Source organism: Lutra lutra, chromosome 17 (assembly GCF_902655055.1).
Source record: "Lutra lutra chromosome 17, mLutLut1.2, whole genome shotgun sequence".
Classification (NCBI taxonomy): domain Eukaryota; kingdom Metazoa; phylum Chordata; class Mammalia; order Carnivora; family Mustelidae; genus Lutra; species Lutra lutra.
The window spans coordinates 32,605,129-32,747,894 of NC_062294.1; the positions used below are offsets into that span (position 1 = coordinate 32,605,129).

At 52.4% G+C, this 142,766-nt stretch overlaps 1 protein-coding gene across 3 annotated transcripts; it reads right to left on the reverse strand.

Moving 5' to 3' along the window:
* Positions 1-587: 587 nt before the first annotated feature.
* NKD1 (NKD inhibitor of WNT signaling pathway 1) lies at positions 588-84,866 on the reverse strand. 3 transcript variants are annotated; one of them, XM_047711911.1, is made up of 10 exons: positions 84,653-84,866; positions 84,495-84,527; positions 83,633-83,766; positions 29,201-29,267; positions 15,746-15,852; positions 12,591-12,686; positions 7,029-7,176; positions 6,482-6,566; positions 4,980-5,107; positions 588-4,235 (listed from the first exon to the last, which is right to left on the reverse strand). In XM_047711911.1, exons 1-10 carry the CDS (start codon positions 84,675-84,677, stop codon positions 3,646-3,648), a joined length of 1,413 nt encoding a protein of 470 aa, XP_047567867.1. In that variant the 5' UTR covers positions 84,678-84,866; the 3' UTR covers positions 588-3,645. The 3 variants fall into 3 exon arrangements, with proteins under 3 accessions (XP_047567867.1, XP_047567868.1, XP_047567869.1); XM_047711912.1 differs by lacking the exons at positions 83,633-83,766; positions 84,495-84,527; positions 84,653-84,866 and adding an exon at positions 79,399-79,445; XM_047711913.1 differs by lacking the exons at positions 83,633-83,766; positions 84,495-84,527; positions 84,653-84,866 and adding an exon at positions 37,183-37,209.
* Positions 84,867-142,766: the final 57,900 nt, after the last annotated feature.

Genomic DNA, 142,766 nt, shown 5'->3' on the forward strand with positions numbered 1-142,766 from the left:
AAGGACCCTACATGTCACTGTGATGAGAGACCCACAGGACTGGTAGGAGGGGATGGGGCAAGTCCATGACAGCACCTCCGAGCAAGAGAAGGCTGAACAGCTGTTGGAGAGAAGGGGGCCGAGCTCTCTAGCCACAGGGTAAGTTCTCCAAACACATGAGGTCACAGAGGAAAGGCCTGAGTATGACTACTATGTTACTCCTCCGGTAAAAATAAAAAAGTGGGGGTGGGAAAGGGATTAAGCAGCATGGCAGTGTTTTCTTTCTTAAAAATAGATCTGAAATAAATATTGTAAACTGTCAGCATGTGTCAAATCTGGGCGGTGAGTTCAGTTACTGTTACCATTTTCTGTTTCAAACCTTGTTTGAAATATTTACTAAAATAACAAAACTGGGGGGGGGCAGTGGAGAGAGGGATGGGTGGGACACAGAGGATTTTTAGGGCAGTGAAAATACTCTGTATGATATTATAACGACAGATACATCATGGCCTATTTGTGCAAACCCACAGAATGCCCAACACCAAGAGTGAACCCCAAGGCAAACTATGGACTCTGGGTCATTACTGAGGGTCTACATAGGTTCATCCTTGGTTTAAAAAAAAAAAAAAAAAGTACCATTCTGGTGAAACATGTTGATGACGCGGGAGGCTGTGCCTGCGTAGGGTAGAGTATGTGGGAAATCTGTATCTTTCCCTCGATTTTCTCCGAAACCCAAAGCTCCTCTGAAACAAATAAAGGTTTTTCAAAGAATTAACAAAATTTAAACATAGAGGTGTCTTACAGAAATGCATTTATTCTTGTAAGTAACGGCAGCTAACATTTTCGTGGTGCTCCTCCCGGACAGGCCTGTGTTAACTCAGTGAATTTTCGCGACAACCCCGTGGGGTAGGTCTCTTACGATACCCCTCGACAGAGGGGAAAGAGAGGCTTGAGGAGTACCGTGTACCGCTTGAAGCACAGAGCACTGAGGACGTCAGAATTTGAAGCCAGGCAGCCCGGCCCCAGCGTCTGGGCTCACAACCCCCAAGCCTCACTGAATGGCCCAGGGGGGGCCCGGGAAGGTTGGAGTCAGGGATTCTGGAAGGAAGTGTACTTTCTACCGCACATCCATTCTGTACTACTTGAATCTTTAACGTAGGCACAGGTCACGATTTTTCAAAACCGGTATTTTAAATAATCCCTAAGGAAGTAATTTAGGTTCCTAAGGAAAAACTGAATCCTGGAGGGCGAGAGGCTGCGAGAGATGGCGTCGAACCCCCTTTCAGAGGCTGAGGGAACGCTCTAAAGCCACCGCTGGAAGACTCCTCATAGGTACCCAATCCCAGGTTCCTTTCCACCTTGTACCAATTCTAGCCCCGCACTCTTCCTTCCCTTCCCGCAGACTCCGCCCCCTTGCCCTGGGTGGGACACGTGACTTCAGGTGGGCCCCAGTGATTGGCCCAGGAGTGGGTACCAGAATCCTGCCCTGGACTACCCCTCGCAGAAGATCCTTTTCCATCTGGTTGTGGGGCTCAGAGGGCCCGCAGCACCCCCAGCGTGAAAAAGCACTTCGAGGTAGACGTATAAACCCAGAGAGGGAGGGGCAGGGCCCAGCCCTCTCCGCTTCATCCCACCCCGGCTCCTGGCCTCTGGAGGCGGCTCGCTCCCTCCCTCCCATCAGTTTGGGCCGGATGCTACGGTTAGAAGCCCACATAGAAGCCCACAAATCAAAACACGGGAAGCCCTGACCCAGTGGTTAAGCCCTCCAGTGGTTAAGGGGTGCTAGAGAAGACTAGAAACCCAGCTTTGCCACCTGCTGTGTGATCACTAGCGAATGAGTTAACCTCTTCGAGCCCGATGAGCATCCTGAGCTCACTACCAAAAATAACTCCTTTCCAGCCAGGTCAAACCCAAATCGGAGGCTCTGGGAGAGATGCCAGCTGGCAGCCAACCAGCAAGGAGACCAGCAGCTGGTCATTCCTTGTGTCCCTTCACTCGCTCCCTGCCTGGAAAAAGCATCCATGTGGCCCTCAACCGGCACCCTAGCCCTGTGGCTCCCTCTGGCTCCCAGGGGCTTTGACAGGAAGGAGTGGCACCAAGAGATGGATTTCCCTGTAAGGTCCCCGCAGGCTGCTGGCTGCATCCCTGAGGAACGATGGTCCCTCATGGCTCCTTAGGGTGGCTCCGCCCCACCCCATGGCTCTGCCTGAAGATGACTGCCACCCTGGCTGCTCCCCTGCAGGGGCAGAAGTGGCCCCACACATCACTGGCCCCGGATTCTGCACTCTTTCTGGAGGCTTTGCCTATGCTTTGTAAATATCCCCTCAGATTTCCCAGTTGGAGCGTGTGTCGTTTTCCATGGGACCCCAACTAGTTGATAGTGGTCCTTTTCCTAGTCTCCCCAGGCTCTCATCAGACCAAGTCATGCTCTGTGGAGGACACTGCTCTGGGGCTCCAACTCTTGCCACTGTCTCCACTGCCTTCTCAGCTTCTGGACTCCAGCAGGCCTCTCCAAATCTGTCAGACCCTGAGCCCAGAAAAAGGACCTGCCAAGGAGAGGCAAGCAACCATTTGCATCTGAAGGACAGTGGCCCCACCAAGAGGCACACAGGGTGACATCTGGGCTCAGGACATGTCTAGAGAAGCAAGCCACTGATTTCTGCACACCGGAAAATTTACCTGAGAGTGTATATTTATAGAAAGATACATGGAAACGGACAGATAGTGCCCAGCTATAGATACAGGAGGCTCGGTTAGAGAAGCATGTAGGTAGGTATGTATATATTTGCCAATGGTAGAGAACACGAGGTTTCCACATCTTCCGCCATGACCGACAACACACAAACACCCAATCTGGGAAAACCACGCTTGTTTTTGTGGTTGGGTTCCCTCTCCAGAGGTTTCCAAAATGAGAAGGCTAGTTGCAGGGGCAGTCTTTAAATATGTGTGTGTGTATCTTTCTAAAAAAGAGAGAACAAGGGAAGGGAGGAGGAGAAGCATGTTTCCCCGTGGTACGCGGCAGAAAAGATGGGACTAGTTTTGGACGAGGACGTGATCCCACTGGAGAGGCATGAAAGGGAACTCCAGAAAGGACAGCTAGGGTTTCTAGGTTGGGACATAAAAACACAACAGCCAGGAAGGTCACGCGTCTGCGGTCCGCTGAAATCCCTTGTAGCACATTACAATCAGTTAAGGGCCAAAGAAAATCAGAATAATACTAAGAGGTAGCAGCTGTTTATCTTCTCGGAGATTTTGAGGGTCTCTGGAAGCGCGCCAGGTAAGGGTGTTCTCCTGGAAGAGACTGGGGTAGGGCACAGTTCTGGCCAAGGGCTCCCCCAGAGCCGGGAAGAGTACGGGCCAGCCCTGCATGGAAGCGCCGCTCGGGAGCCCCAGAGAGCCTCCACCCCCTACAGGCCACTTGCAAACCCAGAGTCATTTTCTTGGATAAGTTATGCAGTCCTCACAACATATAAATAAAAGTTTAGTTCTGTGTTTCCATATATCTTCTACATGGAGGCTAGCTGAATATTAGTGGAGTAACAATAATTATTAATAACAATAATCATCATAATAACAATAATTAATAGAATAATAATGCCTTGGGGAGAGTCTGGGGAGGGGGGGGGTCCTTCATATGGCCGGGGTGGGGGCTTCCGGGGAGGGGGTCTATGTCTGGTAAAAGTGGTGGTAATGGTGGTGGTGTTCATGGTGGTGGTGATGTTCGTGTCTCTGGACCGCCTGGCCGGCCGGGCTCTCATACACCACCACGGCGGGCAGGTCCCTCGCACGGTCCCGCCCCAAGACACTGCCGCCCACAGCCAGGGGCGCCTGCAGACCCCGGCAGGCCGGCTGGCTCTCCTTGGCTCGGTGCTTATGCTTCTTGTGCCCAAGGGGTGCCAGCGTGGGGAGGAGGGACGGGCTGGCGGCCAGGTGGGCGGCTGGGGACACCGCAGGGATGGTGGGGCCCAGAGGGGGTTTGCTTCGCGCCCCTCTGGCCACATGGCCCACACCCACGCTCTTGCCCTGGGCCTTGGGGGACCTCACAAAGTGCTTGCTCCCGTCCTGGGCGCCCCGAAGCCGCTGCTGGACCTCCGAGGCCTTGGCGAATGGGGTGTCAAGGAAGTGGAAGGAGCCCGGGTCCGTGCCTTGGGGCTTTCGGTGTGGGACGTGGATGGCTTCTGGCTCATGGGAGCGAGACCGAGTGGGGTTGGAGGTGCGGGGGGGCAGCTCTGACTTCTGGGCCACTGATGGGGAGCCTAGGAACCAATTTAACAGATATTTCATGAGCACCTACTGTGTGCTGGGGCTGCTCTGTGCCCCAGAAACCCCCTGTGCCCCCCATGCTCCAGGACTGGTAACTCTTCTGAGAGCTCTCCTCCCTACCCTGACCACTCCTCGCTCTCTCTGGAATGGAACTTGGTCGTCTGCGAATGGGGGAATCTCTGTTTCTTTGTTAGGTCCTTAAAAATAAGTAACTCCCCTTCCGAGAGAGAAGAGAAAGAGACGCTAGTTACTGTCTGAGGTCATGGGAACAGAAATCTACAGGCATATTCCTTAACTTACGATGGTAACTAACACAGGAATTACATGTAGAAGGAGGAAGGGGAGAAGGGAGTTGAGGGGTGTGAAATTAAGTGAGCTACCTCTTCATTTATCTCAGCAGGGGGCAAACAGATATCAACAGCTAAGTTAGACAGAGTGGCATTTTGCTGATGGAACAGGGAAGCGGGGTCGGGGGCGGGGGGGAGTGACTGGGGTGGGGCACAGAGCAATGGTTTTCATTGCATGAGAGGCCCTGAGATACCATTTGATTTTGTTCAACTTAGGGCATGTGCTCATTTTTAAAACGGTTTTAATGTCATCTCCTCCAAGAAGACTCTTTAACCCATCCAGTAAAACCTGCACTTTCCCCCACCCCAGGGGGGTATAATGAACACCACCCTGCATGGACAGCCCAGCCCTCCCCTTGCCCTGCCTCTCGGGTGCATAAGCTCCCTTACCGGGCCCAAACTGGGACGTGTAGTTCTCTATCCCGGCAAGATCTAAGTAGTGGTTTCTCCTCTCGATGTTCTCATCCACGCAGTGGTGGTAGCAGCCAGACTGCTCCAGACGGCTGTCACCCTGGAACCTAGGGTAAGAAGGCCAGTGAGGGGGTGGGCACCGGCCCTAGCTGGGGGATAGCCCCCCAGTCTCCTGGGAAGCCACCAGGACAATGCCTTCTGGACCCTTCGTTCATCTCCTTCTGGTTCTTGGGAAGGGGCAGGAAGGGGAGGGAGTGGTCATCTTAGCCATCAGTGCCTCTAGTTCCTTCCCTGATAGCAGAGATGCAGACCTCTGCTGGCTGCCCTGGGCCTTCTGGGAGGACGGGAGAGGTCCTTGAACAGGTCCAAAGTAACCGTCAGAGGTACCTGGTCAAAACTTACAGAAGCCCCAAAAGTCAGGCTTCAAACCATGTGCGCCCGTAGCAAATGGGAGACCTCACCCCTGGGCTCGTTCCCAGCAAATGTGGGCAGCAGAAGTTGCCCACTGGAGCTGAGGGTGGCAGGCTCTCTAAGCCAAGAATGGAGTGTGCGTCAGGAGGGGGTGGGGAGAGTGGTGCCCCCAGAGGCCACCTTTCTCCCTCTGTGGGAGTCTGGGCTTCCTTCCTCTCCCCTGCAAGGCTCTCTGAGCTGCCAGCCCCACCCCTCTCATCCTCCCCATTCCCCAACACAGCTAGCCTATGCACCCTTCCCCACACCAAGCTGTGGCCCCTGCAGAGACTGCCTTCTGTCCTTTCCCTATGGGCGGGTGCCTGCCACAATCCAGTCCCTTCCGGTCACTTCCTTTCCGTTCCCCTGGCAGGTTCTGCCATCCCGCCCCTGACTTCCGGCCTAGGATGCTTCCTACATCCTCACGCCTCCTACTTTATATTCCTGTTTACTCAAAGCCTTTCTTTAAACACACTCTCTTCTTCGCTTCCCTCCCTCCAGTTAAAGAAATAACAGGTGGGAGAGAATCACAGCCTACGATCCCTTAGCCACCATTCTGAAACCCAAAAAGCCTGAAGGCAAAGATTTTTCATAACCGTTTTGGCAGCCAGGCCTGCCCGAAACTGGTGTGACGGTAGTGTAGCCTTGATACCACCTCAAGTGGACATTCACACGTGTCCGTCAGACATTTCAGTGTGCAAAATCGCGGGGTATTGCCCGGATGCCAAACAGAATAGAGGAGAGATGCACTGGGAATCTCTCTTCTAAAATGCAGCGAATGCTGAATTCCAAAACATGTCTGGCCCAAAGCGTTCTGGACAAGGGAATGTGGAACTACATTTAGTCCTTTTTTACAAATGGAGTTTGCTTTGTGAGCTTGTCTTCGGAAATCACCGCCCCCTGAAGCAAACACAGACTGGAGCCTCCTGCTCAAAATCCCTTGGTGGCTGGGGGGTACATAGTCGGTGCTCAATATGTGCTCAAGGGCCCCGGGCTGTCATCCACCCCTGCCCCCGCACACATACCCACTGTACCTGAGTGGGGCTCGCTGCTTCTTCTCCCAGCTGCGCAGCTCCTCGGCGGGCTTGGTCTCTGCTCTGGGCCTCGTGCTCTGCAGGTCTGAGTCCCACCCGAGAAACAGCCAGGTGAGCGGCGGACGCCCATGCCCACCAGATTCCTGGCTCTGTGGAGGTTTTCTAAGCTCCCCCACCGCCATGCAGCCTTTGACAACTGGCCCACAGCCGCTCACCATGGCTCTGTGGGAAGGGTTCTCCAAGCCAAGACCACACAGAGGGGTCTCACAGCTGGTACCTGGCCACTTACCTTCTCCTCCCAGACTCCTCATGCGCCATGTCCAAGCCCGGACTCTGCCTACATAGGGCCTCCCACCTGTAATTCCTTTCTTATCCAAATCCTGCTCTTTCAGGGAGCTGTTCAAATTCCACCTGTCCACAAAGTCGCTCTCAGGGAAAGCCCCCCCGGGACTCCCTTCCACTCCTCCCAGGTCAGTGGGGTGTGATCCTTTCTGGGAGCTGGGAGTGGACTGGCCCCTGTGGTCTGGACAGCCCCCTAGCCCCTCACCGGGGTGATTGAGAAGGATGCCCTTCTTGGCCTGGCTTCCGTCGGGGGCCACCGTGAGCTTCACCCGCAGCGTCTTGCTTGATGTCGGCGAATGGTTGACGGAGGAGTCAACCACCTCGTAGATCGTGTGCAGTAGGCTGGTGATGTCCTGCAGGGAGGGAAGCAGAAAGCCCCCCCAGGCTTCAGCCATGTACGCCCACAGCCCTGGAACTCAGAGGGCCCAGTGACACCTGAGGAAGGGAAAGCCACTGGCTCCCCCAAAGTCAAGCCTAAGGCAGAATCGTGCACATGAGGGGTTCACTTGGGAAGGGATCCTAGGACGCAGGGAGCAGGAGATGACGTGGATGAGCAGGTCTGGCCACAGGCAACTGGGCTCAGTCACCCTTGGGTCCTTAGAGGGACAGTGAGGAACCCACCTCAGAAAAGTCTCATCCCTCCTTGGTGGAGTTACCCTGGGGGGCTGACGCTCCATAGCCGGGACTTCTGGTATGTCCTGCAAAGGCTGAGCCCGCTCCCACCGGGAAGGGCTCTTGTGGTGGGCACCGCCCACCCCAGCAGTCAGTGTGAACTGAGGTAGGTCAGGGAGGCTGCTGGGGAGAGGAACACCAAGAGCGCCTGCTTAGGGTCTGATGAGCTCCTTCCGAATGAAAAAGGGAAAGGAGATGTGTTGCTGAAGATCAACTATTCTGTGAGAACTTGACCCAATCTCGTCCTCTCCCTGGGCCTTAGTTAGCCCCTCAGCCGGACAGAGACATCCAAACGCACGCTCCGTGAAGCGTTTCAGAGACTTCTGACTGAGGAACGCAGGAATCATATAGCATCTCCCTTTGTTCTGGGCATCTGCTAATGTCGTTTTTCAGAAGGGGAGGCATCCAGCTTTAAAGGATGTAGAAGCCTCTGGAAAGGTATTTGCTCTCTATAAGTTGGGCCCACAGATGGCTAATTATCTGGCCTATGGCTCTTCATAAACAGACAGACTCAGCCGTCCCTCACCAGATTTCCCCACCTGGAAGCTGTCCAGTCAGAGGTGGCAGAGGGAACTCCAAGCACGGCCGTGGCCAGGCAGGTAGAAGGATGAGGGACCTGGAGTGGGGAACCCACAGAGGTGGCTCCCACTAGGCACTGTGGCAATGCAGGCTAAGGGAGGGTCATCCCAGAAATCCAGAATCTTCCGCTAAGTCTTCAGAATCTCCGATACGGGACACCCATTTAATTTTTGACAACTCCCCATTTCCCCATCTCCCCAGCCCCGGTGACCACCATGCCACTTTCTGACTCTAGGAATCCAACTATTCCCGGTACCTCATAGACGTGGAATCACACGGGATTGGCTTTTCCGTGGCTGGCTTGTTGCCCTTAGTGTGAGGTCCGGGAGGGTCTTCCCTATTGTGGCCCCTGGTAGGATTTCCTTTCTTTTTAAGGCTAAATTATAACTGCATTATATGTATATATTAATCCTCTCCTCTGTGGAGGGACCCTTGGGTGACTTCTGCCTTATTGCTCTTGTGAAAAATGCTGCTGTGGGCGTGAGGGGTTCAAACATCTCCCTGAGACCCTGCTTTGGGCTGTAGAGACTCAGAAGTGGGACTGCTGTGTCATGTGGCAATTCTGGGCTTAGCTTTCTAAGGACCCTCCGTGCTGTCTCCCATGGGAGCCGCAGCTTCGGACATTCCCGCCCACAGTGCACAGGGCTTCCGAGGTCGCCGCTGCCTCCAGGACACTCGTCTTTGTCAGTCTGTGTGGGTTTTTTTAACAGCCATCTTAACGCATATAAGGTGGGATCCCCTGCGGTTTTGATTTGCATCTCCTGATGATGAGTGCCGTTGAGCCCATTTTCGTGGGCTTCTTGGCCATTAACTGGTGTATCTTCTTTGGCAAAATGATCCGGTTCTTTGCCCATTTTTTTTACTTGGGTTGTTGGTTTTCCCATTGCAGACATGCAATTCTTTTTATATTCTGTATATTCATCTTTTTTTTTAAGATTTTATTTATTTATTTGACAGAGATCACAAGTAGGCAGAGAGGCAGGCAGAGAGAGGGGGGGAAGAAGGCTCCCCGCTGAGCAGAGAGCCCGATGTGGGGGTCGATCCCAGGACCCTGGGATCATGACCTGAGCCGAAGGCAAAGGCTTAACCCACTGAGCCACCCAGGTGCCCCCATATATTCATCTTTGACCATCTATGTGATCTGCAAATATTTTCTCCCATTCCGCAGGTTGCCTTCCTCTCTGCTGTTGTCCTTGGATGCACGTTGGTTTTGAATTTTGATGAAGTCACTTCATCTATTTTTACTTCAGTTGCCTGTGATAACTTAATTTTTTTTTAAAGATTTTATTTATTTGTCAGAGAGAGAGAAGCGAGAGTGAGCACAGGCAGACAGAGTGGCAGGCAGAGGCAGAGGGAGAAGCAGGCTCCCTGCCAAGCAAGGAGCCCGATGTGGGACTCGATCCCAGGACGCTGGGATCATGACCTGAGCCGAAGGCAGCTGCTTAACCAACTGAGCCACCCAGGCGTCCCTGATAACTTAATTTTTAACAAAACATTCTGGGGTGGGGAGGGCTGGGCTGGAACATCTCAGGGTTTACGTTGGGGTCATGAAGGATGCCCGTGTGAGACCCAGTTTGCAACCCAGATCGGTCACTCAGCGATCTCAGCTCCTCTGGCCAGGCCGGCAGAGGACAGCTCTTCTCCCCACTTCTTCCCTTGAGCTGCTCTGCACACCCACATTTGCTCCCTCCTCTTCCCATCTTGGGAAGCTCATGCACGAGGCGCCAGTATCTCCATTTTACAGATGAGAAAAGTGAGGTTCATCAGCATCATCCCCCCCAGCATCCTATCCCAAACCAGGGCTGGGGGGCAGTAACTCAGGGTCTAGGAACAGGCACGCTCTGGCAATCCCAGCTGAGAAATCAGCTCTTGCCTGCACAGGGCGCAGCACACAGAAATAGGTACCTGCGAATATTTATTGCACAAATGAACAGGTACTTTCTTTTGAGTTGGGAAGTGAGCCCAGGCGCCCACTCTGAGCTGTAGCTGTGGCGAGGTGGGAGCCTGTCTGTCCCAGCCCACGGAAACATGCCAGCAGACAGCCAGGGAGCATGCAAGGGACTGGTATTTATAGCCAGCTTGGAGGCGTGGCCTCGGGGCTAAAAATAAACCAAGGGGAAGCGCAGGCTGGGTTCTCCCTGGACTGGAAGCCAGCCCCCTCACTCCTAGGGGGGCAGGAAGACACGATCCAGGGATGGCCTTCTTGAGGGGCCGGGCTGGGCCACCTGCCTCAGGAACTCTCACTTCCCTGCTCTTCCTCTCATTACCAAGGGTAAAGAAAGGCCCAATGCAGAACCAGACAGCAGGGTGTGCCCTCGGGTTTCTGCAAGGCTTCTGAGGTGAGGGGCCAGCCCTCTTACAGTCAGCATTTTCAAAGCAGCAAGGAACGAAGACAGTGGCTCACAGGAGTGGTGGGGTCTTGGCCACCATGCAAGTCAGAAGAGAGGGCAATGCCACCCTCTGCACCCCCGCCCGGCTGCCCGTGTGGCCTTGACCAACGGCCGGGGCCACCGCCATTCAGCTCAGCTAACCAAGCTCCCAGACTGCAGAGTGTTTCCCTGGGAAGATAATTACACCATAGCTGCCATTCCCAAACAGGGTGGGGAGGAGGGGCAGCACTCACTCCAGAAAAACCATAACCTCTCACACAAAGCATCACAGCTGGAGGGGGATAGGGGTTCCTCAAAACCACCCCCTGCCCCGGCTTCCCCAAGGTCTCCAACCAAGAGGCATTTCCACTGCTTCCCAAATACCCAGGCCCCTCTTGACGCTTTGCCTGCCCAGAACCTATTCCCCAGCCCCCTAAAAACAGTACCTTGACTTTATTTTGTGAGCTGATTACACGCCCCTCTCATTTTCAGTCTTTGTGTCTCATGTATCTGGTAACATCTCCCCGCTCCTATGACCCAGAATAGGGCCATCCCAAGCATTGCAAACCCATGGCAAAAATGACAGGTGAGGCGGTCAGAGCTGGTGAGATTCCATTCTGGAACTTCTGAATTGGGAGAGTTGCTGAGAGTCCCGGACAGTGGGAAAATGTCAGCTGTCACCTCACTACTGGCCAGGGGAAAGGCTGCCGGACAATGGAGGAACACAGAGGGAATAGACCCTTGAAGATAGCTAGGCTTGAGGGCACCAAGCCTCTGGATCCAGCCATGCCTGAAGTCAGCGCCCTGGATCACAATACATTCCTATTATTATTATTATTATTATTATTATTATTATTATTATTATTTTTGTAAACCGAGAGCAGTTTTCTGGGATTCTGTCACTTCCATCCTCAAGAGTCTTGAATGATTAAAAGTCACTCACAGCTTCCCCTACCCTGTTCAAACATTCCTTAAGTCCCAGCCTGAGGAAGAGTTGCCCTTTCCTCACCCAGGAGTCCCTTCCAGCAGTTTCTCCTGCACCAAGCCCCAGAAAAAAAATCCGTAGCTCTGAACCAGGCAGGGAGAGAAGACAGCAAAGCTTCTCTAGGGACACCCCTGACGCCCTCATGAGTGGAACATGAGGCGGTCGTGCAGGCAGCCATGCCACTCTCAGACCCCTAGGCCCATCTGAAAACCAGGGCCTCCTGCGGAGGGAGAGGATGTCCCAGAGGGATGGTGGGAAAAGCAGCAAGAAGGCAGAAGGGGTGCCTGGCCCAGGGAAAATGGGAGGCAGAGCTCAGTAGCTCAGACCAGGTCCTACCCCTGCTTCCACCAACCCACCGGTGGCTTCCCTGAGCCCCAGGAACTCAAGCCAGGGTCTGCCCTGCCAGCTCTGGCCCTAGCCAGGTCTCCTGGGGAGCAGCCACCACACCAGTCTCCTCCAGCGCCTTAAACACCCCGAGCGCTCCTGCCCTGTGCTTGCTGGGCCTCTCCCCCTCTCAGCTCTGCAGGCCATGTTCTCTCGGCTCAGCTCCACGGAGGACAGAGGTATGGCAGGAGGGCTGAGGGGAGAGATGCCAGCATTCCGAGGGAGAAGGGTGGTGACAAACAGGCCTGTGACTGGGCGCAGTGCTCTCAGGAGGCTGGGGGTGCTCCTTCCTGCCTCAGCAGAGGGTGGCCTAGCCTCTGGATGCCCATCTGGCCCCAGCTCCTGGGCACACTGTCTGAGGTGGGAAACGGCCTGGGGTGGTCACAGCCCCTGCCCCAGCCAGAGCTCTCCGACTCCAAAGAGGAGGCAGCAGGGCAGGACTTTGTTGGAATTTGGGTCCTCCTCTAGGGGGCGGCGGGGGGAGGCCCCCCTCAGGGCTAATCCCCTGACTCCCACCCTTCCCCTTCCCCAGGGGAGCAGTGCCTCAGCTGAATGCAAGGGATCCTGGTCACCCCTTCCTCTGTCCCTGCTGCCCACTCACTGGGCAGCTATGGGACACCCCTCCAGGTTTCCCTAAAGCTCTAGCGGCCTGGCTCCCCTCCCTACCTCACCCCTCCTGGCTTCCACCTGGTAGGCTGCCCTGGAGAAGGGGGAGGGGGAAGGGCAGGAGAGCCCAAGGGTGTGGCCAGAGGCAGCGGGCTCTGGAAGGTGCACTCACCTCACGGGTGACCTTGCCATTGTTGTCAAAGTCGTAGAGGGTGAAGGTCCACTCTTGCCGGCTGTCCTCTTCCACGGACACGTCACATTGTAGCTCCTGGACACAGACAACCCACAGGTGTGGCTGGAGTACCCAGAGGCCAGGTCACTGGGAAGCTGCCTCCTCACTGCCCTCCCCAGGCCTTGTGTGAAGGACAATCATAGTGAACAAGACCTGAGGAGCCAGGCAGGGAGGCCAGGCCCGGCGGGGCAGGGCAGGGTAGGTCAGGCCCACGGAGAGATGCCTGTGGGTGAGCCAGACAGCCTCTGGGTCTTTGAAGGCAAAGGAAACACCAGGAGGCTGTGAGCTGGGGGTCTGAGAGGAAGCTTCATGGCCTCAGGGAGATGGAAACTGGACCAAGAGACAAAAGTTACTGGAAGACATGGGGACCAGTAATGGGAAGCTATGGCTGGATGCTCAATATGGCCACCTGATATGGAAGGCAGGAGAGGGTGAGCAGGCATTAAAGGGTAAAACTCCAGCTCAGGCGCAGGAGACGCTGGTAGTGGCCCTCCACGGCTGTGTGACCCTGGTTGTGGCTTCTCTGTAAGTTTCCCCTCATGTAAATTATAGGAAAGGCCACTACTGATCTCACGAGCCTGTTGGGAGCGTGGACGGCCCCACGCCACGAATTCTCAGGCCAGTTTCCGACCTCCCACCTCCAGCAGCCAGCTTCTGTGCCCGAGGAAGCCCTGAAAACCGGGGACTGAATGCCCGGGGCAGCATGAGGCATTCTGCATGGCTCTCGGGGAGCGGAGGGGGGGGTCCCAGCAAGACTGAGCCCCAGCTGCCTTGGAGCTGGTCCGCCCCTTCACCCACTGGTATTGGCTGCCCTCCTTTGCAGCTCCCCGGATCACCTGCCAAGTTGTTGCCATGGGCTCTGCAATGGGGGACCTGGAAAAAGCGTGGAACTGTTTGGCACCTAGAGAAGTGCAATTAACGGGAATAGCTGCCATCGCCTTCACTGTGATGGTAACAGGACGCACGTAATGTTCACGACGACTTCATGATCATCACTCACGGGACCCGACGTGTCTAACCACAGGCACCCGAGCTGGGAAATGATGAGCTCGGTCCCTGGCAGTGTCTAACCACAGGCACCTGAGCTGGGAAGTGATGAGGTCAGTCCCTGGCAGTGTGTACGCAGGAGCCCTTAAACACCAGATAGAAAGTTCGAGAAATGCTAGCTGTTTGGGGAAAGAGGTTTACAAGATTCTATAAAAACCAGCCAAGATGCTCCCAGGCCATTCTGTTCCACATCTTGCCCCAGTTGCCCCCTCCTTTTGCAGGAAGGCAAGCTCAGCGCCCCAGAGGGGAGTGACACCCGGCCTCTGCACGCTGGCAGGGATGAGCCCGAGTGCAGCATCCCAGCCCCCAGCCTCTGCAGCTCGAAGCCAGTTCCCTCCAGCAGTCCTCGGGCGGCCCACGCGGAGTTCAAAGTCAGTCTTCCCTCAGTTGTGACATGCCCGTCTGATACCTGCCAAGTGCCCGCACTGCTCTGTGAGGCACCGTTTCATGTAGCACAGCGCTCGCCCAGCACACTTGCCCACACACACACACACACACACACAGATGCACATACACATGCACACACAGCGTTTCTCTGATTCCTTCTCCCCGGCCCTTCTGCGCAGCTCCAAAGACAGCTCAGGGTTCAATAACTATGCCCTCCCCCGCCCCAAATTCTGTCATCTGCGTCTTTAATCCCCACCCTCCACCACCACCTAGGTGTCTCAGGTGAGTCGTCCTCAGGTGCTGTGGATGAGTCCCAGACAGTCAGCCTGGCCCTTCCAGAAATCGGCCCCCTTGGGCCTCCAGGGAAGTGAGAGCTCTGAGTCTGAGCCTTCCCTCTGCTGCAGCACTCAGCCCTCAGCTCTGCCAACCATCCCTAGAAGACACTCCGGCGGCCTCGGGGAAGCAGCTAGCAACGCCAGCTCTCCAGTGGGATGTTGCCCGCCCTCTCACCTCCTGCATTCAGGGCCCATTGGGACCCTGTCACACCCTGTCCCGAGTCATCTCCCTACCACCACCTGCCATCACTATGCACTATGATGCTGCTTGTTCCCACACAGCTCGCAACACTGGCTGACCTCAGGGCCTTTGCTCCTGCTATTCACTCAGTTGGAAGTGCTCTCCTTATCCCAGAGGCTCCCTGTCCTCACCTCTCCCAACTCCTACTCTGGCACTCAGAGGCTCAATGCAGACTGGCATCCGCCCCATTCTCTGCTTTCAGCCACCACAGTACAGTATCAAGAACTACCTCCATCACCCGGCTGGCCTCCAGCCTGGCTGTGGCACTCACCTTACTGCGTGCTCCCAGACCCTGCATCACATCCTCAACTGTGCAGTCACTGGGATTGGGTCTCTCTCCCGCCTCCCCCACCACACTGTGCGCCGGGAGGGCAGGGCCATGCGAACCCCAGCCTGCTAGAACTCTGCCCCAGTGGTCTCAGGGAGGGAGGCAGAGAACGAAGAAGGGAGGAGAAGGGAGGGCAGAGAGAAGCCAGTAAGCTCCGTGCCGAGAGGCCCAGGTGCCGCTCCCCTGCACCCGGCCCTGCCTGATACACAGAAGGAGCTTAACGTACTGTTTGGGTGGGGCAGGATGGACGGACTGCAACCTCGAGGAGAACATGTTCCTTTAGTTGTTGACCACACAAGGAATCTGAGTCCCAGATAGGGCCGGGGACCTGCCTAAGGCCTCCTGCCTTGGCATCCAGTCCACCCAAGAGCCCTGCCATGTTCCCCAGAACAGCCCCAGGAGTCAGAATCAAAAGCTTCTTCCAGTAACAAGGAAACCGAGGCCCAGAGGAGAAGGCAATCACCTCAGACGGTAATGGCAGCACCAGGGCCAGCCAATCCCCAGGTCCCCGCTCAGGTCCTCCCCAGACTGCCAGGCCACAGCCCAGTGGGATGGCGGTACTGAGTCCCCAGGGCCCGTGTAGAGCTGGAGCAGCCCCAGACAGGGAGGGACCAAACCTCCCACAGAAGGAAGTGGGTCACACAGGAGGTAAAAGGCCTTTGCATCTGCATGGGCCTCAGCTTCCCTCCTTGAAAAGCCCCGCCGAGGGGACAGAAGCACTTTTCTCCAGAGCCCAATGCCACGAAAGGGTACTTACTTCAAACTTCAGCTGCTTCTTGGAGCCCGGGCAAGATTCGCTCACCTTCTCCCTCCTCTTCTCGTCTCCGCTGGCCAGCCCGTCTGTCTTCTCAGGAGGCAGGGCCACTGCGGAGAGGGCAAGTGAGACAGCGTGAGGATGGTCCCCAGCTGGGCCTTGGGGCCGCCGCCCCCACTGGGGCTTTGTTCTGGGGGCCGGACCCCTTCCTGGCCTGCCCATGCGCTAAGGTCAAAGTCACTTTGCTCTCTGGCCTCGGGGAAAGTCCGGGGCTGCGGAGCCCGCCCAGGTGCACCCATGCCAGCCACTCAGATGACCCCAGGGTGCCTCCAGGCCACCATTTCCTGCCCCAACTACGCAGCCCAGACAAGCAGCCTGCAGTCGGCCAGGGCACTCAGACCAGAGGCAGGTGGACGGGAAACTCGCAGACCGTGGACACCTTCCACAGTCTCAATGCCTTCCCTGCTGACATGTTGGCCTCCTCAAAGGGGCCATGTGCCAGGGCCCCAGCAAACGGCATGCTGGGAGTTGGTCAGGAGGCCTGAGGGGAAGCTAGGGCCTCCCTCAGGCAGCCTGAGAAGCACCCATTGTCTCTGCTTGGGTCCTCCTAACACTCTGTGTGACCCAGGGCAAGTCGTGTAACTTCTCCAGACCTCTTGACTAGTTTGCCCAGCTGTACAACCCGGACCAGAGCAGTCCTCTCCCCAGAGGATCTTTGTGTGGATTCAGTGAGCTAGGGCCAAGAGCCCAGGGTCAGCACACAGGGTCCCAGCGGCTGCGAGTGGGCGCAATCAGGGCAATGGGGTCCCCTCCCCACTCAGTCTCACGGGAATCAGCACAGTTGGTAGCCAAGTTTTCTCAAAACGGAGGCTTTAGGAATGCAAAAGGACACAAATGCATCATATCAAACACAGGCAGCCTGGGCTGGGGAACAGGATAGGGAGGGAAACGCTGAAGATACGGATGCTTGGTCAGTCACCAGGCCAGATGGGCGGGGACAGGAAGGCCATGGCGGTAACAGACTGACCTGACTCCAGCCTCAGTTCCCCTCCCAGCGGGACCTGAGTGCACCCTTCTTTCTCTTCCTCCAGGTACACCCAGAGGGATGCAGGGTGCATCCCCGTCCTATGATCCCCCCACAGCAAGGCGACAACTCCCTCGAGCAGTCAGATATCCAGCTGGAGACCCTGTCTCAGCCACGGACCCCAGCTCTGTCCTGGAGCTTTCACAGAATGAGGCTAATAAGGATAAACCTAAAAGGAGATTCAACTCCTCGGAGGCCCCCAGAGTGGGGAAAGGTGACTGATGCTGACCACTTCTGATTGAGGGGATAAAACCAGGTCCTCTCCTCCCTGCTCCTCCAAAGCAAACACTGCCAGAGCCAGGAGGCACGCCAGTCCAGTGCAACACTGAGTCCTGGGGCAGTCAGGTAGGCAATGAGCCAGTGACCCAAGGATAGCCGAGCATGCAGCCTGGGCCACCCTGATTCCCCCACCCCAAATCTTCCAGAGTCCCACTGAGCCAGAGCAGCCGCCATCGTGGAACCTGACGGGGTACCAGGCCCCAAAGCAGTAGGCACTACTGCCACTCCCATTTAGAAGGCAAAAAGGTCTAGAAGCTCATCAGAGCAAGTCAGGGAACTGGGTCTCTCCCCATGCCTGGTCCTCAGCTCTAGGGGCCCCAAACATCTACGGTGGGTGCAGCTGAGCTCGGCGTGAGCAATCTGGTTGAGAGGACTGATACTCTGGACCCATATCGTGACCCTGCTCCTGCTGATGGTCTGGGCAATGTTGGGCAAGGCACTGGGCTTCTCTGGATCTCAGTCTCCTCGTGGGGAAAGTGGGAATGAGATGGTTTCTTCCTCACAGGGTTATGGGGGTGGGGGAAAGGCAATGAGGAGAGTGCCTCCTTAGCACAGTCGCCTGCATGCAACAGGTGCTCAGTAAAAGCTGGGTTTGCCAAAGATGGAGAGGAGCCATGGTCCCAGCTGATAGCCCAGACCCAGATGGTCGCCCTCACCCCAACACCTCTCCATTGGAGAAACCGTGGTGCTCTCCTGGCCGGCACAGCCCCCCTGCAGGGGTGGTGGGGGGAAGAAGAAAGGAAAACAAAGCCCAGTTCCATCTTCAAAGCTGCAGCCTCCCTCCACAGAGGTCCTGGCTGGAGATGTAAGCCAGCCAGGCTTATCGAAACCAAACTTCAAGTTCAAAGAGAAGTTATCAGAAAACCACCTTCAGGTTCAACACTGCCTTTCAAGTTCCACTTGATAAAACCCAAAGAAAAGAAAGCTCTGTCCCTGCTCCCTCCTTCTCTGGAGCACCCCTCCCTATGCACAGGCCCTCCCGCCTCCCCTCCTTCCTCCTCACCCAACGGGGTAGAAAATGCACCCCCTCCCCACCGACCAGTCACCATCTTTCTGTGTCTTCTCTGAAGACCACCATAGTCTGGATTGCCTTCTCTTCACCAAGGAGGTCCCTCATCCCATCCCAGCTCAGAACGCCCACCCCCCGGACACCCATGGGGTCAGCCACAGATGGGTGGTAGGACCGGGAGCCATCCTTCCCCAGAGCCCCGGGGGCCAGGAACAAGGACAGTCAGTGCCCTCCACCCCCACCGAAAAAGGCCCTTCACCCTGTTGCTGTTCCCCGCCCAATGGCCAGAGGAGGTATCAGAGATGTTGGGAAAGCCTAGCAGAGCCCAGGGCCACAGGCAGGGGCTGGGACTCAGCCCTGTTTCCAAACCCACATGTGAAGCCTCTCAAACAAACATCAACCAGTACCTAGTCCTGCCATCCCTGCACAGCACAAACCCCCTCATCCATCCATCCATCCTTGGGCTCACGGGCAGGCACAGGAAGGGTAAACAGTACCCACTTCGCGCTGCCAAGGTCCCACCAACCAGCAAAGAGAACGGCATTTCTGTCGAGATGGGCTTTGGCACCACATTCTGAGCCCATTCGCACCCTCCTACTCCGGCTCAGCCCAGAGATGATCTTCTGGGGGGGGGCAAAATTTCAGAGGGACTCAGCATTCTTTAATCATTCACAGTACAATAGGAGATGCTGCTAATTTGAAAGAGAAAGGAAAGCTGGAGGAACAGCAGAAAAAGGAAGGGAAGGAATGGAGTGAGGAGGCAAGAAAAGCCTTCAAGTTCAAAGACTCATATTCTGATTTTATATCCTACGTTCACACCACTGCCTGGAACGTACCCTTAGATGACTTAGAACAGAGGCTGGCAAGCTATGCCCTGTGAGCCAAACCCAGCCCACCGCACGGCCTGTTTCTGTAAATAAAGTTTAATTGGGACACAGTCACTGTGTATAGCTGCTTCACTCTACGATAGCAAAGTTTGGTAATCACAACAGAGACTATATGGCCCACAAAGCCTAAAAGTTGTACTCTCCTGGCCCTTTATAGAAAAGTTTATGAACTGCGCTTAGGTACCCTTCCCACCAGGGTACCCTGATAAGCAGGGTGCAGGCTGGATTTCACCAGCTGCTCACCCGCATAACTGGAAACTCTTGTGCAGTACACAACGTGCCCAACCATACGCAGTAGGCATGGAAGAAAGAAAACGTCAACTCTGATTTCTTCAAACCAGTTTTCTCAGCTCAGATGAGTCTGGGGGCGGTGTGTGGAGTTCCTTCTCTTTGGAAACTGCTCCCTGTCCCTTCTCATACCACGGCTGCAAGGAGCCTGCTGGCTGTGTTTACCAGATGATGGCTCTCTCCCACATTAGCTCCCAACCTGGCATCTCTCCACCCCCAGCAACTGCCAGATTAAATGCATTACTTGACCATCTTCACCCGGCTCCCTTTGATGTTCCCTTCTCAAGCTTCAAAATACCTTTTGGAGGGAGATCAGACAGCATTAAACAGAATTACTAATTAATTAAGCAAAGTTAAATTTTAAACACTGTTTGTTGTGTTAGCCAAAAGCCTGAACAGAACAGACTTTTTTCCTCCACTGAGATCAAAGACAGTCTCTTCCCTGTCCCTCCCCCAGTTTAAAAAGAAGAGGGGGCTGGGGAGGAAGAGAGGGAAAGAAGAGTGTATAGAGGAGCCCCGATGAGCCAGGAAAGACCTGAGTGAGGATGGTGGGGTTGGTCGTTGGGGGTGATCACGAGGTCTGGACTCCCAGCCCTCACCCCGCACCCACAGTCCCAATGGGAGGCATCAATAGCTCATTTGGGACCACATGCTGGGAGAGCCCCAGTCACTTCCTCCAGCCTGTTTAGCCTGGCAAATAGCAGTGACCCAGGGAGCAGGATGGCACAGCCCACCCAGCCCGAGCTGCCAACAGCTGAGAAGATGGCTATAAAGTAAAACAGATCTGCCTTCCCGCAGCCCCACCCTCCCTGGCACCCAGGCAGGACCAGCCCCTCAGGGCTCTTCCCAGGGGGGTGAGGGGGTAGGTTTAGGGTCATCTGAGAGGCAGGGTGTGCAATGTACAACCCTAGGGGGGCACCATTCACAGGCTGGACCTCATATGCTTATATATTGCCAGAGACATTTTTGGGGACAGATGGCAGAAAGGTGTCTTGAGGTAGGGGTTGGGGGACGGGGGAGGGGCTCCTTTCTCTACTTTGCATGAATCCATTTGTTGCAAGCCAAGTGCCGTCTCTTCCCATCGGGCCCAGCATTTCATTCTGCACAATCTCATCTGGGATCTTCTGTTCTTTCCCAGGAGCCTGCCACATCCTTGGCAGCTAGACTGCAAGTCTCCTGGGATCTGGGGTCCTGCCGGCTAGCGCCCCTGGGATGCCCACAGCACAAGCACAGGGCAGCCAATCCACGCCAGCTGCATAACAAACACACCATAAATTCTGCCTTGATTGACATTGGGAGCCAACGCGAGAAAGGGGGTGACTGGAAGCGGCAGGTCTGTTCCTGAATCCCATACTTAGGCTAAAATTCAAACTCTGGATGAGAGGAGCAAACACTGGCATATTTTAACATGATCCAGAAAGGCCTGGTTGATCACAAACTGAGGAAGTAGCGACAAATCTGAAATCCCGTTATGACTATTATCAGTCCCCCTCCCACCCCTTGAGACCAGAAATGACTAACACACAGACGGGCAGTTCTCCCCGCCCGGTTACCTGCCACATTATTCTCAGTCGATACGATGTAAGATCTAACACAAGCCAGAGCTTCCTTGCTGGAGTCTGGACACCCGCCCTAATGTCTTCACAGGCCCTTCTCAATTGTCCGCGTGCAGATTATCTGCTGCAAATATTTTAGTCTCAGGGTGGCTTGCCAGGATGTTTCTGACTCCCCAGCCCTCCATCAGCAGCTGTTAGAGGGAATGCAGATGAATTTTACTATTAGCCTCTGCCAAATATAATTAGGCGGGTAAATGGGCCGCTAGCAAAAAGGGAAAGATATCATATGTGCATTCCAGGCCAAATGGTTTCTCGTATCATTTGTGCAAGGCTCTCCTGCGGAAGCGAGGGTCCAAGAGACACGCAAATCTGTTCACTCATGGGCACAGCAGTGGGTTGGTGAGGTTAGTGGGTACGAGCTTTATTCCATTAGGGCCTGTTACGGAGACCAGGCCAGGTAAGTTCCTGTTTGTATCTTCCCAAAGAGGAAACTCACCTTAAGAAACAAAACGGATCGAGCCATGTATTTGCCGCTAAAACTGATCTGCCTGCTGCCGTCTCCCGGCCCCATCTCTCCACTGATCCAGTTTTTTGGTTCTGACCTAGCCGTGCTCTCGTGCTGTTATCCCTGCCAAGAACACTCGTCCCGGCTCGCTGGCTCCTGCTTACTCTTCGGGTCCTCAGCTTAGGCCCTCCAACTTCCGAGAAGCTGCCTACAAGCCACCAGGGGCTAGGTGAGTCCGTCTTACTCCACATTATCGTTTTTCTGTTAATTTGATCTTCCTCAAGTAGCCCCCAAGAGATGGCATAGTGCCTGTCACACCATATCTAGGCGCATCCACACTGCCCACATCCTCCTCCTCACCATCATCATCAAAATGAGACAACAGTCAGTAGCACAGTGGGATTTGAACCTGGAAAGTGTAGAAACAGAAGAATGAAAATCCCCGTTTCCTGACTCCCCAGCCCCTGGTCTCTTCACTCCATCACCCAATAGTAGACACCTGCTTCTGCGTGTCCTGCCACCCTTGTCCCCCTTCTGAGAAGAGCATTTTGGGTTTCCTCTGGCATGCCACCCCTCTCCCATCTCAATCTACATGATTTACAGAGGGATGACCCCACCCCGGCTTTGGGGATGCACCCAGCACCTAGCCCCGACATCATGAATTTCATCCTGATGGCCACTCGGGGGGCTCCTAGGTCAGTACCAGAGGGTGCATCCTGAAGCCAGCAATGCAGAGCCCATGGGGCCTTCACTTGCATGGGCCCTGGCCCCCTGTTCCCATAGTCATTGGGTTCTCAGATACTTTCAAAATTAGGTATTTGTACCTCAACTGGTTACAACCACCATCTTTTTCCATTCTGACTCCCAAATGTCCTAATGCATCACGCAGTGTCGGGGCGAACAGGCGTTTCTGCAATTGAGCTAAGGGAAGGTCAAGTTGGAGATATGTTTATTTAAGTTTACCGAATGGAGCTATCCTCTGGTTCAGAGTTATCAAAGAACTGTGTAAACCAGTCAATAAATAAAAGACCCCTGTATTCTTTTCTTAAAGACAGCCCCCAAACGGGATGAAGGTCAGGGGCCACACAACCTAGATCCACCTGGCAAGAAGCAAACTTTTGCAACAAGTACTGAGACTTGGGGGCTGTCCTCCACCTGACGCAGCTGAGCTCAGATGATGGGAGTGCCCAGAGTTGGGTAGCTGCCCTTGGCCACCTTAGTGGGAGAGACAAACACATGGGCAGAGGGAGAGGTAAGAGAGGGAAGGGGAGAGGAAGGGAGGGAGTGGATATGGGTGTGGATGACATGGTTTGAGCTCCAGGATCCAGCTGGCCCTTTTTAGGCAAGATCTATGCTAGGATTTTTCAAGATCGCCAGCCAAAGCTTCGGCACATTTGAGTTGAGTGTCCAAAGAACCCCAAGAATACCGACTTAACTCTGAGCCCCTGCTTATCAAGACAAAAACCACCACCACCCAAAGAAGAGTTGACCTAATGAGGCAGGATTCCCCAAGGTAGTTTCTGGCACTTTCTACCAGTGGGTGTCTACCCCTTCCTGATTCCAGACATGCCAGCCTGGGTTTTCCTCCTCCACGGTCTTCCCTCCCAGGCTCCATTTTACTGTAGGGAGATCTTATTTAAGGACCAGCTATGACTGAGGGGAAAAAAGAAAGGAAAAAAGAGAAAGAAAGAAAAAAACCCTTCCCAACAAATAGCATTCTGGCCTTTTCCCTCATCAGAGCCTAAGGTTGATGGCCACTCTGCTTTGAGGTTTGAATCGGGTTGAAACAGAACATCTGTTCAGGGAGGGAGGGGGGAACGCCGGCAGAGAGGGAGCAGGAAAGAGAAAAAAAGCTTTTTTGGGCTAAAAATACCATGTCCCTTCTACTCCCCGCCCAAGTTAAAACATGTGATGAAATTCAACTTTTAAAATCTAACCCTGAGCTACTTGAAACTACTAAAGCCTCCTCGGTATCTGACACGAGTCAGAATTTCCACTGTTCCAGCTGAGCTTTTATGAAAAACAGACTCAAGAGAAGCTGCTGTCACCCGGGCCGCTGGGGGGACTGCCGTCGCCGCCCAGTGGAGTCCGGCTCGCTGAAACTCACAGGAGGACAGGCTCTGAACTGAGATTGCACAGCCAGCAGGGCGTGGGCCACCTGCCCTCCATGGAGGGGGGGGTCGCTGCTGCTCCTTGGTCACCTCCTCCTCCTCTCTGACTTCCAGGGAACCACCGGCCAGCCCAGTGATTGACAGGACTTTGCGGGGGAGATGTCCTTAGAAGTCCTCCCTCTCCCATGCTCTCGCTGTCTCCCCCCTCCCAGCTGCTCCCTGACCTCCAGACTCAGTGTCCAACCGTCTGTCTACTTGGCATCTCTCCTGGGATGTCTCACAGCCCTCGACGATCAGGCTTCATGGTCGCTGGCCCAAAACGCCACCTCCAAAGGGGTCCCTGCATTGCCGTTGGTCCTTAAGCCAGGAGTCCATGGTGGTGGTGGTGGGGGGGGGATGCCCAGGATCCCTTTCTTTCCTTCATCTAGCCCCTCCCCCTCCTCCCGTCTCCCACACCAACCCCCAGGCCCACCCACTTCTCTCCAGCCCTATGTCCCCCACGCTAGGCCGATGCCATCACCATGGCCCACACGGCTGGAATCCGGTCATTGCCATGGCCTCCTTCCTCCTCCCACCGCAGGGCCCATCGTTCCAAGAAGCCACAAGTTCTCTGTTAAGCATGGCTCACAAGTATCCAATGCTTTCTCTTCAAAAGCAGCCTACAAGCAGGCGCGTGGTCCCACCCTTGCTGACTTGCCCACCCTCGTCCCCGGTGTCCCCTTCTGCTGCACAGGCCTCCCTTTTGTGCTTCCCTAAACCCCAGGTTCTTTCTCCCTTGGGGTTCTGCTTGCTTGCTCCTCCTGGCTGCTCTCCCTTCCCACCCTCCGTGGCTGGCATCCTCCCGGCGCCTGCATCTTGGCTGACACATCACCTCCTCAGAGGGGACATGCCACCCTCTACCCTTCACTGGGTTTTACCTCTTGGCTGGGCGCCACTACCAGAAACTTGCACGGCCCCTCCCGCATCCCTCGTGTGACACCCTGCCAGAGGCCTGAGTTCTGTTCTCAGTCTGCTGTGTGACCTTGGGCAGGTCACATCCCCTCTCTGGGCCTCGGTTTTCCAACTACAAATAAGGAGGACCAATGGCCTCCTGAGGGCTCCTCGGGTCTATGAGTGGTGGATACATCACATCTGGGGGCCGGGACAAAGGGACAGGGGCCGAGGGAGAGTACATGGGACCTGCCCGGGGGGCCTGAAGGAGGGTACTGCCTGACTTCAGGGACTTGGTGCTGTTGACTTCATTCTTCCAGGGAGTATGTACTGAGCACATAAAGCACGCCAGACTCTGTGTCACGCACTGGGAGGGGAAGGAGAGGTTCTAATAGGATTAGAGAAGCTTTGAAAATAGGTCTTCTTTGATCTGGACTAGTAAATAATTATAAACACCAGTTGGCTCCTCTTCAAGAAGGGACCCGTGGAACAAGACTCCTGCCAGCTCCCGTACGCTGGGCACTTACTCCATACCGGGCTCCTCTCCGTTCTTGCGTAAACCACCTCACCGTCCTCACGGGCACCCCGCACGAGGGCTCCGATGACCCCCCAACAAGGAAAATGAAAACCAGAGACGTGAAGCGATTCACCCAAAGTCACCCAGGCAGTGGCGGTTAAAGCCGGGCCTCATCCAGGTTCGGACTTGCAAATCCCCCAAAAACCCGAATAAAGGTAGCACGGTGCCTCTCGCAGATTCAGAGGCGGTGGTGGAGAGACAAATTTTTGGGTCCCATGGGAAGTCAGATGGGTCCTGAGCTCAGAGTGGGGGCTACGCAGACCCCCAGGAACTTAGGCTCCCCAGCACCACCACCCTGCTTGGCAGGACCCTCTATTCTAATGATTCCATCCAGGGGCCGGGGAAGTGAGGACCCCCAGAGGCCCAGTCAGGCCAAACCCAGGCTGAGGAAAGGGCCTGGGCTCCCAGAGGGAAGTGTCACCTGACTTCAAGCCCTCTGGAGTCAGCTTTCTAGAGATGCCGGACAGACAGCAATGCACCTGCTTCCAGCCCCAAGGGGGGAGGTTGGAGGATAGGAAACAGACACGGTGTTGGGAGTCTGTGGCCAGAAACCAGAATCAAGCCACTGGGAGGGGTAGGAACATCCCTGAGTGGAAGGGAGAGAGGGGACCCAGAGAGGAGGGACTTGTGACCATGTATAGATCTTTCCCTTCTCAAGGGCACAAAGCAAAAGCTGCCCTGAGTGTGGGGAGGACACCCCCAGACACAGCGCTTCTGGGGTGGGGGGGCATTCGGGGTAAGGATGTCCTGCTCAACAATTTGTACCTCAGGCCACAAGCCATGGGCTGCCACCACCTGTCCCAACTGACCAGGAGATAGGGAAGCCAGGTGGGGACCCAGTGAAGTGTGGGGTGGCCCTCCCCTGTGCTCAGACCCCTGCTGGGTCAGCAGAGGGAGGGTCCCCTCTCCCCTCCTCCCCTGCAAAGCCTACGGCGTGTCCCGCCCCTGCCACGCCCAGCCAGCTCTCGGAGCTTGGGACTTTTGATGTTTACTTTGTTCTCTCCACAGTTCAAAAGGAGCTCCGCAGCCCTCGCACCAAGCCCAGACTTAATCTGCCATCCCGCGAGCTCCCAGCTGGCCAGTTAAGGCGGTTAAGATGCTGGATTAGGGCCGGCTTTACATAACAACGCAGGAGCTAAAGCCGTCCTCTCCGGGGATGGCTAAAAGACTTCTTTTTATCTTCACGCCTCAGATGGCCTTTTTTCTCCCTTAAACAGCCCTCCAGCCCGCCAAGAGGCAATGAACTTGGCCAACAGGAAGACAAAGAAGAGATTCAGGATTCGGAGTGCTCTAGCTAGGCCCGGACCACAGAGGGGCGTGCCCCAGGGCCAGGTGGATGCTTCTCCGTGGCCGTGGCCATGGCCATGGGTGACCACGGAACCACAGACAGTCATGGGCCCAGCATCCCTCCCAGGAGTATCGGAGCCGGGCAGGCCGGCCCAGGTGCAAACCTGAGCAGCCTCTCTCTTCCCACCTCATCTACTCATCGTTTTCACTTTTTTAAATCTGCTGTGAGTCTTTCAATTCATTCTTCTTGGGAAAGTTAAAACATTCATCCCCGTTAACACTACAGTCCTCTTGGAGAGCTCTTTCCGGTTTTAGTATCCTCCTCCCAGGTCCGAGAGGAGCTCCTATTTTTGCCTGTTGAGCCCTCCAGCCACACAGTAACATGCACGCAGTCTCCACTCACACACGTAGGAAACACAGAGCATCATCTTGTGCCCCTTTTTACGTAAAACATACCGGCCAGGGCACACTGCATGTCTTGAAGCCTGATGTTCTATGTTCTCTGCTTCTGTGTAAACTGTTGTTTGAAGAAAGAAGCCAAAAACCTAGACCACCAACAACTTAGTCCGACCCCCTAGTGGGGAAAGTGAGGCAGGAAAGTGGCTCCCAATCCCCTCTTTCCTGAGTGGTGGCACCTGGACATCACCAGGGACTAGCAAGGTGCTCGGGCCGCCCTCTAAGCCTGGCATGCAGCTGGTGGGCCATGGGGTCAGACCCAGTGCAGTCAAGCTGACACTGTTTCTCCAGCAGGAGCTGGGACACCTTGGGCACCCCACCTTCATCCCCGATCCATTGGCCAATGTTTGTAAGCGCTGCCCTCCCCCCACCGCAGGGCTTCCCTCTCCCTGAGAGGAGCCCACATCCTCTGCGCACCCACAAAGCCCAGCTCCACCTCCCCACTCATCATGTGACAGAGGACGAGGAGACCCAGAGCTGGGGGGACCTGGCCGCGATCCACAGCAGGCTGTGACCAGAGCTGAGGGGAGCCCCGTCTAGACGCTCCTCAGGCCAGTGTTCCTTCTACCTCATTACAACAGGACCCACGCTCTGAATGCAGACAGCGAACAGAGTAACCCTCCTCTCCAGAGGGAAGTAGATTCCATGGGTAGGCCATTCCGCATCTGTTTGCAGGGAAAGACCTCTCATTTGAAGTCAATGACACAGTTGTAAACGGAGCCGCGATGGACAGAGAAGTGCCTCGTTTGGGGCAGTAATGAGGGGCTCAGTACAAGAGGGACAGACAGACGACGATTGGACGATGGGTCAGCGGATGAATGGATGAAGTGATGAATGACAGGGGATGAACACTCGGGCAGAGGAGGGAGTGTGGATGACTCAGAATGGCCGGGCTGGGGGACGGGGGACAGGAGAGTAGGGAGACCTATGGATGGATGGATGGGTGGGGCATGGCCAGTGGGTGGGTGGGTGGTGGGTCGGTGAGGGGTGAGGGATAGGTGAATGAAGAGACAGATGGACGGGTGGCTGGTTGGATGGGTAGCGAGTGGGGGATGGACGGAGCAGGTGGAGGGATGGATGAACAAGAGAATGAACTTGGTAATGAGTCACTATGCAAATGAGCAGGAAATGAATATATAACTGGAATGAGAAACGAAGCCCATGGAATCAATGTCTGGGGTCACTTGAACCGCCAGGGCTTATATCCTGTCCAACTTTACCTGACCCCCCAGATCTCAAAGCACCAACTCCTGGCATCTCTCTGTGGAGCCAAAGATGAGAGGGAAGGCTTGGCAGAGCCAAGGGGAATGACAGAAGGAAAGCAGATGCTCTGAGTGCCATCACCAGCACTGCAGGTGAGCGGCCGGCAGCCCACACAAAGTCTTCCGTCCACGGGACTCTCCCCAACCCTTGATTCAGGACCGGCTCGTATCTGAGCGAAGTGCAACAGATCCCTGAGTCCCAGCCTGCCTCCAACTCCTGGGCAACCGAGTGAATCTCTCAAAACAGTCTTCTTCTTCTGCTTCTCAAAGTCTAACGTGCACACGAGCTGGGGGACCTCTTTGAGGGCAGATGGCTGGGGGCTGACAGCTCACAGGCGGCACGCAGCCACAGTCCTCAGGCCTGGCCCAGGTTCCCCTGCAGAAACTCTTGGCACTGACTGCTTTCCTCTCAAGGCCCTAGAGGGCCCCAAGGCCTAGATCCCCCTCCCCGCCAAGACCCTTGCTGCCCCCCCCCACCGCCCGCCAAGCTGCCCATCCTCACCTCCACCTCAAGGCTCCTACCAACCTAAGGCTTCCCCAGTTCAGTGATGCTCTTCCCTGAGTATAAAATGGAAATGCCATCCCACTTAGCAAATGCGGCCATCTGTCCTTCGTACCAGCGCAGGGAGTCAAGCAGGGAGAAGGCTCTCATTCTCCACTCTCTAAACGTGGAAACCAAGGTTCTTCTAGGAAGGTGGCGCGCCCTGCCCGAAGTCAAGTGAGGGCGCCTGTGGCCAGCCGGCCCTCTGCTCCAGGATCCTCATCCTTCTACAACAGGGTCCTCCCCTCAAACAAAGGCAAGAGCAAGAGCTACAGACGTGAGAGGGGAGGGGGCGGTGGGGGGCTGTTGGTAGGCAAGCTTGTGCTCCAAGTGAGTGATGCGAACTGAGAATCGGGGAAATAGGACGGCTACTTTACGTAGTGCTTACCTTATAGTCACTCCCCCCAGTGGGAAAGCTGAGCTAAAACAATGTACCCAAGGTTCTCTAGCCAATACGGAGCGGGGCCAGGAGGCGAGCCTCAGGAGCCTGGCTCCACTCTGGGCTCGGACCCATGAAGAGTCACACTCCCTTCTTGCTTGTCGTCCTACCATCCACACTGACAGTTGGGGTCCCGTCCTCCACCTGGTCTGCAGATTTTCTGGAGGGTGCCCAGGGTATGCGGTAGACCAGATGACCCCTTCCCCATCTCACTGTGCCCTGGGAAGAGAGTGATGGATTTAGGTACCTTCTAGCCGAAAGTCTTCCTCCTCCTCCTCACTGAGCGTTTCTCTGAAAACATCACCCACGAGCTCCTAGAGGAAGACAAAGCAGGGACGTTAAGTAAGTATCCAACAGAGTCAAGGAGGAACCCAGTATTGGGATGGTGTCCCAAACATATGCCTGGCTGGTCACAAGGAAGCAGGGGTCCTGCCCTCATTCTTCTGATGGGAATTTAGGTCAACTCTGGTGGATCCTCTTGCTTGAAAAGTGGATTGTCACCATGCTTTTTAAGAAGTAGCTTTTCTCAGCCTAGAGCTCACTATGATACTGCACGCTTCTCTCTCAGAAAGGAAGTTCCACCAAAAAGACAGAGACAAGATGAGAAAACGTCCTTCCTCTATCCCTCAGAGTCAATTTTGGTGGACTCAGGACCAACAAGCCTCCCCTGTGGGCCCCAGGAAGGGATCTCAGTGTGACTCTTTCCCCCAGCACAGGGTCCCGGGCAGGCTGTCTCCATGGGTTTGCCAAGAGGGCCTGGTGTGGGGGCGCCTGGGTGGCTCAGTCAGTTGGGTCTGCCTTCGGCTCAGGTCACAACCTTGGGATCCTGGGTTCGGGTCCCGCCTTGGGCTCTGATCAGTGGGCAGTCTGCTTCTCCTTCTCCCTCTGCTCCCAACTTGTGCTCACTTACACACACACTCTCTCTCAAATAAGTAAATAAAATCTTAAAAAAAAAAAAAAAGAGGGCCTGGTGTGCACGTGAGTGGGTCTCTACTGCCCCTAACATGACTCCCCTGACTCTCCAGCATCACATTCAGCAAACTGCATGCTCAGCCTCCTGAGTGATCTTTGGACATGCCTGCCACCTCTCCCCAGTACACACACCTTCTAGAACCTACCCTGATCTTTCATTGCCTTGCCCTGTGCTCCATGTGAGTTCAGGATGCCCAGTGGCTGAGTCGCTCCCAACCAGCCTGGTCAGGCTGCCACTCAGGCATTGTCAGGTTGACACGGGGAGTCTGGTTAGCCTACGGGCTGTGAAGTTTCTGGAATGTCCACAAAGGGGCTACCTATCTTGCCCTACCCCTGCAGGAGGACCCTAGACATAGAAGAAGCAAGATCAGCACTTGTCAGACCGTCTTTTGCATTATTGGGATTCTGCCATTAAGAGTTCTGTGATTTAAAAAAAAAAAAAAAAAAGATTGTTTTCATGTCAGACACGATCCCTTACTGAAGCGTTTACTATGGTAACGGACACTGAATATCCACGCGGTTAACTTCTACTGCATTCCTCAAACCTACTGAGACCATGGAGTTTTGTGTCTCAAAAAGCTTCACATGGGATTCGTATTCTGAGGAACCCACTTTGGGAAAGGCTTCTCTTCCGGCAGAGAGACAAAGTTTGGGAGGATTACTCTGCCTTATCTCTTTTGATGCCACAACAACGCTCTTGGCAGAGCTTCTCGGAAAAACAAAATGACAAGCAATAAAAAAAAAAAAACCAAACTCAGCAGCTGTCACCAACTTCTCTTTTTGGAAAAAAAAAAACAAAAACAAAAAGTGCAAAGAGAAAGAAAAAGAGAATGCACCCTCTCTTTGAAAAATTCAAGTACCTCAGATACTTAACAGAAACACCAGTGCTTATCTTGATGAAAGAAACCAGAATCATGCTTGGTAGAGCTGATCTTATCAGCTGGATACAGCTGGAGAGAAGTCTCTTGTTTTGTTTTGTTTTGTTTTTTGTTTTGTTTTAAAAGGATCAACAGCAAACATTTTATGGATTAGGGCTGGTGTTCTCCATTCTACCTCTTCTTCCAAATCACCTCCCCTCTCTGGCAGGTTGTGAAAATGTGGTCATTCAGACCCTTGACGTCCCACTGACTTCAAAACCAGGCTCCTTGATTCCTGGAGCCCAGGCGGCTTTTCCCTCCTCCTCTGCCAATTATCATAATCACCGAACACTTCCTGGGCTTGTAAACTGGCTGTTTTTGTTAACAGCACCGGAGTTGACAGGGAAGCTGGGAGCGGGTGACAGGGAAGGCACGCGCTGGGGAGGCATCATTAGATGGCTGGGACACTCCGGCAGCCAATTAGAGCCCATCTTTCATGCCAGAGGAAAACAGATGCCGCCTCCCCCAGACAGGATGGCAGGCAGCACTCCCTCCCAGGCGACTGGCTTCAAGGGGACCACGCTGAGGTCTTCTGGAAAGCGGGGGTCGGCGCTGACCTCGGCCCGCCACCCTGATCGCTCCCAGTGAGGCAGGCAGGACCTGTCAGGCACCCCTCCGTGAGTGCACGCATCTTCCTACTGGCACGCTTGGAGGTGTTTAGAGACTCCAACGCCATCCCCAACAAAGCAACCGTCTGGAACCCCGATAACGATGCCTTGCGGTGTGTATCATACATTCTGAGGACAGTCTGCGGGGAGGACCGACCTCCCTGACACAGTAAAGGCCTGTCTCTGCATAGGAAAGCAGAGCTCTGGCAATTTCGGGGGTCGGTCTCTTCGGGCTAAACCCTATCCTGCTCTGTAGAACCGTAAAAGCTCCCCAGCACCAGGGTCCACTGACAAAAATCCATCTCCTCCGGGATGCCTGGGTGGGGCAGTCGGTTGAACGTCCAACTCTTGGTTTCGGCTCAGGTCGTGATCTCCTGGGTGGCGAGATCGAGTCCTGACACGGGGCTCTTGTGCTCAGCGGGGAGTCTGCTTGAGATGCTCCCCCTACCCCTCCCACCACTTGCTTGAGCATGCGCATGTGCTCTCTCTCTCTCTCTAAAATAAATCTTACGGGGGCCTAGGTGGCTCAGTCGTTAAGCATCTGTCTTTGGCTCAGGTCATGATCCCAGAGTCCTGGGATCAAGTCCCACATTGGGCTCATCAGGCTCCCTGCTCAGCAGCCAACCTGCTTCTCCCACTCCCCCTGCCTGTGTTCCCCCTGCTGTGTCTCTCTCTGCCAAATAAATAAATAAAATCTTTTAAAATAAATAAATAATATAAATCTTTAAAAAAAATTTTCATTTCATCTGCTAAACCAGATGGTCCCGGGAGTGCCATGTCTGCGGTCCTCAAGCTTTGAATCACTAAGCCGGAGGCAACGCAGTGTTGAGCCAGACACAGGAGCACATCCTGGTTCCATGGCCTCCCTCACCCTTGGACATGGGGCCAGCCACTGCTTTCTAGGAACCTCAGTCTATCTCTCCATAAAATGGGCACAATGATAAACCACAGCAATGACAGGACAGCAGACCTTATCGGGCATCTCCTCAGTGCCAGGCACCATGTGGAGCACCTTGTAAGTAAATTTATTATCTCCCTCAGTCTTCACCTTGCCCTGCACTTTCCATCTCTCCAGGAATAAACGCTCATAAAAATGATCTGCGGTTTGTAAAGTGAGAGTTATAATTGTTACCCTTTATTTTTTTCTACAAAGAGTCATCAGTCCTAAAGGGACAGAGGACACAGGAGATAAAGGGACTGAGAGCCAATAGCCTCATTTACCAAGCACTCTCGGTGCATGAGGCACTGACCGAGGGAATCCTTCCAAGAACCTCCAGGGAACGAGCTTCCCAAGAGCCCTGTATTTAAGCGAGGAGGCGGCTCCGCGAGGCCAGGTGACCCGCTCTGGAACCTCAGCAGAGCCAAGATTTGAGCCAGTTTTCTCAGATGCCCAGCCCGAGCTTGGACAGTGGAATCAGGGCTTCTGTGGGCCTGGGGACAGAGGCAGCCAAGAGTCCTGGCACTTGTCAGGGACCAGGGACCACACTTAGAGACATTCAAGGAGAACAGCCCGTGCTGCACCTCCGTGGGCGGGGGCCCAGCCTCCTGCTGCTGCTACAGGACTCAAAGGCCCACAGCTCCTCGCCACGAGGTTGGGGACTCAGCAGAGCCCTGGCCGGGACAGGAGGGCCCACAAACAAGGTGTGGGGCCAGGCCCTCAGGACCATCCTACAGGAAGGCACTCAGACCCCTTGACCGCCACGAGCCCCATGTGGAGCCCCACTGCAGAAGGAGGCAGACCCCAGCTCAAGTCCCAGCTAGGCTTCATGCAAGCTAAAGCATGCGGGTGAAGGAATGTTCTCAGCCTCCCATTTGTACACAGGGACCACAGTGCTCGTGACATCTTGGGGCGGGTGTGAGGGTTAAGTAAGTCATTGCACAGAAAAGCGCTTAAAGTGACACCTGATACCACGACTGGGGCTTCGTAGACCGGTAGTTATTGTTTATTACTTCTTCTACCCCAATTGTCAAATAGCTACCAGAACATTGCTCAGAGAATCTCAAAGACTCACTAGCCCCAAGACGCCCTCAAAGACACTGAGAAACACTCTCCCACCCGGCACACTCTTTTTAATGCTTCGTGTTTAATTCTGACGGCAATTCTTTGAGGTCGTACCATTATTATCCCCACTTTGCCGATGAGCAAACTGAGGCACAGAGAGGTTAAATGACTCGCCTAAGGTCACACAGCTAGTAAGTGTCAGAGCAGGGCCGGGAGGCAGATGCCTGGATCCCCCACTGCCTTGTAGGAAACTCAAGTATGGGGTGTGGGGTGAGTGACTTCCTTTCACTGTTCCTTTACTCAGCCATCACTCCAGCCCCTGGTCCCTGGCCCCCCTCCTCTAGCCTTGAGGACAGTTGGCCTCAGACTAGGCTCTAAGTTGTTATCAAAGGCCTTCCTAGATCTCCAGACTTCCTGCTGCACCCAGCCTGATGCCAAGCTGCCCCTGCCCAGTGGCCAGGCTCCATGGCCTCTCAGGCCACAGGGCCCAGGCCTCCCTTCCTCGCCCCCTCCCTCCCATGTCCCGGCACTGCAGCTCCCCTGCCCCACGCTGGGCCCCAGGAAGAGAGGCCAGCTCCTCCGGGCGCTGAGTGTGCAGCCAGCACCAACCCAGAGCCCCGAAATGCAGGCATAAGGCCTTATAAGGCCTCCGGGGACAGGAAACCACATCAAAGCAGGGCTTGGGAGCCGGCTGGAGTTCGGTTGGGGTTTTTCCTCTTTGTCTTTGAGACTCCTACTCCTGAGCTTAATATCTTCCCCCCACCGCCTGCCCAGCAGCTCTTTGTCAATGTTTCTGTTCTCTAAGAGCTAACAGATGTCGGTGCGACGGGGTTTCAAAGCGAACTCCTGGTGCCCATAGAACACGGCACAACTTCTAGATCCCAAGAAGGTGCAGGACTGGGCCGTACTGGGGGAGAGCAGGTGGGGGCACAACCCAGCCACCCTGTAACCCTTCCACCCAAGCAGTCCGGCCTGGAGCTGGCCCCAGGAAATTCCTGACGAGCTCCGTCCTCCCAGCGCGCGGTGCAGAGGCAGGCCAGCCGGGCGTGCCTGGGGGTCCGGCGCCGCTGTGGGCAGGCCTCGCCAGGAGCAGGCTCTGGCCGTCCAGGGCAGGGATGCTCCATTCCCAAAACCCGGCCAGACCAGGGAGTCAGGGCGCCCAGCTGGCCTCAGCAGCGAGTGACAGCAGACGCCTTGGTGAACCACTCTGGGCCCCCATTCTGCTCTTCTGGAAAAAGGCGATTTAGATGTCAAGGGTCAATGAGAAAATGCAGACAAAACACACGTAGTGGGAAACACTAAGTGTGGGCTTCTCTGCACCTTTCAGAGTGTCCTACTTCTGCCACACGCTCGGAATGTTCTCTCATTTTACTCCCACAAAAACCTTAGCGTCCCCCCGCCCCCCCACCCCCGTTCTCACAGGAGCAGCAGGGAGGCCTGCTCAAGTTCACCAAGAATCTAAGACATGCTGGAAACCATGCCAGAACTACACCACGAATGCCACACAGTGGTTCGGAAGACACGGGCAGGTCCGTAAATCCCGGCATTCAGAGAGCCACACCACATGGGGGACACACGAAGTAGAATGTGACTCATACGTCTAAGACACACACATACCACGAGGGCACCCAAATTGCAGGCATCCCTGTGGTTACCACCAGGGAGAGAAGGCACGAGAGAGGGGGATGCGCGTGAGAAACGTCAACGTTCTCAGGAGCATTCTAGAACATTCCTGGGTCACTTGGGCCACTGACTCTAGTTTCATAAAACGCCACACAATAACCCCCTTGACAGGAGGGACCTGAGGCTCAGCCAGAGTAAGAGACTGGCCCCAGGTCACTTAAGGAGAGAAAGTGGCAGAGAGGAGTTAGAACCACCCAGGCCCTGGGCTCCTTGTCTTTAGCGTGGGGACAGTGGGCCAGGATGATGCTTGTGGTCCCCTTGAGAAGACGCTTTCAGGGGCTCCAGCCTCCTGACCCAGCAGGAATTAAAGACTGAGAAAAAAGCTGGGGTCGTCCACTTTCTGGGCCCCAGTGTCCCCATCTCCACTGTGCACCTTAATCCGTGGACCTCTGTGAGGTCCCAGTGAGCCCCTCTGCCCACAGGCATGGCAGGTCATAAAGGCAGGGAATTAACCCTTCATTCCCCACCCGTGCAACGTGCAAAGCCAGGGCTGAAAGAAAACCACTGACAAAGGGCTGGGGGAGGGGAGGCTCCTGGGGGCCCTGAGCTCCAGTGAGAGGCCAGGAAGGGCTGGGGGTTCCCTCCTCCCTGGGGACTCCAAGATGTCAACAGAACCTAGACCTCGAGGTTGCTGCCAGGAAGAAATGGCACCTCTTGGGGCGCCTGGGTGGCTCAGTGGGTTAAAGCCTCTGCTTTCAGCTCAGGTCATGATCCCAGGGTCCTGGGATAGAGCCCCGCATCAGGCTCTCTGCTCTGCAGGTAGCCTGCTTCCTCCTCTCTCTGTCTGCCTCTCTGCCTACTTGTGATCTTTGTCTGTTGAATAAATAAAATCTCTTTTAAAAAAAAAGAAAGAAAGAAATGGCACCTCTTCTCAAGCAAGTGACACCCCTCTGAGGACTTCGCAGCCCCCCAGGGCCATGTAGCCCCCAGTGAGGGCCACAGGTTCTCCCTGTCCAGCATCTGTCCCCCAGCTCAGCAAATTGGAGTCCTCCCCCCAGATCCTTTTCACGGGAACTGGCGGGAAAGAAGTCTTCTCTGGTGCCAAGGCTGTGTCAATGTCACCTCCAGCTGCTTGAGACGGTACACCCCAGGTGAGAGTTCACAAAGGGACAGACACAGGCCGGTGCCCGGGACAGTGCCATCATACAAGACCTTAGATCAGCTCATTTCTAGAAGCCAGCTCCCCAGGTAAGGGAACTGGGTCCGTGCTGCTCTAGAATGGGCCTGATATATAGTCAACTCTCAACAGATAGATCTCTGTTGGATGAGCCCTGGGGCCAGATCCCCTCTCACCTGCCTTAATCACAATGCAGGTCTGGCCCACAGCGCAATGCGGGTTGGCCTTCCCCACTTGCAACCAAAAGCTGTGACCTGCTCCCCCCACCCTGGCCCATAGAACCTGCAAAACCAAGTCACAGTCCCCTGAAACTGCAGCCCAAGAGTCCAGGCAAGCTTGGAAGCCAGAGGGAGGAGGCTGCCGCCACCAGCTGAGCTGTGGGCCCCTGCACACGTGGAGAAGGGGGGTGGGCTGAGCAGAAGAGGGGAAGGCAGCTCTGAGGGTTTCAAGGTGCAGAGCTGGCCTGCATATCTGGCCTACAAGGACCGGGCCTTCGAACTCCAAAGATGTGCGGCAGTAATTAAAATTCCTTGGATTTCTCCCTGTTTTTATCTGCTCAAGATGTAATCCCTCTACTCCCATGGGCACATCCCAGCGTCTGCCCCCCAACATCTCGGGGCTCTAGGCTGAGCTGGCTTCTCAGGAAGGTGGAGAGCGGGCATGGAGTGGGATGGCATTGCCTGGCAGGAAGGACTTCCAACCCTGGGGTCTGACTTTGGAGCCACCACACTCCCTTCCTCTGACCCTCAAGCCCTCTACCGGATAGAGTGCAAATGACCCCCAAAGATGGCTCTGCCCAGTCCTGGAGACACAGCCAGCCAGAGGCAGCAATGGGCCAGCAGAGTCCACTTCCTGGTCTGTTGTCCCCCCAACAAGCCGCGGGCATCCACATGCCATTGTCCCAGCTACCCCCCCGGAACTAGGTCTCACCTGGGCTCCCATGAGTAATTCCCATTTCTCTTTAGATTGGCTCTCTTTCTCTTTTTCTTTCTTTTTGAAACCTAGTCTCGCCGATAAGATCAGTGAAATCGTGGGTGTGATGTCCTAGTTACCACTGGGGTTCTCGAAAATATATTTCATATTAAACAAATGCAGAACCATTAAAGTACAAGCTGTCCACCGCTTACCTCGAGCCCCATCCCCTCAGCAGAATGCAGATCATGCTATGGGAATGACAAGGTTTAAAGGGCGGGGAACTAAAGTCCTCTGCCACCTCCCTGACCCTGAACAATGGGACAGATAGGAAGGGGTGGGGGGAGGAAGGAGGGAGACCCCAGGCAGGGTGGCCAGCCCCAGCGGACACTCCCCCCATCCCTCCCCCATCTGGTCACAGGCCCTCCTGGGGCTTGTTCTTTGGGAACAGGAATCCTGGGCATGGAGGAAAAAACAGCTATTGCCAAGAGGAAACAGCAAAGTTTGGCATCACCCAGAACCTGCCTTAATCTCCAGGCTTCAGGACTTGAGTGCTCTCAGGAGATGGACCAATGCAAGGCAGGCTGTCCAGGGCTGGGAGGGACGTGGGGCCTTAGGGCTTCTCTGCTGGCGTGATGGGAATTTTCCTACTAGATGGCAGTTCAAAGGAGTTTCTACAGTGGAAACCAGGATCCGATGGGCTTGTCCGGGAGTGGGAGGAACTGAGGTCACGAACATAAAGGACTCAGTGATAATAATTACCAGCATTTCTTTTGCAAGTGGCTGGCACGGGCCAAGTACTCTACTCAGCACGTTGTTGGTGCCTAGCTCAGCGCTCCAAGCAGCCTGTGAGCCAGGGTGCCGTTGTCCCCCCCCGTAGCCGGGGGGAACCGAGGCTTAGGGGAGTGAGGTGACTCCCTTGAGGGTTCAAACCCGAGCCCTGGATCCTCTGCTTGATACTGTGTGACCTAGTACCTATGACTTCCCTGTCTGTGCCTCAGTTTCTTCACCTGAGTGCAGGAGTGACAAGGGCCGCCTGGAAAGACCACTTTGAAGGAGAAGGGTGATTGTGTGGGGAAAGTGCTCAGCACACCCACCCAGCAGTCAGCGGGCCATAAGACAGCCGTTCCCTCTCTGTTCTCAGGGGAGATGGAGAGGGGGTCCCTGTCCTTCCCTCTCCGCCCTCCTCTCTTCTCACCTACCCCCACTGCCTTCAGGGATGCCTCACAGCTGATCAAAGATGGACCCAGGAGCACCCCAGCCGGCTGCCAGCCCTCAGCGCTTCCCCATCCCGCCCTCTCGCCTGCCCCCTACCCCACCCCCGGCCAGCCACACCACCAATCCCACTACACCACGGACACGCCTGACCTGCCACGCCGCCGGCCTGCGGGGCCACACAGCCAAGTGCTGAGAACAGGAGCGGCCAAAGGGGACAGGGTGTGCCTCTGATCCCCGTGCAGCTGGGGCAGCCTCTGCCAGCAGCTCCTGGCCCGGGGACAGGCCATGGGTCTGCTGCCAGGGTCCCGCGGGTGTGCCCTGCCGAGCGGGGTGGCCGGGAGCCAGGCTGCATGCCTCACACCACTGTCATCTGTCTACCAGAGAATGGTGCAGAGAGCCGGGGCCACCTTGTCGCAGGGAGAGCCTGAGCACCCTGCCCCGGGTACAGGCTGGCACAGTTGGGGGCCGGGCGTGGCCTGGGGACCCAGGGAAGCATGATGTCTCCCCTCAGCCTTGGGAGTAAGGGACTTGGGCTTCCAGCGTGTCCTCACTTAAATAAATGGAGGGAACGAGGTCGTCTCATTTTGTACATCTAAGGACACTTCATTTTCATCAGAGAACAAGAGAACAGTGGTTTGGGCCACACTCTGGGACCCTCCTACTAGACACACACACACACACACACACACACACACACACACACACACAGTGTGCATACTCAGTCCACCCCATCTGGCCCTAAAGCACTTGCAAAAGTCATCTTCCTGGCTCTCTGATGCCCGTCCGTGCCAGACCTCCCTCTGTCCTGGCCTCCTTCCCCTGCCCCACAGCCCAACTCCTGCGACCTCTCCCCAGCCCTCACCACCCCCACTGCTGACTGCCTGCTGGTGAAGTCTGGCCCCCGCTCCCCAGCAATGTGACCGCCGACTCCCAACATCCCCACCTCACTGCATTTGGGCAGCATCAAGAGTAGGACATCCGAACTCCCAGAGGACTCCGTGCCTTCAGAATCTTAGCTGTTTCTATGCCACCAGATCCATGGCTGTAAGGCTCAGTGTCCACACCCATGAAATGCGCCTGTGACATGGGCATGCCTGGAGGGTCCCAGAAGAAGGCGGACATGGAAGAACAGAAGGGTTAGCAGCACTGCTCGGGAACGGAGGCTCCCGGGCTCCCAGGTGCTAGCAGTGGGGAGAGCAGGTGAGGACAGCCTAGAGCCCAATCCCAATGGGCTCATAAGCAAAAGAACGTTTCTGGAAGGACATGCTACCAGTCGATAATAGACGCTCCCTTGGGGGAGCAGGAATGGGCAGTTGGGAGCTGCCCCCTGCAGCCGCCAGCTTTCTAGACAATCTGGATTTGTGCTATCTCTCCTCCCCTCCCTTCTCTTTCTCTCAGTCTTTTATAACCAAGAACATGCGATGCTTTTGTACTCAAAAGACACTAGGCTTTCTAAAGCACTGTTCCATTAAAGAGATGGCTGTGGCTCCCCGCCCACTGGCCACGTGCACGGAGCTGCTCAACAGGCCTCTGTGACTTCACGTGCCCAACATGACTCCCGACTGCCCTAAACCCTTCCTCCCAGATTGTCTCTCTGCACCCGACCAGGACCACTCCCCTCATCCTGCTACTCAGGCCAGCAACCCAGGAGTTGGTCTGCTGCTGCCCTTCCAACCCTTCCAACCAATCCCCATTATATCCTGTTGGCTCTACCTCCAAAATGTACCTGGAACCCAGCACGTCCTCACCTCCCCCACACCCAGGGTGTACTCCAGGCCATGCAGAGCGGTCATCCTCTTTCACTGGGTGACGGCCACCAATGTACCCCCCTCAGCCATTCTCCAAAGTCCTACAAGTACCCTACCAAGCCCCACCTGGCCTGTCTGCCCCTTCATCTACCTGCCTGCTGTTACTCTCCTGAAAGCACTCTGCCTTGGCCTCCCTCACCTCCCACTCCCCTCCCAGCTGCAAACACATTCCTACCTCAGGGCCTTTGTACATGCCATTCCCGCTGCCTAAAACTCTTTCTCCACATAGTTCTGCTCCCTGACCATGCTTCCGGCTTTGGCTCACCTCGTCCCCTGGGTGAGGTCTTCCAAACCCCTCTATTTAAACTGCAGTGCTCTCCCCTTCACCCTTTCTCTGCCTCAGTTGCCTCTGGGGCATTCACCACCATCTGACATACCACATACTGCCTGACAGAGGAGGCACTCAACGAATGTGTGTTCCAAAACTAAATGTGGCTCTGACTAAATTTACCGACTCAGAAAAACATTCCCCGCATTTTCCTCCAAGAGAAAAGCAGTCACCAAAGTGCAGAGAGGAGCGATGGCATCTGCTAAAATTATCGACACGCGTTTCCATGTGCCTTGGTCAGAGAGGCCAATCTGGACTCCCAGAGGTGGTGCCTGGGTACTGTAGTTGAGGATGTCAGATGGCTTGCCGGGAACCTGCACAATTGCTTTGACCACCAGAAATCACAGTGAAGCATTTGGAAAAAAAACACGTTAAAACACATGGCAACAGGCCACATTGTTTGAGAAGGACTTGCCCAGAGAAGTCAGCTAGAAGGGGCCTGGGCCTAGCAGGGGGTGTGGCCTGCCACTTACAAGTGAAATGGGGTGGTTTGGGATCCCACCTAGGAGGGACAGGGGGGCAAGGGGCCTCTCTGTACTCGACCCCACTTCTCCCTCCCCACACAGCCCACGAAGAGAACCCACCAGAAACCCACCTGCTCCCCATTGCGCTTGGCTGTGGGTGCAGAGGAAGCTGGGCAGGGTCAGGCTGCTGGGGGACGGCGCTGGCAAGACCTTCTTTGTGGTCATGTAATGCAGACAGGCTTTGATTCCAGAAATGGCATGAGGCCAGCTGAGCATGTGAACCTGGGCTCTCAATGGGAGCAGGGGAGGGTGGCAGCTTTCTCTCCAGACCTCCCAAATTCTACTCTTTTCATTCTCAGGCAAGCCAAAACCTTTGGGGGGTTTTGTTTGTTTGTTTAGAGAGGGGGTGTAGGAATATGAAAGGCAGCTGCTCACCCCCACAGGTCGCCACAGTGGTCCACTGTTGCCACAGTGGTCCCCCAGGAAGCCTACGGTGGCCGTGGAGATGCTATGTGGCCAGCATCCAAGTCAGAGGATGCCCTTGGGTCCCGGGGCAACAAGGCACTCACAGCAGGGCCTGCACCCATGACACCTTGTCCCACGGCAGCCCCTGGGTTGTCGGACTCACCCACAACCCTAAGAGGTCAAGGAGTCCTCACCCCCTCTTACATAAGGAGACAGAGGTTCTGGATGGGGAAGCAGAAGCACACAGTGCAGGTGGGAGGGACCGATAGCCCTCGAGAAGAAAGCCAGAGGCTCCTGAGCCACGAACCCTGGTGTGTTTCTGGATGTCGAGGAAGAAACACACAGACGCGCATGTGCAGTCCCTCAGACCACAGGCGTCAGAGCCAGACCAGCAGAGCTTCTGACCTGAGGAAAGGTCCAGACTCCCCTGAGAAGGTCTCCCTGGAATAACGCCACACAAATAAAATCACACATTGAACCTTTCTGCGAACTCCAGGGTGAGACCCTCTCAGAGAACAGATGGGGAAACTGAGGCCCCAAAAGGAGACTGCCCTTTGCCCAAAGTCACAAAGCCAAAGAGTGGGACAGCCACAGTCAGAATCCAGAATGGTCAAAGCCGGCAGCTAGAGTTGGCCAAAATCAGTCCCCACAGAGGCTAGCAATAAAGATGAGAGCCCCTCAACTCCACCAGGATCCAGGGGGCAGGGACGCCAAGTCAGCAAGCTCTGGCTCTCAGACCCATGTCCCTATGAGCAGGGTGCTGTGGGCTGTTAGGTTTGGAGGTAATCCTGGGTTCTTCACTGTGGAGTTTCTCAGATCTTATAGACGATCTGCCCCAAGGGCCACTCACACTCACAAGTATGCAGGTTTCCCCGACTTCTCTAGGCCCTTTGCTGATGGCCCCCACTTGGATCCCCTGCCATTTCTACATGGCCCCACCCCCACCTTCAGTAAGCTCTCCCCACCAGCAGCCCGTACCTGTGAAGCGTCCTGGCCCTCCGCCAGCTGGCCCTGAGCCCAGCTTCCTCACCTCCAGTGGGGACCAATTCTGAAGCAAAAGTCATGCTCCAGAGCTTCCTGCAGCAGCTCCCTCCCTTCCTTCCCGGTCTGCCCTGGAGCTCGTTCTTCATGATAACTTGTGCATGACCCTTGTCTCAGGCTCTGCTTCTATGGTACACCTGATGGCTTGCCACCTGATTCATCGTTGGAGGAATCCGACACATTTGGTAAATTCACATGGAGCAGATAGGTGACCAGCAAGCTGGTTAGTCTCAGACAAAGGTATGGGTCACCCCAAGGCCAGTCCCCAAAGGTGATGGGCTGGGAACCCTGTACCAGAGCTCAGGCCAATTGGCAGAGAGAAATGGGCATTTTCTCCCACCCACCACTCACCCCCACCTCCATTTCAATATATGCCCCTCCCCATTGCTGGGGCCTAGTTCAAGTACAGAGAACCCTTCCTGAGCCACCTCCTCTTCCAGGGACTTCCTTCCCTCAATATCCATAGCTCTCAGGGCTGACTTCAGGAGGAATCCAAGGCTGAAAGAAAGCTTTTTATCCCTCTCTTTGCCTCTGTAGTGGGCACCTCCTGTGATTTGGACAAACGACTCCCCACCTCCCAGCCTCCATTCCTCCTTCTTCTTGTAACACTTTGATTTTCCCTGGAGAGCCACCCCTCACAGGCTGGCCAGACTTCACAAATAAAAACACAGGCCACTCAATTAAATGTGAATCTCAGATTCAGTCATTGTTTAATATAAGTATGTCTCATGAGGTATTTGGGATATACTTATATAAAAATGTTATTTACATAAATAAAACTGGATGTCCTGTATATTTACATAAATAAAACTGGAAACCCTAGCCCTCCACCACTTTCATCCATAAGGCATAGACAGGGCTGATCTCTCCCCCTCATCACAAGGGTGGGTACATGATCCAGGCCTGACCAATGAGAACTTTGTACATCCCTGGCCATAGGAATTGGTCAAGGTTGGGCACATGACCCAAGCTTGGGTCAAAGAGATGTAATCCCAGGGTATCTGCTCTTTTTCTGCTGAATTAATGAAATGTGACACTGAAGAAAAACATTGTACCTCTTTACAGGGAGATTCTTTCAAAGAAAAAAGGCAACATGAAGGAAAACAGATGCAGGAGTTGAAACAATAGAAAATTGGTCCCAATAACACTGAGTGCCTGGATCAAACTATGCCTGAAGCTAGCACTTCCCCTAGACTTTTCAACAACATGAACCAATAAATTGCCCCTTTTTACTTAGACCAATCTGAGCTTGTTTTCTGTCACGGGCCACTGAACCAGTGCTTCTCAATCCAGCCTCCCCTGACCCTATGCAACCCTGGTACAATGCTGTGCAGAGTCATGCTCAGGGAATATTCAAGTTACATATGTCTCTGACTTTACACTTTACTAGGGAAGGTGGCGCGGGGTTATGGGAAAGCCTGAGCTTTCAAGTCAAACAGGCCTGGTTCCCATCCCAGGTCCATTCCCATCCTCTTTCCAGGGCCTAGCCCAACTGACTCGAATCTCTGTGACCCTCAGTTTTCTCATCAGTAAAATGAGGACACTAGTATCTAGATTCTGGGGTGCCTGTATAATTTTACTGCCCAAACCAGGTCACTTTTGAGAATGGAAGGGGCAGCCATTAGGAGCTGGGCCAGGCCAACAGGAGTTAAGTGGCACGGTCATGGGTCAATGGGCCACTGGTAGCCCCACCTGCAACCAGACTCGCCCACCACATCCCGCCCCCACAGTAGGTGCCTTCTACACTGTCCACCCCCTTCTCTCTCCAACTCTGCCCTCTTCCGAGGCCATTCTCACCCTTCTCTCCTCGCTGCCACCTGATTCCTTTGCCCAGCGCAGCTGTCATGTTCCCTCCTGGAGAAGCCAGCCCAGGACCCCACAGACTCAGCATGGCCGCTACTCTGTGCTCCCCCCAGCTCCGATGGCCTCCCTGTGGTCCTTTGTGCCCTGTAGGACTACTCCTTGTGGATGGCAGTCTCCCCACTAGGCTCCATAAACTCATCGAGGACAGGGACCATACATTTCTTGCTCATTACCGAAGGCCCTGCAGACCTGGCACAAAGCCTAGAGTGCATAAAACAGCAGCCAAAAAAGTAAACAGCTAACCCTCCTCTGCCTCCTCTCCACAGGTCTTGTTTGCTCCGTGTGTTGACAGATCCATCCTGGGGGAGATGTCAGGCAGGAACGAATGGGGCAATGAATCACGGAGCACTGGGGCGGGGGTGGAACCCACCCCTGGTGGGCGGGGACGCACTGATGGATGTTCTCTGAGCCAGGGACCCTGGGGACCCCCGCCTGGGGAGGCCCCGCCCATCTCAGCGGCCCTGCAGGCGGCCGGCAGTGCGCTGGCCCTATGACAGTTTTCATTGATCAGGGGCCAACGGGGACTGGGCCTGGGCCCGTTGTCTGTTCCAGAATCCAGCCCTGGCTCCTGCTCAAAACACAGGCCTGGCGTCTCCCTGCGGCCTCGGCCAGCTCTCTCCTCGGTGGCAGCCAAGTCTCTGCCCAGAATGCAAACTGGGCAGGTGCAAAGGGCCTCTCCACCCCAAAACCAAGGCCATGACATCCCACACACAGCCCGGGCTATTCCACCCGTGAGCAGACAGACTCCCCTTGGGTTGCCTGGCACCCCTCCCACACGGCTCCTCTGGCCCACCCTGGGGCAGCCTCACCCGCCTGATTTCTTAGTTCATCCAGGCTCCTAGACTGAGGTCAGCTACCTGGAAAATGCTTTGCGGACCAGATCCTTGGCTCACACCCCAATCCAGATGACACACTACTCCTTTATTTCCACAGGCTCCCTCCCCTGCTCTGCAGCCCTCAATGGCTCCCTATTTCCAAGCAACTCAGATCCCTCTGGAGGCTTGTCCTACCTTCCCAGTCCTGCTCACCAGGAGACAAATGATTATGGCAGGGGTGGGGGGGAAACACTGGCCTGGGAACCTCACATTCTGCCTCAGTTTCCTCATTTGCATAAAGGGAGGAGGCAAGAGGCCTTGCTGCTCCGACAGGCCATGATTCCATGGGCTCGCGAGAGGGTTGATTCAGCCAGGCCCTGACTTCCACCTTTCCTCTGCTGTCTTCAGGCCACCTCACGGGGCCATCACCCCGTCACAAAGCCACCCATGTTAAATACCCCAGGAAGGAGCCTAGCAGCCTCAGCCTGACAACATACACCTCCGAAGATAACAATTATCAGGTTAACTTTACCATAGGTTGAGTCCTAACAGCTGTGAGCTCATGAGGGCACCACCAGGAATTTGCAGCGTCGCCAAGTGGGGTGGGACCCAGATTCTGCCCCAGACCACCTGGCGTTTGGGTCTCAGCTCTGTCACCTTCCAGCTTCGAGATATTAACTTCCCCGTGCCTCAGTTTCCCCCTTCATATCAGAGGGTAATGATAGTATCTACCTCACGGAGTTGTCGTGGTGATTAAAGTGATATTTGCAAAGCACATAACGCCAAGCTTATCAGAAGCTCTACCTAAATGTTTGTTTCGTAAATAAAAATGAAGGTTCCTATGAAGTGCATAAAGACATACTTAGAAAGGCAGGAGGAGAGGTCATCCTATAAAAAGGGTACTGTTCATGAAAGTCTTCTCGGGACCATCTGCTGGATCTGACACTTGGGAGGGGATGGAGGCATGTGGGTGTTTCTGCTTCTAAGTCTTCGATAGGAATTGATGTGTTCCCGGATTCTCTGTGCAAGTACGGGAGGATCGATAAGGGCAGACAGAGTTGAGCCCAGCAGTGCTGGAAAGGATAGTGCCTCTTTCGAGGCTAGACTGGCAGGAGAGGTCAGTATAATGCCAAGGTCAAAAGAGCGCCTGATAGAGGGTTCCCACGTGATCTGTTTGCCTACACCATCATAGGGGAGTAGGAACCACTCAGTCGTGAGCCATGTCCTCTTCCAAGAAGGAACCACACTCCAGGGGCATCCCTCTAATCATAGGACAGTGAAGCGAGGCACAGCCCTGTCTTAAAGCGCCCCCAACCGGGCTGATTTTTCACGAGAGGCCAAGGGAGCGAGCTGGGAGCACGGGCCACACGGGGCTTCCACACGGAGCACGCTGGACCACAGAAACCCAAACCGAAACGAAACCTCCAAGTTTCTGGTACACAGCACATCAATGGGTTGTGGTGGTTGTTGTTGTTTTAAATCCATTTAGTCACTCTGTCTTTTGATGGGGGAGTTTCTTTACATTGAAAGGAATTATCGACAGGGAAGGATTCACTATGACCATCTTTTTCACTCTTCCGTTAGTCTTTGAAGAGTTCTTTGGTCCACCTTTCCCTCTCTTGCTGTCTTCCTCTGTGTTCTGTTGATTCTTTGTAGGACTGATGCACTTTGATTCTTGTCTCTTTCTCTTTTGCACAATTTTACAGTTTTCTCTGTGGTTGCCATGGGGCTTACATAAAACATCTCTCAGTTCTGGGGCACCCGGGTGGCTCAGTCGGTCAAGCCTCCAATGCTTGATTTCAGCTCAGCTCGTGATCTCAGGGTTTTGAGATGGAGCCCCCTGTTGGACTCCACACTGGGCATGGAGCCTGCTTGAGATTGTCTCTCTCCCTCTGCCCCTGCCCCTCCCCTGCTCTGTCAATGGATAGATAGATAGATAGATAGATAGATAGATAAAAATACCTTAGTCTAACATCATCCAGCATTTGAGCTGCTTCCAGAAACTCAACTTCTCCCTCTCCAGGCACACATTATGTGATTGCTGTTGCAATTTGCATTTGTATTGTGTATCTAGTAACACATTTTTCTAGTTGTTTTTTGTATTTTTGTCTTGTAACTTTTATAGCAGAATTCAAAGGGATTTGCCCACTGCCATTGCAGTATTCTGTATTTGTTTATTTGGAGCTTTATGCTTTCTTATGCTATTGTGTTGCTACTGAATGCAACTTGAAGAAGTCCCCTCAGTGTTCTTGTAAGGTGGGTCTGATGCTCCCCACCTTAGCTGTTGTTTGTCTGGGAAAGACTGCATCTCTCCTTCGTTTCTGAAGGATAGCCTTGCTCGGTATAATAATCTCGGTTGGCAGTTTTCTTCTTCAAGCACTTTGAATGTATCAGGATCTTGGAGATATATTCCATGTTCTTCCATGTTCACTGCAACACTGTGCCAATAGCCAAGTATGGAAACAACCTAAATTCCCATCAATAAATGAATGGATGGGGCACCAGAGTGGCTCAGTTGGTTGGGCATCTGCCTTCAGCCCAGGTCATGATCTCAGGGTCCTGGGATCAAGCCCCACATCGGGCTCTCTGCTCAGTGGGGAGCCTGCTTCCTCCTCTCTCTCTCTGCCTGCTTCTCTGCCTACTTGTGATCTCTGCCTGTCAAATAAATAAATAAAATCTTTAAAAAAAAAAAAAAAGACAAGCTCCATGGTCCCAGGGGTAGGAGGGGTGTCCTGTTCTGGACCGCCATGCTGAGCGGCCACTCCCTTTTGGCGCAGAGCAGGTGACAGCCCAGCAGAATCAGATAAGGAAAAGAAACACTGGTTAAGGCTACAGCATCATGGCAGCTTTGGAATGGGTTGCATCTGAAATGCATTGATAAGTCCATAATGATTGTGCTCTTGTCAGCGGGTTTGCTCTGTCATTCTTAAGTTGTGTCCTCTGTCCCACTGTTTTCTAGGAATGCAACTGGAACTGGCATTTAGATCTTTAAGAAAAATCGGTTTTTCTATTATGTCAGTTGAACAAACCAAGCCCTGGATGGCAAACAGGTGTCAGTGGTCTTCTCCACGCGCAGCAGTCCCCGGGACACGAGGGGGTCCCACTAGCAGCAGGGCACCGACCCACCGCCCACAGCAGGCTGCTTCACTTACTAGCTACCCATGGTGGCCACACCTGTCATGAGGAACTCCGCTCCACAGGACCCGGAGGGACTCCCCTCACTGACTTAGCTTTGGCGAGTCACAGGAAACACCCCGGGCTCAGGAGCAGAGGGAATCCCAGAGGCAAGGCATGTCCCTTGGAGATCCGCACGTTCTTTCGGACCCATGAAGGCTATACGCAACCTACAGGACAATTTCTCCATCAATCCCTGGTTCAGACTCATAAGCCAGAGGACAGAAGCTACCCTGACACCCAAGATAATACTTCTCCCCCCTTCAAGTAATGCAATTTTAGCTTGTGTTATTACAAGTATTGTATCTTCTATCAGGGGACGTGATGATTCTACCATCACTAGAACAGAAGAGCCCATCCCTGGCAAATGAAGTTTCCTTTGTAAGGAAAGACACGGCTACACTAGCCTCACTATTCAAAATGTGGGCTGAGCACCCCCAGTCTCCACACAGCCTGGGAAGTCATTAGACCTGCAGAGTCTTAGGCCTCACCCAATCTACTAAACCAGAGTCGGCATATTTACGTGAAATCCATGTAATTCATACACACATTCAAATCTGAAAAGCCAAGGTGCCTGGGTGGCTCAGTGGGTTAAAGCCTTTGCCTAAAGCCTTTGCTCAGGTCATGATCTCAGGGTCCTGGAATCGAGCCCTGCATCAGGTTCTCTGCTCAGCAGGGAGCCTGCTTCCTCCTCTCTCTGCCTGACTCTCTGCCTACTTGTGATCTCTGTCTGTCAAGTAAATAAATAAAAACTTTAAAAAAAAAATCTGAAAAGCCTTGGTCTAGGGATGATCAGAAAGATGACAACAGAGTTAGAGCTGATACATATTTACTTAGCAATCCCCATTTGAAGGACTTTATTGGCATTAATTCTTCTAACCCTCCCTTGCAAGAAGTCTGAGCTAAGGACTATGGCTATCTCCATTTTATAGTGTAATGAGACTCAAACTAAGACATAGACTCGGATTCAGAGAGGCTAAGTAACTTACTCCCAGGCACACAGCCCAGTGTACAGCCTGATGTGGTAGAACTGACAGACTGGTATAACTGATAACACAATGGGAAAGGATGGGAACTTGGAGGGTGGCAGAGGCTGGCTTCCTGCCTTCACATGCTTCAGGAGACAAAGAAGGCCAATTCGGGGTGTCTCTTGAAGGTACAGCAGGACTCATGGCAGGAAGGGCCAATATTCTCTATCCTTCTGGGAGCTGAAGCCATCCAACAAAGGAAGAGGCCACTCAGGAGAGTGAGCTCCCTGTCACAGGAGGTATTCAAGCAGGGGCTGGGTGGCCTTCCGTAGGGGATGTACTGGAGAGGATTCCTACTTGAAGGAGTCAGCCTTGATAGGTGGGACCCCTTCTTTAGTCTCAGGGTTCTGGGGAGACCAGGGAGTGAGAATGCCCCCTTTTCCCACCAAGGGCTGGCTGAGGATGACAATGGTCCACGGGATCCTAGGAAGTCTCTCTGGCTTTAAGAGTCTAAACAGAGAATGGGGCCTCTTTTTAACCCTCCAGCCAAAACATCTTCATTCTGGATTGCCGGTGGTCCACAGCCAGTCAGCAGAGCTAACGGACTGGGGATGGGTGAGGAGGTGGCCAGACACCCGTTCTCACTCCTTCTGAAGCAAGGAGACACCTCTGCGCCTCTGTGACCCAAGCTTTTGCAAACAGGAGAAACCCCTTGAAGAAGATCCTCGTTCATTCACCCAACAGCCCACACCTTGACCAACCCTACATGCCGTCATCTTTAAGTAACCAAAATCTCCACCCAGCTCACAGAACAGGGTGCAAATGGAAAACTCTGATGGGGACTTGCCTTCTAAAATGTCAGACCATGGGGGCGCCTGGGTGGCTCGGTCTGTTACGCATCTGACTTTTGATTTCAGCTCAGGTCATGATCTCGGGGTCCTGGGATCAAGCCCCACATCAGGCTGTACACTGGGCAGTGGAGAATCTCACTGCTTGAGATTCTCCCTCTCCCTCTGCCCCTCCCTATGAGCCCCCTGCCCCCCCTTCCCACTCACATGCTCTCTCTCTAAAATAAACAAACAAATATTTAAAAGAGAAAAGTCAGGCCACAGCCATCTTTCAGAGCGACCCAGCACATCTGAGGGTCAGAGCCTGCCCTTGACAGTTGAAATCAGAGGTCCGCAAGGAACGGCACCCGATGTACCTAGAACAGTGAACCCAGGCACACGGTGAGCACATCTGAGGAACACACACACAGTCCAAAGAAGGGCGAGCCTTACTGGTGAGATTCACTAAGTGGCACAAAGATGCCTCGAAATAATGAGTGTGGCACGCTCGGCCTGTCTGTGGCTCACGGACTCTCAGTAAATGGTCATGGAAATCCCTGCCGATCCTGCCATCATCGTTCTGGTTTCTATGATCAGGTTCAAACTGGAGAGGAGAGGAAAATCAGCCCCCGCCACACCGTGCAGCCCGGGGCGGGGGGCTGCTGAGGCGCAGAGGAAGGCTGGGGAAGGCTGAGAGGGCAGCGTGGGGAGGAGGGGAAGGCCCTGCCTGGGTAAACGCTTGGCGGCTGGATCTTGGAGGCAGCGAGGCCTCTGGGGAGCCAACTCCACAAGCCTCAGAAGTCAGGCCAGCTTTCAGTTCCCGGCATTCCGGCCCCAAGTCCCCCGTTGGGCCTGCTGCCCAGGGCACTCAGATTCTTCCAGGGCCTGGGATGTGCTTCCAAAGCGGCCTCATCTCCGACTCAGCCCCAGAATTCCTTGGCCAGCAGGGACCTTGTCTCCGTGAGGCTGACAGAGCCCAGCTGCAGGGGCGCTTTCTCCTCCACTCCCACCAAGGCCCCGTCCAGCTCCCGAGGGGACAAAATGGGAACTGCCAGTGTCCCCAGGCCCTGCGCCAGCCACAGCTTTGCTACACATGTCGGCAAGGGGCTGCGGCCACCCCTCTTGGACCCTTGGTGTCTGAGTGGTTGGCAGGTACCGCGTGGTCAAACCACGAATCTAATGACAAGTTTCCCCTGGAACGAAATGCCACCACAGGCCAAGTTTTAAGGAGAAAGAAACAAAAAAGGACCCTCTCCTCTCTCCCGGGCAGCACATCCTGAATCTACCAGTGTCCCTGATGTTCCAGGGAGCCAGCAGGGGTGGTATTGCCACTGCCTGGGCCCCCTTGTTCCTGGAATCCAGGACTTGCCACCATCTACAGGCAACAGACTGGAGCCTTGGGGCCACAGGTGATATAGGATAGGTGCTGGGGTGTCACCAGGCCCTGCCGCCCCCAGTCAGGGGGAGATGGGCTCAGCAGGGGCCATCCTAGATGGAAGAGACCCCTTATTTATCCACGGAGGCCAAAGAAGAGAAACCAACCAGCCCCGGAAGCTCCCAGTCGCCACGTGCCTGTGACGTAGGGTCACTCATACATTGGCTGGTAATTCTAGTTGCTGATATTCACCAAGTGCTTACTCTGTGCCAGACACAGTACCGCCCGCTTTACACTTCTCTTCCTTCAAAACCTTTGCACCAGTCCTTCTATTCGTATGCCCACCGTATAGATGGGAAAACCAAGGCACAGGCTGAATAAGGACTAAATCACTCATGTGGAAAGTCGCAACCCTGGGACCAAAGGGCAGGACACGGACCCCTCAGCCCAGTTATAACAAGCCGATTGTATCGGTGGCCCTGATTTGTCCCCACTTCCCTGTGCCCACGACGCTTTGCTGGTATCCTCCTACACGGATCGGGGGGCTTAGCCATGAGACTTGTTTCAGCTAACGGGACTGTAGCCAATGCGAGGCAAGTGGAGAATTGATTCGGCACCTGGGATTTCCACTTCCTCTCTTGAACATCCACCTCTATGATGAGAGGCGCCCAGGCTCACTCGCCAGAGGGAAGTAAAATGCATGTGGAGGAGACTCACCTTGTCCCGGCCAATTCTTCTCCAGACCAGGAAGTTGCCACCAGTCGAACCGCCCACGGTCCTTGGAAGCACAGGTGGGGGAGCCCAACCCAGATCAGCCCAGCCTGGCTCGGGTCAGTAAAACTGCTCCCACCAAACCGTACGTGTGTGACAAATAACTAATGGTTAAGTCACTGAGTCCTAGGGTGGTTTGTTACACAGCACAAGCTAGCTATAGACACGTGGTTATACGTACATACACAGTTACAGTTTTACACAGTAGATAGGTAGTTATGGGTCCACATATAGTTTTATATTAAAAACGTATGTATATATAGATACACTTTTGACATAGGAAATAAACCTGCTGAAATTAACAGGGTGAAGAGTGATACTATTTTGAATGAGAAACCCATTAAATCAAGGGCTTTGCTTTAAATGAGGGATTCTCGAAGCGTTTCTGTATTTAGAGGAGGCTTTGAATCCCAGAATTCTTCATGACTCCAGGAAGGGATAGAGCTGTACCTGCGGTCCTGACCTTGGTCCCTCCACCATACCTGTGCCCTGTGTCCCGCCAGGGAGACAGACCGTTGTTTGCACTGCCCTTCTCTCTTTGATCCTTCGGAGGCAATGCTCCACCACGTGCGGGGGGACACGTCTTCTTTCTTCTATGCAAGCTGACATCAAGCCACCCCTCTGTTTTGATTTTCTGCTGTTGTGTAGCGAACCACCTCCGAACTTAGCGGCTTCAAACTACCACCTTCTAAGCTCTCGTGATGCTGCGGATTGACTGGGCTCAGCCGGACAGCTCCGCTGTCTGTCCCCAGGTCGCTCATGCAGCTGCTGGATGCCGGGGCTGCAGTCACGGAGAGCGGGTCTGGGCCGGAACGCCCAAAACGGTTCAGCCCAGACATGATTATGAGACAAACACCAAGGTCAAAGCAGCAGCCTGGGAACCCCAGGATTCCTGCTGGTTCACCCAAAGACCCTGAGGCCCCTTCCAGAGTGAATGCATGAAATGACTAGTGAGTGGCTCTGTTGCTATTCCTGCACCAGCACGGGGATGTCTGGAAGGTGGGAGGCCACCACACTCCTTGCAAAGAGCCCAGTGTGGAGATGAGCACCTGTGAGATCCAGCCTCCCTTAGGTCCTGGGAGGGAGGTTCTCTCCTGGGACAAAAAAGGATCTCATTTTGGCAAGAGCTCGAAGCAGACGCCTGTGGGACTGCTAAAGGGAGGGCAGCCCTGGGAGAGCCCTTAATCATTTAACTAAAATCACATTCGAGGCATAATTAGCAGACAGCTCCAAATTCATGATCTGAGGCCCGTCGGCTCTAATGGACTAATTAGTTGAGACATCCTTGGGCAGGCAGCACACTCTCTGGCCTTCTCAGAAGCATCCCAGGGAGCTCAGCAGATCAAGGCTGGCATCTGCCCCAGGAGCTGCCTTACTATGCCCAGGCAAAGAGACAAAGGTGTTACTGGGCAAGAAGTTACACCTTAAGGCACACGTAGTTCAGGGAGATCGAACAGGTACTCTCCCACCACATGATTCCACCCTCCTCAGATCCCACTCATCAGCCCTTGCAGACTCACAGCGACTAGGAGCTGTTGCCAAAGAGCCCAGCATCATCCTGGATCAGAAAACAAATCACCAGCTCTGGGGAAGCCCACAAAGTACCCAGAGCCACAAGCTGACCACAGAGAGCGGCACTGGCTATTCAGCCAGCTGTCTTAATCCAAGTCACTTCTAAGCAAGTGGCAGGGGCCCCCACACAGCAAGGAACACTCGAAATGTCCTTGGGGATTCGGCAGAACACAGCTTCGCAGAAGCAAAGTTTTGCATCTTTGGGAGGCCCTCGGGCATCTAGCGTAAGAGCAGGTACACGCAGGGGATGCCGTATGCAGGCCGGTGAGTGGGAGAGACAGCACTTAACAGTGTGAGAGCACTCAGACCTGCTTCCCAAAGGGCTCCCTAAGGCAGAGAACATTGGCAAAAACTGGCCACCAAATTGAAAGAACACTGAGTTATACTAAAACCCCATTTTGAGATTCATAGTGTACCTTGGCACAATAAAGGCACTGAGAATTCCTGCAGTAAGGAAACTTATTAATCTGATCATTAAATCTACTGTTTCCCAAACCTATTTTAGCATAGAATCTTGACGCCCCCCCCAACTCCTAGTGGGATCCTATATTTGGGAAATACTGTCCTATGGGAAGGAATACATCAGTGTAGGGCAGAGGTGACATGTTCCAAACCTATTGGAGCAAGGTTATTTAAATGAAGTTAGTGGGTCATGTTTAATATTCACATAAGAAACATACAGAACCTTTCAACACCATGAAGAAATACGCTCTCATTTTTCTTAAAACGAAGAACCATTTTGGTTCATCTCCCCCTGCCCATCTTTGATAGCAATTTTTTTTCCTTCGCAAGAACTAGAAAAACTTACCAAAAAAAACATATCTCAGAGTGCCTGCATGGCTCAGTCATCTGGGCCTCTGACTCTTGGTTTCAACTCAGGTCATGATCTCATGGGTGGAGGGATGGAGCCCCACTTCGGTCTGCAAGGATTCTGCTTAAAGATTCTGTCATTCGGCCCCTCCCCCCATGCTCTCACCCTCAGAAATAAATAAATAGATCTTTAAAAAAGAGAGAGAGAGAGAGAGAGTAAGGAGACACACATCTCTATAGGAAAACATGTGCAAGAATAATGATGAAGCGAGAGAGAAACAGAGAAACCGGACTGGCGGGCGCCACGGGCCTCTGGGAGGCGTAAACCATGTCCAAAGGCCCAGCTGCACTCAGCAACCCCCAAATGTTACTGGCCTACGAAACTGATGCCAGAATTACCAGCTTTTCCAATTTTCAAAAAGGAGTCAGAAATCTGGACTTCTAAGTGAAATCCTCCATTTTTAAGCATTGATCCTTTTTTTTTTTTTTTGGCAATTAAATCCGTCCAATAAAACATGCAAACGGCTAGATTCCGTCCACCCATCTGCAATCTCTGCCAAAAGGAAGGGAGTAAAACACACTAACTAAACTGATGCTGTCAACTTTTCCGAATCTTCTCTGGCCAGGGACCCCTCGGGAAGCCGAGCTGCAGGGGGGTGAGCCCTCTGGCTATGTTGGGTGCTGTTGCCTCCACCCACCCAAGCCCGCACACCGCCTTCCCTGCACGTACCAGTGCCCAGGCCCGATGCAGTGAGGGCCTCCCAAAGACGCAGGCTTTGCCTTGGCAAAGGCACCCCCTCAAGCTCTAGGCTCCATCCTCCCCTTGGACTCGCCCTGGCACACGCGGGAAGGGGTGAGCTACGAGCCCACACACCAAGAGAGGTCAAGGCCATCAAGAGAACCCGTCATGGACTGTAACACTCTTTAAAAAAAAAAAAAAAAAATGAGATCTGTTCTCAAACTGGAAATAAAAGCAGAAAACCAACCTGGAGCATCCTACAGAGGCAGGTGCAGCCCATGGGACAGACGAATGTGTGTGTGTCAGGTTAGACTGCACAGTGAGGGACGCCGGGGACCCTCAGGATGGCCATGGCTTTACTGGAGCACGTGTTTGACTTTTACAGATGGGGCCAATGGACAGAAAGTCACTTCTCCAGGGTGACACAGTGACACTGGCATTCCCAGAGACAAAAGCCACCTCTAATAGGATGAGGCATCATGAAAGCAACGAGCCAGCCCCAGCCCAGCCCTGCAGCCCAACCAGCTCCCAGGCTACCCAGGGGGACCACAGGCCTGCTAGAGGCCTACTGGAGGGCTCCTGGGCATTTTCAGAACCCTGATGGATGGCTGTCGGAATCTGACAGCCAGCCACAGCAGTGGGAGAAGTCCATGCAGTATGGGCATCTAATCAGAACCTGGGTGTGAATCTCCCCGCAAAGCACCAGCAGCCCCCCAAGGGCTATGCCACTCCATATGGGAACAAAAGCATAAGCTTCTGGAATGTGGAGCTAGACATGGCCAGCTGAGAAAACCAGCAGGAAAGGAGGTCTGGGCTACCAACAGACCCTACAAAGGACACAAGGATGCAAGCAGGGGCTGTGACAGAGATAGACACCTGCCCCCAAACAGTCATGCTTCCCCTCCCCTGGTATGGGGTTGCCACTGGGAGGCGTCTACCCAGACAGAACTACATTTCCCAGCACCCCTTGCATTGAGGTGGGGTCATGTGATCTCACAGTCAGAGATCTTAAGGAGTGAGTAGTTTTTTCGTTCTTTCATTCCCCTTTTGCCAGCTGAAGGTTTGGAGAACCTGAGCTACAAGATGGAAGGCGCCTGGGCCACTGAATCACTGCCTGGGCAAGTCATCTTCCAAACAGGATACCTGTTTTATACTGGCACATGAGCGATAAATAAAATTCTAGCATCATGAGCCGCTCTAACATCAAGGTTTATGTGTTCCAACAACTAAGGTCACCCCATCTAAAACAGGAGAAGAAAGAAAGCAAAATGCCGTGGGTCAGGAAAACAGGTCCTCACCAGAGTAAGCAGCTCAAGGCAAAACCAAAACAGGAAAAACTCACCTTGCTAAGTCAGAGTACCTGCCACCTCCTACATGCAGCCCACCTAAATGGCCCCAGATAGAGGTGAACTTTAAGACCCCCTAGACACTCAGTTATGCCTACTACCGTGACTAAGAATGACTTAGGAAAACTTATTTTGCAAAAAAAAAAAAAAGTTTTCTGCTCACTCAACAACCTGCTAGAAAGTTAGTCCCGCTATGTCCATTGACAAGTGAGAACACGGGATCAAGAAATTTAGTGACTTGTTCAAGGTCATGCAGGTGGGAGAGGCAGACTAGGTTTTGATTTAAGCTCCTGTCCGGCTCTGGAATATTTTACATCTTTTCCCCACGAATCACTTTCCATACCTCCCGCTACACTGGGTTCTTCCTGAAGGGGGTACCGAGCCAGCCCTTCTGCAGCACACAGAACCCAGCTGCAGACCCTTAACTCGAACTGTAGGGAGTTGTCAATATTTAGCCAAGAATCTCTACCACTGAGGGGTCTGCCTCTTCTTTGCTGCCTGCCTGGGGAAAGGATGGATAGGGGAGGGGAAGGGAGGGGAGGGGAGGACAGGGGAGGGAGAAGAGGCGGGGCCAAATGCCTTCCTATAATATGGTGGGAGGGGAAGCTACTCCTATAAGGTCTGTTCTGGGGCACATCTAGTGGTCAGTGCACACAGTCCCAGCTTTGAACAAAAGGCGGGAATAAGCCCAGCAGCTAGCAGCCAATCTTGGGAACTCAGAACCTTCTAGAAGCCAGGAGTGAACTTGGTGGGCTTGGCAGATGCTCCACCATAGCAGGGTCTGTCCACCTTGGTGCTGCTGGGGCCAGATCATTCTTTGTGGTGAGGCTGTCTGGTCCATGCAGGGTATCCAGCAGCATCCTGGTCTCTACCCACCAGATGCCCCTGGCACAGGCCCCCTGGCCAAAAGACTCTGCTTCTGTGAGAAGCCCTTGCTCTAAAGGGGACAACCAGTGGTGACCACACCAACATTTAGGCCTGCTGTTTTGAGGGCACAACCCCCTTCCCATCGCTGCAGCCCCCTGAGCTCCCTAAGAGCCAAACTCAGGCCTCACAGCCCTGGGCAGGTGCCCCTCAGATGAGAGATTTGGACCACTGAGGCAGAGCAGATCAGGAACCCGCCTTATTCCTTAGGGAATATTGTCACGACACTGCTGTCTTTCCAAATGCCCCCTCCCAGACATACAGGTTGGCAAACCCATCCCCAGGAGTCCAGACCGGACTCCCTCTGCAGGAACGCTGATCAACCCCAGCAACATCCCACCCCGTACACTTCGCCCGCTTCTCCCTGAAACACAATTACCCTCCTGCGATGCTCCTAGGGCCCAAGCCGAGTGGTTCGAGTCTGTGAAGCGCCAGCGTGTGAACCCAGCCAGCCTCTGGGCACGGGAGGAATATTTCAGTGACCGAGTCCCCCCCCAGAGGGACTGGTCTCTGCATCTTCCAGCCCCTAGTTAAAGAACTTGTTCTGAGCAAGTTTCCTTCACTTCTAGCAAAAATCTGGGTTACTAGGGGGAGGGCAGTGGAGAATCTAATAAATCTTAGAATATACTTCTTGGCTAGAGGCAAAAAAAAAAAAAAAAAGCCATGACTGGTGTCATGAAACACCTTTCCTGCTCTCTGAAGAGAGCCCCGTTCAGAAGTTACTATTGTATTCAAGCTGTATTAAATCAAGCTGTGAGCGGCACCAAGGTTATGCTTTTAAAGAATGCCCTGAGCCAATTCTGATGTTTAAAGGGAAAAGGAAAAGTTTCCAAGGCTTCCATAAATTCCAGCGAGAGGAAGTTTCAAACTTGGGTGTTCACAGTCCGTGCCCCCACGTGGAAACAGCTTGGTTTCATGTATTTGGTTTTACTGTTCAAACTTGAGGGTCTTTTAACTTTTTATTTTTACAGGGCTCAGAAGAAAAGGGAGAGGGAGCCATTTGCTCAATGTGCCAAAGAAAACCCCAGAGCCTCCCTCCAGAGGGCCTCTGCCTGGGGCAGCAGTGAGCAGGGGCGTGGGGCGGGGACCCCCTGGCTCCTGGCACCCTCCACCCCCCAGCACCGCTCCTCCTGCCCGCTGGAGGCCAGGCCTGCAGGACCAGCTGCTAATTAACTCCAACAAGATCAATTCAGGCCAGAGCGTGAGTGGAGAGCGAGCGGGCAGGACAGTCGTTTGGCTGGGGCCGGGCTCCGGCCGCCCGCAGGCAGCAGGAGGAACAAAATGGAGACTTTCCAAAAACAAGAGGAGGCCCAGCCAAGAGCCGAGGAATCCTAAATTTAGTCCCTGGGGGGGAGACGGCTGTGTCTGCTCAGCCAGGGCACCAGTGAGGCCCAGCATCTCTCGGAAATGTCAACCAAACCAAACAGGCCCTCCCAGGCCACCTCAGCCCCAAGCCCTGACTCCAAGGAGCTCACCCCTCAGTCGGGTGGGGTGACTCTCTCTCTCTCTCTCTCTCTCTCTCTCTCGCACACACACACACGGGCTCCCAATCCTCAGTCCCGCTCTCCAAGTGCTAGCTACCCAGGAGTTAGCCAAGGCAAGTGGAGTGCACCCATTTGACAGGCAGGAACACTGAGTCCTAAGAGAAGCTGTGGTGAGGCAGGATGAGCACAACAGTCTTGAGTTTGGATCCTATATCGAGCTCCATTGCTCGATACTGACCTGGAAGAAGGGACCCTGTCACTTGGAACCTCAGTTTTACCATCTGGAAAATGGGAATGAGAATGCCTACTTCAAACAAAAATCTAGAAGATGCATGTATTATACCCACACACATACGTGTGTGTGTTTTAAAAAAAAGACTCCTGGGCTGCCCCCCAGACATACAGTCAACAGCTGTCACTCATGCAGCCAAGCACCCCTCCCCCATCTGTGGTGACAGCACCGATACTCCTTGGGTCACCGACCCTCCCGTCTCTCAGCCCCTGTGGCTGCTATAGGCCTGTTTCCACAAGGGTTCTCGTACCTACTGAGTCAGACTCGCTGGGGGTTGAACCCAAAGTTACTTACTCACTTCATTTCCCCAGGGCTCAGAGATCATGCTCAGAGAGGGTGTTAATCCCCCCAGGAATCGGCACATCTACAAGGGGTCTCAGATTCCAAGGGGCTATGAGGACGGGACCGTCTCCCAGACTGGAGCCAAGATGAGCTTCCAAGATGGGCGGTCCCATGGGGCAGAGAGCAGGCAGCATGCCGATCTGACCCCAGAGAATACTGGCTGTTCCCGCTGACCGCCTTTGTGCTACAAGGCAGGTCAAGGGGAGGATGGAGGCCCAGAGTCTCCAAACCTCACCGCCCCTTGTCCCCTTGACCATCACCCTCAGGCTCTGGTCAGGGTTCACAGGGCTGTCCATCCAGGCACGGGGCAATTTCAGCATAAGGGGGTCTCCATAGCAGCCCTCCAGCTGGAGTCATTAATGAGTCACCTGGTGACCAGACAGGGTACAGGGGGACAATGGAGGGACGGGGACAGGGTGAGGGTTTTCTGGCAAGGAAGGAAATAACAAAGACATTTCCATGGGGTAAAGAAAGTTCCAGAAAGACTTTTCCTTCTTCTGTTTCCTTCTCCCTGATAAGAAGCGATTTTTAAAGGGAATATGTATTAGTCATAAGAAAAGCAGGTTTACTGAGCACCTGGCCTACACCAGGCGACAGAGGTTCAAGTGCAAGACCTTATGAACTCATACACCAACTCCAAGGGGGAGGTTCAGCCAGTAGTTCCATTTTACAGATGAGGAGACTGAGGCCTCAGAAAAATCAGGAACGACGCATGAGGCCACCTAACTGGTAGGAAACAGGCTCAGGATTCCAATGCCTCAGATCCCAGAGCCCATTCTCCTACCCTCTTCCGAACAGCCCGTCAGCACCCCTTCTAACCTCCTCACGCTCTGGGCTGGGCAGAGACTGGCTTTGGGTGCAGTTCTGCCTTGACTCAGAGGTTTGCTCAAGCTCAAGGCCACGCTGCCTCCAGGCTGATTAAGAAGAACCCCAGTGGTGGTGGGGAGCACCCATTATTACCAACGAGCTAGTTGGCACACAGAAGAGTACCCTTTTTCCCAGGGTCCCACTGTAGACCCCGTGAGCGCTGGCCTGGCTAGAGCACAAAGGAAGGAGGCAGGACACATGACCACACCCAGCCTTCTAGCCAGCCCCAACTACCGTACGGGGTGGAAGAAAGACCACTGGTTAATTCCAAAAACTATCCAAGATGGAAGTGACTTAGAAGCGGCTGAGTCCGGCTACCCCCACCCATTATTTGGCTACCCCCACCCATTATTTACCGATGGGGCAGCTGAAGCCCAGAGGGGAAGGAATGTGTCCAAAGCACAGAGCAAAGCAATTCCATTCTGCAAGGTTGTTTTTTGTTGTTGTTTTTTTTTATTTGTTTTGTTTTTTAAGGTGGACTCCACGTCGACCACGGGGATTGAACTAAGGACCCTGAGCTCAAGACCTGAGCTGAGATCAAGAGTCAGATAACTCCTGAGCCACCCAGGAGCCCCCCCATTCTTCACTGGGGCAGGCCTGGAGGTGCAGGGGTCAATAACAGCATCTATCCCAGACACCATGCAGCTGGAGTTCCCTGGGAGGAGAGCAGTAACTCAGTCACCACGTGAATAAATTGCTAATCCCCAATGGTGACAAGCACCCCCAAGAAGTTGAAGGAGCTGGGTGTTAGGAGAAGGAACAGCAGCAAGAAAGGAAACTCATGGTGAGTGGGGCCTCGGGGAAGGCTGCTTTGAGGCACTGATGTGGAAGTTGAGTCCTGAAGGGTGAGTAAAGAAGAACCAGGCAAAGAGTATCAGGAAGAAAATCACAAGCAGAGGGGAGAGCATGTGCAAAGGCCCTGAGGTTGGAGCCAGATGCGTATGTTCAAAAAGGACAAGAGTGTCTGGGAATGAGGGAGTGAGGGGAAGGCTGTGGGAGACAAGAGGTGGGAAAGGGGCCAATCGTACTCAGTCTTGCAGACTACAGGAAGGATTCGACATTCTTCTAAAGGCGGCAGAAAGGCACAGTAGGGATTTAAAGAGGGGCATGATTCTGTAAAATCCCAGTGTGTCCTGTAAGGTCAGCCTTGCTGAACTACAGAAGGTAACATCAGAGGCTTTGGAATCCTCCAGGAGGGATGTGATGGTGGCCTTGACCAGACAGGGACAGCGAGGAGCAGCAGACAAATCCGAGAGGCGTTTAGTCACAGAATTAACAAGAGTTGTCCATCTGCCAGCTACGCAGTTGAGAGTTGAGAGAAAGAGTCGGGAATGCCCTCCAACTTCCAAATGGAGCCACAGCTGAGTGGAAGGCCGGTCATGGGTTTCCCAGGCAGACAGAGGGAGAGAGTCGTTTGGGAGAGGTTATGTTTGGGTGTGTTTTGGCTTCAAGAGCAAGGGTGAAGCACTTGGACCCCAAGGTCTCTGGGTTCCCTGAAACTCCCAAAGCCCCTACTCGCGCCCCCCCCCCCCCGCAAAGCCATCATGTGTGGAGACTCTGCGTGGGAGGGAGGGTGTGGTCCAGGGGGCTGAGTCTAGCTGTGCAGAGCAGCCTCACTCACCACCTCACACAGAAGGCACAGCCCCAGCATCTGTGCCTCTCAACCTGATCTCAGAAGAGGGAATTTGGTTTTGTTAGTAAAAGGCAGCAGTCCCCTGTCCCCAGGCCAGGGTCCCTGTCACTAACAATTTCCAAGGCCTTGAAAAAGACCTTTAATCCAATTGTCTGTGTCGGGCAGTCAGTGGGGCAGCCCCTCCTTCCCCCTCCACCTTCCTGCCGGCTCTCCCTTTGAAGGCAGCCCCAGGGAGGAGATACCCAGCACAGCCTCAGCCCGGCCCTGACAGCTGGACGCCGCCTGGCCAGGAGAGGCTACCCTGAGCCTCTGCCATGAGCCTGGCCAAGACCACCGAGGGCCGGCCCTCGGTGTGGAATCCCCCCACCCCCCACCCCAGTGCCCAGCATGCTGCTGGTATGATAGGGGATGGAACGTCCAGTGTTCACATACCCTCCAGCCACCTCCTGTGATCAGTAGAAAGTGCCTTGCAGACATTAAGGTCTTCTCGGCAACACCTTTCCGGATGGAAAATCAGGTGAACAGACATTCTGGTCACTGTGTAAGTTCTGGAAGTGGAAGGCCCCCATCTCGTGCTGCCAGAGCCCTCCCTGATCACATACGAATAAGAACTGTCAATATCAACTGCCCTATTCATCTGAGCAAAGTGTTTCGCCTTTCAACTACACAACAGATCTGTAGGATAAGGACCATTTCTCCTCCCATTTTACAGATGAGGAAATAGGCACAGAGAGGTTAAGGAACTTGCCCAAGGTCACACAGCTAATATGAGGCAGAGCAAGCATGTGACTCAGGTCTGGCTGTCCCTGGAGCAGCGTTTCTCAGGCCTTGTTACCTGGCCCCACACAAGGCTTTCTTAAACTTTTTTTTCCTAATCACTTGAAATTTTAATACCACAAATATACCGTGTAACTATTTATGTACATCGATACGTATATTTGTGGTTTGTACCTAAAATGAATAAGAACTTTTTGCCCTTGCCTCCCCCGCCCCAACACCCTCAAGAACCAACTTTTGCCAACTTGGGGACAATATCACCATCGAGAATGGTCTAGAATCTAGACCAAACCTGCTCAGTAGGAACCAAATGGAACCCATATACGTAGTTTTCAATTTTCTAGCAGCCACACTAAAGAGAAAGATATGGATGAAACTCATGTAATTTAGTCAATGCATCTAAAATATTGCCCTTTCAAGGTATTATCATTACATGTCGTCAATGGAAAAAATAATTCATGAGAAATTCTACATCCCGTGTTATCATACGAAGCCTTTGAAATGTGTGCAGTAGTCACAACCCAGCCCAGCCATATTTCAAATGCTCAACAGCTGTGTGAAGCTTGTGGTGACCACAGTGGGCAGCGTTCTAACCACCCTGCTGAAGCAGTATTGTTTCTCTTCCCAGAACCTTGAAAATCAAGCTCTGAGAGATTTTCTCCATCCAAGGAACCCTTGGGAGAGCCCCTACCCCTCCTAGCCAGTGGGTTCCACTTACTATGTTCTCAGGGGCTACTGTGAATGACACACAGGCCAAGACACTTTCAAGGAGCCACAGAGAGAGATAAGAACTGGCTTCTACTCGAGCAGCTTATAGTCTAACTTGGGGAGCGGAGGGGAGTGAAAAATGTGCCAGACCCTTCGGCACACCTGGCCTTGAGGCTTCCCAGAGAGGGGAGGGTGGGTCTTATGATTTCCAGCCCATTTTACAGATGAAGAAACTTAGGCTGGAAGGCATATGGATCTTGCCCAGGGCCCACCCCTGTGACTAGGCTAACCCGGGTTTGGACACAGGAGATGTCGGCAAAGCAACAGGAAGGCTTTTAGGGAGGAAGAGGGGCAGACTTGGAGAATAGCTTTTGGGGGTGAATGAATGATGGGAGGGAAAGAAGAAGGACACGAGGGTGCCAAGGATAAAGAAGGACCGGCTGTGTTTGCAGGCAGTGAACAAGCAACGGGAGGATTCCCAGCAGAAGTCACAGCACCTGGGACCTCTAAGAGGCAGGGATTCTGGGCGCCGAGATGCCTCAGCACGGAGCCAGTGTGCATGGCACCATATGAGAAGGGTCCAAGCCTGATCATCAAGCCATGCAAAAGCACCCAATGCCCCAAGCCCTGGCCCATAATGCCAGTGGAATCCAACTTCCCAAAATATTTACCAGAAGGCTCTGGGCACCAGACTCCATTCTGTAAACTTGGATGCCATTCCAAAGCTGAACCGCTAGATCTCCTGGAGAACAAGATAAACTCTCCCTCGCATTCTAAATAATGCACGGGAGGCGAGGAAGAGAACAGCATCGATCAACCCTCTCCAACCGGCCAACTTAAAAGGGATGATGGTCAGCAGCAAGGAAGGGGCAAGGATGCCGAGTCCTTATCGGACGCATGGCTGCTCCAGACCCAAACAAAGCTCTTGGCAGGCATTCTTCTTCCACCAAGGGCGGGGGGAAGGGGAGGACAAGGTCTCCATCCATCCACAAAAGTCAAACCCATCCTCCTTGAGGACGATCAAACCAGTATCGTTTGCCCTGATTTCCAGGCGGGAACAGTCCCTTCCATGAACTGAAATGCACACCGGCTCAAGACGCGAGGCCCACAGGTCTCCAGCAGGCTGGGGTGGCCCAGATCTCAAATCCCTCACGATGGCACTATCAGACCAGAAGTCTCCGTTTGGGACTCGGGGAAAAGGCCCGTTGCCTTCGAGAGCACCAGCAAAGGAAGCGGCACAGTGAGTGGCTTCTGGACGATGGGCTGAGGGGAGGCAGGACTCTCCCGTCCTCACCGCGGACACTATGGATCGAGTACACAAGGAAATGCTGGGCATTTACTCACAAGCCCGAGTTACTCGTGGGAAGGTGACCGCCCCAACGGCTGTGGGCCCTGAGTCACACACCTGGCCAATGGCACAGACGGCTCTAACCTGGGCCTGCTGTCTCTCCAGCCAGGGGCCTCACACACCAGCAGGCCACCCCAGTGTCTCCCCCTCTCTGCCCCTCACCCCCAGGCCCCAAACCTAGCTCGGACCACCGCCCTTCCTGGCGCTGTGACCTTAAGCTTCCTTCTGCCTGTGTAACAAGCCCAGAATCCTTGGAGGAGGGTGGGTCCCTGCCCAGCAGCCCTCAGGACCCCTGCACCATCTCTGTCGCCCACTCCCAATTCCAGAAATGCGGCCCAGCCTCTCACACAGTCTGTCCGAGAAGCGGGCTTCCTAGCATAATATTTTCCTCCCACAGAACGTGAGAATAAAGGGCTCTTTGCTTGTCTCCTCAAATAACTGGCTCTCACCATAAAGCAATCTTCTGCCCAGTAAAAATATTTCTGTAAACCTGGGTAACTCTATCTGTGGCTCCTTTTCTGAAAGTCAAAAATCTTGGAGAGTGAAACATGGCAGAGGCAGACCGTAGAACAAGCTCATGAAGTCATGTCTACCCAGACAGCCCCTCCTTAATACTGTGATTAATTTGCTGTTAACCACAGGGACTTTGTGTCTTAATACTCTCAAAGCAGAGCGCCAGTTCCCCTTTCTACAGGACAATACTCACCCCTCCCAAACCTGGGGTCCAGCCAGGCAGGCAGGGGAGCCCCTGGCTGGGGCTTTGCTGAGATCGGGGAAGTCCTTCAACCCCTGAAATGCACAGGTGAGCGGTCACCTGGGGCCGGCCCTTGGCCAGGCAGGAGACACGGTTGTTAATATAAGTGAGGGGTGTCCTAAGATCAGAATGTAAAGGTACCCACAATCACCCCCAAACTAACCCTGAGACACCTGGATAAGTCACGGAAGCCTCCCTGGCTTTAGTTTTCCCAAATGAAAATACAGATGAATGGAAATAGAATGGAAATAGACCTGAATCGCCCCAACAACTTCTCAGCAAATGAAGATGATCTCTCTGAACCCCTTCGTCCACCAGAGAGCAACCAAGTCCCTTCTGGGTGCTGTGTTGGGCCCCCAGAGAGATGGAGTGGGTTTCCCAGGAATCTTCCAGAACCTACCAGGAGCTCTGGAGGCCTTGCTGAGCTACCAAGCATGATTACTATGTGTTCACTGCATGCGAAGCCGTAAGTCGCTCCATGCATTATTTCCTTTAATTCTCAAAACAACTCCAAGAGATAGGAACTTTTGTCTTCTCATTTTACAAGGGAGGAAATTAAGACCCAGTATCTATACAGTCAACATAGTTCCCTATAACCCCAGATCCAAAGGCCAGGTCCAAAGCTCTGTGGCCCGTGGAATTAGAAGATCTACATGAGAAATAATAATAATGATAATAGTAATCATAAAGCTAAAAACAAAAAAGCCATAGAAAATAAGGCCAAGGTTCTTAACTAGGAGGCTATGGGTGCCCTAAAGTTGGAGTTAAAGGTGTGAGAGCCTTTATTTGAAGAGAATGACATCATCAGATTTAGCAGATTCCCAAAGGGGTCTTGTTATTGTCTCCTTGAAGGTTAAGATCATCATCACTAGAATCGAGGGGCTTTAAAGAAGGGCTGTGACCCACGTGGGCTCCCTGGAGGAGGTGACAAACTACCAGGACTCTTCTGAGATCCAATGGCAGAGAATCAGCTAATTGCTCGGGCCACACCCCCACCCTCCAGCTGCTGACAGAAGCAGCAGTCAAGAGAGCTGTACTCTAGGGGCCAGACAAGACACAGAGGCTGGCCCCCTCCCTCCAGTGTGCCTTCTGCAGCTTTCTCCTCCCGGGTGTTTTTTCTCTGGGGAACCACCCACCCATCTCCCCTTCAGCCCTTGAGGTTTGGGACTGATCCCAGCGGCACTCCAGGACGACCATGTTGACCCAGGACCCTTGGAGATGGAGGGATTGGCTCAGTGATGGGCATGGCAGCCAAGTCAAAAACAACGGCAGCCCGGCCTGGGATCTGGCTAACCCACTCTCTTCCAGCCTGGAACAGCAGCCTGGACTGGGTGCCAAGCGGCCACCACCTGGGGAGAGCCTGTACCTGAAAATGAAGCCAACCGCTAACAGCAGAGCTGAAGGTACAGACCACCGGCCTGGGGAAGAGCTGGAGCTGTGGGATCCAGGGTCCCCGAATTCGATTCACCCTCCGAACTTCCCAGGCACGCAGGCCAATAACACGCCTTTCATCAAACAGCAGAGATGTCTGAACAAACCCAAGGGATCCTAACTGACCCACGCCAAGGAAGGTTGTACTCACTTAACCTGCAGCCCTTCTGAATTCTGAAGATACCAGGCCAGGGGAGACGCCCTGGCTTTGCCAGAAAACCAGAAGAGCCAGCCTTGGAGATCATATCAGGGAGTGCGGTGTGGGTATCAGAGCAGGGGTGTGTGCAGGAGTAGAGTTATAGGAATCCATGCCATCCATCCAGGTGGACTACAGACATGAGCCCCGAAGTCACCTAGCTGCCCGATAGGGAATCAGTGCAATAAATTACTGTCCATCCTTAGAATGGAAGGCTTGAGAGCCACAAAGAGCAAAAAGATTCAATGTACTGATAAGGCCTGATTTCCAAGATGCACTGTTAACAAAGCAAGGTGCAGAACCAGATTATGACTGGTCAACTGAAAGGAACGCAAAGTCTCTATCAATTTTTCATGATTCCCCACCTCAAATCCATTTTTCAATTAACCTACAAATACTAGTCTTATTGGCCAAGAGGGCTTCTGCTGTCTGGGCAGGGATAAGGGTGCACACATGCACACAGTAAGGTGGGAAGCACGCCAAGGAACTGGAAGAGGAACCGGAAGTGGCAGGTGCCTGGAGAGGGGCGCTGGGAGGCCAGCGGCAGAGGTGGCAAGGAGGCTTCTTTTTCATTACATAAGCTTTAGTACTATTTTGAATGTCTTTATTTTTGTTTTTTACCGTGTGCATTACTTCATTTAGGTGGGAAGGTGGAGGGACAGGACCTGACTTCCTGCTCCTCTGGGGTCACGCTTCCACGGACCAAACTGCTGGCGCCTCCAAGCCTCAGCCACCCAGCAAGTGTTCCTTGAGCCCCTCCCATGTGCCGAGCTGGGCAAAAGGCCCCGAGGATGCAGCGGTGAGCCCTGCAGAACCAACTCCTTGACTCTGCCTTCCGGCTTCTGACGCCCCATCCTATTAGTGCTGACCCTGGCCCCCTTTCGTGTAAGTATTAAATGCCTGACCAATGGCTGGGAGGAGGGCTTTGCAGACCATAAAGCTCTAGCTCTTCCTCCTGGAGAAAAGCTGGCCCCTCTCTGCCCTGCCCCAGGCACAGGTTGTGCCTCCCAGCTGCACAAACCAGGACCAAAGGGACAGGTCCTCACCCAAGAAGCCCAGAAGCAAGACAGCAAGCAGCCGCACTCCCCCCCGCCCGAGGTTAAGAAGGCAGGGAAAACCTGATCTATGAACCAGAAGAAGGTGCTCCAAGCCATCCACCTGGAAGGACCCCACAATCCTTCCCCTCACTGACGCAGCAGTGGCCAATGGGGCTGCCACCTCCAAGCTGGAGGGAAGCCAGGCCTCAGAGGAGCGGGGTCTGGAAGGACCCCACAAAGGGTTTTGCCAGGGCTGTCTGGGGGCAGGGCTCTCTGCCCACCAGCAACTGCCACAGATAACAGATAAATGCCTCAGGATAGAGGTTCACCTAGTGCTCTGCAGCCCTGGATCCTTCCTGATGGTCCAGAGCTATGCACTCCAGGAGCCGCGAGCCGCATGAGGCTATTGAAATGAATTTGAATACAATATATTGGAAATCCAGCTCCTCAGTCCCAGAAGCCACATCCCAAGTGCTCAGGAGCCACAGGCATTTAACGATACCCCTACTGGACCTGTGGACACAGAGCTTTGTCATCATCACAGAAAGTTCTATCAGACAGCGCTCATCTCGAGGTCCTTTTAACTCTCCTTCCTTCCAGTTACAAAATGAGGGTCCTGACAGGTCTGGAAAGAAAGGCCAGGTATCCACAGCTGTCCCTAGGATCGAAACACTTATAGAAGCTGCGGCCACGGGGAAATGCACAGAAGGAGACAGGACCATTGATTGAGCTGGTCGTGACTCAGGGACGGTGCCCCCCCAGGATCCCTAAAGCTCTACAGGTGGGCCGTGCCCTCCCCGCCTCAGCCCTCCACCCCCTCCAGCCCCTCCCCAATGCCTTTCCTATAGGGTCCACGCAGGACAGGTGTCACCCAATACAGAGAGGCTCCGATTCAGAGAGCATCTGGGTGGAGGGGGGGTCCCAAGGGCTCTGCGTCCAAGACAGCACGCGGGAGGTCGCCATACGCGTGGCCCTCGCTGCACCCTGCGCCCCTCCCCACCCCACGTCTCTCTCCCGCCACTGTCTTCTCTCTCCACTCCCCAGCAAAGTCTCTCCATAAATCTCCTGCACACGTGATCCCCATCTCATGTCTCATTCTCTTCTAAAATCTATGGGCTTTTTGAAAAATACAAAAGTATCCACACTCCTTGGACGGGAGGTGGCAGGGGGAGTCAAACAATGTAGAAACATCTAATGTGAAAAGTGAAACTCCTTCTCTCCTCACTGCCTCCCACCATTCTAGTCCTCTGGGAAGCAGCCTTTGTCAGTGTATCCTTCCAGATCTTTCCCTGCACACCTGCAAATATATAGACACGGGCCTGAATAGACTTTTGTGTCCTGCAAAAAAAACGGGACCACATCATGCTTCTGTTTTGCTCTCACTTTGCTCATTCAATGGCATTTCAGGGGCCTCCTTCCCATCAGCCCGCTGCCCACCCTCACTCGCCCTGGTTTCACAAGGCGAGGAAAGATCCGTGTTTGTTAGCTGTCTCCTAGTGACCGATATTAGAGTTGCTGCACATTTTTCATCCTTCCGAATAATGAGCCATAGACGTTCTTGTGCTCTGCTCACGTGCAAGGTTCCCTCAGCCCCCTCCTGACCCAGGCCCAGCCTGCCTCCGCTGTCATCCCACCAAGACCACTCCTGCCACCCCCAGCCGCACGCACCAGGATTCCAGATCCATCGGGGGACACCTGGCAGTCCCTTTCCCGACCCAGCCTCTGGACAGGTTCTCTCCCAGGGGACCATCCTCTCTGCTAGACTACCTCGACGGCCCCTAGTAAATGCCATCTCCCAGTAATTACGCCCCCGTGTAGTCCCTTCCCCTGAACCTGGCCTCGATCTGTGACCTGCTTTAACAAAGAGAATGCAGCATTGCCAATTTCGGGCCTGCGCCTTCGGGAGGCCTGGCAGTTTCCGCTTCGGCACCCCCGGGAAGGCAGCCACCAGGCAGGGAGTCAGCTTACCCCGAGACCACCATACCATGAGGAAGCCCACGCTAACCACGTCATGAGGCCACGTGGAAGAGGACCGAGGCTCCGGGCAGGGGACCCAAGTGGAACAGTTGGCCCCTGGCTGTTCGAGCCGCCCCATCTATGCCACGTGGAGCCACAGAGAAGCTACGCCTGCCAAGCCCGACCCAAATAGTGTAATGTTAATCAACTCACGAAAGGATTAAGTCACTAAATTTTGGAGTAATTTGTTACACAGCAAAAGAGAACCCAAACACCCTCCCTTTCTTCAGAGCACTTGGAGATGCGGAGATAAAGGCCAGCAGAGGTCACATTAGCTGCCTAATAGCCAAGCTGGGGCCACCCCCAGCCGCTGCCCCCCCCTTCAGGATTCCCAGCACAGTACTCTGTCCAGTCCCCAAAGATTCAGCCACGTGTTCGTCCAGGAGACAGCTGCAGCTCAGAGGTTGGTTCTCAAGTGAGAGGACTTGGGGACCCACAAAAGACTGCCCATTCTCTTCATGCCCGGAGCAAAGGGAGTAGGTGGGCAAGAAATCACCCCCCAGCCATCCTGGGAGAATCTGTTGTGACCATATAGTCAACAGACCAAAAGGCCCTGATGTTAAGAAAGGAAACTTTGGCACAGAGAGGTTAGGGAACTTGCTCAAGGTCACACAGCTAGTGAGAAGGAGAGCTAGGGCTCGAAACTAAGCATTCAGGCTCAGAGCCTGCACCAGGGACCAAACATCAGTATTTTCCAACACTTTTACCTGCAGTAAGAATTACATTTTAGAATGGGCATCTCTGTACATGGATTTGGGTATAGATGTGTGGGTAGATAGCCACAGATCTAGATGGATCTGTCTATCTATAGACATGAATATCCCTGCCTATAAATTTTTTAAAAAGTCACACAAAGCAATATTTCCTCTTGTTTTAGGCAATGTTCTCTCTCATTTCTTTTCTTTCTTTCTTTCTTTCTTTCTTTCTTTCTTTCTTTCTTTCTTTCTTTCTTTTTTTTAATGCTGGTCGCTAAATAGATTTCATGAGCCACGAATGGGATTGTAACATATGGTTGATGGGGGGTGGGGGTGGGAATCTCATCTATGATGATGGAAGACAGCTCTAAAATCAGATTAACCTGAACTGGAATCTTGCTGGAAGATTCCACTCCCAAGTCAAGTGACTTTGGGCAAGGAGGTAGACTCCTTTAGCCCTCAGTTTCTCCAGTGGTAAAATAAAGACAGAAATGGGCTGTCTCTGACACTCTGACCTGCCTTCTCTCGGTGCTGCGAGTGCTGAGTGGTACGGGCCACACACGGCTCAGGGCTGGCATGCCGTGGATGGCCCGGTGTGGGGCATGGGACAGAGTGGACCCTTAGTAGCCATATTGAGGCTGCAGCCAAACAACACTGAAAAGTGATGCACAGATGAGACCCATCGAGGCACCAGGCTCCTTTGAATTCCCAGGCAGGGGGACAAGGGCGTCTCCCCAGGGGCCACTGAAAACACAGTTTTGTTCCTGGTCTGTAGCACTTTCTCCTCATCTTTTTGCTTTTGAAGTCTCTCTGATCACTGGGGGAAAGATGCGTAAAGTAACAGGGTCAAGGTCAAAAACTGCCCCGCTACAAGTCTCCCTCGGGAAGCCAGATCGGGCATGGCCATGGCACCCTGAAGCAGCACCCCCAAACCCGCTCACTGGAGCCACCACAAGCCCAAGCCTCTGTGTGAGGGGCCTGCCAGCCTGCGTGGCCTTCTGGAATGAGAAAAACACCCTTGGGCCTGAGCCCATTGGGGAGGCTCTGGTCTTCCCCAGCCCTCACCTGTGGCCCGAGGGTGGCCAGGCCAGCCCTGATAACAGGGCCCCTTTATGCTGTGCCCCTGCCTCTCTGGGACCCCAGAGCAGTACTCACAGCCAGGGGGCTCGGGCAGCACACGGCAGGCCAGCCAATCAGCTCCGCACCTTCTCCCCCTACCTCCCATCCAGCCAGAAAGGACAGCAGCCAGAATGGGCAGACATCAATAAAAAATCAAATCACCTGCAGTGGGGGGACCAGGACCCTGGTGGGTTGTGACATAGAACAGACTCCCCCCTCCCCTCCCAACCCCAGGCAATGCCTACCCTCCTCTGCTGGAAAGAGCATTTCTGTCCTAACATCTCAGAGCCTGGAGTCTGGTCCTGTGTCAGACAGGAGGGAGTTGAAGATTTCCTGCCCTCATCATGGCCTTTGCACTTCCCTCTGTCTGAGATGCCCCTTTCCTCCCCTGGCTGCTTATTCTTTGGATCCACAGTTGGACCCCCACTTCCTGTCCCACCACAGCCTGCTCTTTTCCTTGTCACGTTCAGCACACACCTGGGTGATCATTAGCTATAAGAGGAGAGACCTCCCTTTTACTCTCCCTATTTGGCCGAGAGGAACTCGTGTCGCTCTTAGAACCACTCCATGAGCTAGAAACCAGGCTTCTACCCATTCCACAGATGTAGAAACTGAGGATCAGAGATGAGCACCCCCTCAAGAGATGTGCAGCTGGGCGTCGGGAGTCAGACCCAGGAAGTCGGATTCCGCCAGTCATGTCTCGGACACCTGCTCTGTGCACACACCAGGAGCCTTGGTACAACGTGGCCTAAACCCGAAGGCGGGTCTAATGGAAGTTAGGAGAACCAAGGCAAGACGCTAGATGGAAGCTTGCAGTATGGACGAGCACTGTCCCCAAAGTGGCCCCAGCCACATCTCTCCGTGCTGACCCCACCTGGTCCTCCCACAGTGCTCTGCCAAATGGAAACAAGCTGTCCCCAGCTTCCCAGCCCCCAGCCTCCGCTGGGGCTCCACCCCCTGCTCGGTGGCAGCCTGAGTCCCGCTCTCCCTAGCTGGGCCTGACACTTCCATCCACTGAGCCCGTCTCTCATCTGCACAACATGGGGGAACAGGACACTGGAAAAACCGCACATAAAGCACGAGGAGGCTTTCACACTCAAGCGTCTGCACTATTACCACGAACACACTTGTCCCCCACCAAAACCTCGTCTCCCAAGCCAGGGGACAACAGGCCAAATCCAGCTGCCTGGGTCCACCCAAAGAAACTATTTTCTAAAAACATTATTTGGTTGATGGTCTTTTTTTTTTTTTTAATTAGAATGATTTCACATGAAAATCCAGATGGCCAGATTCTCTTAATGACCCGATGTGGCAACACCAGGGCCGCATTCGCACATGGCAACCACTGGCAGGGGCTAAGCGGTGCTGCATACTTGAGATAGGACGTGCGCCCCCGGGGGACCGCAGTCCCCACTCCTCCTGCATGTCTCCCACCCAGCCCACTATGTCCTTGATAGGACTTCTCTGGCCCTTTAAAGTGACCATCCATCAGAGCTCCTCACACACCACCTCCTTCAGGAAGTCCTCCCCAAATCTCCATAGCCTGGTGTCTCTCGCGGCTTTATAATCCTAATAGCTCACTTGGACTGAGCACACACTTCTGTGCCCGGCAGTTACCACCCTTCTACCGTCGGAGTCCCCACAACCAGCTTGTGAAGCAGATTCCATTACCATACCCACTTTACAGAGGAGGGAACCGAGGCCCAGACTTGATTCTTCTACTGGCCTCCCCACCCTCATCCATTCCCGGCCCTCCTCCATGCCGCTCTGTGCCCCCGGGGAAGCTGACCTCCTTAGACCAATTTGCTGAAGCTTCCTGGTCTCTGGCTCCTGGCTTTGGACAATGGGAGGTCCTGGCAGGAAACCTGAGGACACAAGGAGAGGTTGGGGTATTTCTCCCCACCCCCTACTCCCTCTGTCCCATGTCTCTATGGTTCATCTTCCACATGTAGAGCTCTTGCCTGGCTTTTCCACTTCCTCAGCAGCGTTTCCTACAGGGATCCAAATCCAAAATATCCAACATTTCCTCCCCTGCCCTTTCTGCTCTGGGACAGTAATATCTCCCTGCCTTTTGCCAGGGGCCAAGTGCTCCCTGGGTGCCTCAACACCCTGTGAAGTTTCTGTTAATCCTTCCCACATCTTTAGAAGTTAGTATCCGCTAGCACCCAGGATATCAGGCTCCAGAGTGCTCGCTCTTTAACCATCACCTATACAGCCTCAAGCCCTATTCTCCTTCTCCTGGTCCTTCCCCTGCTGGTGGTCTCAAGGGTCCCCTGGATGAGCCCCCAAGAGCCAAAGGCTGTGCCCAGGTCAATGCAGACATTCCAGAATCTCTGCCTGAGCCAAGAAGATAGAGTCACTTGATTCCTCTTTATCCTCCAAATTATTTTTACAACCGAGAGCCCATCCCCACATTCCTTCTTCCCAGCCACAAGAGCTCCCCCACTTCTGCCCTGCTGGACCCTCACACAGGGCCTGCCACTTGTCTTCCCTCTAGACAAAGACCAAGGTCCATAACATGCCTGAGCAGGCTGCCTGGCCCAGACTGTGGCCCCTCCTCAGCCAAATGAACTTCAATCAGCATCTCGAACAAACTGGGTCTTTCTCACACACTACTGGCCCATCTAGCAGACACTCAAAGCGCTATTACATGCCCCTCCCGCCTTGCTCCCCACCACCCCTTCCCTGATTCACCCTTGAGCTGAGATCAATGGCTCCTCCAAGACCACCTGACCCAAGGCCAGTCGGCACCCCCTGCTCTAGTCCTTCAGAGTCCCCAGAGTGTCCTCCAACATTCCCCTAACACTATCTTCATTGTTCAGTATCCACTACCCAAACCATGAGCCAATCTAATGGCACTATCGATGCAAAAATCCCAAGTGAAAGATGAGCAGATCAAATACAGCCACATTTTAGAACAGCCATGTGTCGTGATGAAGAAGGATTACGTTTGGGAATACAAAGGAAGTTGAACACTAGGAAATCTAGTGAGGTAAATCTGTACATAGTCATTTGTTACAATCGCAAAGGTTGACAACACCCCAATAGCATTGGACAGAATTCAATAATTATTCCTGGTTTCAAAAATATTAGCAAGCCAGGGGTTAAAGAAAGCTTTCTTCACTAGATAAGCAACAAACTGTTATTAAATAATATGGAAGATTCTAACCAATGCAATAAGAAAAGAAAAACAGATGAGAGGCAAAGATGAACGTTTAGGTCCACTAAACTCTAAATTCAGTGGGGTAGGAGCTATGCCGTATGCTTCGTAGTTTCCATACCGCCCTAAACACACCCAAATATCTGTGGAAGGTACAGCCACCCTGATGAGGGCTGAGCCCCATTCAATGTTCTCAAAGCACCCAGTACTCCTCCTCTGAGATACCTATCACAACTTAAATTGTGGCATTTGTTTTTAAAAATACTTCTCTTTTGTTGGAAAGGATATGGAGAAAGGGGAACCCTCTCACACTGTTGGTGGGAATGCAACACTTCAACAGACAAATGGATAAAGACAATGTGGTCCATGTATACAATGGAATATTATGCAGCCATGAGAAAGGATGAATACCCAACTTTTGTATCAACATGAACAGGTCTGGAGAAGATTATGCTGAGTGAAATAAGCCAAGCAGAGAAAGTCAATTATCCTATGGCTTCACTTACTTGTGGAGCATAAGGAATAACATGGAGAACATTGGGAGAAGGAGAGGAGAAGTGAATTGGGAGAAATCAGAGGGGGAGATGAAACCTGAGAACTGGACTCTGAGAAACAAACTGAGGGTTTTGGAGGTGAGGGGGCTGGGGGGTTAGGTGAGCCAGGTGGTGGGTACTAAGGAGGGCACGTGTTGCATGAAGCACTGGGTGTGGTGCATAAACAATGAATCTTGGAACACTGAAAAAAAATTAAATTACAAAAAAATAAATACTTCTCTTTTCCTACTAGAGTATAAACTCCATGAACACAAGTGCCGTGCTTCACTGGCAGAGCGAATGGTGACCCGGCCTAAAGTAGGTACACAATGTCCACTCCACGGAGAGGAAGGACTATCTGTGGATGACTAAAATGCATTCGTGGTTGCTAAGTTATAATAAATGATTTTATCCTACTTCATAGCTGGAAAACCCCAGGCCCAGAGAAGGGAGGTGACGCCATGCCACCGTGGCCTCCTCTGTGGGTCCTCTGAAAGGCACGAGCCCCCCACCAGGCCACGCACACAGGGCGCTGCCCACGTGGCTCAACGAGTACAGAAAGTGAAGCCCAGACCCGTCCCTCCAAACGAATGCACAACCAGGGCACCCCCAGGTGGCCACAGCCACCTCTCTGGGGCCAGGACTGACCCCTAGCGGGACCCGATCTTTCCTCGCAAAGCCTCGAGACGGTTGTCCCCATGGACAAACAGTCCCCCGCTGCTTCTCCATGAAGTTATCAAAGAATTACTTATGTCTCTGCAAGTGCTTGTTTGGAAAAGCTTCTCCGCCCCACCTGGGCTTGGCAGGAGGGGCAGCATCCTCGGTCCACCCTTCGGGGAGTGATCCGGCTTTTCCTCCAGCCCCTGAAGGCTCTCGGCCATTCTTCATGTGGAGAGTCTGAGGCCAGCCATAAAGAAGCAGGCAGCCTCCCAGGATAAACGGAGCACGGTGACATCAAAGACCGCCTTCCAGATTAAACAACTGAGGCCTTCAGCTCTCTCTGGCGTTTCTTCCAGGATATTCTGGGCTCCTGCCTCAGTTCTCCCTCAGATGGAATGGCAGACATTTTGTTTGTGAGAGTCTGAATTTTTTCCTTCCTCGGGGGCGAGGGGGAGAGGGAGGAGGCGCGGGGAAGGCAGGGTGGGGAGGGAGAGAGCGAGAGGAAGAGAAAGAATGTCTGTGAGAGACAAGAGCCACAAAAAAGAACATGTGTGAGCGAAAAAGAAAGGGAAGTCAGGGAGGCAGCCGGAAGCGCCTGCTTTGGAATCCAACAAGCAACCTATAAATTCCAAAAGTTTCTAAACCAAAGCACACTGCAAACCCACAGCCAGGGAGGGAGGCTATAAGAGCCCCCAAGCTGGGATCTGTGGGTGCCTGGCTCCCCAGGGCTAGCAGATCCCTTTGTGGGCCGTGGCATCTGGCCCCTTCACCAGAAGGTCCCTTGGCACTTCTCTTTCTCAGACACATCAGGTAAACCAAGTCAAGGGACCCTCTTCCCTCAGGAACTGTCCCTGTGGTTCTCTGGCATTGGCTTGTTACCGCCTCTTATCCTCTCGCCCTTTGGGTGCCTCTCTCTGCCTTGAGTACAATCCAATCCCACACCACAGGCTCCCCATATCCTACCACAGCTGGGCTTCTGGCCCTTCAGCTGACCCTCCTCTCCACACAGGGTAGCAGGGCCCACCGATCCATCCAAACACCTGGAGTAATACCCCTGAGTCCCCAAGTCCATGACGCTCTCCATTCATCAGCTCCATGAGCATGCTGCTGGCTGGGGCAGCAGGCTGACCACCCACCCCACCCCTCCACCCCACACACCTATCTCAGGGACAGGTAGCTCGAATGTGCCAGGGGCCAGTAATACACAGGACTTTTCAGAAAGCCTGAGCACCAGGAGAGCTCTGCGGGCCCCACAGGCTGTAAACCTTGAAGTCCGCCCTCCCAACCCAAACAGCACCAAGTTCCCAGGGACAATGTTGAGTCCCCGGCCTCCCACAGGTACTCTGTGCACGAATACCAACTTTCTCCTCCCACACCCTCTTCCTCAGGGCCTCTCAGCTCTCTATTCACTCAGCTTCCCCCAAGTACTCCTGTCTGTTGATGCACTTGTGTAAGTCCTGATTCCTTCGTCTCCTTTAAATCAGACTAGAAGCCATGGGAGGGCAGGGACCACAGCTCGTTTATGTACCCTGTATCCTCGATGCCTGGCCCAGCTAGGGATTTCATAACGAATAACAATTCATTATTGATCATAATTAATAGCTGAGTGCCTGACAGCAAAGGCCTGGTCCCACTCTTCCTTCTGCCTGAGGAAGAGGATCTGGGAGAGAATGAGGCAGGGATGGTGCCCTAATCTATCTTCCTTCATTCATTCATCCAGCAAAGACATCATGAGTGCCCACCACGTGCCCTCGGGCTAACGCAAGGAAGATGTATTCCTGCGAAAGTGATTCTTTCCTTGCTGACTTTCCGTAGACTGGTTTTTTTTTTTTTAAAGGTTTTTCTTTTTTTTGACAGACAGAGATCACAAGCAGGCAGAGAGGCAGGCAGAGAAAGAGGAGAAAGCAGGCTCCCTGCTGAGCAGAGAGCCCGATGTGGGGCTCGATCCCAGGACCCTGGGATCAGGACCTGAGCCGAAGGCAGAGGCTTTAACCCACTGAGCCACCCAGGTGGCCCTCTGTAGACTGTTTTAAGCCCTCATAGGGACGGTCGGGTCCCTGTGGGTCCCTACTGGAGCTTCTTGGTGCGAGGAGGAGTCCTCTCTGCCCATCCGGGGCCCACCCTCTCTCCTCACATTGGCCATCCCTACCGGGTGAGGGGAAGCATCATTCCACCGAGTTCTAGGACCCTGGGAGACATGCCAAGCCTGCTTCCTGGTTCAGCCTCTCCCTGGGTTTATTACAGTTTGTACGAAATGTGAAAGTGCAGGGGCTGTTCCTGAATTCAAGGGACTAGAACATACATGGGCCTGACTCGGGGGAACTTCTTTCCCAAAGAGAAGTTCCGAAGGCAGGTTGAGATGCTCCTCGAAGTCTCCCAGAGACCACATCACAGAGATTTATTAAAGCCTTCCCCACCACCCACCCTCCAGAGGGACCTGGCCTTATTGAAAGCCAGAAGCCCCAACTGGCGCTTTGCCCAGCTCGGGCTTCCCCAGTCTCTCCCCCCACCCCCACCCCTGGGGTAAAGAAAGCTGCCAGGTGGGGCTACGGAGCTGATCCTGGGTGCCACGGGCAGAGGAGACCCTCCTGGAGAACCCAAAGATGCCTCCACCAACCTCAAAGCAAATCATCTTTTAATTCTGAAAACACCAAATATTTAATTTATGCTTTACCTCAAATGTCAAGTCTACCTCCCGGCACATAGCTTTGAAACCACGTAAGGAGGCCTAACGCTTTCCATATGGTGAAGACATGGGGCCTTTTAATTGTGCCAACTGGTATCATTCAAGGGTGATTCCCCTGGAATCTGGCAACTGGGGCAGCAGCTGGGCCAACAGCCAGCCTCCAACCCCATCACCCAGCCCTTCATGGCCTTGCGGGCTCGGGCTCCGACACAGCCTGTGCCCTCCCAATCTTCCCCAGATATCAAAATGCACTAGGTGCCCCGTAATCAAATTACCAGCCCGAGGGGCAGCCACCTTCAACCCCCAAGCAGGTTTGCCAGGCCCACATCTCTCTACCCCATTCCTAAGGCAGCTCTGCTAAAAGAGCAAAAGGGCCAAACCCGGGGTTGGAGGCAGGTTGGGGGGGTGGAGCATGGCCTTAAACCTGGTCTTACACATTCACATCAGTGCCCACAGGTACATAGCTCAGAGCACAGGGCCCCCAGGTTCTCCTTCTCCAGGCGCGCTGCCATCAGCTTCTCCATGTGCCCTATGCAACTCCAACCCTCTACCAAGCTTTTCCATTTCACCCATTATATTCTAGGACATTTTCCAGACCCGGTATTCCCAATTGGTGTTCTCTCATAACTGCCTGTTACAGCTTCGTGTTTACCACTCCTTCTTTATCTCTTTGAGATTATTAGGCTTATTGAAACTTCAAAGTGTCTACTGCATTGCTGTCTGGCACAGAAATCATTCACTTCATTGTTCGTGGCTCAGAGTACTTGGACCTGTCACCGTCCCTCATTACTTTTCTCCTCTGAGCTCCGGAGTCCTTGAAGCCCCGCCCTCAGTCCAGCCCCACCCTCAGTCCGTGTCCATCCAAGTGCATCTACAGTGGACAGTGGGGCAGGGGAGGGGGGAAGCCTCTGGATTCATCATCTGGGCTCCCATCTCTGCCCAACCTGTGCCTCAGCAAACCTCCTGGTATCTTTCCCCCTTTTGAACTCATTTTGAAGGGTCACTTGCCATAATCCCGCCAGGGCTGAGGATATTATTATACCCATTTAGCAGATGAGCTTAGATAAAATGTCTTATAGGAGATGGTGAGCTATAGTGGCAGAGCCTGGCCTCATTTATTTTCATGCTCGGGATGGCAGGCTTAGGTTAGTGCCAGCAAAGTCACCCTCTCCCGTCCCAGGACCTTCCAAGCAACTGGGACCCACCCTAAACATTGACTAAGCTACTCAGACCGGGTCAGGAAGGGAGAGGGCAAGCAGGTGCCCCTCCTACTCCTGCTGGGCCTACCACCCGCCTCTTCCCAAAGTACTCAGCAGCTGGTCAGCATGCAGCTCTCTGGAAATGAGTAAGGAGGAACCCTCTGGGCATGTGTTCTAGCATAGGCCTTTGCCAAACGTGGCCCCGGTTCTCTAGAAAGTGCTTCAGAAGGAGAGAGAAAGACAGAGTCCCCATCAGCCGGCTCGCAACTTTATAGGGTTAGGAAGAGGAGTGAGACAATGTAAGCAAAGTGCCTGACATCCACAGGCACTTAATAAATAGTGACGTTCATTGCAGCAATAGTAATGCGAGTTGAATGAACCACTAATGTGCTTCCAGCCACTTCAGTGAAAGGTGGGCGGAGTGGAGACAGAGACCATCCCTACGTCAGGCCTGGGGCTGCCGGGGGGGGACCTCTGCCAGCCCCCCGGCATCCAGCAGACCTTGGAGCCCATACCCTACCTCCTGATGATCTAATGGAAGAGCCTACACAGCCACCCTTTTTGCCCCACTGGGAATCACGGAAATTAACCTCGGTGGGAGGCTGCCCACTGCTGTCTCATTCAGTGTTTCTCCTAAACTTCGGGCATTCCGTTTCCACAGTCACAGTTTTGACCACTTGTACTTAATAGTGTGCTCGGAATCAACTTTTAACACTGTCTTTCATTTAGCTTCATCCTAAGTGATAATATCATGGGTTTGATGTCCTAGTTACTATCTTTTCCGGTAACAGAAATGCTTGACTATTAAGATAACAAACATTCCTTCAGGCACCACCTGAAATCAGTGCACACGCCCCCACCACGCAGCCTCCCACCTTGGGCTTTCCCTGACCTCTCCCAGGGTGGGCTCGCCATCCCCACCCCAGCAGATCTGGTGGCTGGGCCAGGGCTGGTAGGAACCCCGGTGTCCAGGTCCCAGTCACCAAAGCAGAACTCCCCAGGAAGCAGAGTCTCCCCACTCTTAGTATCTCAGATGAGGCCCGCCCTCCACCACCCAACATATGTCACACGGATGGCTCTGCCTCTCACATCTTCAAACATGCTTTGAACAAACATTAATGACCCCTCAGTGTTTCTCTGAGAGAGAGGGTGAGGAAGGGAGGGGGGCAAGCACCACCCCATGCTGTCCTCAGCTGGGGTAAGAAAACAGGCAACAAAATTCCGTGACTTCACCAAAGCCACAGACTTCAGCTGGGGCCCCCTCCCCACCCTCCCTCATCTCCCCCAATGGCAACTTTTACTGGTTCACATTCCTCTTGCTGGGAATACTACTATTTAATTAAAAACGACAGACTTTTGTTTTCCTCTCCTTCCTTCCTCCTCCCTCCCATCCTCCAGGACTGGATGCCAAGGAGACCCACCAAAAACATGCGGGTAACATTTGTTATGGCTTTGAAGATAAAAGCCAATTGAAGTAAGCCCTCGCTGTATTTCAAGTTTCCCCTAAAGCATGGAGCAAGCTGCCTGGCAGTTGAGGGGAAAAAAAAAAAAAAAAAAAAAGGGACTGCAAATAAATGTCATTCTGCAGGAATACTTTGTAAAAATAAACAGGCTGAAAAAACCCAAAACTTGATTAATGGAAATCCACTCAGTTGGCCTCTGTCTTGAGCTGCAAATGCATTTGTTCGTATAGCTAAATCGGATCATGTTCACCAGGCTTTAAATAAGTAAGTAGATCAAAAACTATAAACGGTGGGGGAAGAAAGGGAAGTTTGTAGTTCTGTTTCTAAAGGGCCCCAACCGCAGTGCCCCCCACCCAGCTAGTTTTGACCTTTCCTGGGGGACAGCAGCTCCAGTTCCAGCCCAGCCAGAAGAGGAAGAAAAAGGAAGAAGAGAAAGTCCTCCAGCTAAGTGAGGCAATGGGAAGAGGTGCGATGGGGGCTTCTCCCAGATGTAGAAATCATTCCATACATGCACAAGAGTGGACTTTATCCCCAGGTTCACCTCCCAGCATCGGCCCCTGCAACTAACCGACCAACCCAGGTGCCACGGCCCCAGTACCAGAGAATGCGCGTGTACACACACACACACACACACACACACACGCACAATCTGAATCTGAAACCTCCACAGGCCCCTCCCCAGCCCATGGACAAGACCAAAGAACTAACCAGACCTGAGACTCAGTCTGTTCCCCTCTAAGTTTAAAAAAAATATATATTAAATGTCACATCAAAAAGTTGATTCATCCTTTGATCCTTGGCTTGCTCGAGTTCCACGCAGACCATCTGAAAGCCCCGTGCAGAGTTCCCGAGCTCCGAGGACATCTGTGAGCACCAGTCCCAGGCCAAGAGCTGGGGCTGGACTCACTCACTCCACTGTCCCATCCACCGCTCCCTCAGGAACAGCTCCAACCCCAGCAACCTACTGGGGGAAGGCTCAGGGTGGGCCCTGGTGACAGCAGCAGGAGACCCGCTCTCTCCGTGTGGGCCAAGTGAAGGGGTACCAGGTCTCAGTGCCCCCCAGGCTCTGCTACCCAGATCACAGCCTCTTCTACTGAGGTTCCTGACTGAGCAGATGGAGTGATGAATGCCACAGACACTTGGAACACATTTGGAGGCCTGCACAGTCCCATCCTCCACCCAGACACCCCTAGATGCCTTCCCTGTCTTCCTAACAAGCACAACCCCCTCTAAATCCACCTTTGAATACTGGCCACAGAAACAAGGTAGAGAGGTCAGTGCAGGCCCCCAAACCCCTCCAGCACACAAGAGCTTCCCCACATACCAGACCTGCACCACCTCCTCACCTAGGACTTTTACCTCCCCAGACAGCCCTCCACCACCAGCTGGATGGGAGACGGACACCCCAGCCACCTCTAAGGTTCCCCAAGACATGCTGGTGGGGCAGAGGCAGCTGCAAAGGGACTTCTGGACTTAGAAGCTGTGCCGAGAGGGTGCCAGAAGTTGGGGTGGGTGGGTAAGGAGACCCGTCTCGGGCTGAAAGGTAGGTGAGGATCGTACCCGGGTTCCTCTGCCAACCGTGCCAGCCGCCTGCAGCTGTCGGGGTCCAGAGCTACCGCCGGGGCAGCGCTGCCTCCCGATCCACTCCTCGATGCCTTTCCGAGCCCAGGCGGCGCTCACCGCGAAGCTGTCACCTGGGGCGGGGAAGACACGAAGCCCCTGAGTCTGGCCCCTGGGCCGAAAGTTACCCGACACAGGAGGGAAAGACTGGGCGCGGCAGAGGCAGCGGGGACAAGATGGGGGGTGAGCGCCAGGGCACCATCCGGGAGAGGGACGCAGGTAATCGGAAGAAAGGGGTTCAGCTAAGCCTCAGGGAGCAGAGACCCAGATGGGATCGTAAAGGGGGAACAGCACCCTGGAGAAAGGGTCTGGGGATCAGAAGAAGGAGCGATAGAGGCAGGACTGCTGAGGAGCGGGGCGAGGGTCGGGTGCAGTGAGCACGGGACGGGTGCAGGGAGGACGAGTGCACGGAGCACGGGATGAGGGGAAGAGGGGAACTGGGGCTGAGAAGAGGGGAGCAGTGGGCGCAAGAGCCCAGCTCTCGGGAGGAGGGGCTGAGGGCCCGAAGGAGAGGGGTAGGATCTTGGGGGAAGGGGTTTAGGAGTCTGAAGAGAGAGCTCAGAGAGCGCGGAGGGCGAGGACCGCAAAAGGAGGGGTTGGGGGTCAGAAGAGAGAGCACAGGACGGCGGTGGGGCAGAAAGGGGGGCGCGAGGACTGCTCCCGGAGCGGGTTTGTGGGAGCGGTGGCCAGAGCTGGGGGTGGGGGTGGCCCTGGTAATAAGATCCCGCGGGCTAGGCCATTCCGCCGCGGTCCGCGGTGCTTCCCCGTCCATCCCCCCGGCCCGTGCCCCGCGCGCCCCTACCTTCCGGACTCTCCCTGCGCTTGCACACGGCGGCTGCAGGCACATCGCGCGCGGCGGCGGCGGCGGGAGCCGGAAAGAAAGGAGAGGCAGAGAGTTAGCAATCGCGGAGGCGAGGGCGGCCGGGGCCAGGGGGCCGGCGCGCGGGCGGGGACACTGACCCGGCTTGGAGTGAAGTTTCCCCATGCTGGGGATGCGGCGGGCGGGGGCGTCCCTAAGCCATGCGCCCGGCCCGCGGAGCCGGCGGCTCGCGGCGCCGCGCCTCGCCTCGCTCTCCTCCTCCCGGAGCAACCCCGAGCCGAGCGGAGCCCGAGGCGGCGCCGCGACCCGCTCCTGCCGCCGTCGCCGCGGCCCGACTGACGCCCGGGCGCGCGGAGCCCCCAGCCCGCCGCCGCGGCCCGCGCCTCCCCGCGCGCCCATTGGTCGGGCGCGGCTCATCAAAGGCGAGGCGGGCCGCGGAGAGGGCGGGCTGGGGGCGGGCTGGGGGCGGGCCGGGGGCGGGCCGGGCCGGCCGGGAGGGGCGGGCCGGCCGGCCCGGGCGCGGCCAGGCGCCGCGGGGCCGACACAGCGCCCCCCTCCAGGCTGAGGTCTTGATCCCGGCGCTCGGGGCGGCGGGGCGGACAGGTCGAGGGACCTGCACCCGGAGACCCGGGGACCCGGGTGGGGGAAGGGCCTCTGTCCAATAGGCGTAAGCGTATTGGGACAAACACCTTCCCGAGTCCTGTCTTCTCTGGAATAACCGCTGCCCCTCGCTAACAGTACGGTGCCTGCCCTCCGCTCTATTTTTCCTCGAAGAGGGCCGGGCAGGACTCGGTGGCTCCAATTTACAGGTGATGTAACTGAGGTCGGGAGAGGAGACGCGGCTGCTGCGCTGCCCCTTCCCGATCTTAGCACGACCTGATTTTTGCAGAAAGTGTTCGCGGATTACTCGCCCCATGCTCCCACTCCGCCCCTCTAAGTTTTGATCTGGGATCCAAGAGGAGCTCCCGCCGCGCCTCGAGCGGGTTGTGGGCCCAGCCCACTCCTGGCAGCTGCAAGTGTCCGAAAGCCACGAGTTGCCAACCAATCACTCGGATGCTTCATGCCAGGGCCCGTGGGTGCCCTCCCGGGATCGAGGCGCGCTGCCAGCTGCGCGGCCCGGAAGGGGGTAACCGCTGGGTCTTTGATCCTCCTCGGTTTCCGCTCCCTGCCGCAGCTCGCCAGACCCAAGGGCTTGTTTGTTTTGTCTGGGGAAGTCTCTGCGGAGGGAGGAGCGACATCAAGGGGTTCCACCCCACCTTTGTGGTTCTCAGGGAGAATGACTGCTCCGCTGGGGACACCGCAGGCCTGTTAAGTTCGGCCTGGTACAGGGTGGCCTGGGCGTGGGAAAAGAAAACCCTGTGCTAAGTAGTGAGGATCCCGGCTCTGCCCCTGGGACTGACTTCACTGCGTGAGCCTCAGTTTTCTGATCTGTAAAATGGAGGCCCAAGTCTGCCCTTTTTGCCAGCCCCTTGGAGCAGCCGTTGCCCAAGAAAGATATGGTAAGCAACATGTGTAAAGTTGAATTTTCTAGTAGCCACATTTTCTTTTTTTTTTTTAATTTTTTTTTTCATTTATCTATTTGACAGAGAGAGATCACAAATAGGCAGAGAGGCAGGCAGAGAGAGAGGAGGAAGCAGGTTCCCCGCTGAGCAGAGAGCCCAATGCCGGCTGGATCCCAGGACCCTGAGATCATGACCTGAGCCGAAGGCAGAGGCTTTAACCCACTGAGCCACCTAGGCGCCCCCACATTTTCTTTTAAGTGAAAAGAAACAGGGATTAAAAGCAGCACTTACAACATGAGCACTGAGTGAGGAACAGAATTGCTGAATCACCGTATTGCACACCTGAAACTAATAGGGCACTGTATGTTAATTACACTTCAATAAAGAATTTAAAATAAAAGGAAAAACTTTTAGAAGCTTGTTAAGAACACCAAAAGAAAAACATATAGGCTATCTCGCTCATCAACATAGAAGAAAAGTAAAAAGAAACAGATGAGATTAACTTGAATAATATATTTGTCTAACCCGATACCCCCCAAAATATTATAATTGCAACATATAATGAGATATTTTACATTCTTTGTTTGGCTAATTGAAATCTGATGTATTTTACACTTAGAGCACATCCCCACCCAGACCAGACTCACCACATCGCAAGAGATTAATAGCCACGTGTGGCTGGTGGCTTCTGTGTTGGGCATCACAGCTCCAGATGTCTCAAAAAGACATTGGGACCTGCGGGGGCCTTGGTGTCATAAATCTCTTAAAATGTCTCACCCCACAATGTCTCAACAATGTCTTAACTTCCACCGTCCTAACTTCATGTTTCACACACCCTCGTTGGTGAAAATGAAAGCTAATCTTATAAGCAGGTATATTAATGCTGTTGCGGGCTGGTTTCATTGGAGGAGCACTGGGACTCCCGAAAATAGTGTTCCTGGCCATTTTATAGCACGCTTCTTTACCCAGACCTACTACGTGCCCATCATCCAAAGTCATGGCTAGCCCTCCCAACTGCTCTCCAACACAGGTCTGGACTTGTTTTTACAAAGAAAGGAAACCACTAGGCACAGAGAGGTGAAGTCACTTGTCCAAGGTCACACAGTGAGCCAGCGACTGTTTTCACTCCACAAGGCTGGCCCAACATAGTCTCAACCTTGCATCCCATAGTTAGAGAGTCCCTCATCTGGAAACATACTGAGGAAGTGTCAGGTCGGTGACAGACAATGTGAGGATATTTCGGGGAACATCCCGGGACATTGGACCATGCCTGAGGGCACCTAGCAACTAGACAGTTGTCGCTAAAGATCCCACAGGGCACAGAATAGCCCTCCCAAATAAAACACTATCCAGCCCCAAATGTCAATATTGCCAACATGAGACCCCTCTATCCCCCAAGCTGTAGGAAAACGAAAAAGCAGAGCAGGATAATGGGAGTCAAGAGTAGGAGGGAGGTGGGGGGTTCCAGTGTTTGATTCAGAGAGCGGGAGCTCTCCTGCAAACCCCTCCAGAGGAAACCGCATTCTGCTGGGGTTGCCGTCAGACTCTCTCACACCCCCACCCCCCACCCCCGTGCCAGGGCATCGAAATCAAAGCAGGAACCCTTGCGCGTTCTTTCTCACAGTGCTCAAAAAGTTGGTTACTTCCTTAAACCGGTCATGGCTTTCTTCTTTCATGAGAAAAAAGTATCCCCTCTCCCCCTTGGGAATTTCTTTTTACAGTTCAAAAAGAGATAAAAGCAAGAACTAAAACTCTGCAGTTACCAGTTTGAGTCTTGAGGGAAGTAAATCCCAAATGTCCAGCCCAGACACAAAGGCCCCCCTCCACCTTCAGCCTGGCCCTTCCCAGCCCGGCAGGCGCCGGGGACTTGCTGCTGCCGCTGGAATCGTCACACCAACAGCCCCCCCCACCCCCAAGCTGGCCCTGGGGCTAGAAACCAGAGAGGTGAGCCTCGTGGTGAAACCTTAGCCAGTCCAGGACTCCGGGGAGGGGCTCCCTGGACGCCACCAGACCACCGTCCACCACCAGACCACCGTCCACCTGGGGCGGCTTTTCGGCCTGCGCCGGCTCCCCACCCCACAACTCACTGTCTTTTTATGTGTTTTAATAATTTATCTGGCCCACTTCTTGGGCTGAATACTTACAGTGACACATCTTTTTCTTTGAAGATTTCCTATCCTTTGGGGGAGGAGAATGAGAAAGGATGGGAAGGAAGAGATAAGAGGGAGAGATTATAACAGAAACGGGTTTCATGGGGCTTGAGATTTAGCAAGGCTGGTTTAGGTGAAATCTGTTAGACGTGGAGCCAGGAGGGTTGGTTTTTGGTTTTTTTTTTTTTTCCCCCTTTTAAAAACCACATCACCCTGGTTGGCCACCCCCACGCCTGTCCCCAGGTTAAAGCCTTCGGCTCTGGCTCCCTTCAAAGGCCACCTCCTAGAGAAAGTCCTCCTGACCTTCCAGCCTGAAGAGCTCTGACCACTCTGAATAGCCCAGCTCCTCTCCCCTGCCTCTGGGCTTGGCACTCCTTATTTTATAATGAGGGCGCCCGATGCTCCTACTGGAGTCTGGGTCCTTCAAAGACCTGGTCTTGCCTAACTGGCATCTCTGGATGCAGTACCCAGTACTACCCAAAGGAGGTGCTCTAGACAGACTGAGAGGAACCCATTCAGTCCCAGAGGTGGGAGCGGGTGGGGGGGGGTGTCATTGTCCCTGAGAGGGTGGGGCACTGCCAAGAATATGCTCTGAGATGTACTGAAGAAGAAATTAATGTCCAACTCTGCTGATTCCCCCTTGGTCCCTGGGATGCTTCATTCCACAACCCCCACTGAGACATGGTGTTGCTAAGGAGCCTGGAAACCCAGTTTGGGGTGAAGAAGGGTGAGTTGAACTAGTCTGCATGAGAAAGTCACAGGAATTTGGGAGATGGCAACCAGGAAAGGGAAGAAACTAGTGTCCAGGGGACCAGAGAGTCTGGGAGAAGGACACTAAATCAGGGCCTTAAGAAGGGGCAATCCAGGGGCGCCTGGATGGCTCAGTGGGTTAAAGCCTCTGCCTTCAGCTCAGGTTATGATCTCAGGGTCCTGGAATCGAGTCCTGCATAGGGCTCTCTGCTCAGTGGGGAGCCTGCTTCCCTCTCTCTCTCTGCCTCTCTGCCTACTTGTGATCTCTGTCTGTCAAATAAATAAATAAAATCTTAAAAAAAAAAAAAAAAAAGAAGAAAGGGCAATCCAGGAAGATCAATTACTTTTCAGGACAGTGAGGTCTAATGTGCAATTGACAGTGGTCACCGGCTTGGCTCTAGGATGGGATCCTAGATCCTCCAAACTGTGAAATCCTAACCACATGTGTGGCTTCGTGGCACAGGCCAGAAATGAAGGAATGAGCCCAGCATAGATCATTAGAGGGCAACAGGCTACAGGGCATAGAAATGTTCATCGGGGGGGAAGATGGGAGACGGATGCAGCCAGGAGGAACACCAGCCCCAGCATCAGTCCCTGGAGACGAGACAGAAGAGGCTGGCCTTCCCCCAGAAAAAAGCATGAGGTCCCCAAGCCATTCTATTCAAGTCTTACAGGAGGCACAGGCCCCAAAGACAGCTACGCTGCTTGAGCCTAAGTGTTGGTTGAACTGAATTGAATTCTTATGCCACCAGCTTCTCCCAGATCCGAGGTGTTTTATTTTTATTTCTATTTGTTTGGGGAGGTGGGAGAGAGAGAGCACGAGCAGGGTAAGGCACAGATGGAGAAGCAGATTACCAGCTGAGCAGGGAGCCCGATGAGGTGCTCAACTCCAGGACTTCAGGATCATGACCTGAGCCAACAGCAGAGGACTGAGTCCCCCAGGCATCCTTGGGGTGTTTTAGCAAGTTCAGAGCACAGGCTTCCCCTGGAGGGAATGTGAGAGGCAGAGAGCCAGCCTGGCCCCACCATGCTGCTCCTTGGTGAGACCCTGCTCTCTCTCCTGCAAACCCCTGCCTCTCAGCCTTCCACTTTGGACTGCCCCGGCTTAGCTGAAGGGTGACAAGCTCCTTTTCTGCAGGACTTGTCAGAAACTTCAGTGAGCATCTGAGCTTTGTGATTCTTCCAGAGGAAGGCATCCTAAGCAGTGGTTCTCAAACTCACCAACATGTGGAACCCATTTTAGGAAGTTGGAGTGCAAACGAGTGTTCATGGCACACCCTTTGGGAAATGTCAGACTAGACGGCTTCTAAGGTTCCTTCCAATCTGAGATTCCAAGTCCTGATCCAGGGAGCTGGCCTAAGACGGTGGCAGGAAGGGAAGTCAGTGAGGACAGCGCCTGTGTGGGATGATACACACACCCACGTATGTCTACGGTGTGCACTTAGCATGTCCCAGGATGTTTGCGTCCACGACTAGGCCCCTGAGCCATCGGACACCCGTTCCACATGAGGCCCCACAGCTTCGGTTTGAGGCCAGAAGGAAGAGTGTCACTGTAGGAAAGCTCGTGGTACGTTTGCCTGGCTCACTGGCCTTCTCTTCTAGTTAGTTTCTTCCCCCTCCTCCCCCTTGTCCCCCTCCTTCTCCTTCTCCCCACCCCTTCCCCTCCATTGCCTTTGCCACCACTGCCACCTTCTCCTTCCATCCCACAGAGCACAGCTTCGGCGGGACCCTGCTGCCCCAGAAGTACCACACGACCCCTTCGCTCCTTAGCCACAGCTGGCTGGGTGCCAGAAGCATAAGCCAGCTCAGTCAGGAGCTCTTTGCGGGATTTGAATAGAGAGGCCCAGGGTCTGGTGTCCTCTGGCTGGTGGTCTCCAAAACCCAAGGGCTCCGTTGCTCCTGGGGTGGCAGCAGCTGCCTGGGGTCCACGTGGGCTAAGGAACAGACAAAACGAAGCCGAACTCAGAGCAGAGAGAAGCAGAGAAGAGAGAGACCCACAGACAGACTGTCTCAGTCCTTCAGACAGCCCGTTCCCGGCTCCTAACCTTGTTGCTTCAGCCTGTGTGTTCTGACTTTGGGTGCCTGACAGACCCTTGGTCCCCGCCCCTTTCCTGCACCGGGGTCAAACAGCCTAGATGAGGGTTCCTTGGAATTTATCATGCATATGATTTCCCTGAGATTGTGGGAAAACGCAGTCTGGGGTGGGACCTGAGAATCTGCATTTCTAACAAGCTCCCAGAGGAGGCTGCTGCCGCTGGTCTGTAGACCACATTCAGAGCTCAGGGAAGTTACACATTCTCAGCAACTGCCAAGGTTTATGACTTGCTTCGTCACTAAGTAGCAGTACTTGGAAGGAAAGAGGGGCAGAAGTCAGGGAGAAGGAACCCGAGAAATAAAGGTGTTTCTCTTTTATGAATAAAATCATTCAACAAAGATCTGTTGAAGGTCTAATTTATACCAGGCTCTTATGTTAACCAAACAGACGAAAATAAGTCCATGAAATAATAGATGGTGTGTCTATGGGGAAAAAAATCAAGTGGGAAAGAGGGAGAGAAAGTACCAAAGGAGGGGTTGTAATTTTAGGTAGAGGGATTGGAGGGTAGTCTTTGAATAAAGACTTGGAAGCAAAGAAGGGAACCATAGAGATGCATAAGGAAGCCACAGGGTAAGCAGGCAGGTCCAGGTGGGGAAAGAGCAAGTGCCAAGGTCCTGAGGCAGGGATATGACATGAATGTTTCAAGATCAAGGTAGGCTGTGGCTCTGAAGCATGGGGGAATAGGAATAGGGTGTGCAAGGGGGAGGAGAAGATGAGTTTGGAAGGTGACAAGGATCATCATGAGAACCTTGTGGGCTTTGCCAAGGGCTTCGGCCTTACCTGAAGGAAATGGGAGACCTGTGACCAGGAGGGCCCAGGCTGCTGCCTTGTGAGCAGAATGTGGATTAGGAGGTGGCAACAGGAGACCTGGCAGAAGGAAGGAGACCAGTAACAAGGTGACTGCAGCCTCGTCGTTGTGACATGATGGAGGCTTACACCTGAGTGATAGCAGCCAAGGAGGTGAGAAGTCAGCTGTGACCATATCTGGAAGTCAGAGGCAAGGAGGTTAGCTAACACAGTGGACATGGGTTAAAAGAGAAAGAGGAGTTATGGAAGATGCCAGAGTTTTTTACCTGATCCACAGGAAGGAGGCAACCTACAGGGGCAGCTGTGTGCGGAGCAGGGAAACTCCCAGGCTCAGTCTGAGCACGTTGCTTTGAGAGGCCTATTTTGCACAGCCAAGTAGCAAGGTCAAGTTGACAGGTGGATCCATGAGCCTGGGGGTCAGAAGAAAGCTGACCTCATGAGCACGTAGACAGAACGTAAAGCCTGACATTAGAAGGGATCCCCTGGGGAGTGAGTGTAGACGGAGAACAGAATTGAGTCCTGGGACCCTGCCAAGTTTAGGGGTCGGCAAGCATCTCCTTAGAATCCAGCACCGCCTCGACCTCTTAACCTCCATTCAGTCCTTGCGTGCTCCCCTCCCTTCTCTCAGTGTAATCCTTCTCATACCTGCTCACCACTGCCTGCGCGGCCCCCCAAGCTGGCAGATTCTTGGCTCAGCCTCTGAACTCTCAAAGCACTTCTTTGTTCAAACCAGCCCCGGAGATAAATGAGACAATGTGTGTGAACCGCATAGGGCATCCGGCGGGACCCCACCCGGTGGATGCCAGCTCTCCCTGAGTGGCGGTTACCACACGGCACCCCACCCGCCACTCCGGGGCCTGGCCCTACGTTGGTTGTGTCTGGGCCAGCCTCACCACCACACCTGGCACACAGTAGGGGCTTTAGAAATGTTTGTTGTAGGCAGGAATGACAGCACAGGGACCCGTCTGACCAAAGGTGACACTGTCCTCCACAGCCTCTCCTGGCCCTTCTCCGAGCCCCTCCCACATCATTTTTACTTCTTCTGACTCTGTGCCCAAGAGGTCACTTCCCCCACCACCCCCCCAACTCCCCCAACCCCCCCCCACCTCCCATCGCTCCAAGCAGCTTCTACTCCCAGCGGGGGCAGGGGGACAGATGGAGTCTGCCACTGGGGCACCGACCACCATGGTCCCTCCCCACTGAGACCACAGGGATGAGGGCTTTCTCCCACATTTGCATCTTCCCACAGCGGCTGGGGCTACATCCTCCACCTGGCGCCTCTTTTAACATCATGATCTGCGGACTTCTCTGGGTGACAGGGGTCTTTGTGCTGGGCGCCCCTCCCCAGCCCCTCCCTCTGTCCCTGGGTTCCGACTCTGGCCGGCTTCCGTCTGCACAAAGGGACCATTGAGAGGCAGGCGGTGGGATGCCGCCTTTGATCTGGGGTTCTAATAACGCGTGTATGTTTGAGTCCCTAAACAATGCAGCAACCTCGCAGGATGGACGGAGGCAGGGGAAGGACGAGAAGGTCCACAAGACGGTGACCCTGGAGGCTGGCTTGTGAACCTTGGCCAGCACATTTGAGAACATCTCTGTAGATTGTCCCCAGTAAGGTACACCCATCACACAGAGGAAGGCCCTGGTACCCTTTCACATGGCAAGCCAAGCTCTGCGAGGTCATGGGCACAGCCCAGCCATAGAACCAGGACTCACAGGGTCACCAGGGGAAGGGCAGGAAATCTAAGGGCAGGGCTTGGGCCAAGGAGGTCCCGTGCCATCAGCCCAGCCTAAAGGAATGGCTGCAGCTCAACCCCAGCTCCCTCCCAAGGACCGAGGGTTGCTTGATCTTTGGATTTTTCAAGAGTAGCTGGAAAGCCAAGTTTCTAAACAAAATCTTCCCCCTCTTTTTAAGTTGGCAATTAACTTTTAAAAATTTTAAGTATGGCTGCAGGCCCTATAAAACAGGCCTGCCTGCTGGAACCCAGCACTGGAGACAGGGAAGGTGTCTGGTGGGAAGACAAGCATTCAGACCAGGCCCCAGGCTCTCTCTAAAAGGGAAAAATTGTAGGGAGGCCAGTCTGGCACCTGCTGCTAATCAGTGTCCCCCAGATCCCTCATGGTCTTTAATGTTAGTCCTCCAATTCCCTGGCAAATGAGTAGCAAGTTCCTCCAATGTGCCTGGACTGGGCTTGGCAGGAAGGATGCAGAAATTCATCAGAAAGGCCTCCTGCCTGCCCTCAAGTCCAGGCCAGGAGACAAGTGTGAGAAGCAAAACTGTACTGAGGACCCACAGTTGCCAGGCCCTATGTGAAGGGCTCTGTGCGTTTTGTTATCTCACATCTTCCTTACATACCCCCTGGAAATGAAGGGACTGTGATGATCATTTCCACTTTATGGATGAAGAAGTGGGCTCAAGGAGAATAGCAGAGCTTCTCGACCAAGTTCAAGAGACTCGATCCCCCACTGCCTGCTAGCCAAACCCTTACATGTGGCCACATTGTACCCCGTCTCATGGGCTGCAAGATGGGTCCCCCAGGTTTATGCCACATACCACCTGGAGTTGTGCAGCGTATAAACTGGGCAACTGTACATGCCAACCAAGTAAGTATTCATCAAGCTATATGTAAAGCCCTGGGGCTCAGCCAAGGAAAGTTGAGTCTGGGGACCCCCTCCCCCGCTGCCTTTTGAGATCCTTCTTCCTGGCAAAAATCTATCTTCTGGTAAAGAAACAAGTTCCTCCTTTGCCCAGATCTTCTGCCTTCCAGGGGTACCAGAGAGAAACAAAGACCATGCAGAACGTTAGCGCTTCCTGTCTCCCATATCCACACTCCTTTCTCTCATCTGTAAATGGGGCATGCAGCTTGGAAATGAACACACCAGAAACAACTGGAGAGGGGCTCTAGGCTATCCACATGGCTCTGCCTTCCTCAACTGCCATTTGGGTGACCTTGGCCAGCTACTTGTCCTCACTTTCTCCCTCTGTAAAAAGGTACACAGTACCTGGCTCAGGGTGGGCTCTCCATGGGCACTGGCCATCACTAAAGCTTGCTATCGTGACCATCATCTCTATGACACCCTCCCTCCACCATGGAACCATGCGTGGGGGGAGGGGGCCAGTTTTCCCTCCTGCATAGGGACTTCCATGACTCCCCTTTCACTTGGCATGAGGCCAACTTCCAAGAACCCAGGAGGCTGCACATCACAGCAGATGTTTCATGTTTGCAACAGAGGGGCAAGGTGACCGAGCTCCCATACCGTGTGAAGAGAGATGGAGCTGCGGCCGCCATCCTCAGACGCTGTGCCCCAGAGCAAGGGGCCAGGGGCAAGGGCCAAGCATCCTCCATCCATCGCCGCCATGTCTCCAAGGAGGGCCCTAGCCATAACCTGTTACCCAAGGCTAGCAGTTCAGGCCCTGGGAGAATGGAGCGGACCCAGCAAGAAAAGTGGAGAGGAAGGAGGGGCTGAGAATGGGGCCGGGAGCCCCTGACCCGTCTTCTTCCTGCCCCTCCCCTAAACATGAACCTGCCTTTGTAAGAGCCGGCTATCAGGCACCCAGATGGTCCAGGAGGACATATGGAGGACTGGCAAACTTGCAAAAAGTTCTTTGGCCTCACAGAAAACAATAGGAACAAAAGAGCAGTAAGTAAAGGTTTTACACGGAGGAGAGCTGTGGGCCCTCTCAAAACCAGCAAAAAAAAAAAATAAATAAATAATAATAATAATAATAATAATAATAAAATAAAAACCAGAGCCCCTGCCACTCAAGTTCGTGTTCTAATGCACATATAACATTCTGGATATCCCTAACTCCAGGCAAAAATAATCCCAATTTAGGGACGCCTGGGTGGCTCAGTCAGTTAAGTGTGTGCCTTCAGCTCAAGTTGTGATCCCAGGCTCCAGGGATTGAGTCCCGCAATGGGCCCCTTGCTCAGCGGGGAGTCTGCTTCTCCCTCTGCCTCTGCTGCTCCCCCTGCTTGTGCTCTTGCCCCCTCTGTCTCTGGCAAATAAATAAAATAAAATCTTTAAAAATAATAATTATTATTATTATTCCAATTTGAAAAAAATGTTAATGCCAATTAAAATGCCAGGTTTTCTGTTCTTAAAAATTAGCAACCTGGGCTGGCATCTGGAGGGCCAGTGTCAGGGTATCTGCTGTCTCCCTCACCTCCCATCCAGACCCCCTTGAGCGCTACCATCAGGCCAGTTCCATGGGGGACTATAGGGTCTCATGGGGCCTCGAGGGGCTGTGAGCTCTCTCTACTATTCTGCTCCCTACTGTCTCAATTCCAGGCTACTGCTAAGCCTTCGATGCTGGCCTAGGTGTCACTTCCTCCTCCGTAAGCCAGCTGCCAGCCTCCACATTAACCCCCAGCTGGAACCTTGGGGAGGCCTCACCTCTAGCCCCAGTGAAACAGATAGTTCTGAAGGAATTCTGGAACCAGCTGTCAACATACTAATAGGGAAAGAGGCAAGGAGATGGGTTTTTGCACGATGAGCTGGAGCGGGGTCCTTCCCGCTTTCAGGCAGCCTCCTCCCACAGATCAGTCCCCACGCAACTTCTGACCAGAAGACCAACCCCATGTGGCCAGCAGAATCTGTGTGGCAACAGACTGTCTACACTGACCGCCCCCTTCACCTCACGCTAAACGCTAAGTCCAAGGTGTCCCACTGTGGGGCTGGCATCAGACTGCCCTTTGCCTCGTGGGGGCCAGGCACCACCTGACAGACCCAGTGTCAAGGAGATGAGGTACATGGGAAGTGTCACCGTGCACTCAAACAACCATAGACCAAGGTGAATTGTGAGCCAGCTTATGGAAACACTTGGCCCAGAGCCTGGCAAAGAGACATGTGATAAAAGGGGCTCTCATTATTATTAATATTATGAAAGCACTAAAAAATAATGTTTTCTTTAGCACTTTTCAGTTGTAAATGGCAGTGACAAAGCCCACCTGAAACTAGCCAAGCAGAAAGGAACTTTATGGGCTCCTGTAACCCAGGTACTGGGAGAACAGATCACAAGTACCTTCAGACTCGTGACCTAACAACCTTGTGTTGAATGTGAAAACAGAACTGTTCTTCCCCAGCTCAGGAGAGAAAAATCCCAGGGAAGGACTCTGATTGGTCCAGCGTGGGTCATGTGCACATTTCTGAACCAATCATTACAGGAGTTTGATTGGTCCAACACTGTGGCCCAATGGAGTTGATTGGCAGACCCACCCCCGACCACACTGCAATATCGGATGGGAAGGAACAAGTCCCCCAAAGGAAACGGGTGACAGGGAGTCATTATCTCACTTGAGGAAGGCAGAATGTCTTTATAACTCCACCCTCCGATGTGCAAAACTCAGCGCCTGTCAGAAAAGTATTGCCCCCACTTTATGGATGAGAAAAGTGAGTCTCAAATGTGTACAGTAACTTGCCCTAGGTCATGTCATCTATAAGTGGTGGCCCTGAGACTTAGTCTAGGAGTGTCTGCCTCCATAGTGTTCCTTCTATCTATTCCCTATGCAACTGACATAAGGAGGAGAAAGACCTTGGTGGCACAGGTGACATGGAGACCAGAAGCCACAGGTATGAAGGAAAACTGGCTTGGAGAAGGAGCCAGAGGATGAAAAAAGAAAAGAAAAATCTATAACATTCTCTGACCCAGGTTCCCCTCCAAGGCTTGGCCTCAATGTTTAGGAAGAGGATTTTTTGATTTTTCTACTGGTGAGGAGAACCATAAGACATCCTTCTCCACATGGCCCTGGGCCTCCAAGGACAGAGGAAAACCATGATGGGGGCGTTGCCATCAGGACTGGCCCCCTGGAGCAGTGAGCACCACTGGGAAGAGGCCAGTGCTGCCCTTGAGGGAAAATCATTCCGTCTCCAACAACACCTACAAGATGTTCAATCCTCAGGATAATGACAGGCCTTCCGTCTCCTGGGCCTGCCCCTGCTACATCCTTGTCTGGCTTCCGAAGCTCTCCTCTTCCAGGAGCGTCCAGCATTTCTCTTTTCCCCCCTTCTCCGATACCCAAACTCACCTGTCCCGTGTCCTCTTCATTTGGGGGCTCTGTGAGAAGCCCAGCTCATCAGACTGACGATGCCTGCCAGTGACACGAATCACCTTTGGCTCCCAAGGGAACCCATTTAATGCATGATGGTGGGGCCACTCCATGTGATGACCCCAGAGCTGACTCCAGGGTTCACAGGGGCCACCCTGACAAGCCATCAGGGAAAGGCTTTCTGGGCACCTCAGTTCTTCCTTCCATGACCAAAAAGGTGCCGCTGAGTCCTGACAATTCTTCCTAAATGTCTCTTTCATCTGTGTCCCCTCCCTCCACACTGCCCCTGCCCAGGTGCGATTGATTGAAGATGGACAGACTTGTCACTCTCCCTGTGACACAGACTACTTATTTTCCCACTGAGTCTGGGCTGGCCTGTGACCATTGAACCAACAGAGTCCGGTAGAAAGATTCTGTACAAGGGCTGGGCCTTAAAGAGGATGAGCCGTTTTTGTTTTCTCTCACTTAGAATGTCCCAGAACATTCCACGTCCAGAACATTCCTTCTCAGAACCCGGCTGCAATGCTGGAAGCCCATGCCACCCGAGTGGTCATGTGTGTGTGTCCATAGACAGCCCTCGCTGAGCTTCTAGGGGAGAGCCAGAAACAACTGCCATTTTGGATGTCTAACATAAGAGAGTCCCCAGGCGGCTGAGGTCCCTGTCTCCATTGCACAGAGCAGAACTACCCCGCTGAGCCCAGTCAACCCCCTAAATCACAAGAGACCATTTAAATGATGACTGTGTTGAGCCAATGAGTTTTATGGTGGCTTGTGACCCCACAGAGAGACCTGAACACCATCCTCAAGCTTTCCTGATCTCTTCTGGTTCAGTAGCAACCAGATGCTGCCTGACTGATCTCCTGGCCTCCATGTCCATCTGTCACTCAAAGCTGTTTTCCAAGTGCAAGACTAGTGATGTCTGCTCAAAGCCTTCCATGGCCTCTCATTGTCCCGAGCAGGAGGACTTTCCCCTGGGAGTGCACACGAGAAGGACCAGCGCAGCTTTTTCCAAATATTCCACAACAAAGGCTTGGAATAAGAGCTTCAGACTGTGGAAACACTCCTGGTGTGGTAGATGAAATGATTTGTCCCCAGTTCTCCCCTGTCCACTTTCACATGATTCATGGTGAACAGACGAGGCTCTCCCATACCCAGGAGGTTGGACTCGGCTGCGTCATTCATTTTGCCCAATTGAATATGGGCTGGGCTGACATGGGGCCTGTTCCAAGCCAAGGCCTTCAGACGCATTTCATATTTCCACTCCTCCTCCTCACACTTCTATGATCCACCATGAAAGAGTTTGCCCCAGAGAGCCTTTCAACCTGGGTCCCAAAATGAGAGACATGCAGAACAGATACAAACCCCATTCCCAGCCTGGCTCAGCCCATCCTAGTCAAATTCATCAGTGTCACACCAGCTGTAGGGAGAAAAATAAATCTTTGTTGTGTGATCTTGTGTAGCATACAGATAATGAACACATCAGGTGATTCAGAAGCTCATCGCTGATTAAGAACCATGGGCCTAAAGGATAAAGTCACAAATGCTTAGCCTGGCATTCAAGACCTTCCTCAGTCAGTCTCCCATCTCTCCTCTGACCTCATCGCCTCACTTCCTCTTCCAGACCAGTCGAAACTCTTGAGTGCTAAAACAGAGTCTAACCATGACTAATCCTAACAGAAAAGGGACTCACAGGTAGCTATAAAATCAGACTGAGAAAATAGGCAGAAAGCAAGTAATGTCAGGCAGCTGGGATCAGCGCCAGAAGATACATCACTGGGGAACAGATGGCTACTGGCTGCCTGGTCTCTGGGCACAGGATCCTCAGGCCACGGCTTTGCAGGGTGGGAACATTTGGCTCCCCCTGCTTCTTTGAAGAGGGAAGCATCCCATTGGATGCTATACACTAGCCTTTAGAGGAGAAAGAACAGATAAATGAAGCCTAAAGAAGATAAAGTCAGATGCGAGGCAGCCCAAATCCCCCCCCTTAAATCTTCATACTCTTTACAAATATGTAAACTCTTGAACTTGTTCTAGTACATAGGAAGTGCCATATGAATGTTTCTCAAGAAATATTAAAATATTCTAGAAGATTCTAGAATATTCCAAAACCTTCTTCTAGGCCATGAACTAACTCAGGCCCTTTTGATTTCCCTTTTCCGATACGGTAAGTTCAGATCCTTTCTAGGTCGGCTCAAAACCTCCCCCTTCCCTGAGGGGCCTTCCCTGATCTCGAGGTGGAAGTGGCATCTCATTCCTTAGCACTCGAACACGCATGGTCTGCCCATCTTTTCTGACGCTGAGCAGCAGCTGGAGTCACCTGTGAATCTGTGAGGCCTGAGGTCTTCCCAGTGCTGAGGCCGGCGCCTGGTGCCTGGTAGGTGCTTAGGAGGCACTTGGAAGACACCTGGGCAAGAGGCCTTTTGCCGCTTGTGTAACTCTACACCCTCAAAACGAGAGCAGTGGGAATACCGCTTGACCTTGGGCCAGTGGATCTGTGCAGCCTGGCCCAGCTCAGAGCCTCCTGGTGAACCGCCACAGTGCGAAGGGCCTCTGGGTCAAAATCCCTCATTCCTCAGGCTGGGATTTCAAATAACCACTCCCAGCTTCTGAGCCGAGCACACTGATTCTCCTATTCAGAAGCGCTTTGCAAATTGGCAGCTCCAAGAGGAACATCCTGGAACCAGACTGGGTGAGCTCTGAAGAGGCTGCTGGGCCCACCCCTGTCCCTTCTCCAACCCACACCCCCCCCATTAAAATCATTTCCAGCTTCAAGTCTCCTGTGCGAGTATGAAAGAGCCTGCTAAGGACGGGGATCCACCCGCATCCCTTAGGACCCCATTACCTGACCCCTGGTGTGCTCTGACTCCCGATAGCCAGCACCTGTGTCTCATGGCTGGCGAGCTACCTTCAAGTGACTAGAGAATTCGGCGAATGCCTAGCAGAATGAGAAAGTCACTCGCCCGGCTCTCTTGCTCCTCTGAAATTCTGAGGTATGACTCACACATCTCCAGAGCACCCATGTGTTGGGGGGGAGGGAGCCTGCATGAGCCTCTGGGGGTCTTTGCTTGGTAGCTCATCCTTGCTGGATGTCACATCCCTGATATCCCAACTTTTCTTGAGTATCTGTGTGCTGGCTGACGCTTTCCCTTCCCAGCCCCACTGCCCCACGTCCCGCACATTCCCTCCTCTTTGGAGCTGCTTTGGGGAACCCAACCGAGAGGGTAGAGTGGGAGGGAAGCTACAGTGATGAATGTCGCCCCCACTGACTGAAGGCCACACTACCTCATCTCTGTCATCATTTCCACAGCAAGGAATTTGTATCCCCATTATGAAAGGCAAAGAAATGGAATCTCAGAGAAGATAAATCACTTGCCCACGGGTACTCAGCGTTGGGCCGAGATTTTCTCACTACTATGTGTACCATCTCCCATTAGAAAGATGCCACCAGTAAGGTCTACACACATATCTGTAAGTTAAACCTGAGAATAAAAGCCATGTACAACCCATTAAATAAACACGGGGAATGACAGGGTTCATCCATGGGGGAGATTGAAGGGGAGCTAGTGAGGTTTTTGTCCTTCAGGCATAAGTCCCCCTCTTTGCCCCATCTGTCTCTGGTATCAGACGGGGTGGGCATGCAATCCAACTTTCTTTCCCCAGACCTGGCCTTTGAACTTAGGAGGTGGAAGTTGGCTGCCACCAAAGTACCAGGTGACAGATATGTGTCTATCTGTGTAAGCCGGCTTGAGTGGAATTTTTGCCCCTACCGCCACAAGGATCTTAAGTGATACATAAGTGAGAAGGGAGGGAATAACCCCTCCCCAGATGGGCTTCCTTCCTCTATCTCCTTCTGTTCATTCTTCTCCCGGACTGTGCGTTACAAGTTTGCTGAATTTCTTTCCTATGTCAAGTCTGCCAGCGCTTTCCCAGGTGACACAGGAGAAGGAGTCAGATGGTTAGCTCAGGTAGGGGTCACCTGGTGTGTCCAGGGGCAAGCAGGCTGGGCGCCGTGGGCTGGGGGAGGAGAGCCCCTTCTGGGGCCACCCCTGACTCCCCGTGTGCCCTTGGATAAGAGTATTCCCTCTCTGGGGCTCTGGTCCCCTCGCAGAGAATGAGGGGACCTCTCTAAGGTCCCTTCCAGATCTAAGAGGTTCGGGTGTTTGGGGTAAGCATGAGGGCCCGTGGCCCAGATCACGTGTACAAACCGACCAGAGGGGAAGAGGCAGCCATGCCAGAGTAATGAGGCGACGTGAGCTTCTCTGGACTGTCTCCTCAGAATGTCCTGGAGGAGTCATTCTGAGGGTGGGAGCCCAGAGGTGCCACATTTTCCTCTCCTGTTCCTGCATCACACCCACCGGAGCAGAAATGGTGACCAGAGCCCCAGCATCTCTGCCCATATTTGTTTAAGAAATAGAACAGCCAAGGGGCTAGAGACTCAGTCGTCCAGACTCCCTTGCCACTCAGGGTGGCCGAGCGTGACGGGGAGGTGAGCAGAAGAGACGGGGGCCTGCCCTTCACTATGTCCTCCCCACGGGTGGAGGGCTGGGGCACAGACAGGGCATCCAGATCCGGCTTCAGCCACAGGGGTTGGGCAGAGAACAGATGGAATTTGCTTGGGCCCCGGACCCACTTCTTTTTGTTTTTATAAGCATGTAAACATACATGTCTGTGTGCATGAGCCCACACACTCAGCGGCTGGCCCTGGATTTTCAAAAGGGCATTTAAGTATCAAAAAGAAGGAGGACATCCTCTCAGCAGAAAGGAAAGCCCATTACACGGAATGCATGTAGACTTATGAACAACCTACGGCACTGTTACTTTTCGGGTCCTGCCAAGGCCTGGGGGCCGATGTTGGCAGGGAAGACTGATGTGTGGAAACAGAGTCCAGCCTGACACACCCCTTTCCTGTACAGACGAGAGCAATTCGGACCCAAAGGGCTGGGCGCTAGCAGGGGGCACACGGCTAGAAATGGTTTAAGGAAGCTGGGCCCCGGCTTCACCTTCAGACAGGGCACCAATGGACAGAAGCACCCCCAGTGAGCTCTCGCAGCCATTGCCCCTCCCTGGAGAACTGGGAGCAGACAGATCAGCCCCTGTGCCAGCCTCCTGGGGACATGTGCTTGGAAGTGGGCTGGGTCAGAAGCAGGTGCAGAGCTCGATCCCCTAATGAGGTTCCTGGGGAATCAGTTTTCTTCTTCAGCTAGGCAACGCTGCTTGGCCCCTGCCCAGCTCCCTTGTCCCCCCTCCTGCCTACCCCCACCTGCACCCTCCCGTGTCCACTGCCTGGAGTGCTTTATAGAAGCCACGCCTACTCACATCCCTCTTGTGTGTGCAGCACACCCATATCTCTCACACGCCCACAACACACACTCACACGATGGGTCTTTGACAAAGGCAAGCATTTTGAAGGCCACCGTCCCCGCAGCCCGCGTGAGCGGGGGCCGGTCATGGGGTACAGGTAGCTGGGACCCAGGATAGTCTGCGACATTAAAGGAGGAAGTGTGGAAGGGGTCATGGGCCCTAGCGGGGGGGTGTGGTTATGCGGCTTCGGGGGTTCCAGGGCTCACCAGCCGGGATGGCGAGACTGGAGTGGAGTCAGTGTTACCCAGGAAAGCCCCTCCCGTGGCCCAGAGAGTGGCATAGGACTTTCTAAGGCACAAACCTTCCCCCCGGGATGCCAAGCCAGGGAGCAGAGGGGCTGATTGCCACCCCTTCTTCAAGGACTTGGCTTCTGTGGGATGTGGCGATGGGGAATTTTATGTGTCCGTTTGGTTCAGCCACAGACTGCCTAGACACTGGGTCCAACACTAACCAGGGCGTGTCTATGAAGGTGTTTCTGGATGAAATTAGTATTAGTATCCCTCCCATCAGTAGACTGAGTAAAGCAGATCGCCCTCCCTAAGCCAGGTGGGAAAGCCAGCGACCTTGCCAACAAAGGAGTCTTAAGCCCCCCAGAATTCTACAAAGGGCAGGGACCCTCTAAGATGTGTTTCAGACCCCAATGGGATTTGTATTCGGCAATGTGGTCTGCCCATTCATCGGGCAGATAGATGACTTTGTGACTCAAACTCAAAAGTTTCGAAAGCTTGATGGATTTGAAGTCTGTGGCTAGTGAGGAGAAATATACACCTGGGGGGCTCTAAAGGGGCCTCCAGAGTGGTATTCTGGATTTGTCTGTCCTTGCTCAGAGGGGAACTGGCCTGACCTTGCAGGCTTGGTGACCTCCTCCAACTCAAGAGGTAATACTCCGCGTCACGGCATTAGAGTCCTGCCTTGGATCCCTCTTGCTTGGAACCACCAGGATGCTGGGAGGCTACTGCCTCACTGGGCACTTTCTTGTCTTCTTAAAAAGTCACTGCATATGCAGGAACCAGGTTAATGTCCCCCTGACATCTACTAGCTGGCCATTCAGAAGCAACACCAAATGCATTGAAACTACTAATTAGAAACAGAAAAAAATGCAATACAATAAAAGCTAAAGGGATTCCATGTTAAGGAAAGAACGGTTCTCCATTGTAGAGCTGGAAGGCAAATCCAGACAGTCCTCGGGCAGTTTCCCCGAGAAACAGGAACCCCTTGCCTGGAGGAAGGGAGAGGGGAGGTGGTGGTTGGGGGTGGGAGGGAGGGCGGTGATTTCTGCTGCCTCAGCATGGAGCAGGGAGAGGTGGGCTGGACAATGCGGGTGCCAAGAAGGAGGAAGACCCCGCTGCCCCAGGAAATTGCTGCTCAGGGATCCCTGCCACGTGCCAGGGACCAGTGTGGTCAGGGACAGAATTAATATTCTACCCCCAGGCTTACTCGGATGAACAGAACCACCAATTTAGAAGGGGAGAGAAACCACAAGTGACCAGAAATGGGGCCATGATGATGACAAGATAGCATAGCAGGAGCACCCTGCTCCTTGCTTTGAAATACCCACAACCCCCTGGGGCGCCTGGGCGGCTCAGTGGGTTAAGCGTCTGACTCTTGATTTTGGCTCAGATCATGATCTCAGAGTCATGAGATGGAGCTCTATAGCTTAGCACAGAGACTGCTTGGGATTCTCTCTCTCCCTCTGCTGCTCCCCTGCTCACTCACACTCTCTCTCTCTTTAAAATACACACACACACACGCACACACACACACTCACGCACGCACGCACACACACACACCAAATACTCACAACTCTGCTTACTAAATGTCTTTGGGTAAGCGACTTCCAGTTCACCCTCTGCCTCAGCTTCCTCATTTGTAGAGTGGAGATGATAATCACACTACCATCTTATCAGGATGCAGGATTCAGGGAGTTAATAAAGATATAGCCCTCAGAAAGTGCCTACTGAATACCTATCCCAGGCTGTCACTTTCAATGTCATATCCTGATATGGTAACACAGAGGCTTCATGAACCAGCAGGACCCACGTTCCCAGCTTACTTATCTTGCCTAGAGAATATCATGCAACCTTCTCAGCTTCAATTTCCTCATCTGAGAACCAAAAAGACTGCCTTGGGCATTATCACTAAGGAAGAAAGAATTATGGAAATAGTTACTCCCTAAACTATAAAGGGTATCCCGTAGGGTTGTGCAGTGCACAATCTGAACAACCGTCCCTAGCAGTCGCAGTGATGAACGTAAAGCAGTTGGCACATTGGAGATACCAACCCTGGGCTTCTGTCTGTATAAGCTCACATATCAAACCACTGACTTTAGTGGATTCTTTTCCATGCACCTTCCTCCATACTGGTGGACGTCAACGCTAAGAACTGCCACCCCCGATTGGCAGGTGCCTCTGCCCTCAAGGAACAAAAGTTGCTAGCAAGAAATAGTCTAAGCCAGGCTATATCTCTCAGGACCAGACTCCATGGATCAGGCTCCAGAGAGTGAAACAACCCACAGCAGGGCAATAGAAACAAAGGCCAAGACAGCAGGGGCTCCTTCCCTGTAGGAAGGTCACTGGGGAAGGTCTTGACTCACATGTCTTGAATGAAGGAGGGTGGTCACCCCTGGGCGACAGTGGCAATGTCTGCAAAGGTGAAGAAGGGCATGCTTCTGAAAATAGGGTCATGCCGTCTCTCCTGGTGGCCCTTCGCTGTGCCCCCAGAGTGGGGGTGAAGGCGAAGGCTGGGAGAGGCTTGCAGATGGGACCCCCCCACCCCCAACCCCAGACCAGTCAGTTAATCCACTTCAAATAGGACAGCTCAGAAGGAATCCTGAGTGACACCATTTTTCTATTATCCTTCATTACCACCACTTAGATCTTTTGTTTTATTACAAACATTCTTTAGCCCAGGCACGGGCTGATCTCCTAATTGGAGCTGCTCCCTCCACCCCCAGCCAGATCAAAGCCACCCTGTTTGTTTGTGGAGGACCTAGGATGAACCGTCTTGCCGGCCTTTGAACATGAAGGCCTCTTTGTCTTCCAGCTGAAGTCATCCCTGGCCCCAGGCGGGGAGGAGGCTGGGGGGAGGCGGTATCCGTAGTCTGGCCGGAGGCTTGGACCCAAGCTTGAGTAGGGGAGAGTTTTCACAGGAAGCTCCCCACCTCCAAACCGCCCTGCCTGCTTCCAAGGCGAGGTCTCAAACAGGCAGCCCCACGTGTGTCTTATTTGACCCCTGTGGTGATTCTTTATATGAATACTAATTCAACTACTAAATGATTTTTTAAATATATCAGACACTTAAGTACTTCTTAAAGAAACTGAGTATTTCTCTTCTAATTTCTCCTTAAAAATTAGATTATCTGGCAATACTGGGCTTCTGTAAAGGAAATGAGATACCCAGTTTTCTGAAGGTTTTTCCTGATCCTTAGAGCATAGGAGTTTTCAATCTATTCAGATATCTTTAAAAAAAAAAAAAAATCTGTTGCTGTAAACTATTGAATCCCCTGAAGTTCCTTCTTGTGTATCGCTGGGCCCACCAGAACCTCTGCCCCGGTATTAGAGATTATAGGAGGTGGTGGTGAAATTATTGTGCCCATTTTGCAGGTGAGAAAGCTGAGGCTCTGTAGCATTCAAATAACCAGCCTGAGGTCACCCAGAGGTTAACGATTGACCCCAGAAGTAAGAATTGCAAGACAAAAGGAATCAGCAATTATCCGTCCTCTCCTATTTTGATATTATGGTCAATATGGCTACCTTGGAAAAGAAAGAGGAACTAAGGTGCCTTCCTGTATACATAAGGATGCCTGATGTTAACATTAAAGGTCTATTGTGTGCAAGGAGCTAGACGTTATGTACTCTTCGCAACAATCCTATGAGATGAGATACACTTTCTACATTTTACAATTGAGAAAATCAAGGCTTGCAGGGAGGGGGTTCAAGGGCGTGTCTGGATTTACACAGTGGGGCCAAGAGTTCCACCCAGGTCTGCCTGGCTTAAAACCCAGCTAAGCAGTGTCATGTCAGTTTCATCATGAGCTGGGTGATTGCTTCTCAGAGCCTTGGGTTTTCTACACGACAAAGGGGCCACCGGCTCAGAGGACCACTGTTCTGCCCAGGACCGGACCTCCCAACCTTCTCCGCCCCATGCCCTCCCTTGAAATAGCCAGTTGGACCAATGAGGGACACCTGCCCCAAGCTGGGCGCATTAGATCCTTCCTCCTGGGGAGTGGGATCCAGTCCGTTAAATTGTGTTGGGGAATGACCAGAACGGGACCACAGGCAAGCCCGATAATGAAGTGTTCCAAACGAAAGAAGGATGAAACTGATGTTCAGAGAGAAATAGACACACAGGCCAGATGGTCCCAGGGAGCCAGGGGAGAAGCCTTCTGAGGTCCAGTCTGCCCCCAGCCTTTGCCCTCTGCTGTCACCTATATCCTTCCTGTGGCTCACCATGTTAGTTTATGATGATTTGAAAGATTATCTGTTCTTACAGCCATATGATCCACAACGTAAATAGTAAAACAGATCTGGGTTCTAATCCTGCCTTTGCCCCTGGCTGTGTGTTTTTATCACCCCTGTAGCTATTATTATTATTATTATTGTTATTGTTATTGTTATTGTTATTAAACAGCTTTAGTGATAGGGAGAGCAAGCAGTCATTTTAACCACCTCTAGACTTTTCCATTTTGCAGATTATTTACAAACTGATTTTCATCGTCCATGGATTTTTTTCCTTCGGTTTCTACATGTTTAGGAAAGACAGAATTATTTTATCTTTGGCTAAAACCCCTGCAACTGTGAGGCACTTAGAACAAAAATCATGGATGGGGGTATGAATCTTACTCTGTGAACTAGAAGTGTAAAATAAAGTCCTTATTTTATTTTTCTAAAATCAAATTAAACAAAACTTCAAGCACTGTCCCAGCAGCCTGGCTAAGAATGTGCTCCTCTCTACCCCAAGGCAGAGCTGGACAATGCCACAGGACCCCCGGTCCCTCCAAGGCTGCAGCTCTGAGGCCTCCAGCCTCACTTGGGCCTGGGACCTTTGCGAAGGCCTAGGGTCTCCGTCCAGCCACCCCAGGTTTAGCCATTCCCCTCAGAAGGGCTGTCATCCCCCACTTCCCAGTTCTGTCTCCTAGGGACCCAAAAATCCCACACACCCTTTTCCTTTCAGGGAATTTCATTTTCTTCTCATTACCTCCTCTCCCTAAATCAACCTCTCCCCCTCAGAATCAATCTTCTCTCTTCTCTCTCTCTCTCTCCTTCCGGAATGATCTAGAACTGTGGTTCCCAAACCAGGTTCCTGGACCAATGGCATCTACATCACCTGGGAATTTGTTAGAAATGCAAATTCTTGAGCCCCTTGCCATAAGACCTAGTAATCAAATGCTCTGAGTGGAGCTTGGCAATCCATGTTTTAGCAAGCCTTCCAAGTGATTCTAGTACATGCCAAATTTGGAAGACCAGTCCCGTATAATCCTCAAGTGAATTTTTAAGTTTAAAAACAAAGGCCAAGAATGTAAGGTGTTGAGACAACTTCAGGTTCTGGTCTCTGCTGTATAGCATCCTCTCACCTGGTGAGGAAACAATAAACACCTGAGCCCTGGGCTAGAGAGGGACAAAGGTCTCCCCTAGCATGTATGGCCGTGTGGATTGTGCACTGCACAACTCTGAGGGGCACCAACCACATATACCACCGCATGAATGGCACCACGTGGTGGCCAGGGGGGAACATCAAGGAACCAAGGAGGGGTCTTGTGGTCTTTTGAAACAGTGGGTTTTGGGGATTCAGTCCCAGACAAAGGGTCCCTGGGAAGATGGGAAGAAAACGGTGCAAAACCTGAACTCAGCCCTAGGGGGCGCTGTCTATGTGGACAACCCACATCACAGGACAAACATTAAACATAGTATTCAGAAGGTCTCAAACTCCAATGCCTGCAGGAGTGAGGCTGGTGTATAAACGGGCAAGGGGCTGGAGAAGGGGACCGACATAAAGAGACAGGGGCTACCCAGCTTCAGCCACTATTGCCATGTGGGATACTAGGCTCAACCTTGTCAGATCTTCCCCCTTTTTTTTTTAACCAGAAACCCAACTTGTACATGAAATCTCTTGGCAACTCTTTAAATATTATAAACAGATTCTAATTTTTAAAACCACTTTATATTGTATCCAGAACACAGAAATGACTCTCGAAACCTAATTAAAAACAAACTAAACAAAAGATTTGGACACATCACCAAAGAAGGTATACAGATGGGGGGAAAAAAAAAAAGAAGGTATACAGGTGGTAAAAAAGCACATGAAAAGATGTTCAACATCATTAGTCATTAGGGAAATGCAAATTAAAACCACACTAAGATAACACTATGCACCTATTAGAATGACTAAATTCATTAAAAAAAAAAAACCTGATAATACCAAGTGCTGACAAATATGCAGAGCAACTAGAACACTCTTGCATTGCTGGCGGGAATGAAAAACCTGATAATACCAAGTGCTGACAAATATGCAGAGCAACTAGAACACTCTTGCATTGCTGGCGGGAATGAAAAATGGAACTGCTACACTGGGAACAGTTTGGCAATTTGTTAAGTTAAACATACACTCCCTATCCAGCCCAGCAACCCCACTCCTTGGAATTATCAAGGAGAAGTAAAAATTTATGTTCACACTGAAGTCTGTAAGTGTATGTTTGTGGCGGCTTCAAAGCTGGACATAATCCAAGTGTTCCTCAACTGGGTAATAGATAAACAAATTGTGGTATATCCACGTAATGGAATGCTGATCAGCACTAAAAGGCATAAACCACCTACACGTGCAACAAAATTGCTAAATCTCATAGGCATTCTGCTAAATTACAGAGCTCTGAATCAAAAGACACCTTAGTATAGGTTCAATTTCTATGACATTCTGGAAAAGGCAAAACCATAGGGACAGAAAACAGATCAGTGGTTGCCAGCGGTTGGGAATGCGGGCAGGCACAGACTAGGAAGGATGTTTGGGGTATTTGGGGGAATGATGGAGATCACCTGTATGTTGCTAGTGGTGATGGCTTGTCAAAATTCATAGGACTGAATACCAAAAAAGGATGAGTTTTATTATATGTCAGTTGTACAATAAAATTGTACCTTCTAAAAAAGCATGCCTTAATAAAACATGAAAAATAGAATAAAAATCACTCTGGGGACCAGACAAAGCTGCAGTACAAGAGGAATCCACGAAACCCAGCCTGGAGATTTGGAAGACCCAGCCTGGGCCCTCAGGGAACAGAGCTGTGGAGGGGAGACCTTACACCGTTCCCCTCAGTGACGGGCCTCCTCACCGTCTTCTAGACCTGAGGTTATGTGTGAGATGCCAAAAAGGACTCCCTTGCCTGAAATTTTTGGGGAATTATCAGTGTCCTGAAAACAGAGGTGGATCTAAGTATAAACACCCCAGTGTGAGCTCACATCACAGACGCCTCTTGTCCCCTCGATGACCCAGAGTCCTCCCTGGGGCTTGATGTCCATATGTCCAAAATGGGAAATGGACCCCTCCTTGTTATCTGTCCCCCGAGGCCTCTGGGTGACACCATGAGATGGGATTATGAACAGACACTGGCTCTGTGAGGGGCGAGATGGGTGAGAGTTGGAAGAAAATCACAGGGTAATTGTCTTTCTCTGATTGATTTATTTCACTTAGCATAATACCCTCCAGTTCCAGCCACGTTGTTGTAAATAGCAAGATTTCATTTTTGATGGCTGTGTAATATTCCATGATATATCACAGACTGCTGCTTTGTCTGGTCCACAAAGCAATATACATATAGCTCACATTTTCTTCTATCGATGGACGTCTGGGCTCTTTCCATAATTGGGCTGTTGTGAACATCACTGTTATAAACATATGATTTCACTCATGTGTGGAATTTAAGAAACAAAACAGAGAAGCAGAGAGGAAGAGAGGAAAAAATAAAACAAGAGGAGATCAGAGAGGGAGACAAACCATAAGAGATTCTTAATTATAAAAAACAAACTGAAGGTTGCCAGAAGGAAGGAGGTTGGGGAGATGAAGTAGCTGGGTGATGGACGTTGAGAAGGGCACGTGATGTAATGAGCACTGCGTGTTACATAAGACTGATGAATCACTGACCTCTACCTCTGAGACCAATAATACACTAAATGTTAACTAATTGAATTTAAGTAAAAAATATAAATTAAAAAAAAAAAAAGAGTATGGGGAAGGAATCATGGGGTAGGGAGGACTGAGGGGTAATCAGCATTCCAAAGGAGGCCCACCCTCAGGGGTACCCAGGGAAAGGCCAGTGAAAACAGCAGGAGGGACTGTCTCTCGTTTCTCAGATGGGCAAAAACAAAGCTAATACTAAGAGCTGGCTGTTGGGTAAAGAGGCCCCAGGGAACTTTCTTTTTTTTTTTCTTTTCTTTTTTTATAAAGATTTTTATTTATTTATTTATTTGACAGAGAGAGATCACAAGTAGGCAGAGAGGCAGGCAGAGAGAGAGGAAGGGAAGCAGGCTCCCTGCTGACCAGAGAGCCCCATGCGGGGCTGGATCCCAGGACCCCGGGATCATGACCTAAGCCGAAGGCAGAGGCTTAACCCACTGAGCCACCCAGGCGCCCCCCCAGGGAACTTTCTGTTCAATCCTCAGCCCGAGGGAGCCGAGTGTCGGAATCTCCCGGACTGCTGTCGGTAATCCTGAAGCCCAGGTGAGACCCAGCCAACTAAACTCGATCTCAGCGGCGGCCCCAGCATCAGAATTTTAAAACACTGTTAAAGCAGGTGCTTGAAAGTGGAACAAACATAAGTGCACGTGTATATATACAAACACGTATTTTCGTGGAGAGATTAAGGGAGGTGTGTCTGATGGCCTGTTCCCAGCATCTCCTCTGCCACCCATTTATATTTTGCTCAGGTCCACGGTAGTAGGTTTTAGAGGGAGTCTGGACTCCATCCCCAGGATGAATCCTGACTCTGGTCAGAACTGGTCAAAACTAGTCTCACCAATCCCTGGAGAAGAACAAGCATAGTATCCGTTCTGGCCAGTGAGAGGCAAGGGGTGAGCTGGGGATGCTCCCAGAAGGGGGTCTGTTGCCCTTAAAGAGAGATACATGAGAGAGAGCCAGCCATCTCCTCCCAAAGCGATGGTGACGGCGTGAGCATGCTATCCTGCAGCCATCTTGAGGACATGAGGATGGCCAAGCTAAGAGGTCACGCTGACACTAAGAACAGTAGAGGGAACAAAGGGACAGAAGTGAATGCCCAAGAGACTGTAGAATCAACAGGGAGCTGCCGTGTCCCTGGGCTTCTCTTATGTGAGATAACATATGGCCTAGTGGTCAAAATCACTCCTTGTTGGGATCTCTGTGCCTTAAACCTGACAGCATCTCCATGATCCCCCAGAGAGATGTCCAAGAGAGCCAAGTGGCAGCCTGCAGCAGATGACAGGCTGCTGTGGGTGCCCGGCTGAGCCGGACTTCAAGCCCTTTGTGGACTTGGCCTGGCCTGACAATTCCCCAGGGCCTGAGGCCTCTGGCTGCGTGCCCCTCCGTGTGTCTCGCTCAGTTGGAACCTGTCCCTTTAGGGGGATGGATCAGTGTATGAATGAGCACTGGGTGTTACACAAGACTGATGAATCACTGACCTTTACCTCTGAAACCAATAATACACTAAATGTTAATTAGTTAAATTTAAGTAAAAAATACAAATTTAAAATTTTTTTAATTTTTTAATTAAAATTAATTTAATTAATTCGGATACAGACCATCCCAAGGAAAGCAGTTCCAGCACATTGGATCTCCATGTCCTCCTCTGTGAGATGGTGATAAATAACATGAACATCACAGGCCCTTTGTGGGCCTCGAACAACTACCCCATATCGGGCACTTGGTCGGCACACAGAGACGCTGGTCTTCTTGCAGGGATCACCCCCATTCTCTGTGGCCACTAACCCAGGTGACATGTCACCCGGATTCCTGGGAAGTTGTGCAGCCGATTGGCCATGCCCAGACCAGGAAGAAAGGCCTTCGTCCCAGCCCTCTGTCCTGAATGGAAAACCACAAGGAATGCAGGGGCTCATCCTCCTTTGGGAACCGGGGGACCGAGCATAGAGAACGGAGAAGGAGCGAGTGTCCCCCAAGTAGCTGAATGGAGAAGCCAGGAGGAGGGGAGGTCGGGAGGGGCCTTGAGGGTCCAGCAGGAGCACGGAAACTAGATTTCAGAAAGAGTCCATTGTAAATAGCGACTACAAAGTGTCCTTGCACACGTTAGCCCTGGGCCTGCACCAGCTCCATGGGGGGGTCTATACTTATCTCCATTGTTCAGATGGAGAAGCTGAACCCCCAGGACTCACACACGCACCTACAAAGCAGCCAATCAGGGGCTCAAACTCCGGTCCCCAAGGTCATTGGGATTAAGGTCCCAGCTCTGCCACTAACTCATTCAGGGAACTCAGAAGAGTCCCTGCTCTTCTCTGGGACTGGGTTTCCCCACACTGTTGATGACTGGAAGGCCTTCCCCATCTTAATGCCCCAGATCCCAGAACAGCATGGGGGGCCAGCACCAGCTCTCCCTCCACTTTGGGACTGGCCGCCTCCACAGGGAATCGCCCCACCCCAGGCATACTTTGGCACTGATCCCCAGACTGCCCTGCCCTAGGCAAACAGTGGCCGGGACCCCCTGCCCCCGAGAGTTACCCCCAGCTCTGAGTGCTCAGCTTTCTGGAAGAATGACCCCATTCTTCTCAATCATGGCTGTCCCCAGCTACCCCAGGCCACTTCCTCATCCCTGCCCCTGCAGACAATGCCCCGGGCCCAAGCTAGACCCCTGCTCCCCTCCCAGCCCCCCACTCCACACCCGGGCACACACACACTCAATCTCCCCAGTGCCTTCAGCATCAGGCATCTGCTGTCCTTCTGGAATCCATGTCAGGCAGAGCAGGGGCGGGCAGGCCTCCAGCCCCAGAGGCCCAGGGCCCCTGCATGCCCTCCGGACCCCCCAGGGTCTGCCCAGGTTGCTTGGGAAACCATTTCAGGTCATTTGAGATGATTAGGAGTCTTAACTCTGTTTTGAGCTAAACAACAAGAAGAAACAAACCCCTTTCTGTCAAAGTGCATCAGACAGAGCTCTCCCGGGGGCCGGGGAGTGGCGGCCCCCCTCTCAGGGGCTGGCTTTGCCCTGCTTGCTACCTTTCCTTCAGCTCCACAAACGTCTATCAGGGGAGCTCCTAATGGGCTGGCATTGGCATCTGGGGAGGTTCGAGGGGATGGGTGGGTTGGGTTGTGCGGGAGAGAGAGGAACCCCAAGAGGGAGCAGACTTAGTTTCTACCCTCCCAAAGGGTGTCCTCCCAACGCAAAGGCATTTGATATCTGTGCTCTAGGGCCTTCCATAGAAGAGGCGACTGTGTCCTCCATTTCTCCGTGGTCTTAAGGTTGGAGAGGAAAGACCCCAGATGTTGGCCATCACTTTCTCAGGGGAGGCAGACACTCTCATCATCCTTCCCCGTGTGTTCCAACTTAGCACCAAGAGCAATTACGACTTTTAACATCAGAGGACAAAGGTTTGCTGGCTTCTAATTTTTCATTGCAGGGATGATTTATTGGAGGTGACTATAAAAGTTACTCTGCTCGCTGTAAAAATTCAGACAATAGCAAAAACAATAAAGTGAAACACGACCCGTAATCATGGATTGGCCAGGAGAAATCTCATCTTACTTTTTCTGAACCACAGCAATGGAAGGCCTTAGGAACCAATGTGGCAGGGTGGTGGGGGGATCCTGACTGTGAACTCCCTCCCACAGTGGGGCTCAGGTCTGGGACCGGAGCGGGGGGGTGGGGCTGTGAACCTTGACTTCCCTAAGCCTGTGTGTGCTCCTTGGAACCACATTCCAAGGGAGGTAGAGAGCTCCCCACCAGGAGAGGAGTTCAACAAATGCTGGTCTGTGCCTCCTTCTCAGTGTGCTGGAGGGCCCATGTTCCCAAACACTGGCTATCAAACAACAGTCAAATCTCACTGAAACTTGGCTTATCAATTTGATATTGCCAATTTTAAAAACCATGTCTTATGCCAAACAAAGATCTTTAAAAAGGGAATCAGAGAAAAAAGTAAGTAAAAATAAATAAATGAATAAAACAAAAATAAAAAGGAAATCCGTAATTAGTCATTATCACCAACATTTTATAAAAGAATGGACATTTAGGGGCACCTGGGTGGCTCAGGCAGCTAAGCGTCCGACTTTTGATCTCAGCTCAGGTCTTGATCTCAGGGTCATTAGTGCAAGCCCCACATTGGGCTCCATGCTGGGCACAAAGCCTACTTAAAAGAAAAGGAAAAAAAAAGGATGGACATTAAAACACCAAAAATAGGAAGGACTAACTCTCAGAAGAAAAAGCTTTATGAAAAACTCACTAAACCACCTTTGCTTGCGATCTTGCAGTGGGGGATGTAAGCCCTAGATGAAGGGCCTCCATCCAGAGCCAGGCTGGGAGACACGAGTTCCATTCTCACTCTGAGCCCCTGTTTCCCCATTTGTCTAGCATTCTTTTTGCTTAAATTTCTTGGCTCCCCTTCACCTCCCTATTATTTCTCTCCTTATTTTTTTATTTTTTTATTTTTCAGTAACAAACTGCTTTGTCCTGGTGATCACCTTCCAACATTCCATACCTAGCAGGTTGTTGGAGACCGGGAGTGACAACCCGACAGAAGTGGAGGGTAATGGATTCATGTACAGAAAGGGGCAGGGAGGCAATGCCGCAGGGGCAGGCAGGGCTGGAAGGGAGGGAGAGGGAAAGTGATAGGTAGAAGGAAAGGCAGAACCCACTGGAGGGAGGGTCTTGGTGCTGTTCCATGGAAGGGTGTAAGGTATAGAAGGAGCCATGAGAATATTCCCAGAGGTAGAGTCATTTTTTTAGATGGTCTTTCTGAGCACAGAATCCATATCCTGTCAGCAGGGTTAGTTCACAGGAGGGGTCCCACTAGGAACCCCCCCCCCCCACATGGAGAATGGAAGGAGGGAGCAGACTCTCCAGCCTGCCCTGCCCTCCCCAGCACTGTTGCCCCTCCGGGGACCCCATGGGCCATGCTCTCCTCCTGGAGCTGAGGTCCCATTAGGAATGCATGATGGGAGCAAAGAAAATTCTAGTACCTACTGGTGCCTTCAGCACCCTCCTCTCCCTTTAGGACCCACACACCCTCTTCCCCGGGGGCTCCTCATTTGAAAAATCTGGGCACACAGATCACGGGGTGGTGGTGGAGAGGGATGGGCTGTGGAAGTCAGGGTCAAGGCGGGTTTGGATGGTCTCATTCGTTCCTCACTGCACAGAGGGGAAACTGAGGCCAGAGAAGTAAAGCCAAGGCTGCATCAAGAAGTTAATTGCTGAGCCGATACAATCCTACCCATCGTAGTAAGAACAATTATGAATGATCATTGAGTTCGTGTCCCGCGTCTCACTCCAGCACTGAAGCGGTAGGAACCGATGTGGGAGCGGAAAGACCCGCAGATCCTGCGGTCCGAGGGGGAGCCAGAACCTGGGGACAGAGGAGTTTCCAGTGCCCCTCAGATCCTCCCACGTGGGTGCCGCCTACGTGCGAAGCCTGCCGGGTGTGGACAGCCGTGTGTCTCCCGGTGTGGACATTTTGAAGCCGTCAGATTTTCTCTTCTTCCCGACCCTCGGCCCCACCCCCACCCCTCCCAGCAAACGGGTAACAGGAAACAGCCAAAGCTTCTTAACTTTTCTTTAATCTTCCCCTCTCTGGCAAACTGAAAAATCAAACGATAATTGTCTGGGTGATCTCATTATTGTCAACAAAATCCAAGCCTTGAAGTCAGAATCCACTGAAACGCTGACACATTAAACACAAAAGGAAACTGTGCTCGCGTGTTGTTCAATAAATAAATAAGGCTGGCGGGAGCTCGCACAGGCCTGGCACGCGGAGGGGCCGGGCTGTCGGAAAGGCTGGGGCAGCAGGACGACAGCGGGGACCTGGGAGCGGCGGCCTCTGGGAAGGACCAGGTCCAAGAGGTCCATGTCCCACCCTTTCTGTTTGTATCAGTCCGGTCCCGGCAGGAAACAGATGGCATCTTCCAAAGGACCGGGGGGGGGGGGGGGGGGGGGGGGGGGGGGGGGTCTGATGGAGCCACCCACATCGGAAGGGGAACAGTGAAGGGTGCCGAGGCAGCCTGAGATGAAGGAACACTTACCCCCACTAGGACCTAAGAGGACTAGGACATGGAGCAGGTACCAGAACCCAGAATGGGTGCGCGGGAAGAAGCTGTGTGGCAGGGAGAGAAGTAGGGAATGAATGAGCAGCCTGACTGATGACCCCATGGGGGGACCTCCCATTAGCCAAACACAAGCCAAAGCCAAGGGGAGACACAGATGGAAAGACAAAGCACAGGACGGCATCTGGAGGGGCATCCCAACCATGGGACACCCCCTGCAGCATGTCACCCCTGTGTGTACCTCCACTTGGGCGCACCCAGAGCATGGAAGCTCGCCCCGGCCCCCACCTCCAAGCAGCCTGCCCAGGTTTAAACATTCCAAACCTCAGTTCCTGGCCAAACCGAGCTGTGGGTTTGGGGAGCAGGTCACACACATAGGAGGGAGTAGGCTATAGTGTCACATCAGGAGGGGGAGCTTTGGGAGAACCAGGGCACAGCAGGTTAGAAGGCCTGTCTCATTGGTAAACACAGAAAAAAAAGGGGATCCCCCCCCATTTGATTGCCTTCTCCTTATGCCTTTTGGTCTTGATTTTTCTGCCGTCTTATCAGAATCCTAAAAATTGTCATGACGACATATTGTGGCTCCTGCTTATGGAAAATGGGATCCTCGAGGGGACTGAGTGTGATGGGGATGTCCCTTCCCTGCTCCTTTCCTGTCTGTGATGCTCTGGGCTTGCAGGGACAGACCAGGCCAGTAGGAGAGGACCCGTGCGTGAGCACTGCCTGCATACAGGGCTTGGTGCTGACATTGTGGCCTCCAGCCTCCACGTCCCTCTGCCCCAAGGCAGCTGTAGGCTGGGTGATGGGAGGGAGAGACATCAGGAGACGCCAGTCCTTCCCTGCCTCTGCCATGTCCTGGCTGTGTGACCCTGAACGAACTCTTTTCCGCTGTGGGTCTCAGTTTAGCCATCTTTTTTTTTTTTTTAATTTATTTATTTGACAGAGAGAGAGAGATCACAAGTAGGCAGAGAGGCAGGCAGAGAGAGAGGGGGAATTAGGCTCCCTGACAAGCAGAGAACCCGATGCGGGACTCGATCCCAGGACCTTGAGATCATGACCTGAGCCAAAGGCAGAGGCTTAACCCACTGAGCCACCCAGGTGCCCCATCAGTTTCCCCATCTTACAAGGGAAGGCCACCTTGATTCTGATCTCAGCCAGCCTGAGACCCAGCATGGAAAAGAATAGCCCTCCCTCCCTCGACAGAATCCTCCTCCCTCCCCAAGTCCCTTCTATCCAAAAGGAGCAGCTGGCTGTTCCTGACTGACAAGTTCTATCTTATTTTTTATTTGTGAAAAATTCCCGTGAGCACCTTGGATTTTTGCCAAGAGCCTCTTTGTTTTCCCATTTATTTTGTATTTTGCAAACAACTCCTTCTATCTTGCCTGTTCTGTCACGGCATGAGCAGAAGGAACGAGGGAAGATCCAGGCATCCCTGATCCCCTCCTCAAGCCAGAGATGGTCCTGACCACCCCCCCTCCTTCTTCATGCCATTGCTGTGTGCCTTTGGCAGGAGAGCTCGCCTCCCTGAGCCTCAGTTTCCTTATCTGTAAAGTCGGGGTGCATCTTTTTGATGCCTGGCACATGGTCTATCCTTTCTATCCACAAAGAGCCACTGAGTTACAAGCCTTCCATTCTGTCCTCCTGGGAGGCATGGTACAGTTGGATTTCCTGTACAAAGCCAGACAGTTCTGATGCTCACCCATCCAGTTCCTGCATAGGTCCCCCACACTCCATCCCCCGTCTTCCTTCTCATACGCCGGCAGGAAAAATCCTCCCTGGGAGACTATGGAAATGAGGCTGAACCGCCTTCTACAAAATGCAAAGGATTGCATGCATCTAAGGAACTAAGAAAATATGTTTGTCTTTTCATCTAACTATGCCTTGTCACCTTGAACAGGTTCTAACCTCTTTGAGGGTAGATTATAAAGTCAGGAAACTAATGTTTATTGGAGGCTGTGGGAGACATTAAGTTCTCCCCAATACCTGGCTCATGTTTCCTCCCTGAACATATAGAAAACCACATATCCCAAGGCCCTTGCTGCTAGACGAAGTCATATGACTAGCTCTGTCCAATTAATTGAGAACAAAAGTGATCTTCCCAATTCTTTAGCAAATCTCTTCCTCTGCCACGAGGAACATGGGGATTTCTTGCTGAAATGGTGGAACCAGAATTTGATCTAGATCATGTAACACACACAGTGGAGCAGGGGTGGGGAGCTGTCCTGGGGAGTGGCCTAGACCTACAGCAAACTTCAGAAGAGTGAAAAATAGGGGCATGTTGGTGTCTCAGTTGGTTAAGCATCTGCCTTCTGTCATGATCCCAGGGTCCTGGGAGTCTGTTTCTCCCTCTACCTCTCCCACCACTTGTGCACAAGAATGCTCTTTCTCTCTCTCTCTCTCAAATAAATAAATAAAATCTCTAAAAACATGAAGGAGAGAGAGTGAAAAGCTAAATTCTGTTGTGTAAAGCCACTGAGCTTTGGGGGATGTTTGTTACTACAGCATAACATCACCTAGACTGACTGGTACAAACACTATCCTGTGGGCTTACATTCATATACATTGTTACCTCTCTTAATCCTCACCACTCTTTTTTTTTTAAGATTTTATTTATTTATTTGTCAGAGAGAGAGGAGCGAGAGTGAGCACAGGCAGATAGAGTGGCAGGCAGAGGCAGAGGGAGAAGCAGGCTCCCAGCCAAGCAAGGAGCCCGATGTGGGACTCAATCCCAGGATACCAGGATCATGACCCGAGCTGAAGGCAGCTGCTTAACCAACTGAGCCACCCAGGCGTCCCAATCCTCACCACTCTTAAGGTGGGGATTATATTATCTCTATATTCCAGATGAGGAGACAGACAAAGTCAGACATGTTAGGTCATTGGCCCCAAATCAAGAAGAGGTACTGTAGGGGTAGAACCCAGGTTTATTTGCCTCCTGAGCTCTGGGTCTTAACACGTGGGCTCTACCACCCAGAAGGGGGAAATTGGGGAGACAGGCATGTAAGTGGTCAACTCGATGTAGAAGTACCCCTGGTCAGTCTGGGGTCTTGGTTGAATAAATCATGATCCTTCAAGTGTGGCCTTCTAAAGTCTGGGAAAAAATGTTCCCAGCTAAAAGTAGCTACAGCAGAGGGTCCCAGCCAAAGTCCAATGAGAGGCTGGCAGACTTCTCCAATGGCTTGGAATTCCTGCTGGCCAGGGTTCCACTGGCATGGAAGTGTTTATGCTTGCCTCAAATTAGTTCTCCCATGCCTTCCAGGGCCCTAGCCCATATTTGGGATGGAAAAGGGGAAATGATTCCCAGTGGAGATTCAAAGGCATCAGAAAAATTCCATGGGGGCCGCAGCCTCTCTCCACGGAGACCAGGGCTGGGAGAAGTCACATATCTTGGTGCCTCACACCTGGAACCTGTGCCCAGCAGGACAGACCCCCCCCCCCCACACACACACACACACTAGTTCAGAAGAAAGCCATCTCTGGAAGGACCCCTAGGAGGGCTAGTACACCTTCACCACCAAATTAAGCGCAAGAATAGAGAAAGAAGAGAAGATCTAACTTTTGTTTCTTGTCTGTCGAAAGTGGGCTTTTCTTTCTCCCTTTAGGTAGGTGTTTGGGAATTGGATTCCTTTGGCTGTGAGAAGCAGAAACCCCAAATAAAAGTGTCTTTGTGGAAAGAAAAACTCCCAGAAGACCATGCAGCATGTACCTTTTTTATAATGCTCAAAAACAGGCAAAACAAAATAACATGTTGTTTGGGCATACGTTTCTATGTGACAAAACTACACACACACACACACACACACACACACACATACACAGAGGAATAATAAACATAAAATTCAGGGCAGTATCCAGCTGGGGTCTCAGGAGTAGGGTGATCAGGGGGCCAGTTGAAGAGAAACACATACCAGGGAATAACTACAATGGGTGATATTCTAGTTCTTGAGTTTTGGATTGAGTGATGGGTTCACAGGTGTCTGTGATATTAACAAGAACACCAGTGGCATGTCACAAAACAAGGCTTGTGATTGATCCAATTCTGTTACCTGTGAACTTAGATCCATCTTCAAAGGGGACTTCAGTAGCAGTCAACACTGATACACCATTTCCTGAATGCCAGACCCTGTTCTAATCTCTTCACACATATAGACACATGTATACTTCACAGCAGCCTTATGAGGTGGGGGTCTTCTTACATGTCCATTTTACAGATGAAGAAACTGAGGAAAGAAAGGTTAAGCCTCCAGCCCAGGGTCACATAGCTAATGAGTGGTAGGTAGTCAGGCTTCAGAGACCTCGCTCTTGGCTGCCGCGTTAATAAGGATGCTAACACATCAGCCCAGAGTGGAGCCAGGTCAGTTCTGTGGGTCAACAATGCCACCAGAGAGGCGGCCACCTCACCACACCCACCATGTCTCCCCACCCCCCATGGCCACATCACACTTGCATTTTCAGGCAATCAGGTGCAGTTTGGCAAAAAGAGGAATTTCCATTGATGAGGAAAGCCTTTCCCAAATCTTACTTCTGAGACTTCCCTTCAGACCCACTAGTCAAGCTGAGTCCCGGGCCCAGACTGAAACCAGCCATCACAGGCCACCATATTGGGGTTAGAACAGTCACAGTTCACCCCCTGAGATGGCAAGGGTAGGTGGGAATGGCTGACAGGACCAGTCAAAGGCGTCTGCCTCCGCTTCTGTGCGGAGTTACCCCTGCAATAGCTCTTAGAGGAACAGACTGGTGACCCCACTTGGGACCTTGAGCTCCCTAGATGGAAACAATGTCTGTCACCTGCTCTGCCTGTGTCCTGCCTAGTCAAGGCCCCTTAAATAGCAGGCGCCTGGCTGTACCGGACGCATCAGTCCTGGGGACTGCCGAGCTCACGGTCCCCTGCTGAGGGAAGAGGGGATAGACTGTCCCCCGAGCCCAGCTGGCTGACATCTGTGTCATCCTGACTCTGACCAGAGACGATTGGTGGAGAGTCGATCCCCTGACCTAGGAAAGCTAAATCATAGTCTAGCCGATCGTCTATGGTACTTCTCAACACAAGGAGCTCCCCAGAAGGAATGGTGGCAGCTTGGTGGGTGTCTTAACCCAGACTCCCCAGAAAGCAGAGCCTAGGTCAAAGCTCACCTGCTAATTCAGGTAATACAATCCCAGAGAAGCAAGAATAAGGGGAAGAGGGAAGCAAGGCAGGGGTAGAGAGGGGTGAGTGGTTCCCCCTTCAGAAGTGGGGAATTTATCCCCCCAGCTCCCAGAAGTGCTGCTGTCAGGTGGCCCCCCACAGCCAGTATTCTTTGGAATTGTTCTCCTGAAGTCACCTGGCCCCCAGGTGACTGACCCTTCCCAGAGGAGCCCATCAATGACCAATAGCACAGGGGCAGAGGGCCCTACCCCTATCCCTCACTCACCCCAACTCAGGACCACACTGAAAACCCCATTGGCCTCAGGAGTCCCACTGAGGACTCCATCACAACTCGCTTCTCCCTCTGCCTCGTGCCGATTCCATCCTGCCCGTCCACACGCAGTGACCCCGAGAGCACTCCAGTGAACTTCGGGCGCGCTAAGCCCCATCTCGGTCACTGCTTCCTGGGGAATCGAGAGACACAGAAGGAAAGCAAAATTCAAATGTGAGCATTTGAAGCTAGTCCCGGCTTCTGGAGAATTCTAGTGGGTTGGTCAGCTCTGTGGAGATGTGACTACCTCCACAGAGGACTCGGGAGCACTGCATCTAGAAGTCTGTCTAAGGGAGGACCATGAGAAACTCCACCTCCTGACTCACTTGTCCTGCTTTCCCTCACAGGGTGGTTACTCTTCTTCCATGGGTTATGTGGTCCCTCCAGGCAGCTGCCAGAGCCTCCATAGGCCCCATCAGATCCATCCCAAAGGCTGGAGCTGCTCCTTCCCCCACCTGAGGAAGCTGAGACAGCCAGCAGCGCCAAGACACACCATGACAGAGACGGCAGCCAGGTCTTTCTACATGTAGAAGCAGCACAAGCCACTGCTGGGACCACTCCGGCTGGGCCCTGAGCAAGGGATGGAGGGCCAAGAGCAGACGGGGTCCTATGGATCTGGTGGACATCTAGGACATCACGTCAATCTGAGTCCCTCCTCCGGACTGGGAGGCATGAGGGAAAGTCTGTGAGGAGCAGGAACAGACACTGTGAGGCGGTGAGAGAGGAGGACTCACAGGGCTCTTGGGAGCAGAGGCCTGAGTCAACAGATGTTGAGTGGAGAGAAACCCAGCCAGACACGGTAGGTCACCAACTAGCAGCAGAAGAGTCATCTGCATGTGTTTCCTCTGAGCTGAGGAGCTTGTGCTCCACGCTGAGGGGACAGAGAGACAGCCCCGTGGGACAGCCACCTGGCACTCTGAACACCCTCCGTTCCCAGGGTACTCGGTATCCCAGGGACCATCCCTGTTCTTCGAGGCTCACAGGATTTTACTGAAGTAACGTGATGGGCTCCATCCCTTATGGCCAGAACAGCCTCCTGAGTCTCTACCCCCTGCCTCTAGAGGAGTCCAGCAAGAGCCAGGCCCCAGAATTAAGGTGGACGGTCCAGGAAAGAGACTCGCTGCTCCATCTGTCCTGGGGACCTGTGAGGAGGGCCTGGAGGAACTGGAGTTGGGTGAGAGAGGGGGAGCCCGCTGGAAGCCCAGGAAGAAAGCCAACACCACAAGCAGAGAGCATGAAGAGACCACTGGAGAAAGACACCAGAAAGAGAGAAGCGAGACTTAGAAAAAGAATCCTCTGTTATCCACGGGGGATATGTTCCAAGACCCCCAATGGATGCCTGAAACCATGGATAGGACTGAGCCTTATGTATTCTGTTTTTTCCTGCACATACATGTCTGTGATAAAGTTTCATTTATACATTAGGCACAGTAAGAGATTAACAACAATAATGATAAAATAGAACAATTATAACAATACGCTGTAATAGAAGTTATGTGACTGTGGTATCTCTCTAAACGTCTATTGCGCTGTGCCATTCTCACCCTTCTGGTGATGATGTGAGATGATCAAATGCCTCCTGATGAGATGCAGGAAGGGCAATGACGTAGGCATCGTGACCTAGCATTGGGTTACTATTGCCCTTCCGATGACACATCAGAAGGAGGGTCATCTGCTTCCAGATCTGGTTACCGCAAGTAATGGAAGCCTCAGGAAACAAAACTGTGGATAAGGTCAGGGGTGGTGGGCAGGGGGAGACTATGGGACATGTTTCGGCCTTGGGCCTTTTCATCCGCATTCCTTCTTCCATCAGAAATGACCCTTCCTCAGTCTTGTGCACTGTGGTGGGAATGTAAATTGGGGCAGGCACCATGGAAAACAGTATGGAGGTTCCTCAAGCAAGAACAAATAGAACTCCCCTATGGCCCTGCAATCCCACTTCCGGGTACCTACCCTAAGGAAATGAAATCGCTATCTTGGAGAGCCATCTGCATTCCGTGTTCAGTGAAGCCTTATTCACAGTAGCCAAGACATGGAAATAACCTAAGTGTCGGTCGATGGATGAATGGATAAAGAAAATGTAAATGATGGTGAAAGGGTATAAACTTCCGGTTGTAAGATATATAAGATCTGAGGATCTAACGTAGGGCATGGTGACTCTAGTTGACTGAATGTATAATATACTGCAAATTTGCTAGGGAAGGAGATCTTAAGCATTCTCATACACGTGCACGCACGCACACACACACACACACACACACACAAATAACCATGTGAGGCGATGGTTGTATTAATTACCTTGATGGTGGGGATCCTTTCACAATGTACACAATATATCAAATCATCCTGTTGTAGACTTTAAATACTTACATTTTTTTGTCAATTACCTCACTGAACAAAATGACCCTTCCTCAGTACCTGTCACTCAGGGCCCTACGAGGAGATCAAAACCAAGCTAGAAAGCTAGAAATAAACATTTCCAGTTTATATTTTTTTAAACAATCCAATTTAAAAATGAGTAAAGGGCTTACATAGGCATTTCTTGGATGAAGATACACAAATAGCCAGTAAGCACGCATGAGGAGGCTGATCATCACTACTCATTAGGGAAAGGCGAATCAGAACCACAACAACATACCGCTCAATATCATTAGGACGGCTATTACCGAAAACATAAACAAAAATGAAAAAATAAAACAAGCATGGTGGGGATGTGGTGAAATCGAAACCCTTGCACATTGCTGTTGGCAACGTAACATGGCGCGGCTGGTCTGAACGATGGTATGAAGATTCCTCAGAACTTAAACACAGAGTTGCTCTGCTATCCAGCCTCCTACTTCTGGGCGTATCCCCAAGAGAAGTGAACACAGAGATTTCAACAGACGTTTGGACACCCAGCATTTGTAGCAGTGGTATTCACAATAGCAAAATGTAGAGGGGACCCAAGTGTCCTTTAGCAGATGGACAGATACACAAAATGGGGAACACATATACAATGGAATATCAGTCAGCCTAAAAAAGGAAATTCTGACACCTGCTACAACACAGATGAACCTTGAAGACATAGACACTGTGCTGAAATTAGTGAGTCACCAAAGGGCAAATTCTTGAGGTTTCCACTCATATGAGGCACTGAGAAAAGTCAGTTTCATGGAGAAAGAAAGGCGGTTTCCAGGAGATTGGGAGCGGGAGGAGAGAATGGGGAGCTAGTGTGTAATGCGGATGGAGTTGCAGTTGGGTAAGATGAACAAGTTCTGGAGACGGATGGTGGGCATAGTGGCCCAACCACGTGAATGTATAGCCCACAACTGTCACTGAAAAATTGTCATAATGGTACATTTTATGTTATGTGTCTTTTATCGCACACGTTTAAAAAGTAGACCATTTGGTCAAGTGTGAGAGCTTGAAGGAATCCATGAGTCCACTGTGCCCTCATTCATTATGTAGCTGGGGCTCAGCAGAGAAAGAGGCTTGGTCTGGAAATAGCTGTGATAGCAGGGGTGGGGGGAGACCCTAGGTGTCCTTACCCTCAGGCCTTAAGCACTGGCCCTTCAACTCAAGCTTCTGAATTCTGTGACCAATAACCTAGATGCATCTCTCTACACAAGACCCAGTCCTTCAAAGGGTCTTCAGATCCACCACCTGGATCACTGACCCAAATTCACTTAAGGAATGGGACAGGTGTAGGAGACTCTCAGCTCTGGGGAGGTAGGCAGGGCTGTAGAGACCTAAGCCAAGCTTTATCAGACTATTCCTTAAAGTGAAATTCTCATTTTGCAATTCTGTCCACAAATCCCTCATAGCAACTTGATGGCAAATCATTGAGGAGGTTTGTGGAGTTCACAACTCTCTCAGCAAACCTGTTCTGACTTTCAGCTTCTCTATCCAGCCGGAACCCTCCGAGATGGCCTACTTGCAGGGCCTAGTTCAGAGCATCCCTCTGACATCTAGACCAGGGTGGCAAAAACTTGCCACGTGGACCACTATGCCCCCTCCAGTGCCCATGGAAGGCATCACTAATCGATCAAGGGTCTGTTCCCCACTGGGCAAGATAAAGCCCTTGAAATCATACCATTATAGCCTCCAGCTGTCGGATCATTCAGCCCTGGCCCTTGAGGTAAGATCTAGTCGCCAGCTATCATCTACGGCAATCTAGCACACCCTGGGCTCTTGGGAAGATCACTTCTATCTTGGCCTCAATTTCTGCCCTTATAATGTGAAATGATTGTTATGTCCCTGCTAGCACTGCAATCCGATGAGTTCTCTAATAATAGACTGGACAATTCTGTACCACATAACAGAGAGAAATTCTATAGGTTTCCAAAAAAATTCTATGGTGTTTAATTTTGGTTGTGGTTTTTGTTTGTTTGTTTTTTGGGGTATTTTTTTTTTTTTTTGCGGGGGGTGGGGGCAGTAGAACTGCCCTCCCCCTTTTATTTGCAGTAGTGTGGGTCATGAACCCAGACATCAAGACCTGTTTGAGCTCCTAGCCAGCAAGGTCTCCAGGGCTTTCTGGAAGCTGTTTCCCACTTCCTGGAAGGTCCCAGAGCCAAGACAGTCCTAACGCTTTTCTTGGAAGTGGGATATCCCCACCCAACCACCACCTCCCAGCAGGAGTTTGGATTAAGACCTCTGCCCCTCACACCGCCCCTCCCCCTTACTTGTCCTGTCCTCTGTCCTGGGAGGGCAGCTATGTCCCTGAAATGGAGCATGGATAGCATTTCTCGTTTGCCTGCCTGCCAGCCAGCCTGGCGGCCCTCTCCACCCAGCCCCTGGCCAGCCAGACACGATGCATCAGAGGGAGGGGAGAGGACAGGGCCGCCCACTTGCCACCACGCACCGTAAAAGAGAGAGCATTAAATCTTGGCCCCCATCAGAGAACTGCCTTAATTAGGGTGGCGCCGAGCAGGACGCTGTAATTAGCTGTGTGTCTGCGTTTCCATCAGAAACATCCATTTCCAGAGTTTTGTGATCCAGTCTTGCAAGAGAAGCTCAGCCAGGGACTCGGCACCGGGCAGCCCCAGAGGGGAGGGATGGCCCAATTCCCCTGTTCCTTTGCCTCGCGGTCCCACTCCGGGTGAGTCTCTGGAGGTGGGAGCCGAGGGTCCTTCTGATAAAGGGCGTTTGTTAATTACAGGCTCGGAGCTACTGGCTCCTAAAGCCAGGGAAACCCAAAGGTGTGGTGTCCGTGTAGGTGGCTACCTGTTAGGGTTGCTTGAACAACAACCATTATTCCTGTGACTTTGATCTTCTTGGAGGGAACCGCCTGGGCCCCCTGCCGCTCTGGATGATCTAGGCTGGCCAATCAGAGCGTACATCTCCGGGCCACGATGATTGGCTCAGAGTGGGTCATGGGTGGAATTCTCGGGGAATGGGTGTTTGCTGGTTGAGCCAGTACGATGGGACCCTGGATGGACCTGCCTGAGAATAAGGCCAAGTTGAAAAAGTTATTTTTAAAAGGTGGAGGGGGACAGAGAGCAAGAGACAGAGAGACTTGATGACATCCTTTTGAACAACGGAGTGTGACTTGCAACGTAAAGAGACGTAGTGAAGACGGAGGTCACTACATCAACGTACCTGTACCATACATCTGCGGCGTACGGGGCAGTGGGGAGAATACACGGGGGCCGGGGATGTGAGGGCGAAAAGACAAGCAGGGGCACCAGCCCTCATTGGGAAGAGGAGACGCAAGGGTAGACTGGATTCGGTGTTCTAGAGCACCCCACACACAAGGCTGCCTTCCTTCCGGGCGGCTTGCAACGCTGACTCCGGAGGAGAGTGTCATGCCTTTATTGGATGGCTGCTCTGTGCCCACCCGGAAAGCAGGCCCTCTTCATCTGATTACGGTTCCTTGTGACTGGTGTGAAGTCACTTGTCCGAGCCAGCCCCTGGTTCCAAGAGTGGCCACCTAACCTGGCCTGAATCCTTAAGACCCTATGGCCCCCAACCAGAATGACTGGTGTAGGAATGAGCACATGAATCAAGGTGAACTAGCACCACCCATCCCCGAGCTTTTGCAGAAATTAGTGGGGAAAAGATACTATTTTCCCTGGAACTGCTAAGTAGGATGTGGGCCTGATGCTGCTGGGAGGCAGGCAACAGAGAGGAAACTAGAGACAAGATAAAGAGAATTCAGAGAGTCTCTGTCCTGATAACAAATACAGTCTGAGCATCTAGAACCAGTTATGCCTGAATTCCAAACTTCTGATTGGCTCCATTTGAATAACGTTTCTGCAACTATAAACCTAAAGAAAGCTGACTAATGTCCTAGGACTGAGGCTCCTTTCTATCAAACCCCAGCCAACATTTTTCACTCTTGTCTGTAATAATTAGCTTCATACCCCAACTGATTGAGCTACCCCCAATCTGCAATATACCCAGAATTTTATAGAGATTTTTGCTCCCCAGAGAAACTCTTTCTGCCCCTAACTCCCCACAAAAACCCTGGTGATCGTTCAAGGCTCACCTCATGGTTTCCTCATCTGAGAAGCACTCTGGGCCTCTGCCTCTTCTGCCCCATACGGCAGCTCTGATCACTTGAGCCTATGGACACACACCTGCCCTCACTTTTCCTGTCGACCAATGAATTCCAAGAGGGTTGAGAAACAGGGTGGGACGATTTCCCCATGACCTCCCTTGAGCCTGGTTCCAGGCCTGAAACCAAATCCATTGTCAAATTTTTCAGTCACACGCTAATTGAGTACGTGTTTTTCTTCATATGAGATTGAGGTGGGTTTCTGACTCTTAAAACAAAGAGTCCTAACGCTGACCATGTTTTTCCCTAATTACAAAACTAATACCTACTCATTGAAGACAAGCAGAAAATACTGATACACACGCACAAAGGGAAATAAAAATGACCCATAGTGCCCCCATCCAAAAACAACTTTGAATATAATGGGGTAATATCCCTTTAGCCTTGTTTCCGTACATGTATGTGTCCATATTTATTTAGATGAGATCATACCCTAGTACAGGCAAGTGCTTGAAACAGAACATATCTACAGAAAAGAGCCCATATCACAAGGATAGCGCTTCGTAAATTTCACAAAGTGAACACATCTGTGACCAGTGTCCAGATCAAAAGAATAGTGTTGGCCAAGGACCTTCAGCTGTTTTCCCATTTATCCTGCAATCGCAGAGGGCACTGCCCTCCTGGAATTAGCCTCCTTCCTTCTCTTGATGCACCATAGTTTGTTTCCAGTGTTTGGCTGCTGAAAACAATGCTACAGGGACCATCCCCCATACACACATCATTTGTGCATGGGAGCTTATATCCTAGGATAAATTGCTAACAATAGCTAACATTTCCCAAACCCTTTCTGCCAGGCACTGTATTCAATGCTTTTCATGGCTTAGCCCACTTGAGCCTTTTCACAATTAACTGAAACAGGGAGTCTTATTGTCCCCATTTTACAGAAGTGAGACCTCAGGGTCAAAGGGCAGGCACGTTTTGCATTTTGATTCACATTTTCTAGCTGCCCTCCATACGACTATACCAATTAATTCTCCCTCCAGCAGCGCCAAGGGTCAATTTTCCTTCCACACTTGCCAAAGCTGGATACTATCAATTATTTTAATTGCCAGTTGTGGCCAAACAGGTGAAAAATTATTGTTCATTATAGACATTTGTTCGTTTCTTTCATTTTTTTTTCGTGAGCCTGAATATCTTGTCTCATATTCACCATCTGTACATCTTTTCAAAATTGATGTTTATGTCCTTTGCCTCTTTTTCTGCTGAAGATACTGGCTTTATTTTTGCATATTAGAGATATTCACCTTTCACATTTATCACGGGTATTTTCCAGTTTGGGTTTTTTATTTCCATTTTTAAGGTGATTTTTGTGGTATAAAAAGTGTTTGTGGGGTTTTTGTGGAGGTTTTGTTTTGTTTGTTTTGTTTTCGGCAATTGTGTGACGTGACGATCATCCACGATTTTCTTTAGGATTTCCTATTTGTAAAATGGGCAGGGAGAAATTAATCTGTTTTAAGTGTGACCCATTTGCCTGAGGGGTTCTGGGGTTCCTCAGGGGCCCCTTGGAGAAGTGGCACCTGTAAGGGGTCTGACCCATCTCTTTCCTGACCCGTCTCTTTCCTGGGTCGCTGATCCCACTCAGCCAGGTAAGATGGGTATTTGTTAAGGGCACTTGTCCTTTTGAGTTGCAAAGTTCATCTGCTTTTACCTCCCAACCAGGGAGGCTGTTCCCTCGTGCCCCCTCTAGGATGGGAACACCCCTCTCTCTCACACAATCTCTGGGGGGCCTCTTAGGTTTTCTCCATCACCTGCACCCTCCATGTTCTCCTCTGACCTCGTCACTGACAGGTCATGTCACCAGCCTGACTGCCATGTCTTGTCTTGTCCCTGCCTCAGACAGGAAGCCCAGCGCTGCTTCCCTTGACTGTCCCTCTCTCTGTCATCATCACCCACACAGAGCTCTTGCTGAATATCAGCCTGGATCCGTTTTTGGGTGACAGAGGTGGGCACAGCATGGTGCCACATAGCAAACAACCCCAAATTTGGCATTCCTGTACTTCAAAGAGCTACACCTACCATCTTCCTCCCCAACCTCTGGGGTTCCATAGGCCCCGGTCCTCTCTCACACACTGGACCCCTCTCATTCTCCTTTTCTGGAATCCTTCCTCTAGAACTCCCTCTAGAAAATTTATTTTCATTGGATAATTGGGCTGAGTGTATCTAGTCCTCCTTCTATCCTTTGCCTACTTATGCATGTGTGGAAGCCATGGGACAAGATCCCTATTTCAAAGCATGATCCCGGGCATCCCCAAGACTCTTTCCAGGGTCCCACAGGCTGAGTTATTTTTATAATAATACTGTAGTGGGCTGAGTGGTGGTCTCCCAAAATATAGGCCCATGTCCTCATCCCCCAAAACTATGAATAGGAACGTATTTACCGAGGGCGGGGTGGGGGGGGCTTTAGCAGATATAACTAAGCTAAGGGTTTTGAGATGAGAAGATAAGCCCAGATGATGTGGTGGGCCCTGAATCCAATGACAAGTGTCATCTTCAGACAAACACAGCCCAGCAGGTACAAGGACAATGGAGACAGAGATTGAAGTGATCCAGCCCATAAGACTTGGAACACGGCCAGCCACCAGAAGCTGGAGGAGGTCAGGGACAGATTCTCCCCCAGAATCACTGGGAGGAGTGTGACCCTGCTAAGCCCTAGATGTCTGGCTGGTGGCCTCCAGAATTGTGAGGATAAATTTCTGCTGTAAGCCACCAAGTTTGTGGTCATTTGTTACAGCAGCCACAGAAAACTGATACAAACCTGAGATGGCATTTGCTCACTCACGCTTGTTCCCCCAGGATTTGTGCAGTGGAGTTTTCCAGAGGCTTCTGACATGTGATATTGGAACAAATTGAATCCAGAAGCAGATATGAGACTCCAGCTGCCTTCTATTAAGCCAGACATCGGGAGAGCCACAAAAACAACAGCGATGCCATTCTCCTTACCAAATCCTTTTTTGTTTTGGAAAATCTAGTTCTTTTTCATTAAAAAAAAAAAAAAGTTATTTATGTTAACCGCAGATGGAACTTTCTAAAAATTAATAAGTCTTTTTAAACTTTCTCGGTTTTCATTTTTAATATGGTAAATACAGATAGCTATATGTTACATAAACAAACGTTCTTTGGAGTCCTGGATAATTTAAGAGTGCAAAGCAGGGGGCGCCTGGGTGGCTCAGTCCGTTAAGCATCTGACTATTGATGTTGGTTCCGGTCATGATCTCAGGGTCATGAGATTGAGCTCTGCCTTGAGCCCCGCATCAGGCTCCTTGCTCAGTGGGGAGCCTGCTTGAGATTCTCTCTCTCCTTCTGCCCCTTCCTCCTTGCTGGCACATGCAGCTCTCTCTGTCTCTAAAATAAATACATAAAATCTTACAAGAAAAATGTGTCATCTCCCAAAACAATGAGTCCAGGGGTTGGATCTCTCAGGTTTGGTCTGTTCACCCATTCCTCTGCATCACCACTCCCAACCTCCATGTTTCTATTGTTCCTCTCTGTCACACTCAGAAAGCTGGGCCTTCTCCTCATGGTTACAGAATGGCTGCAGCTGTGCCAAACATCTTGACCTCACACAATAATAGTCAAAGTTGGAAAAAGAAGATATCCTGCTAATCTTAAAAATAAAACTGCTGGAAAAAAAATAAAAATAAATAAATAAATAAAACTGCTGGTTATTTTACCAGGAAAAAAAAAAAAAGGTGGGGGTGTGGGCTTATTTAGGAGTAGCAGAGAATTGCAATTTGGGACAAGGAAGCCTGAGCAAAACCATAAACAAATCCAGAGAACCAAAGAAAGTTTCACTCAAAGGAGAACAAAGTAGGGAGTCGGAGGGCTATTATAAACAAAAAGTCTATTGGAGTAAACTGGGAGTTCAAAGTCTAATGGTTTTTCATTGGATAAGTTGTGACTGTCTCTCATTGGCTGGGCTGTTGTCAGGGCAAGAGGAAACCTCTCCTCCTGCTGCTGGGATAGTAAAGCAGCAGCTAGAACAGAACTGATCTGCAGGGTCCTTCTGGGCCCATTGGGTCTGTAATTGGCCTGAATGGCAGGGCATGAGAGCTCCCCCTACTGGCCTTTCATTTCCATTTTCAAAGAGATTTCCTTTCTTCATTTTCACAATCCTTACCTTGAGTCACATTTTAGAAGCCAAAGAGGACCCCTCCCGTGACTTCTCCTCCTGCTTCAGTGACCAGAATTGCAACACAGTCCCAGCCAGGAGAAAGGCATTATTGGGATGGACTTGGTCTGGTCAAGACTGACCTCTTTGGGAAGACAGCCAGTCTCCCCCGCAAATATGGCTGTTTCTGTGGGAAAGGGCAGCTGCATCCATACTCGCCAGGCTCCCCCCTCGTCAAATGTTTAGGCCACAGCCCAATGTGAAGCCCGCTAAGCCCCACCCCACTCCGACCCCTCAGAGCAACCTCAGCCCCAGGCCCATAGTGACTTAGTGCCTCTCCCAGTGCACTCGTTCTACACGCCCTCAACACGCGACCAGCCCTCTGGTCCTGCCCCCTTCCTCCTGGGCCAATTTTATATCAGAGACCTCATCCCTGGCCCTGGTCTTGCTTGGCGGCCACGCTGGCCCATTTTTGACACTTTGACAGGCTTCGATAACTGTGACATTTTGACAGGTTTTAATAACTTTGAGTGTCAGGAAGATGGCCCTCCCAGGAAACACCCAGAGTGTTTTACAAAATCTTCTGTGCTACTCACATTAACCTTTAAGCTCTGCAAGTTCTCCTTGCCAGCCTATCACACACACACACACACACACACACACACACACGCAAGCAGGCCCATGCTCACACATGCACACACACGCAAGCCCATGCACACACACACAAACATACATACACAAACATGTGCACACATATAGACACACAAACACATGCACAGGCACCCACACACGTGCATACATGCACACACATACATGCATAAACAAACACACACCGGGGTTAGAAATGACTCAAATTCTGGCATCTCTGTTTTGTAACTTATGTATTATGCATTTTCGGACATGTAACTTATCCGCTTTGAGTCTATGTTTCTTTATTTCTTTTTTTTTTTTAATACAATTTTTTTTTTTAATTTGACAGAGAGAAATCACAAGTAGGCAGAGAGGCAGGCAGAGAGAGAGGAGGAAGCAGGCTCCCCACTGAGCAGACAGCCCGATGTGGGGCTTGAACCCAGGACCTGGGATCATGACCTGAGCCGAAGGCAGCGGCTTAACCCACTGAGCCACCCAGGCGCCCCTGTTTCTTTATTTCTAAAAAGAGGGTTATGATACCTATGTTTTAGGATTCATGGGGATTGAACGAGGCAGTGTATGTGAAGTCCCTCACTGTCAAGTCTCAGAAATGGGCAGTTGTCACATTAATGTGGGATATTGGGGTTTGGGAGCAAATGGTCAAGAAAAAATTCTTGAGACGTTTTTGGTGCAAAAAAGTGGTGTTATGGGGCACCTGAGTAGCTCAGTCAGTTAAGTTTCTGACTCTTGATTTCAGCTCAGGTCACAGTCTCAGGGTTACAAGATTGAGCCCCGCATTGAGCTCCACGCTGGGTGAAAAGGCTGCTTAAGATTCTCTTCCTCTCTCCCTCTCCCTCTGCCCCACCCACATAAGGCCAGGACCCATGGGTAGAAAGAGCTGCACTGGGGTCATGAGTTGTTGATTACATACTCTCAAGTTGGGAGGGGTAGGGACAGGGTAAGTCCCTAAGAAATTTGGAAGCAAGGGGACACCTGGGTGGCTCAATTGGTCAAACATCTGCCTTTGGCTCACGTAGGGATCTCAGAGACCTGGAATCGAGGCGCACGTCAGGCTCCCTGGTTAGCAGAAAGTCTGCTTCTCTCTCTGCCTCCCCAGTACTTGGGCTCATGTGTACACTATCTCTCTCAAATAAATCAATAAAATCTTTGGGTGCCTGGGTGGCTCAGTGGGTTAAGCCTCTGCCTTTGGCTCAGGTCATGATCCCAGGGTTCTGGGATCGAGCCCCGCATTGGGCTCTCTGCTCAGCGGGGAGCTTGCCTCCCTCTCTCTGCCTGCCTCTCTGCCTACTTGTGATCTCTGCCTGTCAAATAAATAAATAAAATCTTAAAAAAAGAAAAAGAAAGGAATTTAGAAGCAAGATTTCCAGGACCTCGAGGGTCTAGCTACTGTTAGGAAAAGGTCATTTACTACTGTTCAGTAAAACCTTAGTCATGAGACCCTTTCGATGTGTATCAGTGGGCCATCTGCTTGGAGGATGATTGCTGACATGTATCTTGGGAGGTAGAGATAAAGGAGGTTTCCAAAGGAATTTTTACATGTTAAAGGAGACTTATAGGGTCCCGGAGGTCAGGTTCATGTTAAGCTAAGGTTGCCTTTTGCCCTTAGCAAAGTATTGACATCGAGGCAGTTGAGTTCCTAGAGGAACATCACTCTGCCTGTCTCAAGGACTTGTCAATGAGCTGTAAGTTGTAAGGAAATTTAATTTTTTCTTTAGCCTTTGTTCCCCACATCAACATTATCGTTGCAATTCAGCATCTGTGTTTCAAAGCCTATAGAGTCCTCAGCTCCATTTTATCATCGGAGAGTCACAGCACCCTAGGAAGTCAGCAGGGCAAGGGGTATGCCCCACTTCACAGGTGGGGTGACTGAGGGTCCAGGAAGCCCAGTGATTCAGTCACATTGACAGCTCAAAACCTGTTCTGGTAGCCAGGCCTTCAGATTCCAAGCCCAGGGTCCCTCCCTGACCTCAATCTGTGTGACCCAGATTGTTCAGCTACCAAAGGCCTGAAAAGTTTTGCAGGAATCGAGTCTGGGTGCTTGGTGTGCTCACATGGTCAAAAGTAGCAAGGGTGGTTACAAATCCCCAGGAGAGGGGAGGAGGGAAGCTTCTTCCAGTTCACAGCCCATGAAGGGTGAGCAGTGTCTGAAAGGACCCAAGTAAGGAGAGACCTTCCAAGAATGCAAACGCAGAATATAGAAATCAAAAAAACAGACACATGTGACAACATGAAAAGATTAATCTCTTGCAAGGCAAAAGACACCATAAGCAAAGTTAATAGACAATAAATTTGGAAAAATATTTGAGATGCAGAGGACAAAGGGTCACCAGCTATAATATACAAAGAGTTCTTACAAATTGAAAAGAAAAGGGCAAACAACCCAAAAGAAATTATGGCAAAGGACATGAATAGGCAATTCACAAAAGAATGGCACCAAATGGCCACAGACAAATGAAAAGTTGCTCGCACTCATTAGTGTTTGGGGGGGTGGGGATACACATTAAACCGACAAGGAGATATCACAGAGGCAAATTTAAAAGAACAATAAGACAATCGCTGGCAGGGATCTGGGGAAAAGTTATGTTCATACGTTGTTACTGAAAATGTAAATCGTTACAGTCTTTTTAGGAAGAGAGCTGGCTCCAAGAATTAAAACTTCCCAAGTTACATTAAAGTGTTGCATTCAGGGGCGCCTGGGTGGCTCAGTGGGTTAAGTCTCTGCCTTTGGCTCAGGCCATGATCCCAGGGTCCTGGGATTGAGCTCCACATCAGGCTCTCTGCTTGGCAGGGAGCCTGTTTCTCCCTGCCTCTCTGCCTACTTGTGATTTCTCTCTCTGTCAAATAAATAAAATCTTTTTTTAAAAAAATGTTGCATTCAAACAGCGATATCTATGTCCTTTGACCCAGCAATCCTTACCCTAAAAATCTGATAGAAATGAAGACATATCCTAAGGACAAATGACAAAAAATGTTCATTGAATTATTATTCATAATGGCAAAAAAAATAAAATAAAAACCTCAAAACAAAGCATGGCAGAGACTGGTACACAGAGAAGACCTTGTTTTCCAGCCTCCCTGGCATTTTGGGTGGGACCACGTGGCAGCGTCCTGGCTGACAGACTGAGGGGGAAAGGAATGGGTGGCCATAAAGCCTGATTCCCTGCTCTGTCTCCCTGCTTCTGCTCTTGACCACTGAGACTCCACGGCTAGCCACGGAAGGAGCCCGATCCTGAGTCCCGGTTTGCAGAACACCCTCCTGCCCCCAGCCCCACCCCAGGGCTGCCCAACCACTCTGCCCCGGGACAGAAGGAGTAAGAAACTCTGGTGGGGGGCAAGCACTGTAGTTTCTGGACTTCCATGTGTCAAAGCCTAGCGCCCTTTAACACGTGGGCTGAGTGTCCATCCCTAGTCACGCACGGACAGAATGATGGCAGAGCACACCCTAGGCTCAGCCCAAACGAAGGATCAATTTGAGCTAGACCCAGGGAATTCCATGGCATAGAAAGAGAAAAGTGACATGCAGACAGGCCTACATAATACCTCGTTTGGGTAATCTAAACAATGATCAAGAAAACCCTCTCCTGGGACAGTGTACTATGCACGTGCGTGCGCACGCTATGTGTACAGATGGCTCTCTGAGAATGGAGAGACGCATGGAAAGATACTTCGAGGCTCACACGCATGAGCTGGGGGCGGGGAGTAGGGGAGGCCAGACAATAAAATGGGAAACGCGTCATCACCAGTTTACATGAGAACATTTTTGCAGTTATGAATGGCAGATGTCAACATAAAAATGTTTCCGTGTTAGAGAATACAACCTATCCTCTTTCGTGCAAGAGGGAAAATAAGGTGCTCATACATCTGACGGATGTAGGGGCAAAAGGGCTACAGGCCCCAGGAGTGGAGTCCTTGCTTCAAATCCACTCACACCCTTCTGTCTGGAGGAGTCTGGTTGGAACAGCTTCCCCATTGAGATGTGGCTGAAAACAAGGAGAGAGGAAAGCAACCGGACTCGAGGAAACTTCCTCATGTGGGAGCTGGAGCCAGAAGGTACGGGCTGCCTCCCAGTCTTCTGAGAAAATGGGGAGTCTTGGAGTGAGCAGCTTAAGAGCTCAGCTGGCATGTTGGGGAGAATCTTCTGGAATCGAAAGGACCTTAGAGGTGCCTAGAGTCAAAGGTCACAAACTGGGAGCCCAGAGCCAAAGATGAATTCAAATTGATTGCCATGTGATGGCTTTTGAATTGACAGATTTCTCTCTCTCTCTCTCTCTCTCTCACACACACACACACACACACACAATCCAAATTTAGTATCTCCAGCTTGTAGTGGGAAAAATCAGATTATTTAGCCATACCATGCCCCCATTCCTAAATGACACCCGGAAACTGGAGCCCCTGGGGACTGCCCGCCCCACCCCCGTCGCCCCCTGCGGATGGAGCATGCGCTTTTCAGTTTGCCACAGTCTCCACCGTTCCCTGTCGCTACCCCCACATCACTTCTCCCACTCATATGAACCCACCCGCCCAAGCTCACATGCGTGGGTGGGAACCCCCCCCCCACCATCAGGTGCGACCTCTTCCCCACCCACTCTGACTGAACAAAGTGAAAACCACGTTCTCCGGGTTTGGCACAAGGCAGGCGAGTCCAGACTCTGGCTCTCTGACCTTCTTGGCATCTGCGATGCCTGGGCACCGTGTCGGTTCAGTGAAGCTGGAAGCGGGTGGTCCCAGAATTTCCAAATGGCTCTGCGTTAGCGTTGACCAAAACGGACCTTCTGTGTGAGACGTGGGAGGTGGAAGTCAAGCAGCAGCCGTGTTTCTCCTGCTCCGGAGGCCAGTGCAGGGCTGCTCCTGATCCGCGGCCTCACTTCATTGGCAGGGGCCTCACCAGCTTTTCCAGCAACTTCCAGACCTCCTTCAGCATCTCCCGGAGTGGGACCGGGTGGTGCACAACTCCGTGGTGGGGCTCACCAGCCTCACCTAGAGGTCACCCATGGCACCCAGGTTGAAGGCAAGAGACAGATGCTGCCTCCACTTGGTCCTTGCTGGCCTCCACATTCAGCGTTCCTTCTTGGGAGGCTCACGGAGACACTGGGTTCTGCCCCAGACTCAGAGGCAACAAGCCTGCATGACACTTTCGGTCCAATGCCAGGAATAAATCCATTTTCTGTATCACTTGTAAGGTTTCTGCTTCCCTGATCAGACCCTGACATATCTGTGTGATCTTCCACCGGTTACTTAACCTCTCTGAACCTCCCTTCTCTTGTCTTAAAATGTCAGTGATACCACTACAACCTCCGATGATTATCGTGAGGAGAAGATGGGAAAATATATGCAAAGTGCTTTAGCAGAGCCCCTGGCCTAGAGCCAATGCTTGGTAAATGCCATAAACTCTAAAACTGCTGTGTTTTTATTATTTTTTTAATATATTTTATTTACTTATTTGAGAGAGACAGAGAATATGAGAGAGAAAGCAAGAACAAGCGGGGTGGGGGGAGGGACAAAGAGAGGGGGAAAAGCAGGCTCCTGGCTGAGCAGGGAGCCTGACACAGGGCTCGATCCCAGGACCCTGAGATCATGACCTGAGTCGAAGGCAGAGGCCTAACCAACTGAGCCACCCAGGAGCTGCTGCAATGTTTTTAAATGGGAGCTGTGCGTTTGCCTGCCTAATGTTGAGAAAGAAACTGGAGACACCAAGTTTGATCTGTCATCATCTAAATTAATAATACCTCCTCCTCACTCTGCAGTATTTTAAACCCTCCCCAGATGTGCGTGTGTTCATACATGCATAGGCACGTCTGTGCATACAAAATGGGAAATTTGAAAATCCTAAAATACTTCTTTCATGTAAACTTAGTAGCCTCTCTTAGATGGGGTCCCAGGAACCACGCTGTGAAATGGAGGTCCATGAATGGGGTGCTGTCAGGAATCATCCCAGAACCCCTGCCCAGAGGCTGACGGGGTTGGGGTTGGGCGGAGGGAGAAGCGGGGCTGCCAGGCACCTGAACAGAGGCTTCTGCCAACCCCAAGGGGGGCTTTGCCATCCCAAAGACCCTTCAGAGCTGTCCCAGACACAGGAAGTATCTGGCCTTTGTGCTGTGCCTGGACTCCCCACTGTGTGTTTGGACCAGCCCCAGCGAGGGAGCATAAATAGGGACTGTCCTCCAGTCATCAAGGGGAGAGAAGGAGCCACCATCCTGCCAGCACTCTGGGCAGCGCAGCGTGACACCCACGACACCCTATGTTTTTTAATCTACTTGCCATCCAACAAGACTAGGGGTGACTGTTTGTAAAGTCAGATTCACTATCTTGTTTACTCTGTGTCTTGCTGCCTGGCAAGGAGACACCTTGAAAACCCTGTGCCCCAAGTGGGAGATTCTGGGCCGTTGGGGGTGGGGCAGGAAAAGGCTGACAGATCCACTTTGAAATGACATGGCTTTGGTGCTGATCGCTGAGGTCCAGAGTCACCCAGCTGAGGTGCTGTGCCGTCAAGGACCATCAGCAGGGTGGGAGACAGAGCCTGACCATCTGAGCCAGGCAGCCCGAGACACGTGCCACAGCAGAAGGTCAAGTGGGTGACCTTGTCCTCTTTAGTGGAGTGCTCCGAGGGCATAGGCTTGGCTTTCCTTATTGCTGTGCTTGGTACAAGACTGGCATGGCATAGATCCTCAAAATGCAGTTTCGTATGAAAGAATCATCAGATTCAGCACTGAGCTTCATTTAAAAGCCCGTTCCTGGGGCGCCTGGGTGGCTCCGTGGGTTAAGCCACTGCCTTCGGCTCAGGTCGTGGTCTCGGAGTCCTGGGATCGAGTCCCGCATCAGGCTCTCTGATCAGCGGGGAGCCTGCTTCCCTCTCTCTCTCTCTCTGCCTGCCTCTCTGCCTACTTGTGATCTCTCTCTGTCAAATAAATAATAAATAAAATCTTTAAAAAAAAATAAAAAATAAAAAATAAAAAAATAAAAGCCCGTTCCTCTAATTCAAGAAATGTACAGATGAAAGACACATCGGCGTGGGGCGCCTGGGTGGCTCAGTGGGTTAAGCCGCTGCCTTCGGCTCAGGTCGTGGTCTCAGGGTCCTGGGATCGAGCCCCACATCGGGCTCTCTGCTCAGCAGGGAGCCTGCTTCCTCCTCTCTCTCTGCCTGCCTCTCTGCCTGCTTGTGATCTCTCTCTGTCAAATAAATAAATAAAAATCTTTAAAAAAAAAAAAAAAAAGAAACGTACAGATGAAAGACACATCGGCGTAACCAGCATTTTCTCTGCCAGACGTGGAGAGTACCTCTGCTCATTGATTGCCCCTTTGCCCACATTTCCCCTCAGTCCAGGAATGTGCTCCTTCTCTTCCTCCAGTAATGCTGAGTTCCCCTTCCTACAGGAAGTCTCCCCTGACTGTACACTCTCTCCCTCTCTCTCTCTCTCTTCACCAAAGAGCAACTGATGTTCTTAGAGGTCGAGACAGAATAACGGGAAGGAAAGGTTCAGAATCACAGCTCCTTTCTTCCCACCTCTGTCTCCACCCTCTGTGTGCCCACAACCCTCCCAGAAGGTGTTCTCTCCAGATCTGTTAGATTAGTCAAACCAGCCATGGTGAGCTCATTTCTCTGTTTTCAGGATGGCCATGTGATACAATTGTGGCCAATGAGGCCTGAGGCAAGAAGTCTGGGGTTTTTGTGAAAAGTCCCCTCACTGATGAGATGTTCAGGAAGAGATAGCCCGTTTCATGGGCCAGATAGCATCACCTTTGGAAGGGACCCAGGACCTGCGCCTGCCATCTTGTGCAGGTGAGCATGTGGACAGAGAAGTGGATTCTGGGTTTATCAACACAACTCTAGGGACAATGCGGGTAGCTTCCTAGACCGCCTGGCCCACAACTGTAACTTCCTTCAGAGGCCCGCCTTCAGGCTCCTGGAGTCGCATGTGTGTTAAAGGAAGGGAGCCATAGTCCATGCTTAGCGGGGAGCCTGCTCTGTCCTGCTGGACATGGGCAAAGAAGCCTGTGGTCCTCCTGTCACTGGCAGTCATCTGGCTTTGAGGGAAGTAGGGTAGAAAGACAGATGAATGATATCATTGAACAGCCGGTTATCATGGGCGGAGCTCATCCTGGTTCTAGACTTCTGGGTGGGTGAAACGGTAAAGCTCCTGGATCTTGAAGCCAGCTTGAGGGGGGTTTCTGTGCTATGCAGCAGAGCATTCTAATTTATCTAAAGGTCATGCTCTTGTGAGTGTGACCGCTACACACACACACACACGTGCATTCTATGTATGCACACACTCCAGTATGTGCCCAAAACTGCAAGGTCAATTTTCAAAAACCCCACCGCTGTCCCTCACACCAGCAAAACTAACTTAGAAATAGAATAGCACAAGCACTGTGGAAAACAGTAGGCTCAAGAAATTAAACATAGAGGGGCGTCTGAGTGACTCAGTTGGTTAAACGTCCAACTTTGATTTTGGCTCAGGTCATGATCTCAGGGTCCTGATATCAAGCCCCATGGCAGGCTCCCCACTCAGCGTGAAGTCTGCTTCTCCCTCTCCCTCTCTTCCTCCCCCCACTCATTCTCTCTCTCTCTCAAATAAAT

What these genes read in the sequence shown, in the direction of transcription:
- NKD1 (XM_047711911.1), bottom strand. Translation starts at nt 84,677, where the DNA reads ATGGGGAAACTTCACTCCAAGCCGG. An exon ending in AGAAGCAGCTGAAGTTTGAA is followed by an intron (nt 12,687 to 15,745) that starts GTAAGTACCCTT and finishes GTCTGTGTCCAG; the next exon opens with GAGCTACAATGTGACGTGTC. An exon ending in CACGTCCCAGTTTGGGCCCG is followed by an intron (nt 4,236 to 4,979) that starts GTAAGGGAGCTT and finishes ATTGGTTCCTAG; the next exon opens with GCTCCCCATCAGTGGCCCAG.